The 144,179-nt window shown below is 38.8% G+C and overlaps 2 protein-coding genes and 1 pseudogene across 3 annotated transcripts; 2 read left to right on the top strand and 1 right to left on the bottom strand.

Annotated features, from left to right (window-relative positions):
- The first annotated feature begins 9,743 nt into the window (after positions 1 to 9,743).
- RAD54B (RAD54 homolog B) lies at positions 9,744 to 104,336 on the top strand. Of its 2 annotated transcripts, XM_041768551.1 has the most exons (15): positions 9,744 to 9,836; positions 11,251 to 11,406; positions 24,087 to 24,255; positions 62,727 to 62,924; positions 64,905 to 65,186; positions 68,679 to 68,841; positions 78,756 to 78,981; positions 79,252 to 79,459; positions 81,721 to 81,860; positions 83,864 to 84,154; positions 87,988 to 88,163; positions 97,810 to 98,071; positions 99,572 to 99,638; positions 99,842 to 100,042; positions 103,461 to 104,336. In XM_041768551.1, the coding sequence occupies exons 2-15, from the start codon at positions 11,272 to 11,274 to the stop codon at positions 103,679 to 103,681; spliced, it is 2,739 nt and encodes a 912-aa protein (XP_041624485.1). In that variant the 5' UTR covers positions 9,744 to 9,836; positions 11,251 to 11,271; the 3' UTR covers positions 103,682 to 104,336. The 2 variants fall into 2 exon arrangements, with proteins under 2 accessions (XP_041624485.1, XP_041624484.1); XM_041768550.1 differs by lacking the exons at positions 9,744 to 9,836; positions 11,251 to 11,406; positions 24,087 to 24,255; ... (1 more) ...; positions 64,905 to 65,186; positions 68,679 to 68,841 and adding exons at positions 69,488 to 69,765; positions 73,260 to 73,422 and having other exon boundaries at positions 103,461 to 104,334.
- On the bottom strand, positions 38,769 to 39,755 carry LOC121498548 (annotated as a pseudogene).
- Positions 48,032 to 54,960, top strand: LOC121498547 (fibrinogen silencer binding protein). Its single transcript, XM_041768552.1, has 2 exons — positions 48,032 to 48,900; positions 52,640 to 54,960. The coding sequence occupies exons 1-2, from the start codon at positions 48,527 to 48,529 to the stop codon at positions 53,163 to 53,165; spliced, it is 900 nt and encodes a 299-aa protein (XP_041624486.1). The 5' UTR covers positions 48,032 to 48,526; the 3' UTR covers positions 53,166 to 54,960.
- Positions 104,337 to 144,179: the final 39,843 nt, after the last annotated feature.

Genomic DNA, 144,179 nt, shown 5'->3' on the forward strand with positions numbered 1-144,179 from the left:
ACACAGGCAGAGACAGAGCCAGAGACACAGGCAGAGGGAGAAGCAGGCTCCATGCAGGGAGCCTGATGTGGGACTAGATCCTGGGTCTCCAGGGTCAGGCCCTGGGCTGAAGGCGATGCTAAACCGCTGCGCCACCCGGGCTGCCCTCTTTAAATTATTTGTGGTCAAAACACAATTTACCATCTTAACTTGTTCTTACTGTACAGTTCAATCATGTTAAGTACATTCACGTTGTTGTATAGCCAATATCCAGGACTTCTGCAGCTTGCAAATCTGAAATTATAATACCATTAAACAACTCCTCAGTCTACTCTTCCTCCAGCCCCTGGCACCCACCATTCTACCTTCTGTCTCTATGAAATTTGACTCGATAATTATGTAAGTGGTATTTATCTTTTGTTACTGGCTAACTTCATTTAGTATAGTACCTTTAAGTTTCATCCATCTTGTAGGATGTGAAAATTTTCTTCTTTTTAGAGACTGAATAATAATCATTAGATGTATATGCCACATTTTTTGTTCATTTATCTATCAGTGGATGCTTGAGTTTCCACTTTTTGACTAATGAATAATGCTACTAAGAACATGAGTGTACAAATATCCATTTGAGTCTATGCACATAAGTAGGGTTGCTGGGTCATATGGTAAGTAATTCCCTTTTAAACTTTCTTAGGAGGGATCCCTGGGTGGTGCAGCGGTTTGGCACCTGCCTTTGGCCCAGGGCGCGATCCTGGAGACCTGGGATCGAATCCCACATTGGGCTCCTGGTGCATAGAGCCTGCTTCTCCCTCTGCCTGTGTCTCTGCCTCTCTCTCTCTCTCTCTCTCTGTGACTATCATAAATAAATAAAAATAAAAATAAAAAAAAATAAACTTTCTTAGGAAAAAAAATTTTTTTCTTAGGAACCGCCATACTGTTCTCCATAGTATCTGCACAGTTTTCCGTTTCCATCAACAAGGATTCTAATTTCTCCATATCTTCACAAACTGTTCTTTTCTGTTTTTTTAAAAAAATTTAATAGGGATCCCTGGGTGGCGCAGCGGTTTAGCGCCTTGCCTTTGGCCTAGGGCACGATCCTGGAGACCCGGGATCGAATCCCACGTCAGGCTCCCGGTGCATGGAATCTCCCTCTGCCTATGTCTCTGCCTCTCTCTCTCTCTCTCTGCGTGACTATCATAAATAAAAATTAAAAAAAAATTTAATAGCCATGCTAGCAGATGTGCTTCTGATTCTTTTAAACAGGAGCCAAAAATCTAGATTATTATATAAACAATTTTCAAATGTGGCAATTAGTAACATTGTCAGAGCCAAACAAAACACAAGTGCAGGGCAAAATGCAGCCAAAGGGTTCTAGGCTGAAGAGTTTGATAACCTCTATTTTAGAAATTGGAACTGGATTTCTATAAAATCTTACTTTCATTTGAGACAGTAAAATCTACCAAGTAAATCTGTGATAGGACATGATGCTAAATGCTTGAGGTCTTTAGCGCCAAAAAGCCTAGATTTGAGAACCAGCTTTATCATCTATTAGCTGTGCAACTTTAATAAACTTTAATCTCTGGTCCTAAATCTGCCTGCTTTTATCTACATCACTAGCTTTTGGAGATTAAATAAAGTATGTACTTGATTTTTTTTTTCTTTTTTGATGTGTAGAGCAATCTTATTTCAAATGAGAACCTCTACTGCCTGGAAAAAGTACATAATGTGGAAGTTAGAAGAGAGTTATACCAATTTGTAGCTCTACTAAAGCATTTTGATGGGGATTTTAGGGAGATTTTTCATCTGGGGACACTTTTATAATAGTCTCGTAACAGATTCTAAGTGAAGATAGTCCAATTTCTAATAATTCCCAGGGTGGTTAGGGGCATGTGGTGGTAAATTTTAAATATAAGGAGATGGTAGTTGATATGCCAGGGAACAGTGAGTAGTCTGCTTTGGCTGGTGTAGGATACAGGAATGTGGGGTAGGCGAAGGAGGGAAGGTGTACTTGGACTTGGAGATTGGGGCTAAATTATGAAAGGTCTTCTTATTTTCTATGCTCAGCCATAAGAATAAATATTTTTGTTGTTAATATGAATGGCATTTTCAAATTTGGCCCACCCTTAGATGCATCTGTTAACCAGTGACTGTGAAAGGTGTTTTCTATAAATTAATCATAATCAGATTTATGCTTTAGAAAGACACTTCCTCTGGTGCAGCGAGGATGGATTAGAGAGGGAGGAACCTGAGCAGAAAGCAATTAAAAACAAAGGTCTAAATCAGTGATTTTCAGAGTGGTCCTCAGACCAGCAGCTCAGCATCACCTGGGAATTTGTTAGAAACGGGTATACTCTCAGGCACTACCCCAGACCTGAGACATGGAGCTCAGGCCAAGCAACGTCATGTGCACTTTAGCAAGCCCTGCACTTGATTCCGCTGAGGTTTGATGCACCCTACAGTATGAGAACCCTGATGTGCATCAGTGGTTTTCAGATTTAGGAATCATCTGGGGAGGTCATCAGAAGTGCAGGTTCCCAGGACCTACTAACATTTTTTTTTTAATTTATTTGAGGTGCATGTGCATGAAAAGGGGGTAGGGGCAGAAGGAGAGGGAGAAGCAGACCCCCTACTGAGCAGGAAACTGGACAAGGGGCTCGATTCCAGGACTCTGGGATCATGACCTGAGCTGAAGGCTGATGCTTAACCAGCTGAGCCACTGAGGTGTCCCTGATCTGTTTTTTAAAAATAAACTCTTTAAAAAAAATAATAAGTTTTTCAGAAGATTCTGATAATCAGCCAAATTTGGATCCAGTGACCCAAATGAAGAGTAATATCCTAAGTTAAGACATTGGTAATGGAAATGGAGGGATATTTCTCAGATACTGTAATAACTCTAGGATTATATTAGGCCATTAGACGGTGCAAGTTGGTACAAAGCAGTTACTGCTCTGAAAAACTTTCTAGTGGGAGAAGGAAGGGTCAGCTGTTTGGGAGCAGAATGAGAAAAAAAGTCACATTTCAGAGAAGATTGAAGTACCCAAGGAGACCTGAGGTTTGGGGGGTAGTAAGTAGTGCCAAATGCTCCAAAAGGATCTCAAAAGGTGGAGATCAAAAAATGACTAGATTTGGCAGTTTGAAAGAGTTTATAACTTCTGTGATGGCAGGGTTTTTTTTTGGAGTGTCTGTGAAGGTAAACAGAATCCATAATGCTGTTGAATGATTTGAGAAGTGAGAAATAGGCAAGGAGTATTTTTTAGTTTGGTGGGGAACAGAAGAGAGATTGCTTAGAAGCCATGCATACCAAAGACGCCCCCTTCCCAGCACGTGACATACAAAGCTTGTCTTGATGTTTGTGGTGCTAGACTCTGTCTGCAGGATCTAGTTAGGTTTTTTGTGCTTCCACACTTGACAACAGACTGCCTTGGAAATTGTATTTCTGAATGTTGTATTCTAAGTTCTTTGTCTACTTCTTTAACATCTAAGATGTTCTTGGGCGCCTGGATGGCTCAGTTGGTTAAGTGTCCGACTCTTGGTTTCAGCTCAGGTCATGACCTCATAACCTGGGTTGTGGAATCAGGCCCCAGCCTGGGCTCTGCACTCAGCAGGAGGAGTCCGCCTGGGGATTCTCGCCCTCTGCCCCTCTCCCCATCTAAGCTCACACCCTCTCTTTCAAATAAATTAGTTAAAAAAAAAAACTTCTTATCAATGCTGCATTGTTTCATGCTGCCTAAGTATCCTTGAAGCATGATTTTTTTAATGACCCAATTCATGGTTAGTATATTTATCATATTATATATTCATGGGTTTTAAATGGAATAAAGTTTTGAGGTATTAATTTGGGAAAAATAATGCTGAGTTGCTTGGCTTTCATTTTTTAATTTTAATTTTTAAAAATTTTTTATTATTTTTTAAAGATTTTATTTATTCATGAGAGAGAGACAGACAGACAGAGAGGCAGAGACACAGGCAGAGGGAGAAGCAGGCTCCGGAGGGAGCCTGATGTGGGACTTGATCCCGGGGCCTCCAGGATCACGCCCTGGGCTGAAGGCAGGCGCTAAACCGCTGAGCCACCCAGGGATCCCCATCATTTAAAAAAAAAAATTATTTGAGAGAGTGAACGAGAGCGAGAGAGAGCATGAGCCAGGGAAAGGGCAGAAGCAGACCCCCAGTGAGCTGGCAGCCTGACCTGAGCCACCCAGGCACCCCTTGGCTTTCATTTTAAAGCAAAGGACAAAAAAAAAAAAGAAAAAACAAATAAAGCAAAGGGACAAAACTAAAATAGCCAAATGAAAAGTTGTATTTAAATTTTTTCAAGTTAATGCTTTTTTTTTTTTTTAAGGAAAGTCTACCCCTCAATGTGAAGCTTGAACTAATGACCCTGAGATCAAAAGTTGCATGCTTTCTGGACTGAGCCAGCCAGGTGCCCCTTTTCTATTTTATTTTATATTTTTTTCAAGTTAATGACTCTGAAATGATCTGAGTCGACAAGCTGTATATTATTTCCAAATGAAGGTCTCTTTGCTAAGAGAGGCTTTGGGAATATTTTGTTAAAGCCTTGAACTAAAAGCAGGCCTAATGGACCCCCTTAAACCTTAAGCTGCTTTAGGTTACCTACTCTAGGAGTGATGCTTTTCAATGTTCTGGGAACCCAGAAACAGTACAATTGCTACTTCCGACTAAACATTTCACCTGGCCCTGCTAGAACAACAGTAGGGTCCTCTGAAGTCCGTTTCCTTTATTTTATTTTTTATTTTATTTTATTTTATTTATTTTATTTTTTTTTAATTTTATTTATTTATTTATTTAGTCCATTTCCTTTAAATGAGGAATCAGAAAGAGTTCATCGGTAAGCCAAAGTCACGTAGAACAAACATGATCCAAAACTAAGCATGTGGAACTTTAAAAAATTGTTCAACAACGTTATCTCCAAAACTCATTTTGATGAAAAGGCAGAAAAAACAGAAATTATAAAAGCTAGGCACTAATACTGGCTCTCCCTTGCATTTTTTTTTTCCTGTTTTTACTTTTATTTGCATTTACTTTATGCCGAATTTGCTCCCGAGCTGTAAGTTTTTGTTTCTTCAGTTTCTTTTGGGGGTATCTTTCTGTGCAACCTCCTCTTCTGGTTTAGGAACAATCTGCTCTTTTTCAGAAAGGATCATCTCTAGGTGGCGGAGAGAGCTCACGTATGGGTTAATCTGATCATAAGCCTGGTAAGTTCTATGCTGCGTCTTGGGGGCTCTGTTAACCTGGATGTGCTCAATGACCAATCTACATCTAAACCCGTAAGTTCAACATTACTCTCTGAATTTTTAAGCATGCACAGTAAAAATTGAGCACTCTTTTTTGGGCCACCAACCCTGTGCCCAGGCCCACTGTTTGGCCTGTGCACGCCTACCACCTGCCCCATTGTAGCAACAGAAATGGCACACACTTGATGGGGTCAGCACTGGGTGTTATAATATATGTTGGCAAATTGAATTCAAATTAAAAAAAATGGCACACACTGCTTCTGCAAAGTGACATCTTCGACATACTTGGTGGCTTTTCCAATATGCATACCCTTGATCGCCTGATTTAGTTTTGCATGTGTTCTTAAAGTGAACACGAAGATTTGAACTTGATTTGCGCTATTTTGTAGGGTTTTCTGGGTCAAGTGGGTAGCGAACCATTTTCAGAAATCACCACAGGCCACTGAGGGGAAGAGCCTGGCTTTCCCATTTATTAACTTGCTATGTGATACAAACAAATTAAATCATTGGTGGGCTCCTGTTCTCTCATCTATTCTGAAATACAGGAGTCAGAATGTGTGTGATGTGGAAGGGAGTATGAATCAGAAGAGAAATGTTATTACAGATATTTATTGTAGAGTTAAAGTAAAAAGTAGCAGTCCAAAATTGATGAAGTGTACTGGCTATGCAAATGAAATAAAGACAAATGTAATAAACACAACTTAAAAAAGAAGGGTAATCACACTAAAAGAATGTTTCCAAATCCCCCTTTCCTCTCTACTCTTCCACTAGGAGAAATGTTCAGCTCTTATGTTGGTGTTGGCTAATCAATTAACCAATACTACCATTAACCAATTAATATTAATCCAAAATTAATTAAAAATTAAGAGTTACAGAAACTTAAAACAATTCTTTTATTGAACCTTAACTAACATACAGTGTTATATTAATTTTGGGGGTACAATATAATGATTCCGCATTCTATACATTACTCAGTACTCAAGAGTTATGGAAACTTTTACCTCTGATCGGTCTAATGTTAACTGAACCTGGGGACACAGGATAATGTCCTTACAAAAAGTATTTAATGGTGATAACATTTCAGTACTTATTCAGTGATTAAAGAAGGGAAAGAAATTAACTAAAATTTATCAAAATATTTGTTTCCATAGATATCTGTCTCCCGAATGAAGATTTTTTTTTATTGCACTCTCTTCATTCAGTGTCACCACTTTAAATAGCATCTCTACATGTTGATTCTTTTTTTTTTTTTTAAAGATTTCATTTATTCATGAGAGACAGACAGATAGACAGACAGAGAGAGAGAGAGAGAGAGAGAGAAGCAATGACACAGGCAGAGGGAGAAGCAGGCTCCCTGCAAGGAGCCTGATATGGAACTTGAACGCAGGACCCCGGGGTCACGCCCTGGGCCAAAGGCAGCCGCTCAACAGATGAACCACCCAGGCATCCCTACATATTGATTCCTTTAAATTCCCAATCCAGAGCTGTCCTGTGACACCCAGATTTGCATCTTGACATCTCCACCAGATGTCTAGTTAATCACCTCAAATTTGACAAACTCAAACTGAGCTCTTGATATTACCTACACCCCCATGCCATTGTGGTCATTATCCTTTGTTATCTTCTTTTTAAAATTTTCAATAAACAGGGCAGCCCACGTGGCTCAGCGGTTTAGCACTGCCTTCGCCCAGGGAATGATCCTGGGGCCCCAGGATCGAGTCCCACATCAGACTCCCTGCATGGAGCCTGCTTCTCCCTCTGCCTGTGTCTCTGCCTCTCTCTCTCTCTCTCTCTGTTTCTCATGAATAAATAAAATTTAAAAAAATAAAATAAAAATTTCAATAAACAGCAACTCTGTACTTCTGATTTCTCAGACCAAAAAGCCTTCGTCATTCTTCCCTACTGTATTTCTTTCATACTTCTAGTATTTCTACTTATGATCTGACTTCTCTAATCAAAACATAGCTAGACTAACTGTTCCACCTCTGATGCCAAGCTACCATTGTCTCTTGTCTTAAATATGGTGATTGCTTCCCAACTCAGCTCAAAGCCCTTCCATGGCCGTAGAATAAAAGCTGGAGTTCTTACAATAATCCAGAGTTTTCACCCTTCCTTGTTATTTCTTTGACCTCATCTACTCCTCTCTGAGATCACTTTGCTCCAGCTACCATCTTCTGACTGTTCCTACTGGCCCTGAGGACATCATTGCTTCGGACTTTTGTTTAAAGAGACCTTCCCTGGCTACTCTATCTAGATTTTCAAAACCTTCCATCTCTGCTTTACTCTTCTCCTTACCACTTTTCATTATCTAACACTACATAGTTTTATTTATTTATTTATTTATTTATTTATTTATTTATTTATTTATTCATGAGAGACACAGAGAGAGGTAGAGACCAGGCAGAGGGAGAAGTAGGGTCCCTACTGGGAGCCCGATGTGGGACTTGATCCCGGGACTTCAGGATCACGCCCTGGGCTGACGAAGGTGCTAAACTGCTGAGCCACCCAGGGATCCCTTTACACTACATAGTTTACTCATTTATCTTCTTTATCATTGGATGCAAGTGATGGACTTTGTGATTGAAATGCAGAAAATTACAAACCATTCATTTATGTAATAAGATATGTTAGTATTGAGAAATAGTTATATTCTTGTCATTAAAGTGACAGATATCTTTCATAGCCTTTTTTTCCCAGCCCACCTTTATTTAATATCATAAAATAAGTAAAATAAATATTTCATAATTTTTATTAGAAAGAATAAAAAGTGAGATTGATTTCTTCTCCCATAAACAATTCCTATAAATTGTAAATAAACCTTTTGAAATTTACTATTTCAAAGAAAAGTATTTTATTTGTCGTGCTCTGAATAGGACTAAACTTCTTTTGGATTATATTTGTCAGTTATAATTTTGCTGTTTGTCCTAATCTTTTTTTTAAAAGATTTTATTTATTTATTCATGAGAGACACAGAGAGAGGCAGAGACAGGCAGAGGGGGAAGCAGGCTCCATGCAGGGAGCCCAATGCAGGACTCGATCCTGAGACCCCAGGACCACGCCCTGAGCTGAAGGCAGAAGCTCAACCGCTGAGCCACCCAGGCATCCCTGTTTGTCGTTATCTTTATTGTACAAAAATAACCCTAATGTTTGCTGTTATATGACTCAATATCTTTATTTAAAACACTAATTTTGCTAAAATAAAAAACCAAAAAATTATAACAATTTAGTCTGTAAAAAAATGATACAGGGCCACATGGCTAGCAGTTGGTAGAGCATCTGATTCTTGATCCCAAGGTCTGAGTTCAAGTCCCATACTGTGCATATTTCCTTAAAAATAAAATAATATAAAAAATCTTAAAAATCATACCTTCTCTAGTACAGTGTGGTAAGCAGTCTTCTGTAATTTTTCACATTTTAGAGTAAATGGCTTTTTTTTTTTTTTTTTTTTTGAGAGAGAGTATAACCGGGGAGAAGTACAGAGAGGAGAGAGTCTTAAAAATAGCCTGGTGCTTAGCCTTCAACATGGGGTTTGATCTCTAAACCCGAGACCATGGCCTGAGCTGTAATCATGAATGAGATGCTTAACCATCTGAGCCACCCAGGCACCCCTAGAACTAATGGCTTTTGAAAATCAAGCTGAATGATGAAAATTGTATTCACATATTTTAAGTAGGCTGCACAGCCAACATGCCCAATGTGGGCTTTGACCTCATAACCCTGAGATCAAGACCTAAGCTGACATCAAGAGTCCAGTGTGCAACCTACTGAGCCACCCAGATGCCCCTGTTCACGCATTTCTAAGTGTTTTGTTTAATTAAACTGGAGTATTCTCATAGATCATACAGTGACACGGTTTGGAGATACTTTTTAAAAAATACAGATTTTATTTCTTTGAGAGGCAGAGCAAGCATGAGTGGGTGAGCAGGGAACTCAGAGGTCTCAATGCCAGGAGCTGAAACCAAGAGTCGGAGGCTTAACCAACTGAGCCACCCAGGTGCTCCTGGAGATACTTTTGCATTAAAGGCCTAGGACCTGTCTATTTCCTTGCCTTGTCACTATATTAAAGGGTATCAGACCATTGTTAGTTTGCCAATTTGTGCCAGGCAATTTAAGGGCCTGTATTATTTTAACAACATTGCTAAAGTCACTTCATTCCTAACATGCTGCACGATTTAGGCGCTGAGAGGGCAAGTACTTTGCATACCGTTTCTCCAAGCACAGATCATCCACCTGCAGCGAACACACCTGTGTCGACGTTCCAGATTTAAGCTGTGTGATCTGCTCTAAGATGAGGTCTGTATCCTCAGCTCCTACAGCGAGTGACAGTAGGCCATCAATAAGGAAAGAAATATTTTTTCCAAGTAAATATTTTGGAGCAGGACCACACCTCTGACCCGGACCACAGGCGCTTACAGGGCCGCGCAGAGACACGCGCATGCGCAGTCGAGGTCGTGCAAGCGGAGCCGGCGGAGGGCAGTGCGCGTGCGCGGCCGGCTCGCCCGCTATAGGCTCCTCGGAGGCGGGAGCCTTAACCTCCGGGAGGTGACGGGACCTCGGGCGCCGGCTGTCTTGCTGGGACGCGCGGCTTCTGTGGGATCTTCGCCCGTACGTACTCGGAGGGGGCGGCTTGGGGGGCTGCGGCGGCCTGTGCGGGACGGCGTGGGGAGGGGCGCCGAAGGGGGCCTGCGGGGGCGGAGGGAAGGAAGGCGGAGGGGCGGCGTGGGGAGGGGGAGGGGTGCGGAGCGTCGGGGGACGGAGCTGAAGGGGAAGGGGCGGGGCCGAGTGGGGGCGGAGCTAGAGTGTGAGGGGAGGGTGGGGGCGGAGCTAAAGGGGGCGGGGGCGGGGGGACGGAGCTGAAGAGGGTGGGGGCGAGTGGGGGCGGAGCTAAATGCGGGTGCAGGTGGGGCGGATATAAAATGCGGGGCGGGGTCGGATGGAGCTAAGGGGGAGGGTGGGGCGGAGCTGAAGTCTGCGGGCGGTCATGGTCAGGGGCGGAGCTAAAGGGGGCGGGGCGAGTGGGGGCAGAGCTAGAACGCGGGTCGGGCCGGGGGCGGAGCGAAAGTCTGCGGGGGGAAGGGGGGGCCGGGCGGTGGGAGTCGGAGTGGGGGGATGGAGTGGGAATGCGAGGCGGGCAGGGTTGGGGATCGGGAGGGATGGGGGTCGGGGTCGGGATCAGAGCTAAAGTGCGGGGGGGTGGGGCGCGCGGCTTCCGGGTCGTCGGTGTCGGGGATGGGGATGGGGTCGGGGTCAGGGGCGCGGCCGGAGGGGGTCAAGGCAGTGTCGGGGCCGGAGTTGGAGCGTGCGGTCCCGGGCCAGGAGCATCGGGTGGGAGGGGTCGGGGGGCGAGCTGGGGCCGGGGCTGAAGAGTGAGGTTGTCGGGGTCGGGGGTGTCGGGTGGGGTGCCCCCCCTCCCCCCCGCGTGGCCCGGGTGGCAGCAGGGTCGTGGCGGTGCACCGGCTCCAGGGACGGGCGACCGCGGGCCGGGGGGTCTCCCAGCGGGGCCTCCCTGCGGGGCCTCGCCCTCCCGCCCCGGTGCTGGGCTGTTTGCCGGGGCCTCCCGAGTTGGCCCGCGGGGCGGGCAGGGTCGGGACCCCCCCTCCGTGTGTGGGCACCGTGGGCGGCGCGGTCAGGAGCCACGGGTGTCACGGGGTCCCGGCGGGTCCCCCTGCTGGGGGGCGGAAGGCGGAGGGCGGGGTCAGCGGCTGGCCCTCGGCTCCTCCTGGCTCCTCCTGCGCGCAGAGGGGTAATGCTTGCGCCCTGGCGGCCTCGGGGACACGGGGCATTCTCCAACATGCGGGCCCACGTTTACAGCATCCTGCTTAAGTCCTCGATTTCTTACAGGAGCCCTTTGTGATGAAAATAAAATCTTACTGGCTGTTAAACTTATATTTTAAGGCTTTTTGGCATATTTAGTCTCTTACTGTATTTTTAAAGATACGGTTGTAGTGATGAACTGTTTTCCTATTTGGAGTTAATTCTATCAGATGCATAGGTGATCTGTGTTTTGGGTATTTTTTAGGTCGGTACTGCTGAATAGAATATGAGACGGTCTGCAGCGCCAAGTCAGTTGCAGGGGAATCCCCTCAAAAAACTAAAATTCATACCACCAGCGAGAAGTAATCCAAGTCCAGATGAAGGGATTACAAAGATGAGTCCTGATGTAAAATTAATTGAGGTAAAAAAAAAAAATAAAGGAAGCATAATATAGAGAAGCACGCACTTTTTAAAAAAAGACATGTCACTTAAGTTACCAGTACTTGGGGCAGCCCCGGGTGGCTCAGTGGTTTAGTGCTGCCTTCAGTCCAGGGCGTGACTCCAGGGTCCTGGGATCGAGTCCCACATTGGGCTCCCTGCAGGGAGCCTGCTTCTCCCTCTGCCTGTGTCTCTGCCTCTCTCTCTGTGTCTCTCGTGAATAAATAAATAAAATCTTAAAAAAATAACAAAACACAAACCACACTTGGGCACCTGGGTGGCTCAACGTTTGAGCATCTGCCTTTGGCTCAGGTTGATAGTAAAAATATAAATAGTAAAAAATACCTCTGTGAGGGACAAGGTAGATATTCTCATAAAAATAAATTATTGTAATCAGTGTTATTTTTATTTTTTATTTATTTTATTTTATTTTTTTTAATTAATTAATTTATTTATGATAGTCACACAGAGAGAGAGAGAGAGGCAGAGACACAGGCAGAGGGAGATGCAGGCTCCATGCACTGGGAGCCCAATGTGGGACTCGATTCCGGGTCTCCAGGATCGCGCCCTGGGCCAAAGGCAGGCACTAAACCGCTGCGCCACCCAGGGATCCCCAGTGTTCTTTTTAAAGTTACCACATATGGGATCCCCGGGTGGCTCAGCAATTTAGTGCCTGCCCTCAGCTCAGGGCGTGATCCTGGAGTCCTGGAATCGAGCCCAACGTTGGGCTCCCTGTAGGGAGCCTGATTCCCCCTCTGCCTGTGTCTCTGCCTCTCTCTCTCTGGGCATCTCATGAATAAATAAAATCTTTAAAAAGAGAAGGGGAGTCAGAAGGCTTGGTTGGAAAAGCATGCTACTCTTGATCTGAGTTTATGAGTTCAAGCCTCATGTTGGGTATAGAGATTACTTAAAAATAAAATTTTGTGGATGGAACTAGAGGGAATTACGCTAAGCAAAATCAGGAAAAGACAAATACCATATAATTTCACTCGTGGAATTTAAGAAAAAAACTGATGAACATAGGGGGAGGGAAGGAAAAGGAAAATAAGATAAAAACGGGCAGGCAAACCATAAGAGACTCAACTCTAGGAAACTGAGGGTTGCTGGAGGGGTGTTGATGGGGGTGGGGGTGGGAATGGGGTCACTGGGTGATGGGCATTAAGGAGGGCATTTGATGGAATCAGCCCTGGGTGTTATATGCACCTGATGAATCACTAAATTGTACCCCCATAACTAATAATACAGTATATGTTAACTAAATTGAATTTAAATAAAACATTTAAAAAATCTTAAACAATTTTTTAGAAAGAATATTTAAGGATTCAACATATGTAAGTAATGATGTGTATCAATCTGGATGTTTCATTTGTCCCCCCCCCCTTCCCCCCCCCCCCCCCCCCCCAGTGTGGGGCTTGAACTCACAATGGCAAGATCAAGAGTCACATGCTCCATTGACTGAGCCAGCCAGGTGCCCCTGTTTCCTTGCATTTTGTCTATAAAAAGTAAATGCTTAAAGCAGTCTTCCCAGCTTCCCCCCCCCCTTTTTTTTAAAATAAGCTCTATGCCCAATAGGAGGCTTGGACTCATGAACTCAAGATCAAGAGTCAGGTACCCTACCAACAGCCAGGTGCCCGTAAAGCAGTCTTATTATATGTTGTTTACTACTAAGAGAAAGGATTGTTTTTGGACAAAGGTCCTATCCATGAAGATGGTATATAAAGGTATATAGAAGGTATATAAAATGGGCAGTTCACATTTCCTCCTGCTACTGTTTTCTGATTCATTTGTGGTATGGGGATTAAAGTCTACAAATCTTTTTTCCCCTCTCCTTTATGTTTGTTGTAGTTGACATAGGATATTAATTTCTGGTGTGCAACATAGTGATCTGACAATTACAGTGTATCATGCTTATGATATTAACTTCAGTCACCACCAACCTAAAAACCATTTTTAAGTTTGCAAATAAGTGGCATTAATTATACTCACAGTGTTGCGCAACCATCACCACTGATTTCAGTAGGAAACGTTTTCATTACCCAAACTATAACCATTCAACAGGAATTCTCTATTCTCTCCTTTACCTGCCTCCTTGTATCCCTATTGTATTATTTCTCTTCATGAATTTGACTTCTAGTTACTTCATGTAAGTGGAATCATAAAATAATTTGCCCTTTTGTTTCTGGCCTATTTCACTGAGCATAATGTTTTCAAGTTTCATCTGTGTTACGATGTGTGTCAGAACTTCAGTTTTGTGTGGTTGAATAACATTCATTTGTGTCTATATACGGCATTTTGTTTATCCATTTTTTTAAAAGATTTTATTTATTTATTCATGAGAGACAGAGAGAGAGAGAGAGAGGCAGAGACACAGGCAGAGGGAGAAGCAGGCTCCTGTGGGGGAGCCTGATGTGGGACTCGATCCTGGGTCTTCAGGATCATGCCCTGGGCTGAAGGCGGCGCTAAACTGCTGAGCCACCGGGCTGCCCTATCCATTCATTTTTTGATGGATAGTTGGGTTGTTTTCACTTTTTGGCTGTTGTGAATAATGCTGCTGTGAGCATAGGCATACAAGTTTCTATTTGAGTCCCTGTGTTCATTTTTCTAGGAGTGGAATTGCTGGGTCGTATGGAATTCTACATTTAACTTTTTGAAGAACTACCAAACTGTTTTCCGCAACTGCTGCCACTCTGTTTTACATTCCCACGAGTGATGTGTCAGGGTTCTGGTTTCTCCACACTCAGCAACTTGTTATTTTTTTCTGTTTTGTTTTATTTCGGTTGTAGACATCCTAGTAGGTGTGAGTGGTAGTTTATGGTAGTTTTGATTTGCATTTCTCTGATGAATAGTGATGCTGAGCATCCTTTCATGTGCTTATTGGCTATTTGTATGTCTTCTTTGGAGAAATATCTATTCAAGTTCTTTGCCTGATTTTTATGGATTGTTTTAATTGTCTTTTTGTTAAAAAGGTCTACCAATTTTTGGGTCAGTGTTTTGGGTCTGCGTGTGTGTGTTTTATCATACGTTTTTTTAGAATTTTGGTGACAATGTAAGAAGAAAATATAGGTTTCTGTTTTTTAATAACTTTTTTTTTAAAGATTTTATTTATTTACTCATGAGAGACACAGGGAGAGGCAGAGATACAGGCAGAGGGAGAAGCAGGCTCCTCGGAGGGAGCCTGACGCGGGACTTGATCCCAGACCCTGGGACCACGACCTGAGCCAAAGGCAGATGCTCAACCATTGAACCACCCAGGTGGCCCAAGGTTACTTTTTTAAATTAGGTTCTTTAAGAACCAGGGTTACTTTTTTTAAAGCAGCTTTAATTAGACACAATTCACATATCATACAATTCATTGGTATTTATTGTATTCATAGAGTTGTACAGTGATCACCAAGATCCATTTCAGAACATTTTCGTCACTCCAGAAAGAAACCTCATATCTATTAGCAGTCATTCGCCTTTTCTCCAAATCTCTCAGCACTTTGCAACCACTCATCTTTTTCTGTCTCTGTAGATTTGCCTTTTTTTTTTTTTGTAGATTTGCCTTTTAGAGACATTTCATATAAATAGAATTATACCTTCATCATACTTGTAGCTTTTTGTGACTGGTTTTTTTCCAGTTAGCATAATGTTTTCAAGGCACCCATCTTTTAGCATGTATCAATAATCTATTTCTTTTTATTGCCAAATTTGTTTTCTATTGTTGCTATAACAAGTTACCACAAGGTTAGTGGCTTAAAAGAACATAAATCTATTATAATTCTGTAGGTCAGAAGTCCAAAACAGGTGTTACTGGGCTAAGATCAAGGTGTTGGCCTAGGAAACCTGAAAGACTGCACAAAAAATTGCTGTAACTGATGAATGAATTCAGCAAAGTTGTAGGATATAAAATCAGTGTTCAGAAATCTGTTGCATTTATGTACACTAATAATGAAGTAGCAGAAAGAGAAATCAAGGAACCGATCCCATTTACAATTGTACCAAGAACCATAAGATACCTAGGAATAAATCTAACCAAGGAGGCAAAGGATCTCTACTCTGAAAACTATAGAACACTTTAAAACAAAACAAAACAAAACAAACTATAGAACACTTTTAAAAGAAATTGAAGAAGACACAAACAAAAACATTCCATGCTCATGGATGGGAATAACAGATACTGTTAAAATGTCCATTCTACGTACCCATTCAATGCAGTCCTTATCAAAATAACACCAGCATTTTTCACAGAGCTAGAACAAACAGTTGTAGAATTTGTATGGAATCAGAAAAGACCCTGAATAGCCAAAGTGATGTTGAAAAAGAAAACCAGGGGCACCTGGGTGGCTCAGTTGGTTAAGTGGCTGCCTTTTGCTCAAGTCATGATCCCAGGGTCCTGGGGTCAGGCCCTGTGGTGGGCTTGCTGCTCAGTAGGGAGGGGGTCTGCTTGTCCCTCTGCCTCTGCTCTTTTTCTCTCTCAGGTAAATAAAATCTTAAAAAAAGAAAAAAAAAAAAAAAAAAACCCCAAAGCTGTAGGCATCACAATTCGGGACTTCAAGCTGTACTACAAAGCTGTGATCCTCAAGAAAGTGTGGTACTGGCACAACAGCAGACAAATCAGTGGAACAGAATAGAGAGCCCAGAAATGGACCCTCAAGTCTATGGTCAACTAATATTCGACGAAGCAGGAAACAATATCCAATGGAAAAAAGACAGTCTCTTCAACAAATGGTGTTGGGACAGCAACATGCAAAGGAGTGAAACTGGACCACTTTCTTACACCAAACACAAAAATAAATTGAAAATGGATGAAAGACCTAAATGTGAGATAGGAATCCCTCAAAGTCCTAGAGGAGAACAGAGGCAGCAACCTCTGTGACCTTGGCCAAACAACTTCTTACTAGATGTCTCTGGAGGCAGGGGAGATAAAAGCAAAAATGAACTATTGGAACTTGATCAAGATGAAAAGCTTCTGCACAGCAATGGAAATAATCAGTGAAACTAAAAGGCAGCCTATGGAATGGGAGAAGATATTTGCAAAAGTGTTGGCAGAGCTGTACTCACATCTGGAGGCGTTAGGGGGAGATTGTTTCCTTTGCCTTTTCTAGGTTTGGTAGGCCCATCTGTATTTTTTTTTTTTCTCTTTTATTTTCTAATTTTATTTATTTATTTATTTATTTATTTATTTATTTATTTATTTATTTATTTATTTATGATAGTCACAGAGAGAGAGAGAGAGAGAGGCGCAGAGACACAGGCAGAGGGAGAAGCAGGCTCCATGCACCGGGAGCCTGATGTGGGATTCGATCCCGGGTCTCCAGGATCGCGCCCCGGGCCAAAGGCAGGCGCCAAACCGCTGCGCCACCCAGGGATCCCTTTTTTCTCTTTTATTTTCAAAGGCAGCAATGACACTGTCAGTTCCCGTGTTACCATGTGTGTGGTTCTCTCAAACTGGGTATCATTTGATTAGATTGGGCCAACCTGGGTCAGCCAGGACAGTCTGTCCATTTCAGGAGAGATTACTGTAAGCACATCTAAATCACATCTGCAAAATTCTTTTGCCTTGTAACATATTCACAGAATCTGGGGATTAACATAGACATCTTTGGGCAGCATTACTCTGCCTACCTTACTGTATGATACACCATCTCTTATTTATTAATGCACCATCTTTGTCAGGTGACAGGCATTTGGACTGTTTCCACTTTTCAAATCATGAGTTATTACTAGTAATGCTTGTGAACATTTGTGTATAAGTTTTCGTGTAGACATGTGTTTTCATTTTTCTTGGGTACATTCCTAGATGTAGAATTGCCAAATCATGTGATAACTCTGTGTTTAACCTTTCATTAATGAACTGCCAGACTCTTTTCCAAGGTGGTATTTTTGTTCCTGCCATCAATGTATGAGGGTTTCAATTTCTCCACATTATTGTCAACACATTATCTTTTTGATTGTAGCCATTCTAGTGGGTGAAGGAAAGTCTTTTTTTTTTTTTTTTTTAAATCTTTTGGACTTTTATTTATTTTTTTTTAACTTTTTATTTATTTATGATAGTCACAGAGAGAGAGAGAGAGGCAGAGACACAGGCAGAGGGAGAAGCAGGCTCCATGCACCGGGAGCCTGATGTGGGATTCGATCCCGGGTCTCCAGGATCGCGCCCTGGGCCAAAGGCAGGCGCCAAACCGCTGCGCCACCCAGGGATCCCGTGAAGGAAAGTCTTAATTGTGGTTTTGATTTGTGTGTCTCTGATGGCTAATGTTATTGAGCATCTTTACATGTGCTTATTGGCCATTTGTTTATATTTGAACTATTCAGATCCTTTGACCTCTGTGTGTGTGTATTTTTTAAATATTTTTTTATTGATTTTAGAGAGGGAGGGAGAGAAGGGCAGAGAGAGAAAGAGAGAGAAACAGACTTTCAAGCAGACTCTGTGCTTAACATGGAGCTTGACCCCAATGCAGGGCTCAATCTCAGGGCTCTGAGATTGTGACCTGAGTCTTAACCAAGAGTTAGATGCTTAAGCAGCTGAGCCACCCAGGTGCCCTCAGATCCTTTGACCTTTTGTAAAATTGTATTATTTGCTTTTCTTTTTTTTTAAGAGAATTCAGTTTTTTTTTTTTTTGTTTTTTTTTAAGATTTTATTTATTTGAGAGAGAGTGCATAAGAAGGGGGCAGGGGCAGAGGGAGAGGGAAAAGCAGACTTCTGGCCGGTGAGCAGGGAGCCCAGCATGGGATCATGACCTGAGTTGGAGGCAGACACTTAACTGACTGAGCCACCCAGGTGCCCCCCAACTGTTATTTAAAAAAAAAAAAATCTAGATACAGGTCCCTTATCAAGATATATTATTTGCAAATATTTTATCCCATTCTGTTGGTTATTCACTTTTTTGAGAGCATCATTTGCAACACAGAAGTTTTAAATTTTGATTAAGTCTGATTTATCTAATTTTTTTTTGGTATTGATACTTATGACTTTGGTATTATATCTAAGAAGGTCATGAAGAGTCACTCCTTTATTTTATTTATTTATTTATTTATTTATATTTATTTGTTTTTTAGAGAGAGAGGCATGAGGGGCAGAAGGAGAGGGGGAGAGAGAATCTTAAGCAGCTCATCTCCCAGACATGGGACTTGATCTCACAACCCTCAGATCATGACCAGAGCTGAAACTAAGAGTCAGATGTTTAACTAACTGAGCCATCCAGGTGCCCCTGTATTTTTTTTTTTTTATTTTTTATTAATTTGTTCTGGGTGCCTTGCTGGTTTAGTTAGTAGAGGATGTGATTCTTGATTTCAGGGTCATGAGTTTGAGTCCCATGTTAGGTGTGGAGATTACCTAAAAAGAAAATCTTAAAAAACAAAAAACAAAAAACAAAAAAACCAGGGCAGCCCAGGTGGCTCAGCGATTTAGTGCCACCTTCGGCCCAGGGCATGATCCTGGAGACCCGGGATCGAGTCCCATGTCGGGCTCCCCGCAGGGAGCCTGCTTCTCCCTCTGCCTGTGTCTCTGCCTCTCTCTGTGTCTCTCATGAATAAATGAATAAAATTCTTTAAAAAAAAAACCAAACTAATTTGTTTTTTATTTAAGTGTGATTGACATTTATATTCAGTCATACAACATAATTATTTGATATTTGTATGTATTGTCAAATAATCGCATCATAAGTCTAGTTATCTGTCCCTGTACATACAGATTTTTTTCAAAGAGTTTTGTAGTTTTCTTACATTTCAGTCTGTGTCCCATTTTTTGAGTTCATTTTTGTGTGTGAGGTGTGAGGTAGGGGTCCAATTTCATTCTTTTGTATGTGGATACCACGTTGCTCCAGGATGTTAAGAAAACTTATTTACCCATGAATCATTTTGACACCCTTGTCTTAGGGTTTATTTTTTGATGTAGTTTCCAAGGACTAATTTGAGACCAAAACCATTGATTTACTCCTTTCTTTTTTTGATTCTATCAGGAAACTAAATAGATATTTTTAAGCAGTGGGCATTTTTGAGGTAGGCATTTTTGAAGCTGTACAGCTATTTTAAGCAAGGTAACATGAGAAGCCTTTAACAGTTAACTCTATCTTCTCCTTAGTCTAATTCCTAATTTTTTAAAAAAGATTTTATTTATTTATTCATGAGAGACACAGAGAGAGGCAGAGACACAGGCAGAGGGAGAAGCAGGCTCCCTGCGGGGAGCCTGACATGGGACTGGATCCCTGGACCCGGATCACACCCTAAGCCAAAGGCAGACACTCAACCACTGAGCCACCCAGGTGTCCTGTAAATTTTTGTTCTTAAATAATTTCTCAGGCAGCCCCAGTGGCCCAGCGGTTTGGCGCTGGGTGATATCCTGGAGACCCGGGATCAAATCCCATGTCAGGCTCCCTGCATGGAGCCTGCTTTTCCCTCTGCCTGTGTCTCTGCCTTTCTCTCTCTCTCTCTCTCTCTCTCTCTCTCTCTCTCTCTCTCTCTCTGTGTCTGTCATGAATAAATAAATAAAATCTAAAAAAAAAAATAGATCTCCAGAATTTATTAAAAAAAATGATTTCTCATCTTAGGTTGAGTTAATCCACACTAAAATAGTATTGTTTTAATTCCTTCAGGGGTTTTTACTTGTTTGGTCTGATAAATAAAAAATCTGGAACAAACTGTCAAATATGCTAATTGGTGGTAATTCATTGAATAATATAGGAGTCAGAATCTATTCATTTGCTTGCTCTCTCTCTAAAATCTTAAATTTAAACGTATACTCTAGTAGGCAGAAAAATGGATCTTTGGAAACATCCACGTTTTAGTCCTTGGAAACTGGATAAGTTATCTTATATGGGAAAAGGAAATTGGACTACGTGATTACTGTTAAAGACCCTGAGATGGGGAGGTTATCCTGAATTATCTGGATGTGTCCAACATAATGACAAAGGTTCTTAAAAGTGGAAAAGGGAGACAGAATAGAGTGTTAGAGAGATGTGGTTATGGAACCAGAGTCAGAGAGAGGCAGAGTAGCTGGCTTTGAGGATGGAGGATGTGGATGACTTAAAAGTTTGCAAAGACAAGGAAATAATCTCACCTAGAGCTTCCAGAATGGGGTGCATCCCTACTGATTCCCTTGATTTTAGCCCACTAAGATCCAAGTCAGAGTTCTAACATGCAGTATTGCAAAATGATAGCTTTGCATTGTTTGAGCAACTGAGTTTGTGGTAATTGGTTACAGCAGCAATAGAAAACTAATACATATACAAAAATAGAAAAAATGGCATATATATATTTAAAAAAAACCCCTATGTACCATTATTTAGCAAAACCAGTCTTGTTTCTTCATCTCCCTCCCCAGTTCCTCACTACTCATTTTTTTTGAAAGTTTTTAGTTTTAAATATTTTATTTTTTAGTAATCTCTCCACTCAACATGGGGCTCAAATTTACAACCCTGAGATTAAGAGTCGCATGCTTCACTGAATAAGCCAGCCAGTTGCCCTTGAAGTTTTTAATTTAATAAGGCAGTGCTCATCATGACGTATATACTCCTTAATCCCCATCACCTATTTTACCCATCCCCTTCTACCTCCCTCTGGTAACAGTTTGTCCTCTACAGTCAAGAGTTTGTTTCTTGCTTTTTCTGTTACTCTTTTTATTCTCCTTTGCTCATTTGTTTCTTAAATTCCACGTATGAGTGAAATCGTGTGGTATTTGTGCTTCTCTGACTTATTCACTTAGCTTTATACTTTCTATCCATGTTGTAGCAAATGGCAAGATTTCATTCTTTTTCATGGCTGAATAATATTCCATTATACATATAAAACATCTAATATTAAATATTAATATATTAAATATGTATATTTACCATGTCTTTCTTATCCATTCATCAGTTGATGGACACTTGGGATGCTTCCATCTCTCTTGGCTGTTGTAAATAATGCAACTATAAACACAGGGGGCATGTATCCCTTTGAATTAGTGTTTCTGTATTCTTCAGGTAAATACTTAGTAGTACAATTGCTGGATCATAGGGTAGTTCTATTTTTAATTTTTTTAAAAAAGATTTTATTTTATTTTTAAATTATTTTTAACAGTTTATTTATTAAGATTTTTATTTATTAAGATTTTTACTTATTAATTCATGAGACAGAGAGAGAGAGGCAGAGACACAGGCAGAGGAAGAAGCAGGCCTGCGGGGAGCCCGATGTGGGACTGTATGCTGAGTCTCCAGGATCACGCCCTGGGCTGAAGGCAGGTGCCAAACCACTGAGACACCCAGGGATCCCAAAATATTTTATTTATTTATTTGAGAGAGCAAGCGAGAGAGAGAGCATGAGCACATGAGTCGGTGGGAGAGGCAGAGGGAGAAGCAGACTCCCTGCTGAGTGCAGATGTTGGGGTTGATTCCAGGATCCTGAGATCATGACCTGAGCCGAAGGGAGATGCTTAACTGACTGAGCCACCCAGGCACCCCTATTTTTAACTTTGTGAGGAAGCTTCATATTGTTTTTCACAATGGCTGCACCAGCTTGCCTTCCCAACAGGGTTCCTTTTTTCTCCACATCCTGGCCAACATCTGTTGTTTCTTTTGTGGTTGATTTAGCCATTGTGACAGGTGTGATGTGATGTCTCATTGTAGTTTTGATTTGCATTTCCCTGATGATGAGTGATAATGACCATCTTTTCACGTGTCTATTGGCTATCTGGATGTTTCCCTTGGAGAAATGTCTGTTCATGCCTTCTGCCCATTTCTTAATTGGAATATTTGTTTTTGGGGTATTGTTTTAGTTTTTTATATATTTTGGGTGCTAACCCTTTATTGGATGTCATTTGCAAATATTGTCACTCTCTCTTTAGGTTGCCTTTTAGTTTTGTTGGTTGTATCATTTGCTGTACAGAAGCTTTTTATTTTGATTTAGTCCTGATTTATTTTTGCTTCTGTTTCCCTTGCCTCAGGGACCTGTCTAGAAATAATTTCTATGGCTGATGTCAGAGAAATTACTGCCTGTGCTATCTTCCAGGATTTTTATGGTTTCAGGTTTCACATTTAGGTCTTTAATCTATTTTTTTTAAAGGGAAAGGGGCAGAGAGAGAGAGAGAGAGAGACTTAAACTGGGTGTGGAGCTCGATGCAGGCTCAATATCAGAAACCTGGAGTCAGACACTTAACCTACTGAGCCATCCAGGTGCCCCTCCATTTTGAATTTATTTTTGTGTATGGTGTAAGAAAGTGGTCCAATTTCATTCTTCTGCATGTTGTCCAATTTTCTCAATACCATTTGTTGAAGAGACAGTCTTTTTTCCCCACTAGATATTCTTTTCTGCTTTGTTGAAGATTAATTGACCATATAGTTGTGGATTTATGGTCTGGATTTTCTATTCTGTTCCATTGATCTATGTGTCTGTTTTTGTGCCAGGACAGTACTATTTTTTTTAATTTAAAAAATTTTTTAAATTAAAAAATTTTTTTAAAGATTTCTTTTTTTAAATTTTTTTTTTCTTTTTTTAAATTTTTAAAAAAGATTTTATTTATTTATTCCTGAGAGACCCAGAGAGAGAGAGGCAGAAACACAGGCAGAGGGAGAAGCAGGCTCCATGCCGGGAGCCCGACACGGCACTCGATCCTGGGACCCCAGGATCACACCCTGGGCGGAAGGCAGGCGCTTAGACCGCTGAGCCACCCAGGCTGCCCAGTACAATACTATTTTGATTACTATAGCTTTGTAATATAAGTTGAAGTCTGAAATTGTGATGCCTCTAGCTCTCCTTTTCTTTTTCAAGATTGCTTTGGCTATTTGGGGTCTTTTGTAGTTCATACAAATTTTGGGGTTGTTTGTTTTAGTTCTGTGAAAAATACTTTTGATATTTTGTTGGGGATTGCATTAAATGTATATAGATTGCTGTGGATAGCACAGACATTTTAACAGTATTTGTTCTTCTGTCCAAGAGCATGGAATGTTTTTCCATGTCTTTGTGTTGTCTTCAATTTCTTTCATTGTTCCATAGTTCTCAGAGTACAGGTCTTTCGTCTCTTTGGTTAGATTTATTTCTAGGTATCTCGTTATTTTGGTGCAACTTACTCATTATTTTGATGCCGATCCCAGGAATATCTTTTCATTGGTAAACAGTTTAGTATTTGTCTCTATAAATGATGTAGTGACAGTACCACTATATCACATAAAGAATGCAAAATATTTAAGTATTGATTTTAATATTGAGAAATTTGGCAAGATAAAAGCAATTGACTCTGAGAATGGTATGTTATGACATGTTTAAAAACTCTTCTGAAAAAAAAAACTCTTCTGATACGTTGTTTAGCATACACTATAATTTTCATTCTAGTGTGTCTTTAAGCTTTTATAACATAATTAAAACTAGTTTAATAATAAAAGTTGGATTTTAAATTTATTTTAAAATATCTATTCCCTAATTAAGATAGAAACTGGTAGTTTGTATTTTATTTTATTTTTTAAAAAAGATTTATTTATTTATTTATGACAGACATGGGAGGGGGAGGCAGAGACACAGGAGGAGGGAGCAGCAGGCTCCATGCAGGGAGCCCTGAACCCTGGACTCCAGGATCGTGCCCCAGGCCAAAGGCAGGCGTGCCGAGCCACCCAGGGATCCCTAGTTTGTATTTTAAATTAGGAATTTGTTATGTAAAATAAAGGCAATTAGATTTAATTTCTGCATTAAATACATATTTCCTTCTTTTAGGTTGTTGGAAGTCCGAATACCTTTCTCCAGTTAAAAAGTAATCCCAGAATATGCAGTTTAAATCTGCCTACTGAGGGAAGTGCTAGAGAAATTAATCATGGGTGTAATTATAGTGAAAAACACTGTTCTGAAGCATCTGTAACAGCAACATTAGATCTACGTCATACAGGTAAGACTGCTTTTTATTGATTAGATTTACACTTGACTAGTTGTAGTACAGTATTATTTAAATTGACTATTTTTTTATTTTAAAGATTTCATTTATTTATTCATGAGAGACGGGGGGGGGGGGGGGGGGGCGCGGTGGCGGGGGTGCGGGTGGTGGTGCAGAGACACAGGCAGAGGGAAAAGCAGGCTCGACCCAGGGAGACTGACGTGGGACTCCATCCTGGGTCTCGAGGCAGAGGGACTCCATCCTGGGTCTCCCTGGGCTGAAGGCAGCACTAAACCATGGAGCCACCTGGGCTGCCCATTTATTAAATTGACTTTTTTTTTTTTAATTGACTATTTTGAATGAATGTTATATTTGAAAAGTGTTGTAATGCCCCTAGATTGTTGGCAATTCAGATTCTTTTGGTCATCATTTCTTTAATGATTGGATTAATAGCCACATAATTCAAATCTTATACTTTATAGTAGATATCTAAGACTGTTTATTGTGAGCTTGTTGGTCAAATATGGTCTGTTCCTCTAGTACCAGAATTCTGTTTAAAGATTTGATTAAAAAAAAAAGAACTATAAAAACCATGTTGTTGGCGCCTTCCTGGCTCAGTCATTAGAGCATATGACTCTTAATCTCAGGGTCATGAGTTCAAGCCCTACATTGGGCATAGAGCCTATTTAAAAAAGAAACAGAAAAACATGTTAAAAGTACTAAGTTGGAGAGATGAACTTGAAATGAGTAAAATTGTTAGTAATGGTCCATGGAGTACCTTCAGATCAGTTAGATTTTGTATTGTGAAGGTACATAATTGAAGGAGAACCAAGGATTTAATAGATGCTCCCTCCCTGTACTGTTGAATAGAGTTAAAATAATAATTTTGCTTCTTTTTTAATCTGTCAGAGATTAATATTTTAAAAGTAATTAAAACAGTAAATAGGGTTGTTTACTGGTGTTTGTTTGACCTTGTGAAAGATAACATTAAGACTACATTTTTCCAAATGACATTTTTTTGTTGAATAAACAGATTCAGGGAGAGAGCCCCAGCTGGTCTATAGAAGAGTAATTGCCATCCTTAAGATACCAGTGCGAATCAGTAAGATTCCTTAAGCACTTAACCTTTTGAAGGAAGTTCTTGAAGTTTGTGAGGATTAATAAATTTTACCAATGAATGGGTTCATTTCTTGTTGGGGGAGAAAGGAATTCTGTATTTTCCCAACTGACTAGCATTCTTAATTTCATTTATGTGTTCCTTGTAAGTTTTCAAAACCTGTGACTGATGTCAGGACAAAGTTGAGAAGGACTTTTGGAGCTGGACGTAGGGATCTGAGATCCCTGAAGACAGCTCTGGGTGTGGCAGTTTAGCTGCTGTGCTGTCTCATTGATTTGCTCTCTCCTTATTTCTTTTCTCCTTGTTTCCCTTCCTATTTTTCTTCCATCTTTGTTAAGTGAGTATCCTGTTTTCCCAGGTTTTCTTCTCTACGGCCAAGCCTGTGGCAGATAATGATCCCATGTATGCCTCTTTCTTTTCTCTTATGGTAGCTAATCTCTTCACTAGAGAATGATATTTAGACTCTGTAATACATTTCGTGTTACTGATTTGCTCCTTTATTTTTGTTCTACTATAGTTTCTCACTCTCTAACCTGCTAAATATGAGAAGGGAGTTAAGAGTTAAGATAAATTGAAGAGGGAGTTAATTTACTCAACCCTTAATCCCTTAATCCCTTCTCTGATTTAGTACATTCAGTGGACTGGGGAACCTTTGCCAACCTCCTGACACCCTCCTGCCTCTCATTCAGAGAGAGGTTAATTGGGGAAAAGAGCATTGTGAGAAACATCTTGCTTTCTGTGGTGGATTACTGGAGAGGGATGTTTTATGTAGAAAAGTATGGAGATGAGAGACCCACATAGTATACATTCACCTCTTCCCATCTTTTTAATCCTAGATCTAATCTACCTTGAAGTGAGGTCCAAGCCTGTTTGTCCCAGTTAAAATGTCCTCATTTTCCTCTGTCATCTCTTTTTTTTGAAAAATTTTCTAGATGTAGAGAAGTAGAAAGAATAATCTAATTATCATCCTAAATACTGCAGTTAACACTTTGCTTCCCGACCCCCCTACGCCCCTATTTTTTTTTCTAGATCATTTGCAAACATCATCTGTAAATACTTCAGCATGTATTTCTTAAAATTATCCCTAATAATTAACATTTGATGTCCACTTCATCAGTAATATCATTTTTGCATAAGCTGATTTAAATTTGGTTTCTTTCTCTACTGAAAGTGCCCTGATGAGTGTATTTTCACTCCACTGAACTTCACTGGGCACTTCAGGTCTCTTTATAACCCTGCACCTTTGCAGATAATAGTCTCTGTGTGAGAATGAAAGTGTGAGTCTGATGTGGAGAACAAAGGCAGAAGGAAAAAAAAAAAAAAATTTCCTTACAGCTTACAGCCCGTTGATAAGTACTTGAGACAGGCAGAGTGACCTTCCTCCAGGAACTCAATTGCCTCAATGTTAATACTTTGCTAAGGGCAAAAGGCAACCCTAGCTGGACATCAGCCTGACCTCCAGGATCCTGTAGGTCTTTAACATATAAAAATCCCTTTGGAAACTTCCTTTATCTCTATCCCTGCCCCTCCAAGATACATGTGAGCAATCATCTTCCAGGCATATGGCCCAGTGATGTACATCTGAAGGGACTCATGAATAAGACATTACTAGACAGTAAATGACCTTTTCCTAACAATAGCTAGCCCCCTCGAGGTCCTGGAAACCTTGCTTCCAGATTCCTTGGGGATTACACTATCCCTAACCCCCTCCCAACTTGAAAGTATATAATCAGCTACTTCTCCCAACCCCAGTGCTGTTCCTTCTGCCCACGAGTCCTGTCCCTGTGCTCTAATAAAACCACCTTGTTTGCATCAGAAGCATCTCAAGAATTCTTTCTTGACTCTTTGCTCCTGGATTCCCAACATTTCACATCAGGGCTACCAGTAATGATTTCATCCATGGCTTTTTTGGAGGTTGTGCTATAAGATTAGAAGAGCAACTTCTGTCTTTAAAAAATTTTTTTTTTGGTCTTGTCTTTGGCCTCTACTCTTTGCCTTGGCTTGAGAAAATTAAAGGGAACATATAATGGGTTGAATTGTATCCTAAAAAAAGATGTCTTTTAAGTCCTAACCTCTGGGAAATGTGACCTTATTTGGGAAATAGGGTCTTTGCAGTTTAATCAATTTTTTTTTTAAAGATTTTATTTATTTATTCATGAGAGACACAGAGGCAGAGACACAGGCAGAAGGTGAAGCAGGTTCCCTGCGGGGAGTCCGATGGGGGACTTGATCCCAGGACTCCGGGGTCACGCCCTGAGCTGAAGGCAGATGCTTAACTGCTGAGCCTCTCAGGCACCCCTCAATTTAAGATGAGATCATAAGGTTTTAGGGTGGGGCCTAAATCTAATGGTTGATGTCCTTATGAGGAGAAAAGTCCACATGATGATGGAGGCAGAGATTGGAGTAATACAGCTGTAAGCCAAATGCCACCAAGGATTATTGGCAACCACCGGAAGCTAGAAAGCGGCAAGGAAGGATTCTCCCCTAGAATTTTCAGAGAAAGGCCTTGCTGACAACATTGATTTTGAACTGGTCTCCAGATTTTGAGAAAATAAATTCTGTTGTTTTAAGCCACCTAGTTTTTGGTACTTTGTCATGGCAGTCCTCAGAAATTAATACAGGAAGCCTTAGACCTCCTGGTGCTCAGAACAATACTTACTTTCTTTTGAAACAGAAAGAAATTGTTTCGTTCTTTCTGATTCGTTCTCATTCTCTCTCAAACTGTTCAACCACACTGTATTGTGTTATATTTTATTTATTTACCTGACTAAAGTGTGAATACAAAGCCAAGAACTTTCTCTTGTTCAGGTTTTAAGTCAAATAGTAGGAGTTCAAAAACATTTTATGACTGCATGAAAGGATCTTGGAAAACTTGTCAAGTCCCTTGGATAAGTTCTTTGGCTTTGAAATTCTTCAGAGAAGTCAAGTGGTCAAGAAGAGTTACTGGAATATTATAGTTTTCAGGGTTTGGTAATATTTGAAAGAGCAGTTTCAAAAAATGGAACAAAAGTCATATTGTAGTAGATAACTAATGAGTGGAAACAGGCAAATGGAGACACTGAATCTAAGTAAATGAAGTATGTAAAAATAAATTCGGTTGTGAAGAGAAGGAATAGTAACCTGAGGGAGAGCAGGGGACCAGAGAGGTTTTCTTTTCGTTGTTGTTTCTTAAGATTTTATTTTTTTTTAAGTAATCTCTGTACCCAACATGGGGCTGGAATCCACAGTCCTGAGATTAAGAGGTGTATCCTCTGCTGACAATCACCAGGCACCCCGTCATTGTTTTTTAAAAGTATTATGTTATAGGTTGTAGGGGCTGTAGGGAATGAGGTCGTATAGAGGGGGAAGATTAGGATATGAAAAGGGAATGATAGGGATGTGTGGGTGGCTCAGTGGCTGAGCGTCTGCCTTGGGCTCAGGGCTTGATTCCCGGGTTCTGGGATCGAATGCCTCTTGGGCTCCCCGCAGGGAGCCTGCTTCTCCCTCTGCCTGTGTCTCTGCCTCTCTCCCTTTGTCTCTCATGAATAAATAAAATTTAAAAAGGGAATAATAAAATGTCTTTCCTGTGTAGATACTAGATAAGGGGTTTTCAGTTGGGTCTGAAGTCCTTGGTGATGGTTGAGTGTCTTCTCAGGGGTTTATAAATTCTTGGAGAAGCTTAGAATTTTGTGTTTTAACTGATATGAATAAATGCATGTAAGCATATGCTGCCTCTTTGCATGGCCACATTATAATTATTATCAGTTTTCATATCTCCAAATGAGAACAGAGGTGAACAGGATATGTTAGTGGTATACTCCTAGTAAAGGCAGGTTTTATATATTCACTTAGGATGGTCAAACAACCGATCCATTGTATGTCCTGTTGAAAAAGGCTGTGTCAGATTAGTGGGTGTCATATTAATGTGGTGAATAATAGTTTAGTATCAGTAAGGTATCACTATTCTATTAAATTTATATGATTTTGAATTTTATTGGTTTCATTTATATTTAGTTTATAAATGTTTAATTTTTTATTATGATAAAACATGAATAACACAAAATTCACCTATTTTTTTTTCTTTTTAACTATTTTAAAGTGTACAATTCAGTGGCATTTAGCATATTTACACTGTTGTGCAACAGTTACCACTCTCTATGTCTAGTTTCATCTTGCTAAAAGGAAACCCTGGACGAATTAAGCACTCAGCTCTCCCTTTCCCCCTGGCTGCATAGTCCCTGGCACTCACCAGTCTGGTTTCTGTCTCTAGGGATTTGCCTATTTTGGAAATTTCATATGAATGGAATTATAATATGTAGTCCCTTATGACTTTATTTTTTAATTTAATTTAATTTTTTAAAAAGATTTTTATTATTCATGAGAGACACAGAGAGAGAGAGGCAGAGACACAGGCAGAAGGAGGAGCAGGCCCCATGCAGGGAGCCCTACGGGAACTCGATCCTGGGTCTCCAGGATCACACCCCGGGCTGAAGGCGGTGCTAAACCACTGGGCCACTGGGGCTGCCCTTTGACTTTAAAAAAAAAGTAATGCGGGATCCCTGGGTGGCGCAAGCGGTTTGGCGCCTGCCTTTGGCCCAGGGCGCGATCCTGGAGACCCGGGATCGAGTCCCACGTCGGGCTCCCGGTGCATGGAGCCTGCTTCTCCCTCTGCCTGTGTCTCTGCCTCTCTCTCTATCTCTCTGTGATTATCATAAATAAATAAAAAAATTAAAAAAAAAAAAAAAAGTAATGCATCACATGGTAAGGAATTTAGAAGGCATGAAGAATATACGAAAAAGATTCCCTTCCCTGATCCCTAGCCATCTAATTCTCCAGAGGCAAACCAGTTATCAATTTTTGAGGTATCTTTTTTGAGATATTCTATACATTTGGAAACATATTTGTATGTATATATTCCCCCCATACAAATGATTGTTCACCAGCTGCACTGTTTTGTACATTGCAGTTTTTAGTATAACAGTATATTTTAGAAATCTTTTTGTCAGTACATTCAGAACTACCTTATGTTTTCTTTTTTTTAAAGATTTATTTATTTTGGAGAGAGAGTGCGTACTAGCGGGGAGGGAGAGGAGCAGAGGGAGAGAATCCTGGAACAGACTCCCTGCTGAGCGCAGAGCCAGATATGGGACCAGAAGCCAGGTCCCTGAGATCGTGACCTGAGCTGAAATCAAGAGTTTGCTGCTCAACTGACTGAGCCACTCAGGTGCCCCCTAGAACTATCTTACTTTTTTTTTTTTTTCTTACGTTTTTTAAAAGCTACTAATATTTCATCATTATGGGTATGCCAGATGTATTTAACTGGTGCTTTATTAAAGGATGTTTATGTTATTTGGGATCTTTTGTTGTTATAAGCAAAGCTACAATTAATGTCTATATGTTATATACATATGTGAGAATATATCCATAGGATAAATACTCTGGAGTGGAGTGCTGGTTTCAAGGTATGTGCATTTATCATTTTGTTGGATAATGATTAATTGCCCTCTTCAGAAGCCAGAAGTTTATTTTTCCAACAGCAATCTGTGAGCAATACATGTGTAATTTATTCTGATGCTCAACTATGCGGCTATACTTTTTAATATTTGATAATCTAATTGTCAAAAATATTATTTTGTTGTGCTTTTCTTAAAAAGAATTATTTATTTTAGAGAGAGTGTGTGTACATGCACGAGCAGGGGGAGGAATAGAGGCAATGGGGGAGAGAATCTCAAGGAGACTCCTTCTGAGCACACACCCTGAGATCATGACCTGAGCCCAAATCAAGAATTGGATGCTTAACCAACTGAGTCTGTTGTACTTTTTAAGTTAAAGTTTTTAATATTACATTTTAAAAATGTTTCAAACTTACAGAAAAATTCAAGAATAGTACAAAGGGACTGCCACAAATTTTACCACATTCATGTGTGTAATTTTTCTGAACCAATTGAGAATAAGTTGCTGACACGATGCTCCATCATTCTATAAATTCTTCAATCTGTATTTCCAAACTCTATATAATAAAGCACAACAATGCCACTATCAGAATCAGGAGGTTCCTTTGATACAATTCTACCCTTAATCTACAGATCCAGTTCAACTTTCTTGTCTTGTCTCAATGATGTCCTTCGTATCAAAAATGAATTTAAGAAATAAGTAAATATTTTTTCATATTAGTCTAGGATTACGTGTTGTATTTAGTTGCATGTCCCTTTAGTCTCTTTTAATCTGCAACAATTTTTTAGTCTTTGCTTCTCTATTGTGCAGAATTTTAATACTTTTGAAGAGTACAGGACAATCAGTTTATTTTATTTTATTTGAGAGAGAGCACGAGCATGAGAGAGAGCACACGATCAGGAGGAAAGGGCAGGGGGGGGGGAAGCAGCAGGGAACCTGACGCCAGGTCCAATCCCAGGACCCCAAGATCACCACCTGAGCTGAAAGCAGACACTTAACTGACTGAGCCACCCAGGCACCCTCAGGCCAATCATTTATAGAATATTCCTCAATCTGGGTTTGTCTGATGTTTCCTTATGAATAGATTCAGGTATACATTTTTGGCAGGAATATCACAAAAATATTCTTGGTGTAACATTAGGAGACATATGTCAATTTATTAAGTTTGGTTATTTACATAAATTAGTATCTGGTAGGTTTCTTCACTATAAAGTTATTTCTGCCTTTGTACGTACTTAATAAGTATCTGTGGGAAGAGCATTTGAAACTGTTAATATTTTTGTATTTAATCAAATGTTCATTTAGTAGTTTTAGCTTTCATTGATTCTTGCTTGAGATTTTCTAATTATACTTGTATTTTTTAGTTGGCATTCTGCTGTATGCAAGAGCTTTTCCTTCTCCCTGTTTATTCACTAATTTTTGCAGATTCATGAGTTTCTATTTTATTTGCTTGGCTATCTGTTATTGTTATTTATTGTGATGCTTAGATTGATTTGAATATTTGTGTCTTTTTAACAATCCCCATTAGTTTTTTATTACTTTTGTACTTTCTGGTACAATAATATCATCCTTGACCCAGTTCTTGAAATTAGCCAAAGACCGGGATACCTTTTTGCTAGAGAATGGTTTTTAAAAACCAAGATCTAAAAATTAGAGCAGAAGACAAACCATTAGAGACTCCAACTCTGGGAAACAAAGAGTTTCAGGAGGGGAGGTGAGTGAGGGAGATGGGGTGACTAGGTGACAGGCACTGAGAAGGGCACTTGATAGGATGAACATTGGGTGTTATACTATATGTTGGCAAATTGAACTTAAATTGAAAAAAAACAAAACAACCCCCCCCCCCCCCCCAAGATCTGGGTATGAGGTGTGCTTATTGATACTGAAGTGTTATTGCTTTCAACCCTTCCAGTGATCACTGCCAGGAAATACATATATATGGTTACATCTGTATTTATCTGTATATTTAAAAAAACGTGAGTTCATACTAATACTCCAATTGCAGTTTAGTGCCACAGGATTCATTCTAATCCTCACTACTTCCATATCTGTGGTGTCTTATTTTTTTTTAAATTTTATTTATTTATTCATGAGAGACACAGAGGCAGAGAGACACAGGCAGAGGGAGAAGCAGGCTCCATGCAGGGAGCCTGATGCAGGACTCACTGCCAGGACCCCTGGGTCATGCCCTGAGCCGAAGGCAGATGCTCAACCACTGAGCCACTCAGGCGTCCCTACAGCCTCTTTGATAGTGAAAAAATTGGTTACCATTATCCTCAATATATTTACTTATTATTCATTTTACTAGTATATAAATAGTCTACCAAAAAATTAACGTAAATATTGTAAAAAAAATGTTTGAGATTTTACATCCTTATGAAAAATGGTTATTTGAACGAAATTTAGATTTTTCTTACAAAAATTATGTTGATATGATAAGGCTTCTTTTGTGTACGTATGATTTTATTGACTTTCTTTGTTCCATCATAAAAGGGTATTTTTACAAAATATTTGTGGATTTCTTAACTTCTCCCAAGTGCCTACAATCCTTTGATACTCAAATCAGTCTTTCTAATCACCTATCCCATCAGCTTTTTGCAAAATTTGCTGTTGATTTTTATCATATTGTCATGTGGTCTTCAAAAAAACTTTGATATTATAGTTCTTAAAGGATATTTGAATGTGAATGTGAACTTTAAAAAATTTGTAATCTGTTAATGGATGAATATTTTTTCTTTTAGAGTGACTCTTAATTATATAACTGTTAGGAATCAGATACCAAATACTCAGATTCTCTATATTTGTATTTCTGTTAGGAAGGTATATTAAGAATTCAAGAGGCCACCCTTTGTGCTTTAAGGCTCTTTCATGAAGATTTGGGTCAGGGAATAAGTAGTTGTCTGGATTTGGGGTATGTGTAGAGTTGTTTTTCAGTCAAGATTAATTGACAATCTCAGGAGCCCAGTCTGCTAAAGATGGAAAACATGATAGGTATATTCCTCTCTTTAAAAAAAATACCAGTGAAGATAATTCTCCCTTAACTAATCTGCCATTAGTTCTTAAAATAAAGAAGGGCTTTTGAGCAACCAAACACTGGGACTATTCATTTGAAATCCTCCCTTGGACAAAAGTGAATAAATTTTCTCAACTTTATCCTGGCATCAAGCCGGTAAAAAAAGATCCTAGTCATTTGAATATTGACTCCTTATATGCATCCCTCCAAATTGTCTTAAAGCACATTTGAAACTACTAGGTATTATCCAGGACCATCTGTAGGAGATTGAGTTACTAAATTCTCTCCTGAGTATCAAGCGTTGCCTACTCTTCTGTAAGACAGAGCATGCATGAGAAAAGGCAATGATCAGATATACATATTGAGCGGTGGTTCTTAATTATTACGCATTCTAGGGGGGCGTTGTGTGTGTGGGTGTGTGTGCGCGCGCACATGGGTAGAGGAGGAGGTGTTGTAATGCCAAAACTATTATGTGCTCCTTCATATCTGGTAAAATCAGGAGGGTCTTGAATGGCCTAACTATAAGTTAGTTCTCTTCCCTACTTTCCTACTGAGGATGAGATCCTCTAGCTAAACAACCCTCCTTATTAAATAGATCTGGTGCAGTTTTTGCATATCTGTGAATAACAGCTTTCATTTCCCTGCCAGCTGCAGAATTATTTAAACAAGCCAATCACATCCTCTTCCAGGATCCAGAGGACACCTCACCCTTTTGGTACTGCAAAGCCTGCTTTGCACAGCTCCTAGTGGTTCATTTTGTTCTGGAGGGCAATCTCTGTGCGGCCCTGCATGAGTGTATGTGGCCACAGCTAATTTCACCTGTCCAGTATCAGGTGTTGTGTATTTGACCATCCTTGTAACTCTCGAACAGGAATCCTTTTCTCACCAATGAGGTAAATAGGGAGGCAGTTAAAACAGAGGGAGACATGCATTTTTCCAGGGAGCTTCACCGAGTTTCTCAAATAGTCTTGTAACTCTTGCCGTCCCTCCTCCCAAGGCTAAAAACTACTGGTGTATAAACTTTGTAGGATGTATTTACTAAGCTCTTTTGGAAAGTTTCTTTATTGCCTAGCATTTAAGCATGTGAAGTTTGTTTTAAACTTCCTCAGTTACTTGGATTAGGTATAAAATGGGAGTATTCCTGTTTGAGCCGAGCTTTAATCTGGGAGTCTGCTTTATGCTTTGGGAGGGCTGATGTTGAATAATTGAAATAATAACAATGTTCAGCTTCTACTTTCGGGGAAATGAATTGTGTTCATATGTTGCCTCTTTGAATCCTTATGTAAAAACAAATGTGGGGGCGCCTGGTGACTCTGTTGGTTAAGTGTCTGACTCTTGATTTTGGCTCAGGTCATGATCTTGGTCAGGATTGAGGCCTGCATCTGGCTCTGTGCTCTGTGCAGTCTGCTCCTCCCTCTCCCTCTGTTCCTCCTCCCGCTCATGCTCTCTCCCCTCCCCCCAACCAAGTAAGTAAATAAATAAAATCTTGAACAAAAACAAAATGTGAAGTGGTGATTTAAGCAAGACAAAATAGGCAAAGAGGATAAGCACAGCGGAGAGAAAGATAACACAATATTAAAATATCAGTTAACATGCTTTTAGTTTAAGTATTAATAAGAGTACTGGCTTATATAATTGAGTTTTATTGGCATTTGTAGCTGGAAATTCCAGGCTTCAGGGTTGACTGGTCTAGCTGTTTAAAGGATATGATCATGAGCCTAGTCTCTTTTTCTCATTTGTCTAGGATTGGCTTCGTTGTTATACTGGCTTCCCTCATCGTGAGTGATAGATTTCAGCAACCACTGGGGCCATATACTTCCTTTTCCTCATCCATCCAATGGCAGGCAGATGCTCCCTACTCATGATCATTCCATACGATTTCTTAACTTCATTTTGATATTGTGCCACTTTCTGTGACCACGGGATTCCTAACCTTAGACCTATATTACCACTGTAAAGAAGACTTACTGGCTTGTACACTGAGAATCATTAGTGTATAAATCAGATACACATTCTTCAGCTTTGTCCCTGGAAGTGAGTGCTATCTCATCCTAATTTCCCAGCTGCTGCACGATGGAGTAGAATGGGTGTTAGTGGGACCCCTGGACATTCATGATGTTAACTCTACTGAGAAATGAATAATTGAAAAAATGTCTGAAATAAATATGAGTAGCTTAGCAACATTTTTAGTGTACAAAATTTAACTAAAGGCTAGGCTCCTGCAAACTGGCTTCTGGGGCAGAGGCTCCTTTAGTTCAAAATAATTTCTAAAAAATATTTGATTTTTAAGTAATCTCTGTGGGGCTCACACTCTGAGATCAAGAGTTCCATGCTCTACCTACTGAGATCAAGAGTTCCATGCTCTACCTACTGAGCCAGTCAGGTGCTCCTCGTTCAAAATATTTTTACCCCGAGAACAAGACTTGGCCAAATAGGGAGCCCAAATAGGGAGTATTCATAGAATACTATGAAGATGTATGTAAATTTAGATTGTGTAGAGTAATCTAAAATTGCAATAAATTTTATAATTTGACTCTGAGATAATATAAGATGTATTTATTGGTCTCTGGCCATGGTTGCTGACATAGAGCTCCAACAACCCTTTTAATTTCTTCAGCGATAACAGTACTAGGAACATTTTTTGTTCTAGTATTTGATCTATGACCCTGCTTCCTGACATATAGAGTTCCTAAATCCTTCTGAATTTCCTGGGCTATAGTAGTTTCTTTTGTTCTAATGAGGGGATTCTTGGTGGGCTCCTGGATGGGGGCTGGTTGCCAGGAAGACCAAACCATTACAAGCTTGGAATTCTCAGCCTGACTCCATCCTTCAGAGAGGGCAGGGAAATTGGAAGTGGAGTTAAATGATAGGTCATGCCTGGCAGAGGAAGCCTCTGTAAATGGTACATGGTCCGGAGAGCTGGTTGGAGATGTTGGGAGACTGGCTGCCTGGAGAGGGCATGGAAGCCGTGTGCCCCTTCCCATGTAACTTCCATCTGGATCTTCATCTGTATCCTTTGTCATATCCTTTTATAAAAAGTTGGTAAATAACCAGTAAACTCTTGTCCTGAATTCTGTGAGTTGCTCTAGGGAGTTATGTCTAGCTGCTTGGTGACGTGAAGCACAGGTGACAACTTGAAATGGGCATCTGAAGGCGGCAGGGTGGTGGGGGCTCAGATCCTGCGGGATCTGCTGCTACCTCCAGGTGGATAGTGCCAGGATTGAGCTAAGTTGTAGGACACCCAGCTGGTAACACAGAACTGTTTGTGTGGGGAGACCCCCCACATCCTATGTGGGAAGTACTGTAGGTGTGATGGTTGTGTGAGAGAAAGGAGTAACACAAGAAGAGGGCAGAGTTGGTATCTTTTTTTTTTTTTTAACTCAGACTCCTTCAGTTCTATAAGGATTACTAAGACCCCTGACATCTAGTTTTTGATTGTCTCAAGTGCCTGGTATCACAGACTGTCATCACCAAAGCACAGCAGTGATGTATGAGATAGAAATGCCACAGCAGTGTGACTCTTAGGGGTTGGATTCACCCTCGTTCTTACCCTATTTTATGTGGCAGATTATTTTGTTGTTTCACCTTCATCACATGTTGCAGTGTGAAATATTCAACATGATCTCTCCTGCCTGCTCAGATCCCCTCGATGCCCCTGCCCCTAGGCTGCTCTGCCTCTGTAGCCTCCTCTGTTGCTTAGCAGAGCAGCGGGGCCCTCTTCCTTGGTGGTGCCCAGCCAGCCAGGCTGACGAGGTATGCTCTGGGGGGTCTCCTCCTGCTGCTCTTTCCGATCTTGGGTGAAAGGCCAGGACACAGGACTCAGGGGTCACCCCCCTGCACGTTTGTGGAGGCTGGAGGACACGATCTGGAAGTGCAGTGAGGTTTATTGTTAGTGGGATAAACACTGCCTAGTGGAAAGTAAGGGAGGGGAGAGAATCTTCCAGATTTTATTCCTCTTTTTTCTCTGTGGACTACGCTGAGGTTTTTTTTCGTTTTTTGTTTTGTTTTGTTTTGTTTTGTTTTGTTTTCGTAGACTATCAGGAGATGATGCAAGGAGAGTACCAAGTAGATGCATTTGCCAAAGCGACCTATCGTATCTTTTCAGAGCTTGTTGTAAAGTGGTAGCTAGCACTTTGCTTTACGTGGTTTCTTGCCTTTGTTTCCCTTTTTTAAAAGCCTGATGCCCTCTGTAAGCAACTCCCAGATAAAGCCACTAGCATTCTAATCATTGCTTCAGGTTCTATTTACCAGAGAATTTGGGTTAAGATAAATTAATAAGGCATGAATTTGTACCTTTTTTTTTTTTTTTTTGGACTGTCCTAAGATCTAGAAATAATTTAAGTAGTCACAGTACTCTTTTTGCCTAAAAAAAATTTATGGAAAAAAAATCACCCCTACTCCATAGTTATTTCTTATTGTTAAATTTAGTAGATGTAATTATTTAAATTCTATTTTAGAAATTTGTACTTAGTATATTTTTAATGGCTAAAGAGTTAAAATGTATAAACTACTATTTTTATTTTTTATTTTTAAATTTTTTATTTTTTTTCCAAGAGTTAAAGCAGAAATTTTTATTTTTTTATTTATTTTTATTTTTTATTTTTTATTTTATTTTATTTTTTTTTAAAGCAGAAATTTTTAAAATCCATTTTATATACTGTTTTAGGGACAAAAAAATGTAGTCCTCAACATTTAGGTAATCAGTTTTATCCTCAGAAGTGCTTTGGGAGAAGACAGATTCTTGTGCCCTTTCCTCCAAAAGATACTTCTGTTGATATTCCTGAAAATGATGTGCTGTGGGACGCCTGGGTGGCTCAGTGGTTGAGCATCTGCCTTTGGCTCAGGGCATGATGCCACGGTTCGGGGATCGAGTTCCGCATCGGGCTCCCTGCATGGAGCCTGCTTCTCCCTCTGCCTGGGTCTCTACCTCTTCCTCTCTCTCCCTCTCTCTGTGTCTCTCATGAATAAATAAATAAAATCTTAAAAAAAAAAAAAAAAAGAAAATGATGCGCTGCGAGAAGACAGATTCCTTTGCCCTCTCCCCTCAAAAGATTCTTCTATTTATACCCCTGAAAATGATGCATTTATAACCCCACCTCTCAAGGACAATCCTGTTGAGATCCCTCAACCTCTGCAAAGAGTGAAGAGATACTAGCAGAGAACCTTCTCAGGATGCAGTGCCTCGCTGAGGTGTAGTGCAAAGGATCCATAAAATGGTGGTTGCTCCAGAGGAGTGTGTGTGCTCCTGGTAGGCCGCTGTGAGAGAGCCCGCTGGCCCAGCAGGGCGGCCCCTAGCTGTGAAGTATGGCCAGATGGGACTGCATGGCCTCCAGAGCCTCTTCCTCCTCCTCATCTTCTGATGCAGCCATCGCTCCTGAGGTTTGGGCCCTGCAAGGGCGTCGGTTACTTTACTAGGTGCTTTGCCTGAGGCCCCTGCTGTTACTTCAAATGATTTTGTCATTTTCCGTTTCTGCTGCTGTTTCCATTTCATCCTGATCATCCATGCTCTCAAAAGTGTCCTCTAACATTTCTTCTATGATGCCAGCCTCCATCATCTCTTTGGATAGCTCTTTCATGGTGTCCTGGATTTCTGGGATCTTCACGAGACTCTGCATGGCCTCCATCACTTCTGCTCTTCCGCAGGGAACCAGCCACTCGCAAAACTGCCAGCTGGTTCTTCATCCCCATGAGCACAGAGTTCACGCACAGAGCCTTGAAAGCTTAGAGCTTGCTCACAGCCTTCCTTGACCTGATCATCTCCCGGGCTAGGACCACACAGATGGCCTCCTGACCCTTCTTGGCAGCATCCTTCACTGACCGTTTTACTTTTCCTTTTTCTCTTTGGATACCTCTTATTTGCCTGTCAACTCTCATTCCCTTTCTTATCTTCAGTGACCATTCATTGACCAGCTCTTTGGGTGGCTTCTTCTGGGTTTTCCCAAACAGCCCCATGGCGAACTAAACTCGTCTTGCCCCTGCCGGCTTTCCGTTCCCTGGTCCCAGGCAGGTCACCGGCAGCCGCCTGGGCAGGGCAGGTGAGAGGAGACATATTTTTATTTTTAAGGATAATTTTGAACATTTTATAATTTTAAAACATTAAGAGAAATTGAAAGAATCATACATTGAACACCCATATGCCCATTACCAAGATTCTACAATTAGAATTTTACGGCATTTGCTTTATTACTTATCTATCTATTCATTTGTCAATCTTCTTTTAAAATTACTTAATTTATTATTATTATTATTATTATTACCTTTTTTTTTTTAAGTAGGCTCTATGTCCAATGTGGGGCTTGAACTCACAGCCCCTAGATTGAGTCACATGAGCTACTGATTGAGCCAGTTGGGTACCCTAATCTATCTTACTTTTTAAAAATGAAATAAATAAATTTTTATTATTAGAGTATAGTTGACATACAATGTTAAATTAGTTTCAGGTGCATAGCAGAGTGACTTGACAGTTTATACTTACTCAGTACTCCCCATGATAAAATGTAGTCACCATACAACATTATTACAATATCATTGACTATATTCCCAATGCTGTACTTTTTATCTCTGTGACTTATTTATTTTATAACAGGAAGTTTGTAGCTCTTAATCCCCTTCATCTGTTTTGCCCACTCCCCACCCCCTTCCCTCTGGCAACCATCAGTTCTCTGTACTTATGAGTCTGTTTCTATTTTCTTGTTTGTTTATTCATTTTGTTTTTTAGATTCCACATATGAGTGAAATCACATGGTATTTGTCTTTCTCTGTCTGGCTTACTTCGCTTAAGATAATACCCTCTGTGTCCATCTGTGTTATTGTAAATGACAAGATCTCATTCTTTTTTATGGGTGGTTAATAATCTGTTATGCACGTGCATATGTGTGTGTGTGTGTGTGTGTGTGTGTGTACCACATGTATATCCATTCGTCTATCGATGGATACTTAGGTTGCTTCCATATCTTGGCTCTTGTAAATAATGCTGCAATAAACATAGGGGTACATATATCTTTTTTTTTTTTTTTTTTAAAGATTTTATTTATTTATTCATGAGAGACACAGAGAGAGAAAGAGAGAGACAAGGTAGAGGGAGAAGCAGGCTCCCTGCAGGGAGCCCGATGTGGGACTTGATCCCGGGACTCCAGGATCACAACCTGAGCTGAAGGCAGATGCTTTAACTGCTGAGCCACCCAGGTGTCCCACTTTGGGTAAATTTTTAATGGAATTACTATATCGTATTACTATTTTTAGTTTTTTGAGGAACCTTCATACTGTTTTTCCAGTGTTTATGCCAATTTTTATTCCCACCAGCAGTATATGAGTGTTTTCTCCTCTATATTCTTATCAACACTTGTTATTTCTTTTTTTTTTTTTTAAATTTTTTTTTTTTAATTTTATTTATTTATGATAGGCACACAGTGAGAGAGAGAGAGAGGCAGAGACATAGGCAGAGGGAGAAGCAGGCTCCATGCACCGGGAGCCCGACGTGGGATTCGATCCCGGGTCTCCAGGATCGCGCCCTGGGCCAAAGGCAGGCGCCAAACCGCTGCGCCACCCAGGGATCCCCAACACTTGTTATTTCTTATCTTTTTGATACCGACCATTCTGACTGGTATGAGATGATACATCATTGTGGTTTTAATTTACATTTCCCTGATGATTAGGGATGTTGAATGTGTTTTCATGTGTCTGTTGGCCATCTGTATGTCTTTGGAAAAATGTCTATTCAGGTCGTCTGCCCAATTTTAAATTGGATTATTTATTTTTTAGTGTTAAGTTATACAAGTTCTTTTATGTATTTTGGATATTAACCCCTTATCAGATGCATCATTTGCAAATATCTGCTCCCTTTCAGTAGATTGCCTTTTTGTTTTGTTCTGTGCTGAGGATTCTTTGCAGTTTTCACTACTGTGCTTTGGAGATTTTTATTTTTAGAATGTGTAGATGTACCTCATTCTTTTAATTGCTGCAGAGTATACAATGGTATGAATATTATCATTTTTAGGATTTTTGTTAAAAACAATCCTGGCCTTATGAACATAGGCAAATAAGTTGTCAGATCATACATAACATGTTTGCATTACATTTTAATATGGTGTGCCAAACTACCTTCCAAAATCATTAGTGTATGAGGGAATTTATTTCCCTCCCTCCCTTCCTTCTTTCCTTCCTTCCTTTTATTTATTCATGAGAGACCCAGAGAGAGAGAGGCAGAGACACAGGCGGAGGGAGAAGCAGGCTCCATGCAGGGAGCCTGATGTGGGACTCTATCCTGGGATTCCAGGATGACGCCCTGAGCTGAAGGCAGATGCTCAACCACTGAGCCACCCAGGCATCCCCCCCATCTTTAACACATGCTGTTAAACCTTTTTAACCCTTTTTCTTAAACTTTTTAAACTTTTGCCAATTGAATCAGTAAAAACTACTTTGATCTTTTAATTTCTGTCGCCCTTTACTTGTTAGGTTGAGCTCTTTATATATTGGATTTCTTTTATTCTTTAAATATTATTTGGTATTCTACATCCATTATTCTATAGCATTGTTTTTCTTAGCTTGTAAGAGTTATTTATAATTTGATTTTGATTATTTAGGTAATACATCAATGTATTTTTATACCTTTTCTAACAATACAGATAAATTCATAGTTTTTTTTACCATTCTCCTCCATGTCATTCTCCTTCCAGTAATAGTTACTGTAATTTGGTGCCTATCATTCTAGACCACTGCTGTCCAGTAGAAATATAATATAATCATGTGTATAGATTGTAAAATTTTCTAGTAGCCACATTAAGAAAAAGTAAAAAATTACCAAGTAATAAGCAGATGGAACTAATTTTTATAATGCATTTTATTTAACTCAATATGCATATCATCTCAATATGTAATTAGAAAGGTGGTGTATATTTTACATTTACATCTCAATTTGGATGCTGAATTTTTTTATTGTGAATTCTTTTTTTTTAAATTAATTAATTTATTTATTTTTATTGTGAATTCTTGATCAGTATTTATACTTGATAATAGAGTTGAAAAAATAGATTTGTATTCCCATGTTCTAAACATAGATAAATGTTGTTCACTATCTGGAGTTTTAAAAATTTTGTTTATATTCATATCTACATCTATAAAACTAGTTCATTTGTTTAAGAAGAATCAATTTGACTTGAAGCAAATCATGTGTTTTAAAAGTATGTCTATCCAAGTTAAGTAAATATACTATGTCAAATCTGTATCATTAACATTGAATTCAAATGATCATTGTTAACTTAAAAAGGATATCTGAATTTAAATATCAACAAAGTAGTTTTTAAAATTTTCTTACAACTTTTGCATGCAATTTGAGTATGACTCTTAATTATAATTAAAGTTTTCTATTGATTCATATTAGAAAAATGTATGTAGTCGCTTACTGATTTGTATCATGAAGATTTTCACTTTAAACATATATTCTCTTACCAATCTGACCAGGTCACAAATATACTCTTCTTTTCCTCAAAGCTTCAAATTCAGCTCATTCATTTAACAGTGTGATATTGAGTAGAAAATGTAAATGATATTACTGTTTTTTTTTTGTCTTTGATTATTGAATGTTTGACAAGCATTCCTTTTCTTTCAAAAAATGTTGACTTGTAGTTAACAGTACAATAATTCTTTATAAAATTTTCCATGACTCAACCAGTGAGCACTGGTGAAGAACAAAAAACATCATTAAAAAACTAAATTGTCATTTGCTTCAACGTGGATGGAACTGGAGGGTGTTATGCTGAGTGAAATAAGTCAATCGGAGAAGGACTAGCAGTGTATGTTCTCATTCATTTGGGGAATATAAATAATAGTGAAAGGGAATATAAAGGAAGGGAGAAGAAATGTTGGGAAATATCAGGAAGGGAGACAGAACATAAAGACTCCTAACTCGGGGAAACGAACTAGGGGTGGTGGAAGGGGGGAGGAGGGCGGGTGTTGGAGGGGAATGGGTGACGGGCACTGAGGTGGACACTTGACGGGATGAGCACTGGGTGTTTTTCTGTATGTTGGTAAATTGAACACCAATAAAAATTAATTAAAAAAAAAACTAAATTGTATGAATCCACTTTACAAAATGAATTAAAAAATGTGGATTCATACAATTTAGGTTTTTTTTTTTAAAAGGAAGCTGTTTCACTTGTTACATTATGAAAATACTGTACTCAACTTTTGTACGTAGACTCTATGAAAACTATCTTGAATATCGTTAAAGCCATTTGGAGTATGTATGCAAATGCTGTGATCACTGCCAGTTTATTGAACTGGTAAAAGAAATAGAACACGATTCATTTAATGACGTTTTTTGTTCTTCACCAGTGCAACTTTTGATCCTTGGGGTGGTGAGTTCAAGCCCCATATTGGGTGTAGATATTACTTTAGAAAGGGAGAGAAAGGAAGGAGGAAGGAAGGAAGAAAGAAGGAAGAAAGAAAGGAGATTGATTACACTGGTGGTGTGATTATGTGTAATGTCAAAGAAAAATTGCATTGGACAAGTAAAATAGGCAAAAAGACTTTACTCCAAACTATTGCAATAGAGGGTAGAGATTGAATTTAACTCCCAGTACAACAGGGATTTATAGCCAGTGGGCAGGATTGTTGGACCCTGGCTCACGGGTGCCAACGTTTCCCGGTGGATGCCCCAGAGACTCAGACCCCAGACAGGCAGATGCAACTAGCAAGAGGGTTTATTGAAGGTTTGCGCAAACGGGCCCTCCACCTCAACGGTGGAAGAGCCCTGATTGGCAATTACAGGCATCTTTTAAAGGCAAAAACTGCGGGATTAGCATAGCATTCGGGTTATGACATGATTGGTTTATTTGAAGGTCAACATGAGCATGTTCAGAGACTTTCCAGTCCGGGAGTGGGGGGTGGGGGGGTTCTTATCTCGGAAAAACCACAGAATGGTTCAGGGACTTTCCAGTCCGGGAGTGGGGGGTGGGGGGGAGGTTCTTATCACAGAATGTTTTTCCTTGCTTAAGTTCTGGGTGTGGACTGCCTCTGGGTTAGGCCTGGTCCTACATTTTCACGGGGGGTGGGGTTTCTTCAGGATAAGGGAGTGACTGGGTGAAAAATTACTGAGAGGAACTAGGTTATGATCAAGACGGAGATAGGAAGAATTTGGTTAGGCATCAAGAGTGGAGGGATTCTTGCCAAGTCTGGGCCTGGCAGGCTGCCTAGGCCAAAGCCAAGGCCTACTTGAGAAGAGGGCTCAGATGAGCCCAACTAAAGTTTGGTCAAAGGGGATGGTCTTGTCAGTAATATTAGAAAGAGCAATATCTTACGTGATCAAAAGGCTATGTAAAATGTAACACGACCAAAACTTAATGGAAGAATATGCTGCTTCGGTTTAAAAATTTTAAGTTTAAATTAATTAAAATTCAATAAAATGAAAAATTTAGCTCCTCCGTTCCATTAACCACATATAAAATGCTCAAGAGCCACACGTGGCTCATAGTTACTGCTAAATAACAAAATTTGGCCAAGTAAATTTGAAGATCTAATTGGATTTCTTAAAGAATTCATGCATTGGGTACCACCTCCCCTAGCTAGTCAGAGAGACACTCCAAAGAGTTGTCTAAAAGGGAATGTTTTTATAGGAGGAGGGTGGGGCAAGAAAGTTATTAGCAAAAGAAAATGATTGACATGGCTGTTTTCTAGGGGTAGGGGTCTCATCATGAAGAGTACCTCATATTTCTTTGGGGGAGAGAGGACCAGATGACTGACTCACTGGTGATGCTGGAAAGAAAAATTTCCTGACTGACCAGTTAAGGCCACATTTCGGGGGAGGTTGAGACTGCAGTTAGTTTGGGTGTTAAGCCCCAACTTGGGAACTTGGTCTAAGTGACTCCATTTAGGGCCTATGCTTTTCTTAACACTACTGTATTAGGACAATATTAGGACAATAGAGTTCTAGACCTTTTGGGAGTGCATTTTCATACAAAGTATGTACCTGCCTACAATTTGTACCTATGTATATTTTTTCTGTACCTACAGAAATACTTAGCTTTGGGTATTTCTTGTAAACATAATGGAATTATGTTTGTATTTTGTAATTTGTACAAATAAATTATTATTTTGTATTTACTTTCCTTTTACTAGCTCATTTCATCTACTCTATGTTTTGGAGCTTGTTCTATGTCAATATGTAGAATCTGCCTCTTATTATTTTAGTGCTGCCTAGAATAGACCATAGTATGTATGCTAGTGATTTTAATTGTCCCCACTTGATGTGTTCCTAGATTGCTATCAGTATTATGTAACTACATAGAATGCTTTGTTCTTCCTTGTATTTGAATATTTTTCTAACGTAGATTCTGAGAAGTAAAATTACTGCAATTTTAGAAGGTTTTACACATGCACAATGTTAATACTCTCAGACTACCATCCAAAATGCTGTTTTACACTCCCATAAATAGTACCAAAGAGAACTCTTTTCCCTGTACCCTCATCCACTTGACATTCTTTAAGAATTCTTTAAGAATTTTCCCAATCTTGTGGATGAAAAGAGTTTTTAGTGTACATTTTTGATAATTAGTGAGATTTAGTGATTTTTCATATTTTTATTAGTATTTCATTTTTTAACAACACCAGTTCTTTATTCCAAAAATAACAAAGTATTATGTAAAGGCAGTATACATATCCTGTGTTCATGCTTTCCTTTGAGTAACTTTGGTCAGGTTGTTGGGGTGAGTCAATTTTCAGTTTGTATCTCTGTGGACAAATATCATTAGTGTTTTTATTTTCTACAATTTACTGAGCAGTAAAACTGCTTAAAGGCTATGTTAGGAGGAGGAAATATCCTCTGCCCTTCAAGGTCTTTTTAGCAGGACTAAGAATTAAATTGACATGAAACAGATTAACAGGAGAAAATCAAATTTATTTTTGTACATATGGGGAGTCCACACAGACATGAGATTCCAAAGACCAGGAACTTGAGGCGTATATGGCTACCTCAGAGGTTCAGGGGTATTGGGATACAAAGGGGAGGAAGACCTTTGGCAGGAAGGTGAGAGTATATGTATAGAAAACGTACATATATGTTACAGAGATACAGTAGATATGCTTCTTAAGTAAGGAGCAATCTCTGTTAGTAGCTTTCTTCCAGGTATAGGCTCCCCTTTCCAGTGTAAATTTAGGCAATTGAGGGGGAGGTTAAGAGCTTTTCTTGAATCTACTGGCTTTTAATTCAGAGTAATCTTCATGCCAGAATGGCTCATTTTTGGGGCAGCCTGCCCTACACTTGTATATGAGATAAAAAAAGCCTCTTTTTTTTTTTGCACCTTGTTTATGTTACATTGTTACATATTGTTATGCATACATTTATTATGTTTTCAGACAGGAATTAGAAAATACATTCTAAGTTCACAAACTGGTAGCCTTGCAAATGGCTAGACTAGCTGTTCACTTTTTGTTAAAAAAACAAAATTCAGCTGAGTACGTTTTGAAGATCTTACTGGGTTTATTCAGTGATTTATGAATTAGGCAGCATCTCATTTAACAGAGAGAAAGGAGCTGTACAAAATGAATGACTTTTCTAGTCGGGAGTGAGAAAGAACAAGGAAATTATCCTGCCGAAAAATGGATTGGTTGTATTCACTTACCTTTAGGAGATGGCAGGAGTCCATTCTCACTAGTGCTGATCACATAGTTCTTGATTGACCAGTTTAAGATTTCATTTTTGGGAAGAGCCAAAACTGTAATTAAGTCTCAGGTGACATGGGGCTTAGCATAAGTGACTCCATTTTGAGCCTGGTGTCTTGTTTTTAAATAGTCCAAATTTATGAATATGGCTAAATAAAAATCTTACTCTATAATAATAGCAAATGCCATTTTGTTGTGTGCAGTCTTAAGGCATGATTATTCTGTTCTCACTGTGAATGGTGTTTTTTTTACACATGATAAAGCAGGCTAGCATATTCACATACGTTACACCGAAAATAATCCATTCCTTTAAAAACATAATTTTTGTCTGCTTTTTAGAACAAAAATGTCTTCTCAAGTAACTGAAAAAAAAATGTAGTGGCTACTGTAGGCTGTAAAATGAAGGAGAAGCTTAGCTTTACTGTGAAGTCTGAGTCTGGGTGTAACCTAACTAGCTAGAGGATATGCAATTCCTGATTGACAGCAGGACCAGCATTATGCAGATTTGGTAAGAGAGAACAGCAGCTCAGAAAACAGTGATTAGGGGCTCTGTTAGGAATCATTACATTCATCACTCATATCTTTAGTTTTTCATTTTCCTGTCTACTGGATTTGTAAACAAATAGCACAAAACAGTTCCTCTTTTGTTTTTATTAAAGTGATACTGCAATGCAGTTTCAGTCTATCAGTTAGGCATACATGTGTGGAAATTCGATATTCTCACTAAATTAGCTAATTTTTAGCTATGTTCCATGTTTATCTCTAGACCTTTGTGTATTAAATCCTATCTCGGGCTGTTCTCTTTATACACAAGTGTGTTTTGCTTGTGCCTTCCTGTCTTCTTCAGTGAGGAGCTTTATGTAGGTCAGGCTTGGCTTAAGCAGATTTCCTGAACCTGCGTCAGCTTAAGCTGGAGGAATTTTAATAAACCCTCCCCTGTAGGCGTGGGCCTAAATGAGGCTAGCCTAGTTAAGCCTGATCTTTTTCTGTTTGTGAAAAGAGCTGAGCAGAGCTAAAGGCTGCTGCATGGTGGTTTCAGAAACTGCCTACTTAATTTGAAAAGAACAATGGTAGGAAAGGCTAGATCTTCCAATTTTACCTTATCTGAAAAGCTTGATTTGCTAAAGCTTGTGAAGCCATATGTTAAAATTCTCGAAGAACACACTAATAAACATTCAGTCATAGTGGAAAAGAATAGATGTTGGGATATCATAGCAGTAAACTATAATGCAATTGGAGTAGATCGCCCTCCTCGAACAGCCCAGGGCCTACGCACCCTTTACAAAAGGCTCAAAGAATATGCCAAACAGGAGCTCTTGCAGCAAAAAGAGACCCAATCAGATTTTAAAGGCAATATTTCTGAGCCAACCAAGAAAGTTATGGAGATGATTCCCCAGATTTCCAGTTTTTGCCTGGTAAGAGACAGGAACCACATACAAAGGTAAGCTTTATTTTATTTTCTTGTGGAAAATTATGGCGCCTCCTATCTATTGGGCTCTGGCTTAGTTGTGATAGAGATATGCATAGTAAGCATCCCCACTTCGGGAGCAATGAATAGTGTCTTTGTTTTGCTTTCTTAAAAAAGAAATGTGAGGCTATAAGGAATTTTTCTGCTGCATTTGATTTAAGCCACTTTTTATTGTCTTCCCCTCCCCCTTCCCTCTCTCTGTAGTTTTTAAAAGTAAAGGTTAGGGAGGGATAAATGGGATGAAATTTGTAACATAACCTCATAAACTTTTTAAGCTTTAAATTTAAATTGCTAATTAGCTTCTGAGAGATATCTTTTTCTTATTTCACTTAAGATTATATTCCATTGGCATTTTCAAATTTATGTAAAATTAGCAATTTCAGGAGAAATGGAACGCCTGTTTTTTAATGAATTGTTACTGTCTGCACATAGTGAATATTAATTGAGCTAAAAATCTAAAATCAGTGATTTAGTAAATTAATGACATGATTGTATATATTAAGACAGTTTAAATTATTTTCCAGCATATCCAAAATAAAAAAGATAAATACAAGAAAAGGAATTTAATGCCTAATTAGGGATTCAGATTACTTAATAGAAAGTTTTGTTGTTTTTATTCATTAATGTCTAATTTCACTTTGATCTTGAGTCATTACAGGAAAGGGGTAAGCACTCCCATAGAATTTTGCAAAGATATGAAACTATGAATTTTAATATATGAATAAGCAACCAAATTCTTATAGGGTTAGAAACAATTTTTTTGGCTAAATTTATGCTCTATATAACTACTTGCCTAGGAATCTTCAAAACTTCTTAGTACTAATTCAAATTTTAACCCCTGGCAAAAGATAAAAAGCATTCTTCTTCTGAACTATTTAGGGTTATTTAAACAAATTGTAAACTTGTTAGTTGAGGGTCATTTCAAACAAAGTTTTACAATACTTCTTGGTGGAAGAGTCATTATATAAGCAAAATTATTGATCACCTGTGAAATCCTTTTGAAGTTAGGAGAGAAATGGGGGAGAAAAACTTTTTAGGTAGACTTGTTATTTTTATAATTTACTAGGGTAATTTTTTAAAGACCAGCTTCTTATCATATGTTGCTTATTTCTAGAAGACAGTAAAAAAAAAAAATCGCCAGTGGGAATCTAGAACTCAGAGTATATGAATTCATCAGTGCTTAAAATGTTCTCTGTGATGAGAAATGATTAAATCAGAATTTGCTGGGTGTCCAAAAAACTCCACAGTAAGACTTTTTATACAGTACTATTCATTAAAAAATTTGTCCCCCCTCAAACCATAGAGAAAAGTAGCTTTTGCATTACAGGTATAAAACTACCTTTTGGGTATTAAGTATAGTTTTTTATAGTTCGAAAATTAGACATAGAAACTGTAGTTTTAATTAGTTGCATATTTTAAAAATACAGTGAGTATAGAAGAGAAATAATATACAAGTATCTGTTTACATTTTGACTAACCATATTCAAGGTCAGTCTTTTGGGATAACAACAGTTGCTCTGATAAAATGAGTTGATTTATACATTACAAAACCTACTGTTTAAGCAAGAACAACTTTTCATATTTTAAAGGGAAGAATATTAGAAATAAGCCATTTAAATGCCAATTGTGTTAGTGCCCAGGTTGCTGTTTTATCTATATTAGCATATTTCATTTATATATTTAATGTTCTTATACTTAATTGATTGACATCATTGAATCTTAATTCTCAGAAGTTTTAATCTATAATCTTAATTATGCTTTTATATAAATATGCCTGTTAATCTCACCAAACTCTCCATTCTTAAGGAAAATATTACTGCTTATATTTAACATATTTAAAGATATATACCTATTTTGTAAGGCTACCCCTAAAACGCATTGACATATATCTTCATTTTTACTTCTCTCTAGTATCAGATTATATTTTGTGTTTTTGCAGTCTATTTGGTCCTCAGCAATTCATAAGTTTTAGAGGTCCTTCTGTTTATCCGTTTTTTGTGACCTTCTCCAAAACATTCTTTTTAAAATTTTATTTTACTTTGTTATGCTAACTTGTAATGTTTCAACAAAAATGGAGTATTTCAGACAAAAGGCATTTTAAAATTTATATGGGAATATAATGTCTACATCTAATATAGTATACTCCATTATATATACTAATTTGGATAGCAGTTAGGTGGATTTTTAAAGTTTCATTTTCATCTGTAGTTTTAGCCTTCTTCCTTTCTAGGTTTTAGGGATGTTAATATAAAGGGGGAAGCCTTATCACTTTTAATTACATTGATACTGTATTGTTTTGCTTTTGAAAAGCATCAGATGACAAAAAGAATGAAAATTAAGGAATTTATGTAATCTACAACTAGATTTTTCATAACATATCTTATTTTGTTTGTATATCTTAAATATCTGATATTTCAGGCAATTTAATGCCATTAGTAAGTGACATACAGGGAATTTTAATTTTTTTCCGTATGTTCTACTTGAACTTGTTCCAGCATTTTAATCATCCATGTAGAATGAATGTATTCTTAACTATGTTACTTATTTATTGTTTGCAAACATTTTTTTTGTAAAATTTTTTTTAAGTAATGTTAAGCGTAGTGTTTTTTCATTAATGTTCCAATAATTTCTTTCACCTCTATAACTAATTTTTAAGTTAAGCAGAAGCATACATTTAAAAAAAAGCAAGATTATATATTTTTTATCAATAGCTTCATGTTATTCATGAAATTGTTTTTTTTAAAAAGTACTTTTAAGTACATTGTGTTTATGTCATAACCAATGAAGTTACGTCAAAGTTTAAATTATGCTGAAACTACTTTTTTTCTAATAGAAGTGCCTATTTTATGGAAACTACATGTAAATTTAACAGACTTTCAATATTTCAATAGATAGTATATAGCCATTTAAAATACTTAAATAAAAAAACATTTTTTTCAATTATGCAGTATGTGATGAGCACCTTCTAGGTTGCAAGTACAGTATTATGCTAGGTGCTGGGGATGCAGTGGTGGATATGAGCCCTTTCCCTGTGAACTTTACCTGACTGATAGTTGAAGCACTGAAAGGGCAATGGAATCTTGTGGTTTTTGGACAGGTAAAGGATAAACACTATGGTATATAAAATTGTATAGTAGGATAACACCCTGATAGTTGGGCATACCCAAAGCCATACAAAAACTTGATTTTTTTTCCTTTTTTTTTGGACAGATCTAGAAATCAGTACCTCCCATAGATGGCTTTCCACCATCCTAGAAGTCATAGACCTAGGTGATTTTTAGATTTTTAATCGTCCAGGAGAGCAGAAGCAGAGGATCTAGGGCTAAGATATGGGGATAGCAAGGCCCAAAGTGCAATAAATGGCCCTTTATACCATTTAAGAACGTCAGGCTTGTGGGAACATGTCTCTTTCAAAGCATTAACAAAGGCTTTTCTTTATATTTACCTCATTGGCCTTGGGTAATGTTTGTAATTTTTGTCCTTTTGAGAACTCAAAGTTAAAGATGGATGAGAGCTATATGTATATATTTTTGAAATTTTAAATGTAGTCACTTTGTTATTCCAAGGATTAAATTTTTTTTTGTTGTTTCATGGTTTTCTTTATAGCTCTAAAGCTTGACACTTTGATGTATACTAAATATGAAATTATGCTATAAATATACTGTTGTCTTCATTTGATTTACATTTTATAATGCTTTTTTGTGTGCTGTAGTGCAAACTTGGATGAGGAAGCACAGGCTGGTACGAGTTCACTACAGGTAATGTTGGATCACCATCCAGTTGCTATTACAGTGGAGGTGAAGCAAGAAGAAGACATTAAGCCCCCTCCTCCACTTGTTTTAAATTCTCAACAGAATGATATTTTAGAACAAAGAGAAGACCATGAATTAGTACATGTTATGGAGAGATCTTTGTCGCCGTCACTTTCCTCTGTTGATATGAGAATGACATCGTCTCCATCTTCTATCCCAAGGAGAGATGATTTTTTTCGGCATGAGCGTGGAGAACACTTTAGGTCACAAATAGGGTATGATCCTCAGATTCTGCAAATGCTGAAAGAGGAGCATCAGATAATTTTAGAAAATCAAAAAAATTTTGGATTGTATGTTCAGGAGAAGAGGGATGGATTGAAAAGAAGGCAGCAGCTAGAGGAAGAGCTGCTAAGAGCAAAAATTGAAGTGGAGAAGCTGAAAGCAGTTCGCTTACGGCATGATCTGCCTGACTATAATAGTCTCTAATATTTTTTTCAGTCTTGCAACTTGATAATTTTAATTTGGGCCAAATTACTCTCATTTGGGAATATCCTGAAGCAGAATACATACTCTTAAAAAGTGTTGTTAATCTCAGTTGTGAAAAAACCTTTTTTTGACATGATTTTCTAATTATTTAATTTTCTTTTGAGATATATTAAAACTGGTTGGCATGGTTATATGTTTTGTCTTCAGTTTTTTTACTAAGAAATTTAATTTTTGGCCTTACAAAAGATTTCTTATTTTGATTATTAAATTAGAACACAAATAAATAGATATAAAGACAGATATATTCTTTCAAAGTTCTGAGTCTTCACTTTGAAACCTGTAGTTCAAGGTTCAGCCTAATTTAGAAGCAATACTAGCCTAATTAATAGAATCTTGCCTATATGACGTTGATTTTTATGCTTTTCTGTTTTTTGAAGAAGTCATAGGGTTCTAGGGATGGGAAGGTATTTGAAAATCACTTTCCACCTCTTCAATTTAGAGGTAATGAAACTGAGATCCAGGGAGAACTTCGTGACTTGATGTAACAAAGTTATTTATGGCAGAACAAGGACCAGCCCTCAGTTTTTGTTTCTTTGTAGTTTCCCCCCTGCTATTCCACAGAGGTAAAAGTCCACTAAAATGACCTCCTTATGAAAAAAATTACGGAAGGGTTTATTTCATTACTATTGCTTTTAAAGATTCATAGGTTATAAAATCAGGGGACTTGTATTAGTTATTTTCAATCTTCTTCCCTTTTTTGCCCTGCAAAATAAGATGTTCTTTTGGAGCTGTTATATATTTTAGCTATAAGATTTAATGTCTTAATTCATTTTTAATGTCTTATTCTGAAAAAGATTTCACAGTACAAATCACAGTAAAAAAGTTTTAATGAACACAATTAAAATTTTGCATAGAAATAGCAAAAATAGTTATGATTTGATCTATGATATTTTTGTAAATACTGCTTTTTTTAGTATTTGCAGAAATAAGTAAAATCTCGATTCTTAAAGCACACGTTAAATTTAGGTTAAATTTTTAATATGTATATTCTGTTCTTGCTGGTGCTTTGTTCACGAAGGATGTTTGAGCCAAGCTTTAGAATGGTGTAGGTAGAATTTCAGTGTAGTAGAAAAGGATGTTTAAGTCAGAGTGAGCAACTTGGAAAAAGGCATAGAGAGTGGGAAACAGTGAAATCAGGGTGTACCAGCACAAATACAGGGTAGGCCAGGTGATTTTAAGTGGGTCTAGAGAGAGCCAGTTAGGGCTTGATTTACCTGGATTTAGGATTAAATGAGTAGCTACTGTTCAGCTCCAGCAGAATTTTTACATGCAGGAATACAGCAGAAATCTGCATTTTTTATGTGGAAAATTTTCACATTTTCAAACCTAAAAATGTTTGCAAATAATTTGAAATGTTTTAAAAACACTACACACAATGGGAGTGGGCCTCATTCAGCCAGTGAGTGGGCTTCCAGTTTGTGGCCTTTGGAGTAGAGTAATGGTTCACCAAGAGCAGAGCTGACCAGTATGAGAACTTTGTGGCACATGTAAATCCACTCCTTTTGAATCAGAAACTCTGGGGGTGGAATCCTGAAGAAACCTCCCTTGTGAGTAAAACCAGGCCTAACCCAGAGACAGCCCATCCAGGCACCTTCCTGGAATCTAACGAAGAAACCCCCCCCTTGTGAGTAAAACCAGGCCTAACCCGGAGACAGCCCATCCAGGCGCCTTCCTGGAATCTAAACAACGGAAAACATTCTGTTTTTCCGAGATAAGAAAACCATCCCCCCCGCCCCCCCCCACGCCCTGACTAGAAAGTCCCTGAACATGTTCGCGCTGACCTTCAAAGAAATCAATATGTCATAACCTGAATGCTATGCTACTCCCATGTTTTTTTTTTTTTTTTTTTTTTTTTTTTTTTTGCCTTTAAAAGATGCCTGTAATTGCTAATCGGGGCTCTCTTCCAACTCTGAGGTGGAGAGCCTGTTTGCGCAAACGTTCAATAAACCCTCTTGCTAGGTGCATCTGCCTGTCTGGGGTCTGAGTCTCTGGGGGGTCCACCGGGACACATTGGCACCCGTGAGCTAGGGTCCAACAATCCAACAATCTTTTAAAAATCTTAGAGATTCTGATACAAGCTAAAGTTTGAGAACCACTAGAACAGAGTACTTGGAAAGTAGCTTGGTGCCTAAATCATACAAGATTCTCAGAAAATTGTGAAAAGAGAAATGGGTGAAGGTGAGTTGAGGGACATCAGTTTGGAAGTTGATTGGTGCTACATTATAGATTACACTGAATGTTGTTTATAAATAATCACAGTTGAATGTACAATGGGGAATCATTGAAGGCTTTTGACTAGAGGATTATAAACTAGAGCTCTGAGTTAGTGTCATAATAGCCTTTATAGGGTAGGTGTTTAGTGAGAGGAAATTAAATCCAGAATTTAGGGTATGGCTATTGAAATAAAATGGATTTGCCTGGTACTATTTTATATTTTAGCTTGTTGATTGCTTAATTTCATTGGCATTTTATATCTGCTGTTAGAATTAGATATTTTATTATAAAAATGCCTTGAATATGTAATATGAGATCTCCATTTGATAGTTTTCATCTTTATGCTATGACTTTTCTTTGAGTCTAAACACTGGACTCAAGAGATTAGAATCTTATAATTCTAACTTAATGTTTTTGCAATATAATTCTAGTAAATGTATCCTTGAAGTAGTCAGTTTTAACTTTTTGGAATTCTTGAAAGCCAATTACCATATGTAATGGAATTCATATTATAATCTCAGCATGCTACTACTCAGAATTGATGTGAATGTTCAATTTGAATGTTGACTTTGTGCAGCTACATCAGTTTTTCAAACTCTGTTCTGTAGAACATTAATTTCGTGAGATGTTTCTAGGAAACTTCTGTGTTCAAAAAAGTGCTACACACATTTTTTTATGTGTATGGTTAGGTTCTAAAATCAGTGTGGAAGGTAAAAATGTACATACAAAATTGCCCTTGAAAGTTTTTTTGCTGCCCATAAAATAGTGTAAACAATAATCTTCTAGGATCATATTTTTCCTCCAGTGTTCTTCAAGATTGTTTCTTTGGTTGTGTTAGGTGACCAATCCTTAGCATTTAGGGATTGAGTAGAATAAAAAACTTTATTTTTGCATATGTTTAAACACCAGAATTGTACTCATTTCAGTGAGTTTACTGCCGCAATTTTTCTAGTCAATCTTGTTTAATTTTAATTTGTAAAAATTTAAATACCATGAGCTTTACCTATGAAATGTAATGCCAGAAAACATAAGGAAGAGTGATTTTATTTTTAAAATGTAGACTTGATTCTGTAAAAGCATATTAAATTCGGAAAATAAGCTAAATCAAAATATTTCATCTAGTATATTAGTAATTTCAATAGTGGACAGGATATTTTAGCCACTTCCTAACTTTTCTTATCCATGTGGACTTAAATGACACATTGTTATTTTTACAACTTGATTTTCTAAACTAGGTATGATTTATAATGACATCCTGAAAAAGTTAATGAAACTTTCATTTCTAAAAATGCCATTAAATTTCTTAAAATATTCAAATTAAGTACTTTGCTTTTTTATATGAGTCATCAACTTGGTGTAAGTTCGTTTTTTAAAGATTTCACTCTACCTTATTGTATCTTATGTGAAAATGTTTAGACTATGAACTATTTTCCATGTGCCTTCCTTTAGAGTAATGTCAAATTTTAAAGACATGTTTAAATAATTTACAGTGTGATAAATTGTATTTAGTATATACTGTAGATGACAATGGTTAAATGCTTTGTTAATACATATTCTTTGAAACACAAGGTAATACATTGTACTGATATGTGTACTCTTTATGTGCCAGAAGACAAGGAATTCACTACCCCTGAGGTAAAATTTTTTGATGAGGCACAATTGAAATAAATTTATTTAAATAGTTGTGTTCATAGTAAACAATGTACCATGTCTAAATATAATATATTTATTTTTTCAAGTGCTAAGATTCACAAATTCTTAAAATCAGTTAAGTATCTGATGGTGAATTGGTAGTAAATATTTAAAAATAATTAGATGAAATGTGGTTAACAAACAAAAAAGTAAATTCTTAAGATACATAACTTAAATATTAGCAGTCATGCTAAATCTTTGCATATGATTTCGAGAGATTGAATCAGTATATATTTATATATCTTAATTGATTAAAACTAGTAGCTAGAATTTGAATTTATATTATTTTTGGCTTTCAGTTGCTTTGTAAGTAGTGGAATGCCAAGCAAATAAGTAAAATCAAAATCCCATCCTAGTTAGCTCCCAAATAAATAGACATATCATAGATTTACACTGTTAGTCGATCTCTCATGTTTTAAAATTATGTGTAAATTCACCTTACAAAAATTAAGAAACTCTTCAAATAGAAAAAGTTAAAAGCATTTTACAGTAAACATTCATATGCCTACTACCTAAATTTTGCAGTTATGGTTTTGCTATATTTGCTTAATCATGAATCCATCCATTTATCCATCAATTCATTTTTAAAAATAAAATGGTTATTTAAAACAAGTTGGAGATTATTTAGACTACTTTACCCCTAAACATTTCAACATAAGTATTATGAACTGGAATTTAAGTATGTATGTATTTGTGTGTGTGTGTGTGTGTGTGTGTGTGTGTGTGTGTGTCTTTTGAGTAAGATTTGTAAATGTGAAATGTACAAATCTTAAAAAATGAGTTTTGACAAATGACTCTTGCCTGCGTAGCTTAAAATCTCTATCAAGAATGTTATTATTACCTTAGAAAGTTCTCTCCTGCCCCTTCCTAATCAGTCTCTTGGCACCTCAGACAATCGTTCTAATTTTTAAAAAATCATAGATAAGTTTCACCTGTTCTAGAACTTTATGTAATTGGAATTATACAGTATGTACCCTTTGATTCTGTTTACTTTTACCTATTTTAGCGTTTTTAATACCATGTTGGTTCATCCTCTTATAGTAGTTCATTGCTTTCTGTTGTTGAGTGGTATTCTCTTGTATAAATATACCTCAGTTTATGTATACATTATTTTTGATGGACTTCTGGGCTTTTTCCAGATTATGGCTATTATGTATAAAGATTCCAAGTGTTCTTGTATACATTTGTTGTGGACATAATGCTGGATTAGGGAAGATCTATATGTTTAAGTTTTTAAGAAACTGCCAGGCCTTTTCCCAAAGTGATTGTACTGTTTTACACTTTCATCAACAGTGTATGGTTTTTTGTTTTTTGTTTTTTTATTCAAATAAATTTTTGCATGCTCAATGATTGGAATGTCAGAATTGAAATGAATAACTTTTCTGAATTTTAGATGAATTTAAAATACTGAGCAGAAAATAAATAAAATGGCTGAGCAGATAGTTTTGATATCTGGGAATATTGTAGTTTTATTGATATATATATTTTTTTTCTGTTTTAGCCTTTACTGCGTATATGCTTTGACAGGAGGTACTGAGAAGTGTGATGAAGTGTATAGTGCCTGCCATGCTCATAAAATATCATTCTGAAAATATTTACGCAAAGAAAGGTCTTTTAGGTGTATTTTATTCATAATGACACTAAAATGACATTAAATCTCTCTTATCAGATAAGAAAACTATGGGGGCGCCTGGATGGCTTAGTTGGTTAAGTGTCCGTCTTGGTTTCGACTCCGGTCATGGTCCCAGGATACTGAGGTTGAGCGAGGTTGGGGTCTGTGCTCAGTGTGGCATCTGCTCAAGACTCTCTCTCCTTCTCCCTGCTCGTGTGTATGTGCGTGTGCACGCGCTCTCTCTCTCAAATAAATAGAATACTAAAAAAAAAAAAAAAAAAGTTAAAACTATGGATGATTACTAGTTCCGAGGAATTTGTATATTAATGATTGTCAGTTTTTTAGTGTAATAAAAACTCTGTTTCAAACCTTAAATTTATATTGCATTTATATGTTAATATTTGTTAAAAATTCTGGTAGGTTTTGGTAATTTCAAAATACAGTTTGGGAGAGTACCTTCTTTGTTGAATTTGATTATGAAAATTCAATTGTTCTATTGAAAGCATTGTGTATTTGGAGTTTTTGAAAGAAAGTAATATTAAAGACTTGGGTATGTGGGATGTATAATTAAGCTGTCCAACAGTAGGGTAACTGCTTAGGAATCATTAAGATGATAATATCCACTATTAATATTAAAATGGCAAAATTTCACCCTTCCTCTTTTATCAAAGCATAATTATAAACATCCTTATTTTGTGAATCTTGCTTTTAGGCATTCAAGTCTCTTGTTTATGCAGACTGTCTTTTTGGTATTGATTTGCAAAGTATTTTATAGGGTCAAGAGAGAAGTAGATCAGAACCAAGTTTAGAAATAAAAATTACACTTTGTAGTGGAATTGTTAGGGATGATTAGTCTAGAACATCATGAATTAGTCAATATTTCGTGTATTACAAGTAGTTGATGTAGGAGGTTTTGTTCCTTATATGTTTAATTTCTAATGTAAGGATTTATTTTTTTGTTTTTTGTTTTTTTAAGATTTTATTAATTTATTCATGAGAGACAGAGAGGCAGAGACACAGGCAGAGGGAGAAGCAGGCTCCATGCAGGGAGCCCATCGTGGGACTCGATCCCGGGTCTCCAGATCAGGCCCTGGGCTGAAGGCGGTGCTAAACCGCTGGGCCACTGGGGCTGCCCTGTTTAATTTCTAATATCTTTATTCTGCTTTGGGGGATTTTCTCTCTTCTCTGCCTAATAGCTTCCATTTAAAATGGGACTAAATGGGAAAGGAACCAAGACAAGGTGATGATGATGATGGTAGTTAACATTTAGGGAGTCCTTATTACGTGTCAAGTACTGTTCTAAGGGTTCTACATATACTAGCTAACCCAGTGCCCACAATAAATCTGTGAGGTAGGTATTAGTATTACATTCGTTTGCAGATTCATAAACTGGCATAGAGTGGTAAGTAACTTGTCCAAGGTCACTTAGCTTGTTAGTGGGAAAACTCAAGATTCATATCCAGGCAGATTAGTTCATGCTCTTCTCCTCCTACTATTCTGTAAAAGAAAGGCTATCTGGGAATCTGTGGTATTTCAAAGTTAATTATAAGTAATTTCTGAATTCTCTGTTTAATTATTGTCTTTTGTTCTATTTATTTTTTTCTGGACACAGGAAGGGTCCTGGACATAACAAGTCAACACCAGGCTCTGGGGATAACAGGGTATTTGACTGGATGTTTTTCCAGCCATTTTGGTGAAGACATACTTTTTACCCTTGTTTTACAGCAGTCTTGAGCAATCACATATTTTTCTTGGATAACATAATAAAAGGAACACATTTTAAAAGCACAAAATGGTATTATCGGTCATTCAATGCACATCGACTACTACTGGTAGAAATAACGCACAAGACAAAACTAAAATTGGCTAAAATTTCATACCACAAAATTTCTTAGAGTTCAAAAACTGATCAAGCATCCTGTCTTTTTTTGTTAAGCCTAAAAAACCTAAAAACTTTATCTGAGAAATTCAAGGTTGGTAAAGCAAAAATAACAAATAACAACTACCAATTATTTAAGAAACTGATAAAATTTCTTAACTAAAACCTGATGGAGTAATACAATTTTGTTAATATTTAGGTATTTAACATTTGACTTAGCAAAACTGCATTTGGTAAATTATGATTGTAAAAACTCATGTTGGCAAAAGTTATAATTAATAAAATATGATTCATAAAAAACTGACCAAGGAACCAAATCTTTGTTATAAAGTTTTCTTGGAAAATAATCCTGAAGGTAACAATACATAAAAATGAAAATAAAAATGGGCAAAAATGGAGAGGAATTCAAAGTTAATCTCTAAAGCTATTTTCTCATGAAAATTAATTTTAAGATAATTCTAATATTTTTATAAACATAAAGTCAAATGTACTTTGAATCAAAATGGCAGTTTTGAAAAGTACCTATTGTTCTGAGCATATGGTGATGAGCAAGATCAAAACACCTTCCTTTCAGGACTTCACAGTTTAATGGGAAGGCTAATGTTAAGTAGCTTGGCACATAATTAATTGCTGAGATAATGCTGAAATAATAATATCTAGCCTGGCAGAAAGGGAAAATTAAACTATGGCAGAGTGAATAGAAGTTAATTTAGAAGAGCATGTTGGAGGATGAGGTGGAAGGCCTTTTGGCTAGAAGTAGCATGTTTTCTTAAAGACCATTACAACTAATGGATTTGATGAAAGATACATAATCAGATTTACATTTAAAAATAGACAAATATAGTAAATATAGGAAATGGTTTTAGGGAGTAGAGGTGGCACGGGAAGATCTCAGTAAGCCTTTTGGGAAGATCCTACAGAGTACAGTGGTTCAGAGATGGTGATTTGAAGAAGGGAAGTAATGGAGAAGGCAAACAGTGCAGAGCCGTGAGAGCCATGTGGAGGTTAGCGTCACCTGGATTTGTGTTTGACTGGCTGTGGAACAGAGTAATGGATGTCGAGGATGATTTCCAACTTTCTGACTTGAATGAGGGTAGTGGTACTCTTAATGAGAAATCTGAAGGAGGAACCATTTTTGGAAAGAAGACAAGTGGTATAATGAATCAAGATGTTTATGAAACATTTATGTAGACAGGTCTGAGGGGCAATTATGTACAGATACCTAGGTCTAGAGCCATGACTTGGGCTAGAGAAAAATATCTTCAGGTTTATACAGGGGTGATATTGAATCCTTGGGAGTTAAGGGGAAGGGCACAGTGAGAAGAGGGTCGAGAATTCTGGTCTGATGAGCTGGCAAGATGTTTTAAGAAGAAGCAACCAAAGAAGTAGGAAAAATTGAGATGTGTTAGAGAAGCTGTAAAAATAAGGTTCAGTATTTCAAGGAGGAAGTGGTCAACATCATTGTCCAATGCTTTTGAGAATTCTGATCAAGACTAAAAAAATACCTTGTGCATTTATTGGCAAGGAGTTCCTTAGTGGCCTTTACAAGAGTAGTTTTGGGGGATGACTAGAAGCCAGATTGGAGTACAGATCTTCCTTGACTTACTGGGTTACCCAATTAACCCATCATAAATTGAAAATATCCTAAGTAAAAAATGAATTTATCCAGCTTACCTACTGAACATTATAGCTTAGCTCTGACGGCCTTCAACACATTCAGGACATTTACATTTGCCTACAATTGGGCAAAATCATCTAACACCCTATTTTATAATAAAGTGTTGACTGTGTCATGTAATTTATTGAATAGTGAGAGTGAAAAACAGAATGGTTGTATGGGTACAGAGTGGTTGTGAGTGTATCGATTGCTTACCCTCATGATTTCATGGTAGACAGGGTAGACAGGCATTAATGCTAGCTAGACCTGACATTTGAATTTCTCAGTTCATAAAATACTAACAGGAGTATGATCAAATACTCTTTAATACTTACTAGTACCACTTAATTTTCTTGTGCATTTACTTTTGTTCAAATGACACTACTCCTTAAAGCCATCTCTAATACTGTGGTTTTTATTTTTATTTTATTTTATTTTTTATTGTAGTTCACTCAGACCCTAAAGAAATAACGGTGTCTAAGGGACAAGAAGAGGAAGAACCTGATAGCTTAGTTAAATATTTCAGTGTTGTTTGGTGTAAAGCTTCGAAGAAAAAACACAAAAAGTGGGAAGGTGATGCTGTTCTCATTGTAAAAGGAAAGTCATTTACATTAAAGGATTTGGAAGGCAAAGACATTGGAAGAGGTATTGTGATATTTTGTAATGTTTATGATTTGGCCTACTATTAGTATATATCTGAGGTTATGTAATTAAAATGTGGGATTTTATAAGGGTTAGATTAGGATGCTCTTTAATTGACTTGCATGTCAAAATTATCTCATAATCTGACAGTCTTATGTATACTAGCTCAGTTAAGGAAATCCCATCTCATGGATTCATTTTCTCTAAAATGAAATAGTTATATGCAGTCATTTTTATATTTTTCTGAGATTAAGCAGTTTGTCTTACTGTACTTCTACTCCCCCCACCCCCTTGCTAAATGTTTAAAGTCAGAAAAATGTTGATATCAGGTGTGGAATATTATCTAATTTCAATGATACCCAACAAAATTTTGAAAAAAAAAAAAAAAAGGGAAATGGCTAGGCATGATCCAGATTAATACATCTAAATTTGAAGTTATCGTTATTTCTATTTTAACATGTTACCAGGATGATTGTACTAATACAAGTTAGCTCACAAATTCAGAATGCTTAACACCAACCATGTTTTTTGGCATTGTCTCTTATTGTTCAATTTGAATATGGCCCATTACTATAAAATCTGTTCTATACGTTCATTCATTTAATAATATCATACTTTATAGTTTTTAAGTAACTGTTAAGTGCCAAGCATTACACTAGGAGTAAACATTCAAAAAATGTATATAAGTTATGGTTTAGTGGGGGATAGGGCAATGTAATTGATAATTAGGAAGCAATAAAATAATTGTTTCATTGAGAATTTGTACTCCATGCAGTAGGAGATAGAAGGACCATTTAGATCTGCCTAGGAGGCTGGGGAAAGCTTCATAGGAATTATTGTTTAAGGTAGTGTTTGAAAAATAAATAGTTCTGTAGGGTATGAGAAAGGGACATACATAGGAGGGAATAGTATATACAAAGGCACAAAAGTGGGAAAGAGTTAAAATTACTAGTTCAGTGTTTCAGGAGTGTAGTATGTGAAGGTCAGTGCCAGAGTGACGAGTTGAGGCTGAACTGAATGATCTGCAACTGAATTTTTTTTTTAAAGATTTTATTTATTCATGAGAGACAGAGAGAGGCAGAGACACAGGCAGAGGGAGAAGTGGGCTCCCTGCGGGGATCCCGATGGGGGACTTGACTCGATCCTGGGACCCTGGGGTTATGACCTGAGCCAAAGGCAGACGCTCAACCACTGAGCCACCCAGATGTCCCTTAATTTTATTATGGGTGGCTCAGTTGGTTAAGCCTCCAGCTTTTGGTTTTGGCTCAGGTCACAACCTTAGTGTGGTGGGATTGAGCCCTGCATCAGGCGCACTGGGCAAGCCTGCTTAAGATTCTCTCTCTCCCTCTGCCCCTTCCCACTTTCCTCTCTCTCTCTCTCTCTCTCTCTCAAAAAAAAAAAAAAAAAAAAGTCGCATGCTCTACCAACTGATCAAGCTAGCACTCCTAGCTATATTTTCAATAATTAAAAAAGGTCTTGCTTTCTCTAAAGTTTGGCTAATTTTCATAGCTTTATTATTTATTACTTCTGATTTTCCTGTGTTTTTATTTTATTTTATTTTATTTTATTTTATTTTATTTCATTTTATTTTATTTTATTTTATTTTATTTATTTTATTATTTTATTATTTTTTTTAGATAGGCACACAGTGAGAGAGAGAGAGAGAGGCAGAGACATAGGCAGAGGGAGAAGCAGGCTCTATGCACTGGGAGCCTGACGTGGGATTCGATCCCGAGTCTCCAGGATCGCGCCCTGGGCCAAAGGCAGGCGCCAAACCGCTGCGCCACCCAGGGATCCCTTTCCTGTGTTTTTTAAACAAAATGATAAATTATGTTTTCATCCTGGGTAATGGGTTATACAAGGCTATTTGCATTCAAAGCACAGTTTTCATTCTGTGGGGTTATAGGAAGGTGACTGTGGTATCACTAAGTTATCTTAGAGTGTCAGTAAATTAAATTCACATTCTCTCTTCTCATTTTAAAGGCATGGCATATAAATTGAAAGAGCTTGAAAAGATTGAAGAGGGCCACAGAGTGATGATTGGTGGAAAAGAAGTAGAAGTCATGGGTATAATTTCTCCGGATGATTTCAATAGTGGCCGATGTTTTCAGCTTGGAAGAGGAAGTCCTGCTATCTCAAGTTCTTCTCAAGCTGCCAAGAAGTGTTTCTCTAACCCCTTCAAGAGTGTTTGTAAACCAAGTTCAAAGGAAAATAGACTGGGTGGTTTCCAAGATTGTAAACCACGCCATGACCCACATGCACCAAGTAAGATGTAAAACATAATTTGAATATTCTGTTTTTACTGTCAAAACATATTTGGCCTATGAATTTAAGATTTGTTTAAAGTTTTCAGATGAAAGTATATATTATTCTTCAGGCATACAACTGACATAAGGAATAATGTTGAAGTTGTATAATATAGTTGGGGAATCATTTCATAAATGTATAATTCTAAGAATATAGTAATAATGTCATATTTGTATTAAAGGAAAAATATACCAATTAGAGATTGTATACACACAAACATACATGTATAAGATTTTGAATAATATCTGACATCTTAGCAAGAAGAAATATTAATTCATGAGTCAGGATTATGTTTATGTTTCTCTTTTGACAACTGTATGTCTTGATCACATGCATTAGTGTATTAAAATGTTGAATGGTGATACTTTTTCTTTTTTAAAGATTTATTTATTTTCAGGTAAAGAATTTAAATTATACCCATGAGAATTCAATTTAATGAGTTAATTTTTTTAAAGATTTATTTATTTTCAGGTAAAGAATTTAAATTAAACCTATGAGAATTCAATTTAATGAGTTGATTTTCACATTAATGAATCTAATTTAAAAAATCACATTAAAAAATAACACCTCTCTCTCTCTTTTTTTTTTTTTTCGATTTGATTTGTTTGCTCGACAGGGATTTCTTCAATGCCTTTTTTTTTGCATTGAGGGCAGAGGTAAACTGTCATCAGAGATCTTATTTGGTGAGGAGGCAGACAAGTAAATTTGAATTATAAGGCAGTAGATATCGAAGTGGGATATAGTGTAGGCTGCTTTCAGATTAGTAAAATAAAAAGTACATAGAGCAACATTAAGTATTTTTTGCAAGTATTATGGGAATAGAATTTTTGAAATAAAGGGGCTTTTGAGATCATTTAGTTTAGTCTCTTCCCTTTGCCTTTGAAGAAACTGAGCCCCAGAAAAATGAAGACATTGCTGAAATTCAAGGAATTATTGAAAAATTTGGGATAAAAACCTCAAATTAAGAATTCCTAGCTCTATGTGAGCTTATCTGAAACTTAGTTGAAAGATAGGCAGTTGGAGGCGTCTGCTTCTGATTTTTCTTTTTATCCAAATATATTATCTGTCCTACCATCTCTTTTTTTTTAATTTTTTATTTATTTATGATAGTCACAGAGAGAGAGAGAGAGAGGCAGAGACATAGGCAGAGGGAGAAGCAGGCTCCATGCACCGGGAGCCTGATGTGGGATTCGATCCCGGGTCTCCAGGATCACGCCCTGGGCCAAAGGCAAGCGCCAAACCACTGCGCCACCCAGGGATCCCCCATCTCTTTTATTAACAGGCTTCCTTCTCCTTTATTCTCCTTTCTCTTTGCCTTCCTATTACATAATAGAGGGATGTGGGAAACCGAAAGAATAATGTGCTTATTCAGAGGTCTGAGGTAGAGTCCCAATTTTGCAACTGAACTAACGGGTTCTTTGACTTCTTGGAGTAGTCACTTACCTCACTAATGGCTTTGTCTCCTCAAGTCTAAATGTGGGTTCTAATCACTACCATAGAGACGTAGAGTGTTGCTACATGCTCCGTATAATAAATAACTTATTGACTAAATGAAAATGTTATTGTGATAATTTATATATTTATGCATATATGTGTGTGCGTGTGTGTGCATGCACGTAGAATATAACTCTTTGTGTGATGGTAAGTAGTTGATGATCCTCATTTATCTTGCTAAGGTTAGAACTAGGTTGTAGACTTAAAGTGGAAACATGAAGGATTTTGTAAGCACTACGTGATGTTTCATTATTGTGAAGGTAGAGAGGGGGCATCTTAAAGATTGAAATGGTGTCCCATTATTGTGGTGGTTTAAGTTTTTATCTTTCTTGAAGATGTATGCTCTGTTAGTTAACTTAGATTCTGTGGTCCTTCTTGCTTGAATACTGTATTATTCTCATCCCTGTCTTCTCTTTTTTCCCCTTTGTGTGTTTCAAAAGAGAAAAATGGGGCCATTTTTTGGTTAGAAACCCATAAGAAAGATACTTTTTTTTTTTTTTTTAAAGATTTATTTATTTTTGAGAGACACAGAGAGGCAGAGACACAGGCAGAGGGAGAAGCAGGCTTCCCACAGGGAGCCTAGTGTGGGACTCGATCCCGGATCCTGGGATCAGGCCCTGAGCTGAAGGCAGACACTCAACCCCTGAGCCAGCCAGGTGTCCCAAAAAAGATACTCTTGCTTTGCTACTGGAATATAGAGGAAAGCCAAGGGCTGAATTTTCCATTTTCACTCCCTAATCCTCTATTTGCCAAGAATTGACCTAAAAAATGGGAGTTCCTTTTAGTTGCTCAGAAACCTAGGAAGATCACTTTCCTCTGGGTAATCGCTAATGGTAAACACGATCAAACTCTCTCAGTGACTATGTATTTCTGCATTGGTGGGCATTTATTTAATCTCCTGGAACTTGTTTTCATTATCTTCCCTTCTAATTTCTGTTCTTTTTTCTTTTTGTTTTATTCTAAAAAATCTATTTTTTTTTAGATTTTATTTATTTATTAATAAGAGACAGAGAGGCAGAGCCATAGGCAGAAGGAGAAGCAGACTCCTCACAGGGAGCCCAATGTGGGACTTGATCACCAGACTAGGATCACGCCCTGAGCTGAAGGCAGACGCTCAACCACTGAGCCACCCAGGGATCCCTTTATTCCATTTTTAAACCATGATGTAGACATATAAATATATCCCCAAAATAATTCTGATGAGTTATTATTTGACTTGACTTTAGAATTATTAATTGAGATCTGCTCTCTATTTATATTTAATTTTGTATTTTCTGGTGATCTTTTAATAAATCTCTTAAATTGTATTAGCATATTTCTACAGAATTACATAATTCTATGGTTACTTTTTTTTTGCTGCTTTGCAAAGATTCATGAATTTGACATTCATGAACATAGTAATTAATTATAAGCAAATAATGATGAAGTCAGTGGAAAATTTGTCATCTTTTCTCAGTTCTTCTGATTAATAGAAGAGTCATTGTTAGTGTATACAGAAGTCAAAATAATGGGAGCTTTTATGTTAAATTTGGGGTGCCTTTCCAAAACAAGAAGCTATGAGCATTAGCAAGTGCAACTTGGCAAAATTCCAACCTGTGATTTCAGTTGGAAATAGATCTCTTTGTTCTGAACACTGAACTATTAAATGTTGTAGCTTACTGAATTCTTTACTAGACAATAGTGAATTTTTAGTGGTTTTGAAAGTACTTTGGAGCATATGAAGTTTGGAAAGCTCTTTGAAATTCTCTGCCTGAAATCTTACATCAATAAGGCATGAGATCTTATTTTTAAATTTTCTACTCTTGTTTAGTATTAGTGTTACTGAACTTCAATTTTTTTTTTTTTGCCACAAATGATGGCAAATAGTTATAGGCTGTGAATAATTAAAGCAAGATGATGTAGTTGCTGACAAAGTGAAATTGCAATACATTAATAAACTTTCATCTTTTTCTTAAGATTCTCTTGTAATGTCACGACCTGACAATAATCACCAGTGGATGTTCAATAAGAAGGGTTTTCCTGTTGTGGATGTGGTGATAGATCCTCACCTTGTATATCATCTTCGACCACATCAGAAAGAAGGAATCATGTTCCTTTATGAATGTGTAATGGGAATGAGGTAGGAAAATAAATAATTTGTTTAGTCTAATTTGAGTTTTTTTTTAAAGATTTTATTTCTTAAGTAATCTCTGCATCTAACATGGGGCTCAAAATCACAACCTGAGATCAAGAGTTGCACGCTCCACTGACTGAGCCAGCCATGTGCCCATAGTCTCCATTTTGATTTAACCTGTAACGTAATTGTTTTCTAGAAAAAGCCTGATGTAATGACTTTCCGTACATACATCATTAACAGTACTTCATGTGTGCATTTATTCTAAAAGGGATTCTTTTTTTTTTTTTTTTTAATTTATGATAGTCACAGAGAGAGAGAGAGAGAGAGGCAGAGACATAGGCAGAGGGAGAAGCAGGCTCCTATGCACCTGGGAGCCTGACGTGGGATTCGATCCCGAGTCTCCAGGATCGCGCCCTGGGCCAAAGGCAGGCGCCAAACCGCTGCGCCACCCAGGGATCCCTTTCCTGTGTTTTTTAAACAAAATGATAAATTATGTTTTCATCCTGGGTAATGGGTTATACAAGGCTATTTGCATTCAAAGCACAGTTTTCATTCTGTGGGGTTATAGGAAGGTGACTGTGGTATCACTAAGTTATCTTAGAGTGTCAGTAAATTAAATTCACATTCTCTCTTCTCATTTTAAAGGCATGGCATATAAATTGAAAGAGCTTGAAAAGATTGAAGAGGGCCACAGAGTGATGATTGGTGGAAAAGAAGTAGAAGTCATGGGTATAATTTCTCCGGATGATTTCAATAGTGGCCGATGTTTTCAGCTTGGAAGAGGAAGTCCTGCTATCTCAAGTTCTTCTCAAGCTGCCAAGAAGTGTTTCTCTAACCCCTTCAAGAGTGTTTGTAAACCAAGTTCAAAGGAAAATAGACTGGGTGGTTTCCAAGATTGTAAACCACGCCATGACCCACATGCACCAAGTAAGATGTAAAACATAATTTGAATATTCTGTTTTTACTGTCAAAACATATTTGGCCTATGAATTTAAGATTTGTTTAAAGTTTTCAGATGAAAGTATATATTATTCTTCAGGCATACAACTGACATAAGGAATAATGTTGAAGTTGTATAATATAGTTGGGGAATCATTTCATAAATGTATAATTCTAAGAATATAGTAATAATGTCATATTTGTATTAAAGGAAAAATATACCAATTAGAGATTGTATACACACAAACATACATGTATAAGATTTTGAATAATATCTGACATCTTAGCAAGAAGAAATATTAATTCATGAGTCAGGATTATGTTTATGTTTCTCTTTTGACAACTGTATGTCTTGATCACATGCATTAGTGTATTAAAATGTTGAATGGTGATACTTTTTCTTTTTTAAAGATTTATTTATTTTCAGGTAAAGAATTTAAATTATACCCATGAGAATTCAATTTAATGAGTTAATTTTTTTAAAGATTTATTTATTTTCAGGTAAAGAATTTAAATTAAACCTATGAGAATTCAATTTAATGAGTTGATTTTCACATTAATGAATCTAATTTAAAAAATCACATTAAAAAATAACACCTCTCTCTCTCTTTTTTTTTTTTTTCGATTTGATTTGTTTGCTCGACAGGGATTTCTTCAATGCCTTTTTTTTTGCATTGAGGGCAGAGGTAAACTGTCATCAGAGATCTTATTTGGTGAGGAGGCAGACAAGTAAATTTGAATTATAAGGCAGTAGATATCGAAGTGGGATATAGTGTAGGCTGCTTTCAGATTAGTAAAATAAAAAGTACATAGAGCAACATTAAGTATTTTTTGCAAGTATTATGGGAATAGAATTTTTGAAATAAAGGGGCTTTTGAGATCATTTAGTTTAGTCTCTTCCCTTTGCCTTTGAAGAAACTGAGCCCCAGAAAAATGAAGACATTGCTGAAATTCAAGGAATTATTGAAAAATTTGGGATAAAAACCTCAAATTAAGAATTCCTAGCTCTATGTGAGCTTATCTGAAACTTAGTTGAAAGATAGGCAGTTGGAGGCGTCTGCTTCTGATTTTTCTTTTTATCCAAATATATTATCTGTCCTACCATCTCTTTTTTTTTAATTTTTTATTTATTTATGATAGTCACAGAGAGAGAGAGAGAGAGGCAGAGACATAGGCAGAGGGAGAAGCAGGCTCCATGCACCGGGAGCCTGATGTGGGATTCGATCCCGGGTCTCCAGGATCACGCCCTGGGCCAAAGGCAAGCGCCAAACCACTGCGCCACCCAGGGATCCCCCATCTCTTTTATTAACAGGCTTCCTTCTCCTTTATTCTCCTTTCTCTTTGCCTTCCTATTACATAATAGAGGGATGTGGGAAACCGAAAGAATAATGTGCTTATTCAGAGGTCTGAGGTAGAGTCCCAATTTTGCAACTGAACTAACGGGTTCTTTGACTTCTTGGAGTAGTCACTTACCTCACTAATGGCTTTGTCTCCTCAAGTCTAAATGTGGGTTCTAATCACTACCATAGAGACGTAGAGTGTTGCTACATGCTCCGTATAATAAATAACTTATTGACTAAATGAAAATGTTATTGTGATAATTTATATATTTATGCATATATGTGTGTGCGTGTGTGTGCATGCACGTAGAATATAACTCTTTGTGTGATGGTAAGTAGTTGATGATCCTCATTTATCTTGCTAAGGTTAGAACTAGGTTGTAGACTTAAAGTGGAAACATGAAGGATTTTGTAAGCACTACGTGATGTTTCATTATTGTGAAGGTAGAGAGGGGGCATCTTAAAGATTGAAATGGTGTCCCATTATTGTGGTGGTTTAAGTTTTTATCTTTCTTGAAGATGTATGCTCTGTTAGTTAACTTAGATTCTGTGGTCCTTCTTGCTTGAATACTGTATTATTCTCATCCCTGTCTTCTCTTTTTTCCCCTTTGTGTGTTTCAAAAGAGAAAAATGGGGCCATTTTTTGGTTAGAAACCCATAAGAAAGATACTTTTTTTTTTTTTTTTTAAAGATTTATTTATTTTTGAGAGACACAGAGAGGCAGAGACACAGGCAGAGGGAGAAGCAGGCTTCCCACAGGGAGCCTAGTGTGGGACTCGATCCCGGATCCTGGGATCAGGCCCTGAGCTGAAGGCAGACACTCAACCCCTGAGCCAGCCAGGTGTCCCAAAAAAGATACTCTTGCTTTGCTACTGGAATATAGAGGAAAGCCAAGGGCTGAATTTTCCATTTTCACTCCCTAATCCTCTATTTGCCAAGAATTGACCTAAAAAATGGGAGTTCCTTTTAGTTGCTCAGAAACCTAGGAAGATCACTTTCCTCTGGGTAATCGCTAATGGTAAACACGATCAAACTCTCTCAGTGACTATGTATTTCTGCATTGGTGGGCATTTATTTAATCTCCTGGAACTTGTTTTCATTATCTTCCCTTCTAATTTCTGTTCTTTTTTCTTTTTGTTTTATTCTAAAAAATCTATTTTTTTTTAGATTTTATTTATTTATTAATAAGAGACAGAGAGGCAGAGCCATAGGCAGAAGGAGAAGCAGACTCCTCACAGGGAGCCCAATGTGGGACTTGATCACCAGACTAGGATCACGCCCTGAGCTGAAGGCAGACGCTCAACCACTGAGCCACCCAGGGATCCCTTTATTCCATTTTTAAACCATGATGTAGACATATAAATATATCCCCAAAATAATTCTGATGAGTTATTATTTGACTTGACTTTAGAATTATTAATTGAGATCTGCTCTCTATTTATATTTAATTTTGTATTTTCTGGTGATCTTTTAATAAATCTCTTAAATTGTATTAGCATATTTCTACAGAATTACATAATTCTATGGTTACTTTTTTTTTGCTGCTTTGCAAAGATTCATGAATTTGACATTCATGAACATAGTAATTAATTATAAGCAAATAATGATGAAGTCAGTGGAAAATTTGTCATCTTTTCTCAGTTCTTCTGATTAATAGAAGAGTCATTGTTAGTGTATACAGAAGTCAAAATAATGGGAGCTTTTATGTTAAATTTGGGGTGCCTTTCCAAAACAAGAAGCTATGAGCATTAGCAAGTGCAACTTGGCAAAATTCCAACCTGTGATTTCAGTTGGAAATAGATCTCTTTGTTCTGAACACTGAACTATTAAATGTTGTAGCTTACTGAATTCTTTACTAGACAATAGTGAATTTTTAGTGGTTTTGAAAGTACTTTGGAGCATATGAAGTTTGGAAAGCTCTTTGAAATTCTCTGCCTGAAATCTTACATCAATAAGGCATGAGATCTTATTTTTAAATTTTCTACTCTTGTTTAGTATTAGTGTTACTGAACTTCAATTTTTTTTTTTTTTGCCACAAATGATGGCAAATAGTTATAGGCTGTGAATAATTAAAGCAAGATGATGTAGTTGCTGACAAAGTGAAATTGCAATACATTAATAAACTTTCATCTTTTTCTTAAGATTCTCTTGTAATGTCACGACCTGACAATAATCACCAGTGGATGTTCAATAAGAAGGGTTTTCCTGTTGTGGATGTGGTGATAGATCCTCACCTTGTATATCATCTTCGACCACATCAGAAAGAAGGAATCATGTTCCTTTATGAATGTGTAATGGGAATGAGGTAGGAAAATAAATAATTTGTTTAGTCTAATTTGAGTTTTTTTTTTAAAGATTTTATTTCTTAAGTAATCTCTGCATCTAACATGGGGCTCAAAATCACAACCTGAGATCAAGAGTTGCACGCTCCACTGACTGAGCCAGCCATGTGCCCATAGTCTCCATTTTGATTTAACCTGTAACGTAATTGTTTTCTAGAAAAAGCCTGATGTAATGACTTTCCGTACATACATCATTAACAGTACTTCATGTGTGCATTTATTCTAAAAGGGATTCTTTTTTTTTTTTTTTTTAATTTATGATAGTCACAGAGAGAGAGAGAGAGAGAGGCAGAGACACAGGCAGAGGGAGAAGCAGGCTCCATGCACCGGGAGCCCGATGTGGGATTTGATCCCGGGTCTCCAGGATTGCGCCCTGGGCCAAAGGCAGGCGCCGAACCGCTGTGCCACCCAGGGATCCCTTTTTTTTTTTTTTTAATTAATTTTTATTGGTGTTCAATTTACCAACATACAGAAAAACACCCAGTGCTCATCCCATCAAGTGTCCACCTCAGTGCCTGTCACCCATTCCCCTCCAACACCCGCCCTCCTCCCCTTCCACCACCCCTAGTTCGTTTCCCAGAGTTAGGAGTCTTTATGTTCTGTCTCCCTTCCTGATATTTCCCAACATTTCTTTTCCCTTCCTTTATATTCCCTTTCACTATTACTTATATTCCCCAAATGAATGAGAACATACACTGCTTGTCCTTCTCCGATTGACTTATTTCACTCAGCATAATACCCTCCAGTTCCATCCACGTTGAAGCAAATGGTGGGTATTTGTCGTTTCTAATTGCTGAGTAATATTCCATTGTATACATAAACCACATCTTTATCCATTCATCTTTCGATGGACACCGAGGCTCCTTCCACAGTTTGGCTATTGTGGCCATTGCTGCTAGAAACATCGGGGTGCAGGTGTCCCGACGTTTCATTGCATCTGAATCTTTGGGGTAAATCCCCAACAGTGCAATTGCTGGGTCGTAGGGCAGGTCTATTTTTAACTCTTTGAGGAACCTCCACACAGTTTTCCAGAGTGGCTGCACCAGTTCACATTCCCAACAACAGTGTAAGAGGGTTCCCCTAAAAGGGATTCTTGATGAATGCCATGTGCCAGGAGCTGGGCATACAGGAGTGAGGACCACGGTCTCTCCCCTTAAGTGGTGTTTAAATTATTTGAGGAAACATGTAAATATAGTCAACCTTAATGTGATACAATAAGAGCTTATTAGTATGAGAAAAGGTTATGGGGGCAAAATGGAAGTAGCCTTTAACTCTGCTTATGGAAAAAAGATTTTTTTCTTATTTCACTTCTACTTTAAAATAAAAGGAGTCTCCCTCACTTCCTTTTAAATACAGTTTTCTGATAAAGAATTATAGAATCCTCTCTTAAAGATACTGTAGAAGACACACACAGACACAACAAAAGCCAGACAAAGGAAGTAAAAAAGAATCAAACGAATCTGCTATCATCTTGTTATATTTCCTTCTTTTGTTTTGTTTTTAATGCGTATTTTTAAATTGATCATTTCAGAGGGAATTGGGAATGTAAATTCCCCCAAACTCTATGAGCCCTTTGAATAATGACTGGTTAAGGGATACAACATCCCAGAAACTGTCTAGACTCATGTTTCTCAGAATATGCTCTTCTTTTTAGAGATCTTATCTCATTTGGCCTGTGGAAAACATCTTTAATGTCTTCTCTTTCACTTTCTCAGTGTAATCAAACCAGAACTTTTAATTGTTTTGAATTCCTAAATATGCTTTGATTCTGGATCTTTTCTGGCACCTCACTGCAGCAGTGCCAGTGTCAGACAATTATATTTCATCTGGATTTTTGCAGTGGCACCTAGCTTGTGTACCTGCTTTTGATGCTCCTCAAATTCATTCTACTTATTGCCACCAGCTTGATTTTTCTGAGAAACAGTTCTGAACATGGCATTCTCTTGCTTAAAATGTTCAGACTCTCAAACTTAGAGCAGTGTTTCTTCATCTGTAATATGCACTCCACTGGTGGTATGTAAGGTCATTTTAGGTGGATATGGACAAGACTACTTTTTTATTTTATTTTATTTAAAAATATTTTTAAGGATTTTACTATTTTTTAAAAAGGTTTTTTAAAAATTTATTTATTCATGAGAAACAAAGAGAGAGAGGCAGAGACACAGGCAGAGAGAGAAGCAGGCTCTATTCAGGGAGCCTGACATGGGACTCGATCCCGGGTCTCCAGGATCATGTCCTGGGCCGAAGGCAGGTGCTAAACCGCTGAGCCACCCAGGCTGCCCAAGGATTTTATTTTTAAGCAATCTCTTTTTTTTTTAAAAAAAGATTTATTTATTTATTTTAGAGAGAGAGTATGAGTGTGAAGTAGTAGGAAAGAGAGAATCTAAAGCAGACTCTTTGCTGAGTGTGGAGCCTGATATGGGTCTCCATCTCATGACCCTGATGACTTGACCTGAAACCAAGAGTTGGATGCTTAACTGAACTGAGTCACCCACGGGTCTCTAAGTAATCCCTAGGACCCAAACTCACAACCCTAAGAGCAAGGGTCTCACATTCCACCAACTAAGCAGACTAAGCAGCCAGGAGCCCCACACCTTGTTTTTAAATTCTGATAGCATATTTAGTTAATGGATTATTAGAAAAAAATAGTATATTGGGCACCTGGATGGCTCAGTTGGTTAAGCATTTGCCTTCGGCTGAGGTCATGATCCAAGAGTCCTGGAATCGAGCCCCACATCAGGCTCCCTGCTCAGCGGGAATCTGCTGCTCTCCCTGCCTCTCACTCCACTCATGCTCTCTTTCACTCTCTCTCAAATAAATAAAATCTTTAAAAAATTTAAAAAAGATAGCGTATTAAATTTTTGATTTCATGGATAAATCATGCTTGAAATTTTCAAATAAATCTAAGTAAAAAGGAGTTGAGTTAAAGAAAAATAACATATTAGCAAAAAAAAATCACATATATAACAAAATTGTGATGGTAGTCATGAAAGACTGATGTCAAGATACAGTGCGAACTTTCAGGGATAAGTATCTGTAGTCTCCACCTCTCTTGCCAGGTTCATAGCTTTTGTCTTACTTAGAATTCAGTGCAAGCTCCAAATATGTTGAACTCTCAATTCATGTAGTAAATTCCTATTCTCCTTTGAAAAGGTCCATCTTTTCAATGAAACTTTCCTGCTCTCTTCCTTCCCCTGTGGAAGGATGAATCACTATTTTTCTTTCTGCCACTCATATCTTAGCTGGCATTTGGTCTTGAATTGTCAAGTTGTTGATCTAAAATGATAATAATGGGGGTGCCTGACTGGCTGGCTCAGTTGGTAGAGCATACATCTCTTGATTTCACGGGTTGTGGGTTTGTTGGGTGTAGAGGTTACTTTATTTTATTTTATTTTTTTTAAAGGTATTCTTTTTTTTTTTTTTAAGATTTTATTTATTTATCCACGAGAGACATACAGAGAGAGAGAGGCAGAGACACAGGCAGAGGGAGAAGCAGGCTCCATGCAAGGAGCCCAACATGGGACTTGATCCCGGGACCCCAGGATCACACCCTGGGCCAAAGGTGGCGCTAAACTGCTGAGCCACCCCAGGGATCCCCGTAGAGGTTACTTAAAAAAAAAAAAACAACTTAAAAAAATTATAATTATGGCTGTAATTCATGTTTGTGATTTTTTTCCTATGTACTTTGAAATGGAAGACATATTTTGGATTGGAATGGAAAGGTGATTTTTGGTTATTTTTACTAATAAGAAAACTAAACTATAATAAAACTACTTATTTTTTAAAAATTTAAATTCCAATTAACATACAGTATAATATTAAGTTTCAAGTGTATAATATAGTGATTCAGCACTTATATACAATACCCTATGCTCATCACAAGTGCCCTCCTTAATCCCCATCACCTATCTCATCCATCCTCCTACCCACCTCCCCTCTGGTAACCATCAGTTTGTTCAATAGTTAAGAGTCTGTTTCTTGGTTTGCCTTTCTCTCTTTTTTCTCCCCTATGCTGATTTGTTTTGTTTCTTAAATTCCACATATGCGTGAAATCAACATCACTTATCATCAGGGAAATACAAATTAAAACTACAATGAGTTATCCACTTCACACCCGTCAGAATGACTAAAATCAGCAGCATAAGAAACAACAGATGTTGGAGAGGATGTGGAGAAAGGGAAACCCTCTTGCACTGTTGGTGGAAATGCAAACTGGTGCAGCCACTCTTGAAAATAGTATGGAGGTTCCTCAAAAAGTTAAAAATAGAACTAACTATGATGCAGCAAATATTTACCCAAAGAATAGAAAAATACTAATTCAAAAGGATGTATACACTCTAGTGTTCATAGCAGCATTATCTACCAGAGCCAAATTATGGAAATAGCTCAAGTGTCTACCGACTGATGAATGGATAAAAAAGATGTGGTATATATGCACAATGGGAAATATTACTCAGCCATAAAAAAATGAAATCTTGCCATTTGCAATGACATGGATGGAATTAGAGTTTTATGCTAAGCGAAATGAATCAGAGAAGGAAAACTACTTATTTTTGGTACTATCCTTAGTTCCTTTGGACTTTATAACTTAAAATAGATATAAATAAATTATATATATTAAAGAGCTTTAAAAGCTATGAAATGATATACACATGCCACTTACTAATATATTCCTTAGAATATTTAATTTTAAATAGCATTAACTGAGTAGGTCTGTAGGATCAGACTATTACTAAGCTACATGTATTAGGTCAACATTTAGTGTCTTTTTTTTTTTTTTCTTGCAGTACAAGGAGCTCTATGATTGAGGACTTCATTTACTGCCAGAGAATCATAAATACAGCTCAATAGATGTTTCCGGTTAAGATTACAATGTAGTTTAAGCCATTTTGATATTTCATGTTGAAACTTATAAAAATTACTCAACTATTAGTAATGAGAAGCACAGTTACAGTTAAATTATTCAAATGTAGATATAAAATTAGGATTCGTTTCTAGTCTCTAAATACATGCGTATGATAGTAACAGATGATTTAGATTGAACTGTTGAATTTCAGATTTGTTTTAGTAATTTAGTTGACAGTAAATATATAATGAATATAATTATCAGAGATCCAAAAGAGAGAGCTGTTGTAAATCAGCTGCATGAAAATCTAGAAAAAGGATTTGGGGGCAGAGTAGAGTTTGTCCTAATTACAAAATAATCAGCTTCTGGTTCTTGACTAATAAATGATGATATTGGGGGCATAAAATATTTTCCTATTGTGACTAAAAGAAGTGTAATTATTTCTAACAGAGTGAATGGCAGATGTGGAGCTATTCTTGCTGATGAAATGGGTTTAGGGAAAACATTGCAATGTATTTCGCTCATCTGGACTCTACAGTGTCAGGGGCCCTATGGAGGCAAGCCAGTAGTAAAGAAGACGCTTATTGTCACACCTGGAAGCCTGGTGAATAATTGGAGGAAAGAATTTCAAAAATGGCTAGGAAGTGAAAGAATCAAAATATTTCCTGTTGATCAGGTAAGAGACTTGTAACGTTCAGCCTTGGTCATTTTTTAGATCTCTGTGCTTTTCAAATCAACACTGCAGTTTTCACTGTCTATGGGGTAGTTTTTCCAGTGCATGTAACTGCTCCAACTTCTTTGCAGGAAAATGGCATCTTGGCTTACAGTTTGGTTTTGAGTTAACATATTCTAATTAATGTCTGTCAGGAATATGTTGCTTGAATTTGATTTTATAGTTTCAGCCCATAATTTGTTAAATACCACCTTTTTTGTTGTTTGTTTTTAGGACCGCAAAATAGAAGAATTCACCAGATCTCCATTTTATTCTGTTCTTATCATCAGTTATGAAATGTTACTTCGTTCTTTGGATCAAATTAAGAATGTAAAGTTTGGTCTTCTAATCTGTGATGAGGGGCATCGTTTGAAGAACAGTGCTATTAAGACAACTGCAGCCCTCATTAGCCTCTCTTGTGAGAAAAGAGTAATTCTAACTGGTCAGTATTTTTGGGAAGATATGATAGAATTTTTTCCTACTTACCATATAAGATTTGTAATATGCTTAGCATCCAAAGAATTGGTGGTGCTGGATGGAATTCATACCAATAAATCAATGGTAATTGAGTCTTGGTAGGATTCTGAATTTTCAAATTGCTATGTAATTTTCTGCAACCTACATTTTGGAGTTTTTGAAGAATAAATACAATGGTATCACGGTAAAGAATGTAGGAGATGGGTCTAGACTGCCTTTGCTTGGTTCCTAAGTATGGTATTTATAGCTGTACAACTTGGGGCAAGTTACTTAACTTCTCTGTGCTTCAATTTCCTTATCTGTGAAATAAGGATAATAATATCATTTACTTCATAGAGCTTTTGTGAAGGTCAAAGGAATTAATTCACATAAAGTTCTTGGAAGACTACCTGACACATGGCAAATGCTTATTAATATAAGTATCCCTTGTTTTTCTATGTATGTGCTGCATGCACCTAATTTATTACTGGCCAGACTAGCATGCTGGCCCAGACTATCTGGAAAGGTGGGATGGCCCATTTGTAAATACAAGAATCTTTTTCTTCGCACTCCTTTTTAGCCTAGACTAGAATCAGGCCTGAGTAGCTCAATGTAGCTTTTCTTCTACACCTCACTTTGGTCTTATGTGGTCCTTCCAATTTCTGGAGAGTTATCCTTGTTTGAATGAGAGTTTCAACTCTCCGCTGCAGCTTGGTCAGTGGTTGACTCATACAGAGGTGAGTGGAAAATGCCAGAGCCCTTGCCTTTGGATAATTTCAAGACCAACCTTATGGTACAATTTATTTTCTGAGCCTCACTATAGTTTATCTCAGACTCAAGGAGGCCATTTTTACGTAGTTTGTTCCCCTGCTAGTCTCTAATTCCATTATTCTCTTTCCCCTGAGAGCTCTCCCTTAATAAATGTTGTAGAGCCAAATCCCTGTCTCAGGCTCTACTCCTGGGGAACCCAGTCTAAGACACAAATCTTTTCTTGTATCAGTTATTGGCAGATGGGATCAGACTATGAGTGGCTTGGGTTAATTTGCTGGGGTTGGATGAATGTCTGGAAGCCAGCCATAAGAATCCTTACACCTTTGTTTCCCCTCTTTCTTGCCTTTCTCATTCTGCCTATTTTTATTAGTCGTCATCATGGGTATTTATTTAAAAGCTAATTAACAAAAAACATACCAACATAAATATATTTTCTCTAATTCTTTCAATTTTGGGTCCAAAAATTTAGAACTGAGTGGATGTGTTAAAAAATTAACATGTATTAGTCCTGGGGTTGACCCATTTAATTTGAAGGGAAGTGATCATTAAATTCCCTGGCATTATAAAATGTATGTTGTCTTTGTTAATGAATAAGTACATTTTTATTCACTTCTTATATATACCACTTATATTACCTCTGATATTATTTATATTTTTGGACAAGTTTTTCTAGTCTGTTATTTGAATATCATCTGAAATTATACTGTTGGGCTATGCTGACTTATATATCCTTTTGATGTAATTACTGAACATGCTAATGTTTCTTTGAAAATTAGCAAAAGTTATTGAGTGCATAATATATGCAGGGTATATTAATCTGCTTGTGTCAACCTTTAGGATTAGTGAAGATCTCAATCTGTACTTTGACAGGTAATAGGTGCCTTCACTGAGTCTTTACTAAGTGTTAGTCACTGTGCTGTAGTGTGCACACAGTATCTCTGCTTTTCACTGTAATACCACCAGGGAAATTGTTATCTTTCCACTTTTATAAGTGAAAAAATTCTGAATTTAACTTAAAGAGCTTAAGAAACTTGTCCAGAATCACACAGCTGTAATAATGTTAAGAATTACCAACAGTTATGGAACATTTATTGTGCTTTAAGCACTGTTCTACGTATGGCATATGGATTAACTGATTTGATCCTCAAAGCCCTAGGAGCTCATTTTATAGAATAAACCGAAGTCTGTAGCTTGCTCAGGGTTACTCAGAGGGTAAATGATGCAGATGGGATTTGATCTCAGACTAGTCGAACTTCAAAACCTGTGCTTCAGCAACCACTATGCTGAATTTAGTACACAGTTAAAACCAGAGTTAAAAGTTTATATGTTCTTAATATTTTTGTTCAACTGGATTTGGCTGCTTTTTCTCAGCCTTAAAGCCTATATTTTAGTTTTCTTAGGGGAGAGGGTACAATTGTCTACAAATACCTGTGACTGTAAAACGCAAACTTGACCTTTTCATCACTTTTTCTTTAGGTACTCCGGTTCAGAATGATCTTCAAGAATTTTTTGCATTAATTGATTTTGTAAATCCAGGAATATTAGGCTCTTTGTCATTTTATAGAAGAGTATATGAAGAACCCATCATTATATCGAGACAGCCTTCTGCTTCTGAGGTATAATTTACTTTTGTAAATAGGTTAAAAAATAAAAACAGTATGTCCAGGAAAGTCATCCACAACTTGGGCATTCTTTAATTCTGGAAAAATTAAATTCGTGAATTCTTTATTTTTCCCACAGTCCTTCAACTCTTCTTGCATTTTATTTATTATTATTTATTCTTGCTTCAACTCTTCTCTAAGGACTTAGAAGGTCCTTAAAGGCCAACACAACAGACTGCTTTATTTTAGAAAGTATCACATTAAAAAAGTCATAAATAGGTACACCACAAAGAGTTATAAATGACAGTAAACCTGTAAAAATATTCATTTTTTACTGCTGTTGATGAAATAACCATAAAATAACTTTTATACTCTTATGTTGATGTTTTAGTAGGCTCAATTTACGTAGGAATAGCAAGTATAGATGAGAGTACTGTCCTTTACTGGTTGGAATGTGAATTGGTCCAACTGGAGACAGTTTGGCAGTATGTATCAAAAGCCTTAAAATTGTATGTATTTTGTGGTATGGCAATACCACTTTTAGGAATTTATTATAAAGAAATACTTATAGCTATTCTTAAAGATTTAGCTGTAAGGGTAAAAAAGTATAAAACTAAAGGAAACAAATTGTAAACAGACATTTCTAAAGGTAGGAAATTGGTTAAAGCAGAGTCTGTATATTGTAAATACAGTGTATTTCATTAAATCTAAAATAATACCAATTCTAATATGCATCATTATTTTATGAACCACTAAGGAAAACATGCTATCAATTATAAGAAGTCATTGATTATAAAAAGCATCTCCTGAACTGGAGATGGTAATGTATAAAAAAAAAAGTCTCTGAATTAATAAAATACGATAATCAGCGAATATTTATTGAGCATTTCCCATAAACCAGAAAGTATATAAAATAATAGCTTATGAATATATTTAATACCATGGGAAATGTCCAAAATACATTATTTAAAAATAAAATCACATTCATTTATTTATCTAGTACTTACATGTGAAACACCTATAGTGGGGCAAATGCAGTGTTAGATACTAGGGAATGTGGTGAAAAGCCAAACTGACCAGTGCCTTGTTCCCATGAAGCTTAAACTATGGAGATCCTATTTTTGTTACAAACAGGAAAATAAAAGTAAAAATAAAATGTTAAATACATTTACATATTAATATAAAGACAAGACTTGGAAGATGTACATAAAAGTCTTGACAGCAATGGTTGTTTCTGGTAGATTGAAGTTGGTTTTAATTTTCTTATATTTGCATAACTGTTTTGCTTAACTATTCTGACTTTTCTTCAGTAAACCTGTTTCTTTTGTAATAAAAGTTGAAAGTGGTTTTAATATAGGAGAATTTTTCATGATTTATATAGTAATGAATATATACATATGGGATTTTATTTTAAGCTTCATTGTGAAATTATGTATGCTCAAAAGAGAATTTAAACGTGTATTTTACTCATACTGTGAGTTTTGACTGTGGTAAAAACTTAGAAATGAACTAAAGGAAACAAACAAATTGGAAACTAACATTTCTAATGAACTATGTATACTGATTTTGAAAAATTTAGCTGTGCCTTGTGCCAGTAATTTCTTCTGGGCTTAATTTTAGGATCAATAACTTGTCAAAATATTTGCTTCCAAGAATTTACTGAGTTAGTTCTTTGTTGATGATTTTAGGATGATGTACCGTGACAGTCTTCACATGAAAGCTTACTTTTAGAATAATTTAGTTTGTAGATTCTTGATTTCTGATGGTTCTTAATGGTGCCAATAAGCTTGCAAACAAGGAGTAAGAGACTGGCTTCATTTAATTAAATGATTATGTTGAACATTTAAAGAGATGGTAATTGTTTTTTCTATCCCAAACTCATATTGCATTTATTCTGTAAAGAAAATCTGAAGAGACATAATCAGTAAGTGGTTTATTATTATAAAATGTTTAACATTCCTTTTAATTGAAAGTATTTTTTGTTTATAAACACTTTTAAGTCTGTGATTTTTTCACAGGAAGAAAAGAAGTTAGGAGAGAAAAGAGCAGTTGAACTTACTTGCCTCACTGGACTCTTTATTCTTAGAAGAACCCAAGAAGTCATAAATAAATATCTTCCACCTAAAATAGAGAATGTAGTCTTTTGCCGACCAGGAGCTCTGCAGATTGAGCTTTATCGAAAGCTGTTGAATTCTCAGGCTGTCAGGTTCTGCCTTCAAGGGTTGTTGGGAAATAGTCCTCATCTAATATGTATAGGAGCTCTTAAAAAACTGTGCAATCATCCCTGCCTGTTGTTCAAGTCTATAAAGGTAAGTAGTGTATGAGACTGTGTCGAGGATATGAGCTAAGGGTTCTGTGTATCTGAGAGGGCAGATAGGACCAATCCCAGGGGTTGCATTTGTGGGTTTTCCAGAAGGCCTCTCCTATATGTTTCATCTGTACAGTTTATCCAGTCTTTTATCTGTTGAGAGCATGTCCATATTCATATGGATGTGAGGCACTGCCTTCTAGACTGTGCCCCATGTCTTTTGGTATCTTGTCTAATACTTTGCTGTGGTTTCTCTCCCTATTTTAGGTATATAGCCAATCAGTTTTGTTTAGCGCAAATATAAAATTTACCATGGAAAATAATGTATTTTTTTCACATGTAAAAGTAACACATGATACATGTTGCATGAAGTTTATAAAATTCAGAAAATCAGAAGAAAATTGAAGTCATCTGCTGGTTAGAATTTAAATTGGCACCACTGAGAGATAGCTGGCAATGTGTATCAAGCCTTAAAGTCATATATGTTTTGTGGCCTGGCAATACTTTTAGGAATTTATTATGAAGAAATAAAATTTTCTAGCCAGACCCCCCCCCCCCCCCCCCCCCCGTATTTTGGTAATAATAATCTTAGCCAGTACCTAATAAACCCTTATCATATACCAAACATGAAATACTTTTCTAGCATTATTTTATTTATTCTTTACAAAGCTCTGTGGAATAAGTATTGTTATTACCATCCCCACTTTTTGGTGAGGAACAGGGGCTCAAAGATATGCATATATAATCTTGTAAGATATGCATATATAATCTTGTTTTAGAGAAACTTTTTTTTTTTAAAGACTTTTTTATTTGAGAGAGAGAGTATGAATGGGGTGAAGCAGAGGGAGACACAAACTCCCCATTCAGCAGGGAGCCCAATGTGGGGCTTGATTCCAGGATCCTCGGATCACGACCTGAGCCGAAGGCAGACACTTAACTGATTGAGCCACCCAGGCTTCCCTCATTCTAGAGAAACTTAATTTTAATGATGTTATGCTTACTATTTTAAAATCTACTTTTTTCACTGACTAAATTATAAACACTTCCCCAATTTAGATATCTTCTCCAAATATGATTTTTAATGGTTATATAGTTGAGCCAACCATTTGGATATTTAACAAACATAAGGCAGTTTGGAATATAGTGAGAGTTTTCTGTTTTAGAGTTATCCAAATCCAGAATGCCTGGCCAAAGAAGTTACATAACAACTATTGATACTCTGTTATCCACAGCTCATTCCTAACACTTTATTAGAACAATTTTGTTGTTATTTTTTTCTTTAAACAGTAAAATAATAATTTGCAAGCAAGACAAAAGAAAACATGTGGATGCTGTGTTATGCTTGAGGTCATTAGTTATATATTTAGAAAATGGAGTGTTCTAACCAGAATTCTTCAGGTTTATCCTAAATGAGTTATATTTACATAGTTTATCATAGGAGAAGTCTGTAACTCTTTACTGGCAGGATTATAACAATTTATTAGTCAACTTTTTAAGAAACATTTTATACGCAGTAATAAAAACTAAACCCTTTGGGCATGATGCCCAGCAAAAATAGAAGCCAAAAATTCTTCCTTAAAAGGTAGACTTTATCTTAGCGCAGAATGCACCAGTTAACTAGTAGTAGGCATAGAATACTACAAGCTTCAAAAAGGGTACATAATTTACAACTTGAGCCTCACTTGGTTAAGTCTTTCCTTTAACATCTTAGCAAATAAGGATCAATAGAAAATGGCTGAAATGATCCTTCCACATGTATAAGTAACCTTTAAACAGTGTTTTTATAAATATGTTCCTGTTGAAACTAGGTTATTTTCCTAAGTTCAGTCATAGTAATGGGTTTCTTTTCAGGAAATGTGAGTAAAATGTAACCAAAACTAATAGTAATTTGTGCATTATAATCTGGAAAGCTTTAAAACCACACTTGTCCAGACCTCAACACATATGGACTGATTCCAAATCTCTGAGAGTAGGACCCAAGTATGAGGATTTGGAAAACGTGATTCCTCAAGTGATTTGCTTACATGTTCCTGGCTGAGAACTTGTGCCGTAGGATCACCATCTCCCTTGTATTTTGATTTGCTATTCACATGACAACTTTCTGCTAATGATTTGGCTTTCCTTGTGGTTTTCTAGAATGCGTTAGACCAGTTGGTTTATATAGGCAGGTCTCCTTTGAAGGTCAGTAAATTTATGTTCTGACTTAATCTCTCAATTTGATTAGTATGGCTCATTTGCCTAGAGCTTAAGCACATTCAGTTTCTGAACATGAAAAGTTGTAGACTAGATCCTGGGTCTGTGGTCCTTTGATGACCTCTCCAATGTGTAGGCATTTTAGCAGACCTAATCTGAAGAAGCCAGCAACTGTCTCTTTCTCCTTGTATATCCCAGTTGTGATTTTAATATCTTAGAGTTCCAGGTATTTTTAATCAAGTGACTTTACCCAACTATTGCTGTATTTTGAGACTAAATCAAGTTAAAATTAATACTTAGTGCCCAGCATCTTGTACAGCAGTGCCCTTAAGATATTCCTGGAATTATTATTATTTTAAAAAATATTTATTTGAGGGAGAGTGAGCCCAAGAGAGCGTGCACAAGAGTAGGGAGGTAGGGGCAGAGGGAGAGAGAGAGAGAGAGAGAGAGAGAAAGAATCCAAGAAGATTCCCTGCTGAGTGTGTAGCCTGATGCAGGACCCAGGACCCTGAGATCATGACCCAAGCTGAAATCAGTGTCAGACGCTTAACCAACTGAGCCACCCAGGCGCCCCTGTTCTTGGAATTATTAAAAAATGAATACAACACACATGAAAACATAAGTATAATAAAGTATTTAGGTAACTTCTCAATTAAATAAGGTCAAAGCTGAAATGTACTTTGTAACCATAAAGTTTAAGAGTCAGTGTCTGCTACCCCCCCTCCCAAAAGGGCTGTAAATAATCAGGTGGAATTTGCATTGGGTCCTTACGTATTTATAGGATTGGGATAATTGGACAGAAAAATGAGGACGCATTCCAGGCAGGTGGAGTAGGTTGAACAAAGTTTCAAAACCAGTGACAAATCCAGTAAAAGTGTGAGAGAGGAGACCAGCCAGCCTCAGAAATTTAATCTAAAAAGTGATGTCGTTATTAATGAACGTATTTCTAGTTTTCTAGAATTTCTAGTATTCACATGTCAGCTAGGTGCTTTTGGAGGAGGAACTTCAGAGGTGCCGATAATCACGTTGGAATAAAATTATTCTAAAAACTATTAGTAATATAAACAAAAATATTTTAAGTAAGAATAAATTTCTCTGTTAACTTAGGGCAGCATTGTTCCTTCTTGCAGAAGAAGTTGATAAGCTTGAGTAAACTCTTATGCTTGATTCTGAGTATAACCTGGGAGGTGCTGTGAGAAGCCCTCAAATCAGGAAAGAAAAGTAATAGAGGGAAGGGAGAGAAGAGGGGAGAAGGGACCTCAGTGATGAGAAATCTCAGGGTTTGGGAGAGAACAGACGTGTATCACTGCATGCTGGTTTCCTCTCTCGTTTCTCTGCTGCTCCCTACCTCCCCCTTCCCAAGGAACGAATACGTGGGCTGTGATGCTGCCCCCTAGGGCGAAGATCGGCGCTAGAAGACTGCTTCAGAACCACTGTGTTGAACTCAGCAGGGTGCACGTTACCTTTTTCAAAAATGACCGAATCAGTAACCTATAAAGATTTACATAGTAGTTAGCTTGATTTTTTTCAGGTAGCTATTAATCTTCACTCCCCCCCCCAACCCCCCGTAATTTTAGCATTTTTTCCTCCTAATTAACAGAACAAACATGAACCAGTGTTAACAGTCATCCTTTTGAACAGGAAAGAGAATGTAGCTCAACTTGGGATGGAAAGGAAGAAAAGAGTCTGTATGAAGGCTTGGTAGATGTGTTCCCTGCTGATTACAACCCTCTCATGTTTACGGAGGAAGAATCAGGAAAACTACAGGTGCTGTTGAAGCTCTTAGCAGTTATCCATGAACTTCGTCCTACTGAAAAGTAAGTGGCCGATTTAATGAACTTGCTTATAAGTGCTCATGGAATTTTGGCTTAGATTATCCTTCCTCTCTTCCTCCTCCTTTGGGATCATGATCTTTATTTAAGAAAACTAAATCTAAAGTAAATACATATATTCACAATAACCCAGAGATGTCTTTTGATTTTTAACACCGGATTTGTTCCTTAATCTCTTTCAGAAACCCTTCTTCTTTTCTGTCTCTTGGACGTTGACCCTTCTTGGGTTTCTCTCTGGCTGCCGCCTTGCTCCAAATAACCTTCCTTGGTTATCTCTACTCCCCTTATTTCAACTCTCATTCATACAGTATTGATTCCAAGTCTATAACTCTGGTCCACCCTATCTTCTCCTTCCCATGTCCTTTTTTCTTATAGCGGGCATCTGAATCTCCTGATGGCATGTCAGGCTTTAAGCTGCAGATATCCCCAGCAGCTTCATCATTTGCCATTGCAACCTGATCCATTTTCATCATTTGTTGGCTTGATGAATGACACCATAATCCAGCAAAAATTCTAGTTCTTCTAGACTCATTTTTCTCCTTCACTTACCCAACACTGTCGGTCACTAAATTCTGTTGCTCTTTTTTTCTTTTTAGAAAGATTTTATTTATTTATTCATGAGAGACACAGAAGCAGAGACACAGGCAGAGGGAGAAAGAAGCAGGCTCCCTGCAGGGAGCCCGATGGGGGACTTGATCCCAGGACTCCAGGGTCAAGACCTGAGCTGAAGGCAGGTGCTCATCCACTGAGCCACCCAGGCGTACCTGGATGGTGTCATTATTTCCTAATCTTAGAACCCATCTCCTTTCCGGTACCAAGATTTTTGTTTTGACTCTTGTAACTAATGGTTTGGGTTATGATGGTCTCTAATTAGCTATTTTCCTCTTACTTTCAACCTTATTACACTATCAGCATTGCCCTAAATTATATTTCTAAAATACAAATGTGAACATATCACTCTCCTTCCTTAAAAATCCTTTGAAGACTCCTAATTGTCTTCCAGGAATTTCTGAAATCTTTAAGCACATTTGGCAAGACTTTTCATGTTCTGGCTTATGCTGTATTTTCTGGCTTTGTCTCACACCTCTCCTTCATGCTTACCATGCGATCTAGTCATACCAAACCACCTGCAGGACCTGTCATTTGCTCTGCTTCTTACTCTCTGCTCGTATGTGGTGCAGGTTCTTAGGCCTCCACGGCCTTCACTTCTCATTCACCTGGCCAGCTGCTTCTCTTTATTAAGACTCAGCTCAGAGTCTTCCTTTCAGAAGCTGCTGGCCTCAGATTGAGTTAGATGCCCCTCTTCTGCGCTCCCTTTGTATCTTCTCACATTATATTATAATGTTAGTTCTCACATATTAGTACTTATAGTACAGGGACTGTGTCTTAATTATCTTTGCCACAAACTGTGTGAATTAAGGCAAAATTACAGAGAAAATATTGTAAAATAGTAATTACATTTAATTGTCAAGTGATCTTGCATAACCTCTTTGGAGCATTTATAATATCATTTGACTTGTGCATATTTTTAGGTTTATTTTTCATAACAATGAAGGAATTAAAATAAGGAACACTTCTATAAGGTGTTTAATATAGTTTGATTAAAGTGTTTCATTAGGTAATATTTCATATGTACAAAAGAACATGTGTAATATATATGTGCAGATGTGGGGGCACCTGGGTAACTCAGTTGGTTAAGCGGCAGGCTCTTAATTTCAGCTCTGATTATGATGATCTCAGGGTCTTGAGATCTCAAGAGTGTCACGTAGGGTTCCACGCTCAGCAAGGAGTCTGCTTGAGGATGCTTTCTCCTTCTGTTCTCTCTCTCTCACTTGTTCTCAAATAAATAAATTTTGTGATCTAGTTTGAATTTATGAGTGTATACTTTTACTCAGACTTAACTATTTGCATTTTTTTTTTTTTTAACTGGATCCTTTTTTCCTTCTTAGGAGGAGGGGATAGATGATGGTTACTGGACAAGGAGTAATGAGTGAACAGTTATAGAGGAAATGAGAAGAGATAAGGTATTAATATACATGTAAAAATTTATCCCTGAGATACTATAGGGGAAAGTTTCCCTCTTATGGGGAGAAAGAAATGACGAGGAAAAGCATAATTTGGAGGCAGAGTTGGGATAGAATAATTTTGACTGTGGGTCCGTAAAACTGTGTCCTATCTTGTCCTATGAGAGAAGAAGCAACATGTAGCATAGGATGGGCGTTTGTTCTGCTTTACATTATCTGAAGAGATCCTCCTGCCCCCTGCCCTTTTAAAAATTGTGGTAAAATACATATTACATGAATCTACTCTCTTAACTATTTCTAAGTGCACTGTTCAGTGTTGCTAGGCTCATTCACATTGTTGTACAACCAATCTTCCTAACTCTTTTCATCTTGCAAAACAGAAGCTGTACCCGGTGTATAACAACTCCCCATTCCTGCCTCCCCCTCAGTTCCTGGCAACTACCCTTCTGCTTTCTGTTGCTGTGAATTTGAGTACTCAAGGTCCTCATAAAACTGGCATCATACAGTGTATTGTCTTTTTGTGACTGGCTTATTTCACTGACGTTAATGTACTTGAGCTTCATATTGTAGCATGTATCAGATTTCTTTCCTTTTTAAGGCTGAATATTATTCCATTGTGTATATTTTCCACATTTCGTTTATCCAGTCATCTGTTGATGGGCCCTTGGGTTGCTCCACCTTTTGGCTATTGCAAATAATGCTGCTATGAACATGGATGTGCAAATATGTCTTCAAGACCCTGCTTTCAAAAAAAAAAAAAAAAAAGACCCTGGTTTCAGGAGCACTTGTGTGGCTCACTTGGTTAAGCATCCGACTCCTGATCTCAGCTCAGGTCTTGATCTCAGGATTGTGAGTTCCAGTCCTATGTTGGGCTCCATGCTGGGCGTAGAGCCTACTTTAAAAAAAAAAAAAAAAAAAGGCCCTGCTTTTGGTTCTTTTGGTTGTATACCCAAAAGTGGAACTGTTCGCTTACTTGGAAATTCCTTTTAAAATTTTTGAGGAACCACCATACTACTTTTCATAGCAACTACACCATTTTACGTTCCCACCAGCAGTGCACAAGATTTCTAATTTCTCCACGTTCTCACCAAGACTGTGATTTTGTTTTTTGATAACAGTCATCGTAATGGGTGTGAGATAGTATCTCCTTGTGCTTTTGATTTGCCTTTCCCTGATGATGAGTGTTGTTGGGCATCTTTTCACCTACTTGCTGGCGATTTGTGTATTTTCACTGGAAGAATGTATATTTAAGTTCTCTGCCATTTTCTAATTGGGTTGTTTTTTAGGTGTTGAGGTCTGGCCCTTTTTTCATATGGCCAACTGGATGTAGAGGCCAGGCTTTCCAGGGCTGGGCTGCCTATGCACAAGCATTCTAAGCCTTTAAAGATACGTAGCTAGAAGTGACACCGTTTGGTTTCAGGGATAATATTACTGTCTTCACTGTAACTTCTGTATTACCACTAACTTGAACCAGACAGTTATATTTGAGATCTTCAGGAAGAACTCTTCTGGTATGTACAGTGTTTTTGTGCAGGTTAAGGTTAAGGTGTATTAGAACTGGGTGGAGGCATAGCTGAGAACTCTTGACTTGTCCACCAGGTGTCCCTTTTATGGAATTTTTAAAAAGGAAACTTCAAAATTTAAAAACATTCATTTTCCCTCCTGGTTGTTACATTCATTCACTAGGCTTCACAGCTTGGCAAGCAGGGTTTATGTTGTATCCCTCGTGCATCACTTGGATGGAGACTTTGCTGGGTGCACCTTGCACCCAGATTTCAGTTGCTTTATGGGATAGTCTAATGAAGAGAAAATTAACAGTCTTGTTTCAAAAGTGATATGTACTTGTGTGTGTGTGTGTGTGTGTGTGTGTGTGTGTGTGTGTGTGCGGGGGGTGCTCTAGACCTCTAAAGGAGGATTGTCAGAGATTCCTTAGTCAGTCACCTGTCACATCAGTCTGTATCTAGCCTTGTAAGAACCTATTGGGGGAAAATATTAAGCTGGATTTTTTTTTTTTTTTTTTGGTCTAGTGAAGCTGTATCAGAAAGACTGTTTAGGTAATGTTATTCATCCCTATAGTGTTGCTGGGTGAACTGGGGAGACTCCAGGCCCTGAGGCCTCCATCTTGCCCACCAGGGGACATGACTGGAGGCTCTCGGTCTTGTTCGTCATAACATAGTGGTTGAGCGAGCAGTTTAAGTGAAGAGATTTTTAAAGTGAGAGTACACTCTGGAAATGGGAGAGTGGGTGGGCTCAAGGGAGAAGCTTGGATCTCTATCTTTTATTGACAGTTGTTATCTGAGGGGTGGGGTTCTTATTTGGGGAGAGGATTTCTTTGGGAGCAGGGTTTTACATCTTTTGTCCCTTACCTGGTCAGGGTCTTGGGCCTTCTTTGTCTGGGGCCTGTCTGGTTTGATCTGGCTTCTTGTGGCTTTGCTTATGGAATGCTGCCAGGACGGGTCACTAGCTTTCACAACAGGTCTTGACCCCCACCCCCTTTTGCTGACCTCCAAGTATTCTGTTAAAGCCTAACTAACTGCTGACTGTAACAGTAATAGAGGAAGGAAAAATGATTGAAATAATATGGAAATGATTGGAATTATGGTAGATTGCAAAAATGGTCTAAGTTCTCCTTCATGTATCCATGTTCCTTTGCTAGATAATTTTGAGTGACTTCCTACTGTGCCTCTGAGCTCAGCCACATGACTTGAATTGGACCATGCAGTGTTGGCAAATGTGGCACAAAAAGGGACTTTCAAAGAACTTGTGCATTGAGGCTTGTCCTCCCTTGGGTACCTGTGAATAAGCCTTGGCTAGCCTGGTGAGTAGGTCAGCCAGTCCCCAACTGACCAGGCAGTTGACTGCAGATATGTGAGTCACAGCCGCAGAGGAACCTCCTAGCTGAGCCCAGCCTAAATTGCCTACTGTTTGTTTGTTTGTTTATGATTCTGTTTATTTATTTGAGAGTGATTTGAGAGAAATTTATTTGAGAGAGATTGGACACAAGCAGGAGTATGTGAGGGATTGAGAGAGATGGAGAAGCAGGCTTCCTGCTGAGCAGGGAGCCTGTGAGGCTTGATCCCAGGACCCTGGGATCATGACCTAAGCCAAAGGCAGACACTTAACTGACTGAGCCACCCAGGCATCCCCACCAGCCTACTGTTAAAAAATAAAATTCAAACAAGTACATTTTAAGATCTAATTGGCTTTATTAAATGATTCATAAATCAGGCAGCACCATCGAGCAAGAAGTAGAGGGGAGCTCTTCTGAGCTTAACTAACAAAGGTTTTATTTTTTAAAGATATTATTTATTCATGAGAGACACAGAGAGAGGCAGAGACACAGAGACACAGGCAGAGGGAGAAGCAGACTCCCTGCAGGGAGCCCGATGTGGGACTCAATCCCAGGACCCCGGGGTCATGCTCTGAGCTTAAGGCTGACGATCAACCACTGAGCCACCCAGGTGGCCCCAGTAAAGTTTTAATGGCAGAGAGGCAGGATGGGAAGAAAGAAATTTATCAGCAAGGAATGGATTATCTAAGCTGGCTTGCTGTCCTAAGGGGAGTGGAGGGGTCTATCAGTAAATTTCCTAGTTATTGACTAGGAAGTTCCATGTAGACTGGTTTATAGGTTACATTCCTGGGGGACTGAAACTGCAATTATGTTAGTTATTAAGTCTTGGTTCCTGACTTGGGGTCTTGACCTAAGTGATGTCATTTTGGGTCTGGGTTTTCTTTTTAATCCTGCAGTTTGTGAGCTAAATATAAAGTAAATGGTTGTTGTTTTAAGCCACTGAATTTTGGGATGGTTATTATGTAGCAAAAAGTAACTGGTACAGAAATACAAATCTAAATTATTGTTGGATTATCTTTTCCTTCTTAGTGTAATTTAAAAAATTATAACTTTAAAATTGGCTTTATTTCTTGCTTTATAATTAAAACTTTAAAATTTGCTTTTATTTTCTAGTGCTAATTATATATAGGAGATAGTCTTGACTTTATTTTTAATTTTTGCTTAATTATCGAACGTCAGCTATTATAATAAATACTGGTTTTACTTTTTACATTATTTTATGGTTTAAAATTTTCTTTTTCAAGATGTTAAAAGGCTCATTATAAAATATCAGGCCCTAGTTCTTCTCTCCCTCTGTATCCTGTTTCTTAGTGCAATCACCAGTTCCCCTAGTGTATTGCCAGCTCATGTGCTGTCATTGCTCTCTTGTCACATCACATTTTCAGCTTCAGAATTTCTCTTTGGTTCTTTTTCAGTAATTTCTCTCTCTCTCTTTTTTTTTTTTTTAAGTAATTTCTCTTTGTTGATGTTCTTGTTTTGTCATACATAGTTTTCCCAGTTTCCTTTAGTCCTTTGTCCAGTTTTTTCCTTTAGCTCTTTGAGCATGTTTAGGAGAGTTCTTTTAGTCTTTTTTCCACAAGCATATGTTTCTTCCAGGACAATGTCTGGAGACTTATTTTGTTCCTTTAAATGGGTCGTGTTTTCCTCTTTTTTCCTTTTAAATGTCTTAATTTCTGTATGAGCCTCACCCCTGTTTCTTCTAAAACCTTAGTTTTCGTGTTCTATTCCTCAGGCAGTGATTTCTTGTGCCCCCCACCCCTTCCCGTGGCTTCCCCTAGCTGAGATCCTAGCTGCTTCTGGTCATCTGAACTCTGAGTTAGGTAACACTGGTAGATACCAACCCCTCAAGTAGCCTGCAGACAGGTTAGGACTTTGCAGATTCAGTTCACTAAAGGGAACAAGGGGATTGGCTGCCATCTTCCAAACCAAACTGTACTGGGGAGGGAGTAGGGCAAGGGTGGGTAAAAACACCATGAAATTTCCTACCGTATTTTAAATATGGCTTTTTCTTCATTAGGCATTTATTTGTTGTTGTAGATCTTTGATTTCCAGAGCCCCTATAAAATTATTTCAGTCTGTTTCTGGTTGTTCATTTAATGTTTCTATGGCGTAAAAAGGACCCAGAACTTCCTAGTCCATCTTGCTGATGTTACTTGTCTCATCCATTTTTTATTTTACCTAATGACTTCCTCTTATGATTCATGAGAATCTAATGCTCTTATGTCCCCTCCACTCCCTTTCATCCTTTCAAGACCGTTATATCACAGCTTTTGGTTAAATTAGCATTTAATACTTCTGTTATAACAAAGTTGTTGTTCACTGCTAAGCCAAATAGCTTACCATGATTGCATTTTCTATCTTTTTTTTTTTTTTTTTAAATTTTTATTTATTTATGATAGTCACACAGAGAGAGAGAGAGAGAGAGAGGCAGAGACACAGGCAGAGGGAGAAGCAGGCTCCATGCACCGGGAGCCTGACGTGGGATTCGATCCCGGGTCTCCAGGATCGCGTCCTGGGCCAAAGGCAGGCGCCAAACCGCTGCGCCACCCAGGGATCCCTGCATTTTCTATCTTGAACAACTTTTTAGTAGCCCTCTTGGAGTTACTGGTTGCCTTTTTTTTCTTTTTACTTCTCCCCATTTGCTTTATTGTTTGTAAGTATTATAAAGCCTTCTTATATATAACCTTCATTACCTTTCAGTGCCTTTTTCCTATGAGTCTAAGTTCTTTTGTATTTTCTTTGTCTTCTCTCTTGTCCTCTGCCCTCATGCTACAATTTGAACCAGTCATTCTGAAATTGTGCTGCAGAGCTGTCATCCTGGGACTTTGCTTAACCATCATCTAGAATTTTTTTTTTTTTCTTTTCTGTGTTGTACCTTATGTTTCCTGGGTTTCACATTTTACTGGAGCACATCTTACAGTAGCTTCCTGAGACAGGGGAGATGGAAGGGAAATCATTTTTACTTCCTGCTTGTCTGAAACTTAGTCCTTGACCGACAACTTGGCATAGTTCTAAAATTCTAAAGTGAAACAATGTTATTCTAGAGCTTTGAAGGAAGTACTTTACATGTCTTCTAGCTTTTCCAGTTGAGGTGTGATGCCTTCCTGATTTTTATCCTTTGCTTGTAACTTGTATTTTCTCTGTGATAACTATAGCTGCTTTTTTTCATTTCTCATGCTTTGAGTTATAATTTTGATGTGCCTTAATTTGGATCATTTTTTCATTTATTGGGTTGGGAACTTCAGTAGGTCCTTTCAGTCTGAAGACCCCATGTCTGGGAAATAGTCTCTCTTTCAAAACAATTTCTTTCTTTTATTTTCTTTGGAATTTTTGTTAGTTAGATACTGAACCTCATTGACTGATACTCTAATTCTTTTATCTTTTCTCTCTTAATGGTCATCACTTTTTTTTTTTTAAAGATTTTATTTATTTATTTGACAGAGCAAGCACAAGCCAGGGGAGCAGCAGGCAGAGGCAGAAGGAGAAGCAGACTCCCCACTGAGCAGGACTCTATCCCAGGACCCTGCGATCATGACCTGAGCCATCCAGGCGCTCCATCACCTTTTTTTTTTTTTCCCACTTATTTCCTGGCATACTCTCTTGTTATTATGTTCCAATTGTCCTGTTAAATTTTTATTCTGATTGTCGTTTAAAATTTCTAAGATATTTTCTTATTTTTTTTTATTTTCTTATTTTTGATTATTCTTTTTTATTGCCTTCTCTTCTTGTGAATGCATCTCTTACTTGAGGATATTAATTATTTTCTTAAAGTTGTCTCCTGTTTCCTCCATTGCTCTGTTTTATGGTTATCTTCTTTTCTGTTTATTTGCTTTGGTTTCTATTTTTCATGTTGGAGCCTCACCACAAATAGTTGGTGATCCTTGGTGTCCATATTTAAGAGTGATGCAGTAAAACATTTATTGAACACTGTCCGAGCAGGGCTGGTTGACTGGTGGTCTTCACTGGGTAATTAGGTAGTAAACTGGCTGGACCTTTTCTCTGGGGTCATTTAAGTCATCCCAGAGATGAATATTCCAATACTATCTTTTTGGGGATGGGATATGAGAGGGATACCTGGTTACTGGTGTTTTGGGAATTGGCAGTAAAAGGGAACTGGGATCTATCCAGTATGCAGACTTTCATTTTGATTTGTCACTATATCCTTGCCTTCTAGAGTCCCCTGGTCTCAGTTTTCTTTGGTTTACTTTCTCCAGAGTATAAACACACTAGCTGAGAAAGAATAGTCAGTTGGTTACATGGGAGTAGAGTATGGGCTCTGTTTACCAGTGCTCTTATAATGGCGGCAGTCTAAACTCCTTCCTTCTGAGGTGTCTTAGGATTCTCTGATGTGAATAAATTTGCTCTTGTTTCTTATTAGAATCTCCCCCCTTCAGGCACTTAGGTTTTATGTTCTCTATACTCCCTAAGCAAGTCGCCATTCCTTTATTCTCTATTTTCACATGTAGGTATCTCCTTGTTTTATCAAAGGTAGAGTTATTTCTATTTCTCATTGTACTGTTTTTAGAGTGGCTTCAGAGAGATGAAAAAAGATCTTTATTCCGGTTAAAACTAGAAGTCTCTTAGATATTGATTTAAAAATTGAATTTGAAGGAGAACCTATATTTTAATCGTACAGGGTCATTGCTGCATGTTCTATGAATATCACTGGTAGTACCACTGTAGTATTTTCCTTCAGTGAAAAAAATCTAACACTGCTTTAAAATTGTATATAAAGGCTCTTCTTTTTGATTGGCAGGGTGGTGTTGGTATCCAACTACACACAAACCTTGGATATTCTACAAGAAGTATGCAAGCGTCACGGATATACTTATACAAGACTCGATGGACAAACACCAGTCTCCCAAAGACAGCAAATTGTTGATAGTTTTAATAGTAAATACTCTTCTGATTTTATTTTTTTGTTAAGTTCAAAAGCTGGTGGTGTGGGACTTAACCTTATTGGAGGATCTCACTTAATTCTCTATGACATTGATTGGAATCCAGCCACTGATATCCAGGTATGACTATTTATGCATTAAATACACATTATAGAATGTGTACTCGGGAGACTATGCCTGCTGGGGATATGAGGATGAGGAGGATGTATAATAACTGCTGTGTACTGAGCTCTTACTTTCTATCAGGCATTCTATAAGTGCTTTACGTCTATGTAATCTTCATCATAGTTCTGCAAGTGTGGGTATTATTAGCCGTGTTTTACAGATGAGGAGATGGAAGCTTGTTCTGGGCCATATAACCTGTCAGAGGCAGAGCCAGGATTCAGACAGTATCTCTAGTCTATACTACACAGTTGGGCCTTTGGGATGCTCATGACTACCAGGGAAAGACAACAAAGTGTTGTAGATACTTTTATCAGGGTTTGTGGATGGTATAATACAGATATTAAATTAGCTTATGTGGGGAAATATTTCAGAAGCTGCTTTTGGTTTTCTTCAGAATACAGTCTATCTTCACGTACTTTGAGATCTACCTATGGATTTGCACCTCATCTGGTGTCTGTGGTGGGGGACCCAAAGACAACCCTCAGGTTCAATGATTACTGTAGAAGGATTCCGAGAACCAGGAAAAACAGCTATACTCATAGTTACGGTTTATTACATCCCCATATCCCCAGCAGGCTTAGTCTCCCCAGTTTGGTACAGACTAAAATCAGTAAAGGCAAACGGCACATGTGGATTTCAGGAGAGACAAGGCACAAGCTTCCAGTTGTCCTTATCCACTGAGGTTGTACAGACAATACTTAATTCTGCCAGCGTTGATGAGTGACAACACAGATTGAAGTATTGCCGTCCAGAGAGGTTCACTCAAGTCTTGATGTGTTGAGATTTTGTTGGAGGTCAGCCATATAAGCGTGGAGTAGCAGTGTGAATGACCTAAGCTGCTCAGTCTCCAGCCCTTCCACAGGTCCCAAGGCCCCCACCTAAATCACCTTGTCAGCAAAAACTATCTTCTGTGGCCCAAGGCCTTAGGTAAATAAGATACTCTTACCAGGCAGGGTATTACTAGGGCTTAGAGTTTCTCTCCCAAGAGCTGGTTAAAGGTTAGGACTTTAGAGGGTGTGGGGTTTGAACACCAACTCTCTACACTATCACTGATAAGTTATAAAACCATAGGAATCTACCTATAGCCTGAACTGATTAGGTATCCTAGGGATTCCCTAGGATTAAGTCATTAGCTCCTTGGACTGGAAGAAATCCTCCATGCCCATGCTATACTTGGTTCTTTGTGTCCTTACTGTCCTATTTGGTGCAGATAGATCCTCTCAGTGTTGTGTGATACCCCTGCAGCTATTTTACAGTGAATGTTTTTATCCACCCCTTTCTTTATCCCAGGAAAAAAATAGGAGGTAGAAAATGCTTGGGTATGCCTGGGCTTTGTTTGCCAAAGCTACAAGTAAAATCTAGAATTCCTAATCTTAAATGTATTAACACATATTGCTTATGTCGACAGGGTTATTGGTTCCCACTCTACTCTGAATTCCCCTTTATTTCCTATAGGCAATGTCTAGAGTATGGAGAGATGGTCAGAAAAATCCTGTACATATTTATAGACTTCTAACCACAGGTAATAACCCTTCAGTGTGGAAAAAAAAAAAAAAAAAAAAGTTGTCTCTTTGAATAATCAAAAGATTTTTTTTTTGTTATTCTGGGCTTTGATATCAGGAATATTGTTATTTTGTTAACTTGTATGCTAATAAACATGTTTTACCCTGCAAAAATAATGAACTTAAAGATGTGAAGGAAATCGATTCAATGTTTTTTCTTTAGGTACAATAGAAGAAAAGATTTATCAAAGACAGATCAGTAAGCAAGATCTTTCTGGGGCAGTTGTTGACCTAACCAAGACATCTGAACATATCCCGTTTTCAGTAGAAGAGCTAAAAAATTTGTTCACATTACATGAAAGTTCACATTGTGTTACTCATGACCTGCTTGACTGTGAATGTACAGGAGACCAAGATGGTACAGGTTAGTTAAATCTTGTGTTAAAATGGTAAAGTTAATTTGTCTCTCTGTCCCTCTTTAGCTACTGAAAACATTGAATTCAGAGTAACTAAAATATTTACCATTTGCATTTGTTAGTTTTCTTTTTCCCTCACGTCATAGGGCACCTGCCAGATGGATGTTTGAGAAGATATTAGTTAGAACCTTACTAGTTTTCTCAGTTTAGCTTCTTCTGAATTAGTTGTGAACAATTTAACTTGTTTAGGAAAATCTTTCAAAACCGGTATAATGGCTTTGAAATTATAGAAGTGTTTTTAATCCTTATTTCTATTTCATAAAAAACATACACTTGACAGAATAATGCTGCTGTGTGTTTATTTTTTGTACGACCCATTCACAATGGGGTCATACTTTGCGAGGCGTTAGCATGGACCACCGTACTCCTCAGTACTTGACGAACTCCTAGTGCTGCTCCAGTGAGGCTGAGAACGCCAGTCCTCCAGAGCTGACACTGTTCAGATAGGAACAGGATCGGGGGTAGGACCCGAGGAAGCAGTGACCAGTACTTGGAAGTCACTTGGTCAAGTGTGTTGAAAAGGTTTAAGAAGGTAGACCGGACAAGACTGACATGGAGGACTTCACCTATAATATAAGTCAACATTTGATTCTCTCTTGTATGCGTTTTCTATTTTAATAACTACTGCTCTTATTTTATCTTCATTTTTCCTTGTATTTACCCTAAACTTCTTTTTTTTTTTTTTTATTTTTCAACCCGAATGCTTAACTTGATGATTTTTCAGCCTTCTCTTCTGCAATGGGTATTAAAGGCTGTACATTTTCCTCTAAGTTGAATCTCATAACTTTGTATGTGGTTCTTTTTTCTTAAGATTTTATTTATTTATTTAAGATAGAGAGGGGAAAGAGAGAGCACGATCAGGGGAGGGGCGAGGAGGGGCAGAGGGAGAGAGAGAAGCAGGCTCCTTGCTGAGCAGGGAGCCCAATGCTGGGATCATGATGTGAGCCTAAGGCAGACGCTTCATTGAGCCACCCAGGTGCCCCAAATGTTTGAATTTTTCTATCTGATAGTAAAAAAATATATTAGTCTAGTTTTAATTTGTTTTCCTCTTGTTATGAGTGAAGTTGAGCATTTTTTTCTTGTATTTAAGAGCCTTCCTTTATATGAATCATCTGTTCATATCATTTGCCCATTTTTCTATTAATAATGTGATTTGTTAGCTATATCTGTATTGAAAGAAATATGTTAAAATCTTAAAATATGACAGTGACAGTGGATTTATCAAAGTTACTTGTTAATCAACATTTGCTTTGTATATTTTGTATCTTTGTGAATTTTTTATTATGGCTTATTTTATTAATAGGTATGATTTCTTTATCCTAATATCTTTTGCTTTCATTTATCTTAAGTTTATATATTATGCTGGCTTTCTTTATGGTATTTGGTGTATCTTCCTTGTTTTAAGTCTGTCTGTGTCCTTATGTTTTAGTTATTTCTCTTGTTAACAGCATAAAGATGGATTTCCTTTTTTCCAGTCTTATGTTTTAACTAGAGCATTTAGTTTTTTTATAGTTTAATATGATTAATGACGTCTTTTGATTCACTTCTGTCTTTTCATGTCTGTTTTTTCCAACAAAGGCCTACTAGTGGTTCACTCTTGATCTTTGATTTTTCAGAGTATTTGCTTTTTCTCTCTTTCTCAAATGCTGTCTTTGGTAGGTGTACAATTCTAGTCAATAGGTCTTTTGTTTTGTAAGTACTTTGGAGATATTATTCTACTGTCTCCAAATTCTTAAAGTAATGTTGTCATCTCTTAAGACCTCAATGATTTTGCACATTGACAAGATTTAGGTTTTAAGGAAAGACAGTTATTTAAAGTGTGATAAAGTTTAAAAAGAAATCTTTATCTTTTAGAAATGCAAAGTGAGATATTTACAGTTGAAATGATATATGCCACATATTTATTTCATTATAATAAGGAAGTAGAGTAAGCGGAGTCTAAGTAAAACAAGATTGGCTATTAGTTGACAGGTATTGAAGGTGGGGTACATGGTGAACTGTAGGTTCTCCATTTCTATCTTGCCACCTTTTATATATATTTGAAATTTCCTATAAGGAAAATGTTTAAAAAAATCTCTTTGAAGAGCTTCCATTGCTCTTAAGGATAGAGACTAAAATCTTTACAGTGTTTAGTTAGGGTTGGGTTAAGTGCTGTAACAGGAAACTCAAAAAGCACAGAGGCCTACCTACAATAGAAGTATATTTCTCATGTAGCAGGGCACATAATCGTAACAGAGTGGACAGCCTTGTATGATGTGGTTTGATGGTCTAGGCTTCTCCCACTTTGGGTTATACCATCCCCTTGGGCCTTAGAGTTCCCTGCTGGGATCCCGGCAGCTGCCAGCCAGCAGGTGAGAATGGAGAAAAGGTAGAAAACCATGTGTGGGGGATTTTTCTAGGCCTGACCTAGAAGTGACATAGAGCATATAGAGCATATATCTGTTCACATCCCATATAGGTCACACTCAGTGGTTGCATCTAACTGTAAGGAAGACTGGGGAATGTGACTAAGTGCCCTGGAGAAAAGAGATACGGATTTAGTGAATAACTACCAGCCTCTGCCATTCATGATTTAATCAGTATTTTGCATTATCCAGCCCTTGAATGCATGCTTCACCCTGCATTACTGAACTTCTTGCATCATTCTTCATCTTCGCTCTCTAGGCTCTAGTTGCATTGGGCTCCTGTCAGTTCCTTGACTGTGCCAGACTTCCTTCTCTTTCATAGCCTTTGTGTAGGTCCTTCTTCTGGAATGCTTTAACTCTTTTCCCCACCTGGTTCTTGCCTTCTCATCCTTCGGATCTTAACAAAAACAAGTCAGCTTTCTTGTTATATGTGCTCAGAGTTCTCTGTATCGTAATTCCGTACCCTTAACTACTGTTTGTAATACAACTCCACAGTCCCTCATCTTCAATTTTGAAATCTAGAAAGCTTGAAAGACCAAAATTTGTTTTTTTTTTTTTCTTCATGAATTCGCAGCAAACTGATTTGGTGGCAAAAACCTTACCTAAATTGATGTGAATTTATCAGGAGTCATTAATCCATTTCATAAGACTATTCATATGACTTACTGCAGAATATTAATGAATTTGATTATGGAGTCCTGTCCCAGATTGTTCCAATTATATTCTGAATTTAGAAGCGTATCTGGCCCCAAAGGTTTTAGACAAGGGGTTGTGGGATTGTAATACATCTGTTTAGATGGTTATTTGCTTAATTTATCTCTCACTAGAACAACAAGGTCCTTGAGTCAGAGACCAAAATGCAATAAATTATATAAACTCATTATGTAATAAAATAAAAAGTACTGTTTATAGTAGGGTATTGGTTAGCCTAAGGATTTTCTCATTGTTTTACTTATTTCAGGTGATTCATTGGAAAAATTCCCTGTCTCTAGAAATTGTCAACTTGGTGCACATCACCAGAAGTCTAACTCTCTGAAACCTCTCTCCATGTCACAGCTGAAGCAATGGAAACATTTTTCTGGAGATCATTTAAATCTTACAGATCCTTTTCTCAAAAGAATAAGAGAAAATGTCTCATTCTTTTTTCAGAATATAACCAACCAAAGTACTGCTATTATATAAGGAAAGATTACATCATGACATTCCCTCGCCCCCCCTTTTTAAAAAAGGTAAAATAGTAATTAAATGTAATTTTTGAAAACGAATAGAATTATGTAAATTATATTTTCTTCCAAAATGAATCCTAATTTTGATACACAGTCAAAACTTGTTTACTTTTTTGTATGTATTCTTCAGTATTGAAACATTAAAGACATACTTCTATCATCATATAGTTGTTTACTAGTATTCCATAATTAATGCACTTTTATTAAATACATATTAAGGAATTTTCATAAGGAATATAAAAAGGTAAATACCTAGTCCCTGTGTTTGGGAGATCTAATCTGAGTAGGAATATTAGACATAGATGTGTGAGATCAGTTTCAACTGCAGCTCAAGGGAGAAAGACTAGGACTGCAGAGGCTAAAGATGCTGCGTGTGATAGTTGCTGCAGGGCAGTTTGAGGGAGAATGGTCAGCGGGTTGGGGCAGAAGATGAAGGACGATGGGACACTTCAGAACACTGGTTCCTAACCTGAGACCTCAGACTCCTGGGGTACTGACAAGCGGTCTGTAAAGCTGTGTTGACCAAACATTGCCCTCTGAATAAGGAAAGTTTCGGTTACCATCATGTCAAGGGTTGTCTGTAGTAATTTTTGACATTAAAAAGAAACTTTTAATTTACAAAACAAACTTTATTTATTTATTTATTTATTTTTTAAAGATTTATTTATTTATGATAGACATAGAGAGAGAGAGAGAGAGGCAGAGACACACAGGAGGAGGGAGAAGCAGGCTCCACGCCGGGAGCCCGATGCGGGACTCGATCCCGGGACTCCAGGATTGCACCTGGGCCAAAGGCAGGCGCTAAACCGCTGAGCCACCCAGGGATCCCCCAAAACAAACTTTAGAAGGCTGAAGTCTACAAAGTGAAGGGAGTTAGTCTCCAACTGGAGCTTCTGTAATCAGCTTCTGCATCCATTTGGGACAATTTCTTTTAGACTGACTATTGCCTTGAGGTCTTAAATAAAGACTGACTTATAGATCAAAAATCTGAGGTTTTCAGATTCCTAGTGCCGTACCTGTGCAGTTGTACATCTAGGATCCATGACCAGGTAGCCTGGGACCAAATTTGTCATTGAGGAAGTACTCAACTACTAGTAAGCAAAAATGGTGTTTCTTGGCCCTTTTTATAGGCCTCATCTATGAGGTACTTCCAATATCTATGATATTATGGAATTTTTTTTAAAGATTTTATTTATTCATGAGAGACAGAGACAGAGAGAGAGAGAGGCAGAGACACAGACAGAGAAGAAGCAGGCTCCCTGCAGGGAGCCTGATGTGGGACTTGATCCCGGGTCTCCAGGATCACGACCTGGGCCAAAGGTAAGCGCCAAACCACTGAGCCACCCAGGGAATCTCCTGATACTATGAAATTATTCTCAGGTGTAAAGATCCTTTAAAGAAATACAATGATAGGGACTGATAACTTTATTGTTTTTCTTAAATTGTGTTGGATGCTAGAGTATGCTGTCCAGATTTCCACATTATTCATTTCCCTAGCCATCTGCTACCACTCCTAGCCAAATCCCTGCCTAAGTATAGCCCTTAGCTGAAAAGAGCTCCCTCACCCAGGGTTATGCTCACTCCCCAGAGCAGCTATCATCCAGTGCTTTGTTGATGCAGGATGGAAAGGCCCAGCTTCACAGCTCTTCAGCTGAGGCCTTTGTTGCAGCTTCATTGCAGTTCAGCTGCTCTCTGTTCACGTGTGCTTCCCTCACTCCCTTATAGACATTGCTCTGAAGAGCACTTCCCACAGCGTCCCTGCAAGATGTGCCTCTGCATGTTTTCCAGGGAAGCTGACTTAAGACACTATCCATGGAGTATCACTGAAAAAAAGCATTCTAATAATTGTAATTGATGGCATTCAATTGTAAATACTTGCGGGCAGAGTAATCATTTACCTAGATGAGCTGATAACATGAAAGTTTAAGAAAGTAGTATAAGTTTTGCTTTATACCGCATTTAGAAAATAAGACGTGGCAGAAAGAATTAGCACTTGTACATTTACGGTGTTGTGCAATCATCCCCGCTATCCATTGCCAGAAGGGAGTTCTCGTCTTAATGTCTTCCTTTCTTCCTTCCTTCCAATCACTGTCAACCCAAAGCCATTGGCCTCCCTCCCCCAGCACTCAGGGCCTCCATCCCAATGACTTCTTAATTGATAAAATGTAATGAATGTTTTTGTCTTTATATTGTTTTCTTTTTTTCACATTAGATACTGGCGAACACTTCCTTCTTGAAACTCTTGCCTTCCTTAATTTTGATTTAATGGATTGTATTCATTTGTCATTCCACAGATATTTAATATTTTTAAAAGATTTTATTTATTTATTTGCTAGGGAGAGAGCAGGAGAGAACACAAACCAGAAGAGCGGCAGAGAGAGAGGGAGAAGCAGGCTCTCCACTAAGCAGGGAGCCTGACACAGGGCTTGATCCCAGGACCCTGGAATCATGACCTGAACAGGCGGCAGACACTTAACTGATTGAGCCACCCTGGCACCCAGCCCCACCCCACTGCGCCCCCCCCCCCATATTTATTGAGTAGCTAGCACATCTCAGGCTTTGTCCTAGGGGTTGTACATATAATAATAAGTAAAACAGGCAATCTCTGTGCTAGTGCTTTCATCCTAGCACACAGAGAACAATACACATAATGTAATATAGCACACGATGAAAAGTGCTGTGAAGAAAAATAAGTAGAATAAGGGAGAGATATTAAACAAAGTGGGTCTGTGGGTTGCTATTTAAATGGGGTCAATTTATGCAGAGACCTGAAAAAAGTGAGGGATCAAGAACCATGACGTTCACTTGGAAAAATGTTCCAGACAGAAGGAACCTCAACTGCAAATGCCTTGAGATGAAAGGAGCATATGGCAGTTTGAGAAGCAGTGAGAGGCTCTTGTGGAGAGATTAAGAAGCCTAGGAAGAAATGAGATCAAAGAGGTGATGCTGGTGGGGCAATTCCAATGTCAGAGGGCACCGAAGATGGCCTTGAAAGCTTTAGCTTTTATTCTAAGGTAGATGGAAAACCACTGGGATTTGAGCTGACGAAAGACATGGTCTGAATTGCTTGTGGTAGAACATGGGGTGGGAGCAAGGAGATGACTTAGAAGATCATTGTGGATAATCAAGAGGTGATTGTGATTTAGACCAGGTGGTAGCAGTGAAGTGTGAAGGGACAGTTGGGGTTTTGGTATTTTTGAAGGCAGAGCCAACAGGATTTCTGAATGGATGGAATCTAAGGTATAAGAAAAAAGAAAAATTAAGAACGACTCCCAAGATTTTTGGCCTGAGCCTAAGGAGGAACTGAGATGGGAAGACTGAGAAAAGAGGTTTTAGGGGGAAGATCTGAGGTTCCGTTTTGATTATGTCAAGTTTGATAGGCCAGTGGAGATGTCACGTAAGCAATTTCATGAATGAATTGAGTTCAGAAGCATTGGTCAGAGCTAGGGACAAATGTATGGTTTTGTCAGTAGATAGATGGTATTTAGTAAAGTTGTGAGACTGGATTATATTACTTAGGTAGTAAATGTAGGCAGAGAAGAAATAAAGCAACTAAATATTGTAGGAATAAATATAATTTTGGCTGGAAAAATTGATTTAAATGCTTTATTAAGTGCTTATTGCTGTGTTCTAAGTGCGAAGAGCTTTACATCCATTACTACCTATGACATAGGATTAGTATGATCTCGGATGAACTGAGTTTTCTCGTCTGTTCAGTGCTTTGTCCAAGGGTAGTTGTGAGACTTCAGTGAAATAATGTACGGTGAGTGAGGTAGAGAAATGTTATCTTTTTAAAAAGATTTTATTAATGTGTGATGGGGGGCAAAAAAAAAAAAAAAATGTGTGATGGGGGGCAGCACGAGAGTGAGAGCATGAGTCGGGGAAGGACAGAGGGAGAAGCAGGGAGCCATATGTGGGGCTCGATCCCGGGACCCTGGGGTCATGACCTGAGCCGAAGGCAGCCGCTTCATCGACGGAGCCACCCATGCGCCCCAAGAAATACCTTGGCTGCTTATTTTGAAATTCCTTTTAGTTTTTATTTGGAAAAACACCTTATTAAAAGTTGGGTGGGAGAGGGATCCCTGGGTGGCGCAGCGGTTTGGCGCCTGCCTTTGGCCCAGGGCGCGATCCTGGAGACCCGGGATCGAATCCCACATCGGGCTCCCGGTGCATGGAGCCTGCTTCTCCCTCTGCCTGTGTCTCTGCCCCTCTCTCTTTCTCTCTCTGTGACTATCATAAATAAATAAAAATTAAAAAAAAAAATGGAAATTGTTTAAAAAAAAAAAAAAGTTGGGTGGGAGAGAGTGAGCCTTGGGTATTGGTTGCTGTCAAAGTGCAAGGCGGGGATTTTGACAGGCCAGAGGTTGTGGGGGGCTCAAACTCATTTAATTTAGGTGTTCGAGGGTACCCCGATAACATCTGGGTTGTGGACGTAAAGCACCTTTTCTGTGGCAGATGCTTAATTCAGAAGAATCGCCTTCTTTCCCCCTTCTCTGTGCCCCTGCCCGTAGCTCTGGGATCGAGTACTAACCTATGGTCTGTAACTGTTTACCTGGCTCCTTTTCCACTTGGGCTGAATTCTTTGAAGACAGGAATTTTTTTCCCTCATTGTAGGATCACATTACCTTGTATGGTCTCTGGCACAAAACAGCTACTTTTAGGGGATCCCTGGGTGGCGCAGCGGTTTGGCGCCTGCCTTTGGCCCAGGGCGCGATCCTGGAGACCCGGGATCGAATCCCACATCAGGCTCCCTGCATGGAGCCTGCTTCTCCCTCTGCCTGTGTCTCTGCCTCTCTCTCTCTCTCTCTCTCTCTCTCTCTCTCTCCTCTGTGTGTGTGACTTCCATGAATAAATAAAAATTTATTAAAAAAAAAACAGCTACTTTTAAATAGGAGAATGAATGAATGAATGAATGAATGAGCTATTTCACTTCCTTTTCTTCCTTAGCTGCCGTGATCAGGTTCCTTGCTCTCAGATCTCCGTTTCAAGGTATTTATTAAAGCTGAGCACGGAGCTGTGCTGGACTCTGAAGAAAGCAGAGCCAGCAGGTTTTTCTTGCCTTCTGGCAGCTACAGACTTCTGCTTAGGCTCCCATGATTTAAAAAAAAATTTTTTTTTCAAAATTTTATTCATTTATTTATTGGCCTCCACGATTTCTAACTGCTGCATGGGCTGACAGGCTGTCAGTGCCAGGGTGTGAGTCACATTTTAAAATAATTTCTGATCCCACAATACACCTTTGACACATCTTCCCGTGAGCATGTTCTTGCTCCAAATGACAATAGGCACACGTTTTAATCACACTCTCATGAGGACCAAATCACCAACCATGGATGAAAACAACTCCCAGCTCTGATCAAGATTCAGCCTCCCAACGGCCTGTTTGTGCCTTTAACAGGGTGCGCAAAAGCCCGGCTGTCGCTGTCATTGTCCGAGTGGTGCAGACCGGCCTACAACACACGACACAAGCCTGGGCAGCGCTGGCGGGATCACATTCTGAGACTTGTAGCAAGTCGTGCGTACAGTCAGCAGATGGCACTGTTTCTCTGAGTTGGTCCCGAATTAAGCTATTGGGTCCTAGAGGGCTTTGTAGACGCGGCTATTTTTGTTGTTGAAGGAAGGTCTCAACAAAGGGATGTGATTTTCTGCTTACCTTGTGTGACACAGGTTTTTTATTTTTTATTTTTTTATTTTTATTTTTTTTGGTGTAGACTGGTTTCCTGTGGCATTCCTTCATCGCTGGCTTGTTGCTCCAAACCATGACAAACTTCCATCCTTGAGGTCCTTTGTTGTCCACAAATCAATACCAATTCAGAATATAGGTTTCATGGTAAAACAAAACAAAACCAAAAAACCGTGAAAGAAGAATCCTTATTGACGTAGATAGAGTGGTTTGCTGGAGTTGGTTACACTTCAGCCTACTTTCACGTCCATCTCATGGGCTGGAGCTGGTTGCATGCCAGGGTGGAGCTACTCCTGACACATGTCCCCGTCAAATCAATCACTCCTTCTCCCAGGGGCTGTGGTGAATGAGGGCACAAGGGGAGGCCAGGGGTTAGGTCAGGGCTCTCTTCACTGGAGCCGTGGGCAAGCAGCACGTGCCCCGAGTCATGGGCAGTCTCCACAATCTTAGCGAACATCAAGAGATGTAGAGCCATCCACTAGGTAACGGGCAGGTGGGAAACGTGGTATCTAATAAACTGGAAAAGTGGCTTAGAAGGACTTTGTAAAAAAAAAATCTGATGTACATATAAGCGAAGATTTTTTTTTAAGGCATTGTTGAATTTGTTTTCAAGTTTTGGACAGAGCGTGATTATTTATATGATTGCAATTTAATCTGTCCTAACGAGAGCTGCAGTAATACCACTAGTAGCCCGTGGCTCTACAGCACTTGGAGATGTTAACACAGTAATGAATGTTTTCTGCTGTTAGCAATAACCACACAATGGGGTGTCGCATTAACCTTCACCTTCTGAATCCTGTTCATATTTTAAAATTCAATCACTGGCCGAGCAGACCCTGCTGGCTTTATTATATGAAGCCAGTTGCTGTCATCTTTCTCGCTTTATTCATTGAGACCCTCTACCATATGGGGAAACCCTTAAGGAGAAGCTCGTGTTTTCTTCATAAAGCCTCATTAAACGTGGTCAGGAGGGAGGTGAAGGCTTCTTTCCCTCCAGGACTGGCTTTGGAGATCAGTCTAACTCGGGGGCTAGCGAAAAAGGTAGCACTAAGGCTGCTGTGGGTGCCACGTTTTTCTTTCTGACCCTCATGCTCTCTTCCACTCAGAGGCAAAGGTAGTACGTGGAGCCAGCTCACGGGGACACCAGGGCCTGCAGGCGGTGAGGAGGGGCCCAGGGCCCTGGCATCCTAGCTACACTAAGGGACGTGGCTCATGCCACAGAGCAGCCCCCGTGTGCTCACTCTCATAATTGATGAGCAGCCCATGGAGATGAGCTAAGGGAAAGGAAGGCGGAGCAGGCAAATGGAAGAAAGCAAGGAGGCGATGTGTGGGGCGGGTGTGATGCCAAAGCTCCTGTTCAGATTCCAGTCTTTGGGCTGGTTTATACGAGCAGGTTGCGGGCCCCTCTGAGCCTCTGACTCAGTCCTGTGGTGTCTGTAGAAGTCCCTGTGACAACACCCAAGGTGATGGCGGCGTGGTAGTTAGTCCTGGGGCATCCGTTTTTAATCATTTGGTAATTTAGCTCTTATCACCAAAGGAAAGCAAGTACTACCATTTCCCTCTAAACCTTTCCTAACAATGGCCTACAGTCTGCCGTACTCTGGCTCCGTTACCTTTATGACCTCATGTCTCCCTCAGCAGCGGCGCTTCATTCCCGTGGTTCCCCTTGCTGTTCCTTGAATGCCAAGCGTGCTTCTGTCCTGGTGCCTGGGGGTCTGGCCTATAGCTTGTCAGCAACTGGTGGGGAACTTGAAGGAAGGAGTGGCCAATGGCGCCCGACGTTTTCTATGGAAACAAGGAGAAATGTGAGACAGGAAAAAGCCATTTGATGAATTCCCAGACTCTCTGAAGGCAAGGCCCTGGAAAAATGGCTCTTGTGGTCAGTTACACAGATTGTCATATTATTACTGGAGACAAGATTCATAGGCGTAGTTATACTCTTAAAAGGCAATTAAGAGAGCACTATACGGGGCAGCCCGGATGGCTCAGCGGTTTAGCGCCGCCTGCAGCCCAGGGCATGATCCTGGAGACCCGGGATCGAGTCCCACATTGGGCTCCTTGCATGGAGCCTGCTTCTTCATCTGCCTGTGTCTCTGGTCTCTGGTCTCTGGTCTCTGCCTCTCTCTTTCTCTCTGTCTCTCATGAATAAATAAATAAAATCTTTAAAAAAAAAAGCACTATATGATTGAGAAGGTTGACTAGATGCCAAAGAGCATCACTATCCATCTTCCCCTGTACACGAGGACCCCCTACTAACTGTGGAGAAGAGAGCCTTAAAAAACATACTGAGCAATCAGGATGCTGAGATGGGATTGAGATCAACAGCCAGAATTTTCTACCACTTGCTAAGGATCCATAGCCCTTTATAAAACTCTCTAGTGTAGTGAAGTTAGTTTGAGAAGCAAACCCTGTAGATCCCCTCCTTAGTCCTAGACCTCACCTCTGGCATGTAGTTTCCATGCACTAAGCTAATCTCTAAAGTGTGAAAAAGCCTGTGGAGATCCATGGTTAGAAAGTATTTGCCTTAGTGGCTCATTCGGTTAAGCATTGGACTCTTGGTTTTGGCTCAGGTCATAATGTCATGGGTCGTGAGATTGAGCCCTGCGATGGGCTCTGAGCTCAGCAGGGAGTCTGCTTGAGAGTCTCTCTTTCCCTCTCCCTCTGCCCCTCCCCTCACTTGCTTACTTTCTCTCTCTCTTTCTAAAATAACTATGTAAAATATTTTTTCAAAAAGATTCCTATACTTGCAAATATGGGAATAATTTAACATTTGATGAGACATCGAATCCAGAATGATTGCTGTTCAAATACCAAGGGGGGTTATAATGAGAATCCATTTATAGGAGGAGGTTTTAAAGGTACCTATGTGAGACTTCTCACTGAGGCGCAGACCCTGCACTGGGTCTCTCCGTAGCAGGGTCAACTTTTTTTGGCGTTTCTGGTCTTCCCCAGCTCCTGACTCCACAAATATTTAGCAGCAAGCCTAGATGGGAATTCATATCGCCCCATCTTTGTTGCACAGAAGCTCCTCCGTGAGACATCCGAGGATCAGTCCCAGTGTTAAGCAAGGAGACTCTGTGGCCCTGGTTACTATCGTGGCCTAGACTAGAGACCAGTTCCATTCATTGCACTAGGGAAAAACCCTCCTGGTTACACGCCACCGTGGATATGTTTGATGGTGTCATCTGAGAGAGACGAATAGTGGACAGCTGCTTTATCTCTTGGAAGCGCCACAAAGGAAGGAAATTTCAGAGCTTGGAGAGAAAGCACATGTAATTGCTTCTTACGAGAACTATTACCATGGAAACAACGCTTCTGTCGTCCGTCCGGAAGAAAGCTGTTGTCAGTGTTAGAGGGACGTCTGGCGGACCTAAAGGCTACCCTAATTCTGGGCTTAGGAAGGATTTCACTTTTTAAAAATGATGCTCGCTGTACATTTGTTCCTATCCCAAGGGGACCAGAGCCTTGATATTAATTGGACAAATATAAAGTCAGTATTACTGTAGTGTGACTGTCAGAGCTCTGGCTTGGGAATCGGCACTCTGGAGATTCCCAATGATTTGGCTTCTGATGGTATGGAAGTCACTTGGTTTTTGCACTTTCTGGTAATGATAATAATAAATTATTGATTGATTGCTTACTATGAGCCAGACGTTTTGCTAAATGCTCTATATGCAGTATTTCATTAATTCATCTTAACAATGCTAAGATAAATATATTCTCCCCCATTTTATGGGGGGTGAGGGCATAGGCCTACAAAAGTTAGATACTTCCCAAAAGTACAGTGCTGATTAGTGGTAGAAGCCGGATCTCATCCCAAGTGACTGTGGCCTTAGAACTCACTTGTATGTGCCAGCCCTCGACGTGTAAGCTAAACGAGAATTTAAGGAGTATCTTGTAGTAGTGATCAATGTGAGGGACTGTGGGCCCCTCTACCTTTCATGCCAGGATCACTTATTCTCAGACTAAAGATATATTTACCAGAAAAATTGATCTCAAAAAGCAAGAATTTGTGTTTTTGTTTTGTTTTGTTTTGTAGAAAAATGCATGTAGAAATTAAAGACAAGGAAAAAGACAAGGCCTATTTCTTTTTTTTTTTTTCATCACAAAATTAGGTTTACTCAAACCCTTGTCTAGTAGACAAAAAGGTGTGCTGACTTTTAGGTCTATACCTATTTATTAGATATTTTCAGTGTCTACTCTACTATATAAGATGCACAGCTTCATAAGAATACCACAAGGAAGATGGAACAGCAAGCAAAAAATACACTTTTAAGAATCAAAGTAATATTAGAACCAGACTGAGATATGAAATAGATGTTAATACTATCAGATACAAAAGTATACAGATAGCTTCAGTGATTAATTTTATTCATATTTATGTACAAAATAATATCAATATTACTCAAATTATTTCTTAAAATAGAGGAAGAAACATTTCCCCACCTCCATTATGTGAAGCTAGTATTACAATAATATCACAACCAAATAAAGTAATCATAAAAAATAAACGATGGAAATATATCCTTCATGAAATGGACAGTCTTTAACAAAATATTAGAAAACTGAATACAGCAAATACATATGCACAAATATAACAAAGAAATGTAATTCATTATGTCAAGTTTGGATTTATCTAAGGAATGACAAGGCCTATTTCTAAAAGAAAAAATAAAGGTTATGTATCACAGAGTTTTAAAAAACATTCCTGCTGAGAATATCCATGAAGAGGTGTGTTATTCTCTCCATATTTGTCCTTATTAAAGCATTTGGTGGTCATGCGTATCTATAGATGAGTTCGAAAGGAGACAAAACAAAGGGGAAAAACCTCATTCTGTGAGCTTGACCTGCTGGTGGCAGCAACGGATCACAGCAACTGTCCCTTATTGCATTAGGAATTCCAGGCACATCTTAAAGCACAGAGCTTCCTGTTTTTATAAGATTTCAAATCACAAGCTGCTGTTATGATAGCCATAAAAATTGGCGTATCATTCTAGCTATCAATATGACTGACAGGATTATATTCCAGAACATTTTATATTACCCGAGTTTTACCTTCATTTTTTTCCCCATGGGTTAGCAGGGGGTGGGTAGAAGAGGTAGAAGGGGGTGGATATTAAATTATTAATTAAATGAGAAGTGAGCAAGCCTTTTAAAAACTGATGGAATGGGACGCCTGAGTGGCTCAGCAGTTGAGCCTTGGCCTTCGGCCCAGGTCGTGACCCCGGGGTCCCGAGATCAAGTCCCACGTCGGGCTCCCTGCATGGAGCCTGCTTCTCCCTCTGCCTGTGTCTCTGCCTCTCTCTCTGTGTCTCTCATGAAAAAATAAACATTTAAAAATATTTAAAAAACCCTGATGGACCAGACCACTGAAGTCAGTAACACCACCTTAGTTATTAAGGGTTTTGTTGTAAAATGAAGATAGGGTCTAATAAACTGACTTTTGTACAGGATGAAAGATTTGCTGTTTTATTGAGAATGTTTTGAGACCTTCAATAATGATTTTTCAGTGTTTCTCCATAAACATTATTTAGGGATTCTTTGACTCTCGGATGGCTTTAAAAACACGGAAACATTCATGTTTGTTCCCTAAGTACGAGAAGATAAATGAATGCTTTGGTTTTTCTATGTCTGCCTGCAGAGATGCTCACAAAGAGAAACTGAACATGTTTGCAGTTTCTGAGGCTCCGCGGAGGCCAGCCTCAGGTCCGCGGCCGGAGCTGCCTCCCCTCAACGTCCTCAGGCCCAGGTGTGCGAGGTTCCCTTGCACGGGGAAGGTTGCCCGGGACGTTGCTTCCTCTTCGGGTGGCTTTGCCCTGGAGGCGTCCTACCTCTGAGCTGGTTTCTTTCTTTCTTTCTTTTTTTTTTTAAATAAATTTATTTTTTATTGGTGTTCAATTTGCCAACATACAGAATAACACCCAGTGCTCATCCCGTCAAGTGCCCCGCTCAGTGCCCATCACCCATTTCCTAGCGCTGCCCTGCGAGGAGGAAGAGCTGGAAGAGCCACCTTCTTACCTGTCCTGAGTCCGCAGGTGGCGGCAGGCTCCTCTGCTGGAAGGAACAGGCGCTGAGGCCGGAGGGCGTGAGCACCTCGTGGGCAGAGGATCTGCATGAACCGGATCTCACTGAAGCCATTTGACAGGAAAAATGCATCCACCTGGCATTTCAAGCTGAGCTCTCGATCATTCCTATATCTGGGGATGTTGGTGGCACCAAGCAAGCGCTCAATACGGGGGAGGGAGATGAAGAATGAATGAAAAGGCAAATAATCTAATACAAGAGAACTCCCTTCACTTCTTCAGTAAAGTGCTCTCTCTCTGTCTCATCTCATTCGTTTATTTGTTTATTAAAGACCCAATCCGTTCTTTCTCCACTGATGTGTCACCCATATCCTGTAGGTTTATTTCTGGGCTTCTTACGTTTTATTTTTAATTACTATGTATTTACAAAATTTATTGGTATTTAGTAGAGCAAATTTCCCTATAGTACTCTTCTTTCTCAATATTTCATTGGTTAGTCTATATCAATTATTTTTCTGGATGAGCTAAAATTGTTTTTGCCAGTTGGTTTTGGGGGGAAATGACATATTTACAGTTTTTGTTCAGGAATACAGGCTGTCTCGCTAGATAGTTGTCTTTTATGTTCCTAGGAAATGTGTTGTTTTCTTTGTGTGGAAGAAGACACTAAACATCACTGGCTCCCCTAACAGTCTGCTCAGTCCTCACTCCTTGCAGAGGCCTTCCTAACCCTGCTATTTAAGTAGCACGTCCCCCTGCCTCCCCATAGCTCTTTATTTTGCTTTGTTTTTCTTTAAAGTACTTACTCTCTGACATAAATATTGGTTTTACATTGTATATGATCTTTCTCCCCTGGCAGAAAGTAAGCTTTGTGTGGGAGGAGACTGGATGTCCCAATCCCTGCTGTATCTTCAGCTCCCAACACTGCCTGGCACATTCTAGTACGAATGTTTGTTTGGCTAAATTGTACCTACCACCCATCCCTTTCCAATTTTAGCATTTTGCCATATTTGTTACAAATTTGCTTTTATTTATTTTTTAAAATATTTATTTGAAAGAGAGAGAGAGAGAGCGCATGAGTGGGGCAGGGGGAGAGGGAGAGGAAGACTTCCCGCTGAGCAAGGAGCCTGATGTGGGACTTGAACCCAGGACCTTGAGATCATGACCTGAGCCCAAGGCAGATGCTTAACCCACTGAGCCACCCAGACGCCCGTTACAGATTTGCTTTTAAAGAAATAAAACCATGTAGAGTTGAAGTCTGCTTTGTATTTATGCCCAATCCTATTCTTCTTCTTCTCTTTGAGTTGAAATTCAAAGTTTTTTTTTTAAAAAAAACTTAGTCTTCATGTACGTTTGCTTCACATTTATGTAATGTAAACACTATAGAACGATTTGCTCTTATTTTCTATTAAAGTATGGTTGACTCACAATGTTACATTAGTTTCAGCTGTGTTTGCTCTTATCTGTTTTCATTTCATGGAGAATGTGTACATAAGCGCAAGTAAATGCATATATGTGTATGACTCGTATGCATACATATTCTTACAAATTGTTTTTTTCCCTCAGCATCACATTTAGGGATATACCCTTGCTGACGTATTCATCTCTAGTTTTTTTTCATTTTAATATTGGGTTAGTAAAATACAATTTGTTTATCTATTCTCCTATTGGTGAACTTTTGGGTTGTTGCCAGTTTTTCTGCAATTACGTACATTGCTGCGCTGAGAATACTCGTACGTGTTGGAAGTGGATTGGCTGTGCATCTTTATCCTTATTAGACCTTGCCAAATGGCTCTTTAGAGTGGCGGTACCCCAACAAGGTATGAGAACTTTTCTCGCTCCATGTCCTTGCCAACACTTAGTGCAGAGAGATGGTCGTGGTGTGCCTAGGCTGCCACAGCAAGCTGCCTTGGAGTGCGTGGCTGCTAAACAACACATTTGTTTCTCACTGTTCTGGAGGATGCAAGTCGGAGATCAGGGTGCAAGCATGTTCAGTTTCCAGCAAAGGTCCCCTCTGGGGTTGTGGACTACTGACTCCTCATAGTATCCTCCCATGGTGGACAGCAGAGAACTCTCTGGGGTCTCTTTGATAAGGGCACTAATCCCATTCGTGAGGGCTCCACCCTCATGACCGGATCACCTCTCAAAGGCTCCACCCCTCACTGGGGGCTGGGATTTCCATGTGTGAATTTTAGGGGATGGAAACGTTCAGCTAGTAGATAGACTTTGAACTTTACAATGTTACGAGTTTTATTTATTTTTATTTTATTTTTTAAAATATTTTATTTATTTATTCATTAGAGAGAGAGAGAGAATGAGAGAGGCGGAGACACAGGCAGAGGGAGAAGCAGGCTCCATGCAGGAGCCTGATGTGGGACTTGATCCTGGGACTCCAGGATCACACCCTGGGCCAAAGGCAGGCACTAAACCGCTGAGCCACCCAGGAATCCCCATGTTATGAGTTTTAACTAAAATCTTTTATTTTTTATTTTTCCTGATTCCCAGTCAGGATAGGTATATTTTCATGAGTGAAGTAAGATGCTTGGATTTCCTCTTCTGTAAATTGCCTGCTCATTTATGTTGTCCATGCCCTTGTTTTTCTTTATTTTACTGATAGACTTTAAATATTTAGGTTGATTTAATTATTAGTATTTATTTAATAATATTTAATATTTTAGGTGGTTACTAGTCCTTTGTCAATTGTATGAGTTACAAATGTATCTTATTCCAGCAATTTGTATTTATTTATATGTATAGAATTCTAAAAATGTTTTTTAAAGATTTTATTTATTCATGATCCCCGAATTCTTAAATTTTAATGTAGCCAAACGTATCTATATTTTCTTTTTGGGCATGCGATTTTTTTTTGTTTGTTTGCTTATTTGCTCGTTTATTGAAGAAATTCTTTCTTGCCCTGAAGTCATAAGGGGTTTTACATTTTCTTCTAAAAGTTTTATGTTTCACTATGTAAGTCTTTAATTCATCTGGAATTTATTTTTGCAAGTAATATGTGATGGGAATCCATATGTATTTTTTCTGCTTGCATAATTAATTGTCCCAATAATTATGAACAAATTCATCCCTTCCAACTGTAGTGTAATGTCACACATACCACAGTTGCATGCATAAGTTCTGCATTTTGTATCGTTTTATATTAGCCTAACCCTGAAGAAGCATCACATTCTCTTAATCAGTGTGAATTGGTAATTAAGTCTTGACATATGAAGGGAAAGCCTCACCTGTTAGGCTTAAGGTTTGCACTGACTTGTTCTTGATGTTTTGCTCTTTTCCACAATTTTAGTTTTAGCTTGTAAAGTTTCAGAGGCTTATTGACATTGTTCTTTGATTACTCTTTCTCTTTTTAGTCCATTTTAATAGTAATACACGTGTATTATGAAACAACAGAAAATAATATCACCCCGGAAAACTGCTATACACCAGTATATTTTCTTGGATTCTGTTTTCTACACTAAATCTTAATTTTTATTTTTATTTATTTATTTATTTTTTTTAAAGAACAGGTTATTTTTTTTTTAATTTTTATTTATTTATGATAGTCACACAGAGAGAGAGAGAGAGGCAGAGACACAGGCAGAGGGAGAAGCAGGCTCCATGCACCGGGAGCCCGACGTGGGATTCGATCCCGGGTCTCCAGGATCGCGCCCTGGTCCAAAGGCAGGCGCCAAACCGCTGCGCCACCCAGGGATCCCTAAATCTTAATTTTTAAATAACAGGCCTGGTTATCTCTTCTTGGCTGGGACAGTTTCTTCTCCGTACTCCCCTTTCCACTCTTGTCCCTTGACCCCCTTTCTTTTCTTCTTTCTGCTTCAACCTTTGAACATCTTCTAATAGCTCAGGCCCACCACGCATTGTGAATTATAATCCCAGTTTACAGCTATTTAAATATAGATTTTTCTAAAAGTAGCCCACGTTGATCTCCATCCCCAAATCTTAGTAGATGTGATGTGATGTTTGTTCTTTTGAACTGACATATGATGTAATCTTTCTGCCTAGTGTTATCTAGCCTGTCTTTTTTCAAATCTGAAGTGAAACAATGTCAGTGGTTCTGAGATACCTGACATCGAGGGTGGGTGTTTATTCATTTTCTCTGTTCAAGAAGGGAAGTTTCTCCATACCCTGAGATGCTATAATCCTGTTTGTCTCTTTGTTAGTAAGCCTGCTAGCTGGACACGCCCATAAAATGCCAGAGAAAAGCTTAAAACTTCTACTTTGCTTAAAGCGTCGCTGGGGTCATTTCGTGTTCTAGGAGGTTCTGTCCAAGTCAGTGTTAGTATCTTCTCCCTCCAGTAAATTAAAAAAAAAAAAAAAAAAAAGTAATTTTAACTGATGTTTGTAGGGTACTTTATAATGTGGATAAAATCCATGGAAACCTGGAAACATAAACAAGTTTCAGCAAGATGTTTCTAGAGAAACACCAAATTTGAATTTTTTTTGGGAGGGGGGTGCTCTGCTGGAGATGAACTCTTCTGCTGGCGCTGCTGAGAACTCTCTGTGCTCTGATCATCCTATTGGCTCAGCTTCGTTCCCTCTCAGAGAGGATTTTGGTGTCTCCCTTGGAATGGATTCCACTGTAGCCAGAAGAGAATCCAGTTTTCTCCTTCTTGTCGCATTGTGACATTGTGTTCCTTCACCACTGACTCAGGTCGGAAATTTTAGAGTTCTGTGCCATCCACCCCATTTTGAGAAGCCCTGCCATGCCCCGAGGCCATGAGCAAAACTCCCGGTCAACAGAGACCTTTTATTGGAGTTCCAAGCTAGCAGAGCTGATGGACGATACCCGTGTGAAGACCTTTGTTGGTTCTTAGGACTGGAGGGACCCCTCCCATGAATAAAAACAATGGATTTGAATGTAACAGTATTTCTTTCACCAGACTAGGACTCAGCTTCTGTGTATACAACATTTTCTTTTTAAAATTGGGAAATACTTTAAAATATACAAAGAAAGTATACGGTACAACATTGTAGTAACTACGTCTGCACATCTCCTACAACTTTATGGGGTCATCACATCTTGCTGTGTTTGCTTAAATCTTTCTTCATTAAGAAATAAAACCTAACAAATGTAGTAAACCCTCTTCTGACCTCATTCCTCTTCCCAGAAAGAATTAATATCCTGAATTTTGTACTTACCATCCCATACATATTTTTATACTTTGACCATACATGTATTTGTCCATAAAGTTTTTTATACCATTGCTTTACAGGCTGTAAAACTTTATATAACTTTATATCCATGTAATCTTTCTACTCTGCATATTAAAAAAAGTTATGCATGCCAACACAAGTAGCACTAGTTTTTCATTTTAATTGCTTTAATTGCTGAGGATTATTCAATTGTGCGAATATACCACAATTCATTATTTCTCCTGTTGATGGATATTTAGATTGTTTCCTCTTTTTTTCTCTAGTATAAGCAAGCTCCCAAATTTATTTTTGTGCACTTAATGCAGTGAAAGCACTAAAGCTTTAGTGTTTTCCTTTTCACATTTATGTACTTAATCTACCTGAAATGTATTTTCATAGGTGTTGCTTAAGAGGGATCTGATTTTTCTTTTTTCCTTTATGGATCACCATTTATTCCAGCACCATTTACTGACTAGTTGATTCTCTTCCCATGGTTTTTCAGTGTTATCTTTGACAAATATCAAGTTTTTGTATTTGTTTCTGTTCAGAGGCTCTCTGTTACCTCTCACTGATATACTTGGCTACCCCTGCAGCACGCCCATGCTATATTAATTACTATAGCTTAATGTCCAAATGTGTTCTTCTTCAAAAATGCATTGGCCATTTTTTTTTAAGCTTTTTTGCATTTACATATAAATTTGAGAATTAGCTTGTGAAGTGGCAACAAAGAACATTGTTGGTATTTTGCCTTTGCACCAACTTTTCTAGATTCATTTTGAGAGACTTGCTCTCTTGGTGATATTGGGGCTCCCCATCTGTTGGCATCACATATTTCTCCATTTATTTATTCCTTCAATAATGTCTTGTGACTTTTCTTTCATAAAAATATTGCACAAAAATTGTAGATTTAGCTCTTGGCACCAGATGGTATTTATTGTTGTGAAATATTGCACATAAATTGTAGATTTAGCTCTTGGCACCAGATGGTATTTATTGTTTGTGATGCTAGAAATGACTTTTTGTTACTTGTTTTTTGCTGTTGCCTAGAAAAGTAGTTGATCTGTGCCTATTGATCTTGTATGCCAATAACTTGTTGAATTCTAATAGTTTACAGTTCTCTGGGGTTATTTATGTTGATATATTATCCACGAGTAATGACAGTTTTGTTACTCATTTGTAAATTTTATATAGTTTTTTGTTTTGTTTTGTTTTACTGTGTTAGCAAGGTCTTCCAGTATAGCATTGGATAGAATCGGTGATAGTGGGCATCCTTGACTTCTACTTTAAAGAGAATGGATCTAAAAAAAAAAAAAATGGATCTAACATTTGCCATTGAATAAGATATGTGCTGTTGGTATTTGGTTGATTCCCATTCTCAGATTAAGGATATTCTTTTCTTATTAATACGATCTTTGAAAAAAAACTATGAATGTATTTTCAGCTATAGCAAATGCTTTTTCTACAACTACTGAAAGCATCATATAATTTTCTTTGCTTTGTTAATGAGGTAAATTATTTTTTTATGAATTTTTAAAATAAATTTTTAATAAATTTATAAATTTTATAAAATTTTAATAAATTTTTATAAATTATTATAAAATGTATAATTTACATTTTATAATATTATACCATGTTTGTATCCCTAAAATAAGCATAGTTTAGTCAAGAGAAATATATTTAAGTATTCAGATTTTAAAGATTTTATTTTTTATTTATTTTTGCGGAGGAGGGGAAGAGAGTGAGGGAGAGAATCTTAAACAGACTCCATGCTGAGTGTGGAGCCCCATGCAGGGTTTCACCTCACTGCCCTGAGATCATGACCTGGGACGAAATCTAGAGTTGTTGCTTAACTGACTGAGCCACCTAGGTGCCCCTATATGTGTTCATATTTTAAAAACATTTTTTAAGACTTTTGCATTTATGTTCATAGATGAGATTAGTCTATAATTTTCCTTTGTCATATTCTCACGTAGTTTTGGTATAATGGTTACATTAGCTTCATTAAACGAGCTGTAGAATTTGTCTTATTTTTTTCTATGCTCTGAAACATAAGATTGAGATTGCATGTTCTTTGAGTATTTATTTGCTAGAACTTGCCTGTAAAACTCTTTAGGTTTGGTGTTTATGGCACACACGTGTGTGCATGTGTGTGTGTGTTCAAGAAACGTAGATTTTTTTAAAACATTGAAACACTTTCTTTAATGGTTTTTGCTTTATTTAGGTTTAGAAAATTTCTCCATCAGTCAATTTTGATAATATTTTTCTACAAATAATTTTTCAAATATATATCATTTTCAAATAATTGGCATAAAGTTTTATATTTCTTATGCTTTTTAGTATCTATTTCCTCTGTAGTTCTGTCCCCTTTTTCATTCCTAGTATGTTTGCTTTTTTCTTTTTTTCCTAATAAACCTTGCCACAGTTTTTTTTTTTTTAAGATTTATTTATTTTAAAGAGAGAGTATGTGAGCAAGGGGAGGGACAGAGGGAGAGGAAGAGAGAGAATCCTCAGACTCCTCACTGAGTGTGGAGCCCTAAGTGAGGCTCGATCCTAGGACCTTGAGATCTTGACCTGAGCCAAAACCAAGAGTTGGACGCCCAACTGACTGAGCCACCTGGGTGCCCCTTGTCTATTTTATTAGTCTTAAAAAAAAAAAACCCAGAAACTCAACATTTGGTTTTATTGTTTATACTATTAACTTCTTGTTTTCTGGTTCATTAATTTCTGTTCTTATTTTACTTCTTATTCCTTATTATTTTTCTTTGGGCTTGCTCTGTTTTTTTTTTTTTAACCTTTTAAGTTGAATATTTGTCCATTTGTTTTCAGTATTTCTTCTTTTTAAGGCAAACATATGTAAGACTTCTCAAAAGAGAAATGACCCCAAATACCAGGCTTACCTTCTGGAGCTCCTTCTCCTGGATCTTGGGTGTGTCAGTCTTCACAGCTTCTTTAAACCATCTCCACCTGGTTCAAGAGACTTACTTTGTTGAGGTATATTTTTGAAGTTGTTGTAAATATTGCTGAGGTAATTATTGAGGTATAACCCACATACAGTAAACTGCATATATGTAAAATGTATATTTTTAAAAAATATTTTATTCATTTATTCATGAGAGACACACAGAGAGAGAGGCAGAGACACAGGCAGAGGGAGAAGCAGGCTCCATGCACAGAGCCCGATGTGGGACTTGATCCCAGGACCCCAGGATCTCACCCTGGGCCGAAGGAGGCACTAAACCACTGAGCCACCCGGGCCACCCTGTAAAATGTACATTTTGATATATATATATAACCATGAAACCGTTACCAAAATCAAAATAATAAACATGTTTATCACTCTGAAAATTTCCTTGTGTCCCTTGGTAAACCCTCCTTCCCTACCCTCTGGCCCATCCCACCTCCACATCTTTAGGCAACCACTAATCTACCTCTGTCACTCTAAACTAGTTTGCATTTTCAAGAACTTTATATAAATGAGAACATGGACAAATTTACTTTTTTTTTTTATTCTTTCAGCATAATTAAGATTTATCTGTGTTGGGGATCCCTGGGTGGCGCAGCGGTTTGGCGCCTGCCTTTGGCCCAGGGCGCGATCCTGGAGACCCGGGATCGAATCCCACATCGGGCTCCCGGTGCATGGAGCCTGCTTCTCCCTCCGCCTGTGTCTCTGCCTCTCTCTCTCTCTCTGTGACTATCATAAATAAATAAAAAATTTAAAAAAAAAATTTAAAAAAAAAAAAAAGAAAAGAAAAAAAAAAGATTTATCTGTGTTGTTACATGTATCAATAGTTCATTCCTTTTTAAAACTGAGCAGTACTCCATTTTATATATATTTATCCATTCATCTGTTGATAGGCATCAGATTGTTTCCAGTTTGGGCTCTTGCAAATAAACTGCTATGAATATTTATGTAAAAGTCTTTTGTGTGGACATATACTGTTATTGCTCTTGGGCAAATACTTAGGCAAGGAGTAGCTGGGTGTTGTGCTAGGGGTGTGTTTAAAAATATTTTGCATTGTTGTTCTCAGCAGGATAGTCAGCTGCATTACCTAAGTTATATTACAAGAAGTAGAAGTTCCCTGTTTTTTTTTTTTTTTTTCTTGTTTGTTTGTGGTTTCTTTTTTTTTTTATTTCCTCTTCCTCCTCCTCCTCCTTCTTTCTTCTTTCTTCTTATTCCACTAGAATTTCTTTTGGTGTAAGGAGTGAGATATCTAACTTACTTTTCCTTAGATGGCTAGTCAATTGTCCCAACACCATTCATCCCATACATTTGGCAGTAATGTAAATAAATCGAAAGTATACTGAAAGTATACTTTCATCAGAATACTGGAAGAAGATTTGGAAATCTTGTTAACCAAAATAAGCAGAAACAGAGGTTTGTGGGGTGTTTGGAAAGGCAACAGGGAAGTGAACCATTCCCAAATGAAACATTAATTATAGTTATTTTGAGGATATTTTTTACCATACTTAATTGAAGAACAGAAAACAAAAGACATTTTAACCTCAAATATTTATCTCAGACAATAACTTTATGTAGTCTGTACTTTTTCCTCAATAACAATTATGAAATTTAAGAAAACAAAGTTGTTATTTTGTATTTTAATCATGTTAGTTAGATGTGAAATGAGGATACAAAATGAAATAGCCTTTCAAGTAGACCAGTGTGAAAATGTATAAAACACAGACTTGCTGCAATTCTTTTATGTGATTCATAGTTTAGAAACAAACATTTCTCTTTTTTTAATTTCCTGATAATTTCCCAAGTTAAGATAAATCATCCATGAAGTGGCAAAACTTGCATTTCTCCACTGGAAAAAGAAGCTGCTACTGTTAATTCTTTTAGATTTGATTCTCAATATATGTGAACTTTTTGATTACCATATTAATAAAGATAATTCTTGAATATTGTTATTTTTGTTTGCAACTTTCTTATAATTACTAAAGAGGAAGAATAACTCTTGCTCAAGAACTGTGGATTGTACCTGGGATTTAAATATTTAACATTTTCATAAGAACATGGGCTTAATACAATGCATGATTTGTGCAAAATATGAATTTGTTTTTAAGGCGATTACATGAACTCATTTCAAATATTGCGAACTCTGTTATAAATTTTTTTTCTGTAAGTCTTCTCTAAGCTTTAAGCTATCTTAATGCAAAAGTATTTTAATTTGTTCATTCAGCTAGCATTTGTTTACTCATTTATCCAATAGATGTTCATTGATACTGTAAATGAGGCCTAGGCACTATGGTAGATATTGAGGATATGGTGTGGTACAAACACAGACAAGGTCTCTCATCCTATGGCCTCTATGTTCTAGTGGGATAAACAGACAATAAACATAAATACACAAGTAAGATAGTTGCAGTTAATGATAGATACTGTGAAGAAAATTAATTGTGTAAGATGAGGAAAAATGACTGAGGTGGGCAGCATATAAGAGCATGGCTCCCTAATACGTACTGAGGACCAGTGCCAGGCCCTTTGGACTATGTGAATCCAAAAAGGGTGCCTAGGATGGGCTTTGGAGAAGGCTAGTCCCAGGTTAAATCCCAGGTCTGCCTGGAGGCAGGTTTGTCATGCCTTAATGTTCCTTCAGCCTCAGAGCCCCTCCCTTGCTTAGGCTTTGTGAGTGAAGGGAGTTGCAGAGTGTTCTAGATGGTGAGGAAAAGCCAGCAGCAACCAGGACGTGTTTTCTTTATAAGCCTTCCAGGGGAATTGTCTAAATCTATTGTCTAAATCTATTTCAGAAGAAAGGGACTTGCATATCTAAGAGTTAAATAATTAGGAGTGGTTGCTGTTTTATTCTGAATATTCACTTTCATTCTTCTTTTGTATTTCTACAGTTGAATTCTACTTTTTTTAAGAGCCCCCCTCCTCCAACTTGGATAAGATTTCAGCCTTATAAAACTTGGGTTTGCTCCTATCTTGGCCATTGTCTATCTGTGTGACTCTCTGTAGGCTACTGAAATTCACTGTGCTTCAGTTTCCTTGTTTGTAAAATGGGAATAGTGCCTAAATTATCAGGTTGTGTGAGGATGAAATGAAATTAAATAATATTTTAAATGTTATGCACAACATCTGGCACATAGTGGTTACATTATAAGTGGTTATTAAGCTATGAAGTGATAATAATTTATTATTATTACAAATTATATTATAATTATAAGCCCTCAAAGGTTTTCTAATTCTGGTGGAGAAACAAAATCAACAGACATAGGTCCATAAGACACTTGTATACAGAACAGTATGGAGGTTAAAGATGTGGGCTCTATAGTCAAGTAAACCTATGTAAATCCTAGTTCTGTGACTTATTTGCTGTGTGACTTTAAGCCAGTCACTTAAATTCTCTAAGCCTCAGGTTCCTCATTAGTAAAATGGGGATAATATTGGTGCATGGAAAATCTTTAATAATACTGAGGTATTTAAATTAGAGAAATTCTCTCATATAAACACAGGAGACTTTCATGAGGATGTCTGTTGCTTCTCTGTTTGCAATGGAGGAAAACTGGGAACAACCCAATATTTTAAACAAGTTGTATTACTCATAAAATGGAATAGACAGGAATTAAAATGAAAAAAATTATATCTATGGTTTTAATAGTAATAAACCTAAAAGCATAATACTAAGAAAAAACAAAGAATATTATGGACAGTGATGGCATTCATGTTAAATTTTAAAAACTCACATAAAGTATTACCATACATTGTTTATGAATACATGCTTCGATTATCTATTGCTTTGTAACAGACCCCCCTAAAATTTATGGCTTAAGTCAACAAAAAATTGTTTTTGGCCTAAAATTTTGCAATCTGGGCTCAACTCAGCTGGATAGTTTTGCTGGTTTTACTAGCCACTTGGTGTCTGGCAGGTCATCTGGAGCTGGGGGTCAGTGGCATCCAGGGCAGCTGGATTTTTCTCTTTTTCCTGCAGTTTTAGGACTTCTCATTCCTCTGTAGTCTTTACGTGTGGACTCTACATATGGTCTCTCACATAAGCTGCATTTCTTACATGGCAGGTCAGGGCTCCCAAGCGTACAAAAGTAGAAGCAGCCATGAATTTTTAAAGCCTAAGCATGGAACTGGCCCAGGTCAGTCCCACCACTCACAGACCAGCTCAAGCTCTAGGGAGGGTGTCTACTGAATGGGGTGAAATTCAGGAGGTGTGGCTCATTAGAGGCAGCTAATGTAATAGAGCACCACTGTGTGTGTGTGTGTGTGTGTGTGTGTGTGTGTGTGTGTTTGAGTGTGAGTGTATGTATAATGAACATAAACTATGTAGTCAGGATACATACAAATTTATGATATTAGTTGGTAATGGCTAGGAAGGGAGAGTAATGGGACTGGGAAAAAAAGAATTTCCAGTATGCCTATAACACTGTATTTCTCTAAAACTTAATCTGAAATAAACATGGCAGGTATTATAACATAACCTTTTGTACTATTTTTTAAAAATGAAAAAGTTCAATAAACTGTATTATTAATATATAGGGAGGTTTAGTGAATTCAGTAAAGTTGCCGTAAAGTTGCATAAAATCAATGTACAGATATCTGTTGCATTTCTATTCACCAATAATGAAGCAGCAAAAAGAGAAATTAAGAAAACAAATCCCATTTACAATTGCACCTAAAATAAATAGATACCTAGGAGTAAATCTAACCAAAGAGGTGAAAGCTATACTCTGAAAATTTTAAGATACTGATGAAAGAAATTGAAGACAATTGAAGACAACACAAAGAAATGGAAAGACAGTCCATGCTCATGGATTGAAAGAACAAATATTTTTAAAATGTCTGTGCTACCCAAAGCAATCTGCACATTGAATGGAATCCCTATCAAAATACTGATAGCATTTTTCACAGAACTAGAACAAACAATCCTAAAATTTGTGTGGAACTACAAGAGACCCCGAATAGCCAAAGCAATCTTGAAAAAGAAAAGCAGAACTAGAGGCATCACAATTTCAGACTTCAAGTTATATTACAAAGCTGCAGAAATCAAAACACTATGGTACTGGCACAAAAACAGACACATAGATCAATGGAACAGAATAGAAAATTCAGACCATAAATCCACAACTATATGGTCAATTAATCTTTGACAAAGCAGGAAGGGATATCTAATGGGAAAAAAAGACAATCTCTTCAACAAATGATGTTGAGAAAACTGGACAGCTATATGCAAAAGAATGAAACTGGGCCACTTTCTTACACCATACATAAAAATGAATTCAAAATGGATTAAAGACCACCACCACCACCACCACCACCAACAACAACAACAACAACAACAACAACAAAAAAAAACAAGAAAAAAACCCAAATGGATTAAAGACCTAAATGTGGGACCTGAAACCATAAAAATCCTAGAAGAGAGCATAGGCAATAATTTTCCTGACATTGGCCATAGCAGCTTTTTTCTAGATAGGTCCCTGAGGCAAGGGAAACAAAAACTTTTGGGATTACATCAAAATAAAAAGCTTCTGCACAGCAAAGAGAGCAAACTAAAAGGCAACCTACAGAATGGGATAAAATATTTGCAAATTACATGTCCAAGGGCTAGTATCCAAAATATATAAAGAACTGATTCAACTCAACACTCAAAAAACAAATAACCCAATGCAAAACTGGGCAGAAGAAAAAAAAATGGGCAGAAGACACGAATAGACATTTCTCCAAAAGAGACATACAGATGGCCAACAGACACACAAAAAGATGCTCTTCATCACTTATTATCAGAGAAATGCAAATAAAAACAACCATGAGATATCACCTCACACATGTCAGAATGGCTAGAAACATAATACAAGAAATAACAGGCATTTGTGAGGATGTGGAGAAAAAGGAACCCTTGTTTACTGTTGGTGGGGATGCAAACTGGAGCAGCCACTGTGGAAAACAATATGGAGGTTCCTCAAAAGGTTAAAAAATAGAGCTACCTTATAATCCAGCAATCACACTGTGGGATATTTACCCAATGAATACAAGAACACTAATTCAAAGGAATACGTGCACCTCTCTATTTATAGCAGCATTATTTACAATAGCCGAGATATGGAAGCAGCCCAAGCGTCCATCCACTGATGAATGGATAAAGAAGATGTGAGATATATATATATATATATATATATATATATATATATATATATATACACATACATATGATATTGCTCAGCTACAAAAAGAATGAGATTTTGCCATTTGCAACGACATGGATAGAGCTAGAGATAATGCTAAATGAAATAAGTCAGAGAAAGACAAATAAATGTTTTACTCATGTGGAATTTAAGAAATAAAAGAAAAACAAGCAAAGGGAAAAAGACAAGAGAGAGATTGAGAAAGCAAGCAAGAAACAGACTCTTAACTCTAGAAGAGCACACTGATTATTACTAGAGGGAAGGTGGGTGGGGGGATGGGTTAAATAGGTGGTGGAGACTAAGGAGGGTGGTGATGAGCACCGGGTGATGCGTGGAAGTGTTGAGTCACTGTATTGGACACCTGAAAGTAATGCAACACTGTATGTTAACTAACTGGAATTAAAATAAAAAAAGTACTATATATATATTATGGAGGTTTAGGTTAAGAGCTCAATAATCTGGCATGCTTTGTTTCTAGGAACAATGTTTTTCCTTCATACCAAGGCTTTTGCATAGTAGCCCATGTCCTCTGATTAACACAGAAATAGGCAACCTCAAGGTCAAAGATTTAAATATGCTGATTGGATGTAGCTTCGTAAACGGTATGATACTGAATGTTGAGTTTTATAGTGTGATGAAAGCAAACGTGCTTATAATTATTCAGCTCACCCAAGACTTCCCCGTATCATTGGAGAACAGCACAGAGTGGCCTAAATGACAGACCGTGCACGAGGCTGTTACAAATATGAAGGTCAACATGGGCTACAAACAGCAAAAAAGCTTCGGGAGGATGTGTGACGTGAATTAGATCTTGGCGATTGGGTAGGTTTGGACAAGTGGATCAGATGGCTCAGGCTTCAAGGCGTCAGAGGAGAGGGGAAATGTTCTAGAAGAGTGAGAATCCAAATATAAGAGGTTGGGTAGGGGAAGATATGGAAGTCCGTAAGAAGAGCCTCAGTGAAGTGTCGAAGGGTCGTAAGCATTTTAACAATAACATAAAATTTGAAATTTCATTTAAATGAAAAACCGTATTTGTATTGAAAAATGTTGTTATATTTTGTCTCTGTTACTAGTTAATTTTATATTCCAGCTGGCTAAGCCTTTGGCCCCGAAGTGACAAAATAGAGAAAGCAATTTTCTCCTGTTGGCACTGAACCCTTGGGTCACAAGTCTGGGAAGTGACTTAGTCAGTCATGACTTGCCCAAACAATTAAGGCTGGGGCTGACTCATTAATGACCTGTTTTATGAATAAAGGGTTATTCAACTAACAGAAGGGGAATACTTCCTAGATGATAGAAACCAGCTTAATAGGCCTTGGGTAGCCCTGGGTGTTGGGGCAAGAGCTGCCCACGGAAGGGGGTGTACACCACACTCTGGGCAGCTGTAGACAGTAGATACTGCACTGAAACTTGTGCCCGTATGGCTGGACAGTGGAATGAGAAACCTCAATAATGAAACGGAGGAAGTTTTAAAAATATTTAATACTGAACAAAAAAACCCATTCCTCTAAGAGAGTTTCACGTAACTACTCTGTTTAGGCGATTTGAGTCAATGGCTTCCTGCTGACATGAGCCTGGGGCAGTCTTGGGGCAGCCATGATCGAGCACCCCCTTAAAGGCCGGACGAGCAGGGGGAACAGGGCAACAGGGTGGGTCGTTACGAACAACTTCAGGAGCCAAGTGCCAGGACCAGGGGCAGGTTAGAGGCCGGGAGAGGCCAGCAGGCAGAGCGGGGCACATCAGGTACCTGGCCAGGTCCAACATCAGGTATCTGGCGCATCAGGTATTGCCACAGATTGTGTTACCGGGCGGGGGGGTGGGGGGGGAGAAAGCTGGTCCCTGGTGACTCAGTTCAGTTTGTGTGTTGATCCACCTTGGCTGACAAAGCCTGGTTCTGTTTGTATATTGTTCCACAACGGCTAACGCTTGGGTGTTCACTGTAGAAATGCTAGCAGGATGCACGAAGTTCTTCTCTTGGGATGAAAAGATTTTCAATCCCTTGGTCCCTTCCTTTCTGTTCCCTTCCCTTCCCTTCTCTCTCCTCACCATCAGTGTAATAAAGATGGTGCACCTTCTTCGAAAGCCGTATACGGAGTTTGCATGTGGTGGACCCTAATTACACATCCACAGGAACGAAATTAAAATGTCATGATAAGTTTTGGATATAAGATCAATGGAAAACTGTGGCATTAAATACACAATTTAAGTCAACGATCTCTAAACATTTTTGGTTGTATATAGTTTTTGAATATGCACCCTTACTATGTGGAATTTATTTATTTGTGTGCTGTATACTGCTTATTTTATTTGCACTATTTACTACTTTATTTATTTGTGCTATTTACTCCTGTACTAATTGAATTGAAGTTTTTATATATACATTTTTTCCATGCCTTAACGGATCAACTTATATATTTTAGGGCTACATGAATCCCCTCCCCCACCAATCCCAGCAGCTTCACATAATCGTTTCAATAGTTAACCGGTTTGAAGAAAGAGGCTTAGAAATATTTTCTTAATCCTACTCATGGGAGAAGAAATGATCTGTGATTTTCAGAACTCAGTATTCATTATCAATATTGAGCTTTCTAAGCCTACCTCCGTCACATAAAACCGATAAATAAAATCTCAAGGAACAGTGAGGTGGAGTCAGGGACAGAGGAGAAACTCTTTTTAAGTTTAATTTTAACTTTGTTGTGTATCTACCTTGTGTCAGGCATCAGGGACACCAAGCTATAGAGGAAATGGTCTTTCTCTTGAAGTCGCTCATAAAAGTCTTAGTAACGTAGCGAAATTTGTCTTTCTGGAGGAAAGAGCCAGATAAGCCCAGCAATGTGAGCATTAGCTAAGTCCACATGGAAGGGAGCAGTGGGAAGGACCAGAAAAGGTGTTGCCGCAGATTAAGGAATGTCAGTTGACTGTTCTGTGCCAGCTCCTTTCCGCACGCCGGGTCTCGGATACGCTCAGGAAGTCGGTTAGACCATCGCCGACCCTCTTGCACAGAGAAGACGCTCCCAGGGGGGTGGCCTGGCTCGGGCTCCAGGCCCACGTGAGGACTCCCCACGTGCTGAGCGTGTCGGGCAGCGAGGAGTGCTTTATTGACGTCACCTTACTAAGGTTACTGTTATGTCGCCCCGTTTGCAGCTGAGGAGTGTGGGAGTTGGAGAGCCGTTCGTGGTGCTGGCCACCGAGTGGCATGATGGTCATTGGACCCCCTTCTCTGACTTCGTGTCCTCGATGACGGCACGAGGTGTGAGGGCAAGGGCGAGCCGGGCCAAGGGGGTGCTCGGAATGCAAATCGCTTGCTTAGAAGCTTGCTTATAGCCAAAGCAGCATAGGATATGTGTGGACAGTCGGAATACTTATGCTTTAGCTAAATATTCAGCAAATTCACTTTTAATCCTACCCAGAGGTCACGAGTATTACATCTTCCCAGGAGACCTCTAGGTGTGAAGGCCCAATTTAAGAACAATGGCAGGCGATTGTGCGTGACATAAATTTTACTGACTCTACTGGCCATCTCAGCCCTGCCGTCCTGATCTCTGGTGCCCTGGCGGACAGAAACCCCTCACTGGATTTATCCGGCCTCCTGAGAAGGAGCATGTTAATCAAATTTACTCCTAGCCTGTTCTTCAAACTTGTCATCTACATTCATTCTCATTACCCTCCCCGACTCTTCTGAGTCATCTCACCTGAAGGTCTGAGAGCTCCGTCTGAGGTGCTGTGGTCAACCACGTAGACAGATCATGTTTGTATTCTTTCCTGATCTCATGAAAGTAGGATTGTGACTCAGTGACATTCTCCAGAGAGCTAAGCTTTTATTCCTGTGTCCAGGCAAGGAGTCCGTCACACAAACAGTGAGGGGTTGCTAAGCAATGGAATACACACCACATTAGTAGTAGCCGTGGTGGCGTGTGCTCCCAGGGCCAGGATATATGGGGGATTCCAAGCTAACGTCCTGGGGACACAGGTACCATGAAGGCCGGAAGGCTCAGGCATGATAATTTGGTTTGAACCCCATATTCTCCTTTCTCCTTCCCAAATCCCTTGGTAATCAGGGGTGAAATAGAAGTCAGGATGGGAGAGGATGCTGATGAGCTGGTAAGTGCTTAGTGTGTCCATTGGCTGAGACAGCAAGATATCCGGCTGGGGGGTTGGATGGGGGGGACTTAGTTCTATGAACACTCATGACCAACATCTACTCATTCTTTAGGTTTCAGCTTCAATATCACTTTTCCCCAAAGCCTCCCAAGAGCGAATTAGGTATCTCCTGGTATGAACCTTTATTGTTGTTTCTGGTTGTTAACATCCAGAACCCCTACTGAATTGGGGGAAGAGTTCCCTCATGTGTAGTATTTGTGGGATCCCTTCCTCTTCTCATGGGGGAAGCTGAATGGGGGCAGATTTCTCTCTCACCCCTTGGCAGTCCAAGTCTCATCCAATCAGATTCTATTTTCTGGAATTTTGGATTGTGAGTGACTGACACAGAGACAGAAGAGATGGCCAGAAATCATTTCCTATTTCCAGTGGCAGGAGCAGTTGCCTGTTGGAAGAATTGTCCTCCCACTTGGTGTTTGAAGCCTTCTGGAGTGCTTCCACCTTAGTGAGCCGCGTCCTTCAGCTTTTCTAGATTGTTTCCTTTGCCTAAATTAGCCAGAATTAGTTCCCAGACTTGACCCAGGAACCCTGGAGGAGCTACTCTACTATGAGCTCCCTAGGAATCTGTATTAGTTCCTTATGGCTCTCTGGATAAATAGTCATGAATTTTGTGGATCAAAAACAGAAATTTATTCGGTCACAGATCTAGAGGCCCAAAGTCCAAAGTCAGTAATACTGAGCCAAAATCTGAGTATTGGCAGGGCCCTGCTGACTCAGAAAGGGAGAGTCCCTTCCTTGCCTCTTCCAGCTTCCAGCTTCTGACGGCCGCCACCATCCCCTGGCTGATGGCTCGTGGCTGCATCACTCCAGCCTCTGCCCCCGTGGCCACATTGTCTTCTCCTCTCCTGTGTGTGGTAAACCTCCCTCTGCTTTGCCTTTTATAAGGGTTCGTGTGATTGCATGTAGGGCCCACGCAGATCATCTGTACTAATTTCCCCATCTCAAGATCCTTAATTATATCTGCAAAGACCTTTTTTTTTTTTGGTCACAGAAATGAACATTCCCAGGTTCCAGGGATTTGTCCAAGGTCGTCGCTATCTGTTGGTGGCCATTTTCGGCCCATGGTGCAGTAGCCTCAGTTTACGTCTCTGTGGTCCAGGAGATTGGTTTAGTTGTGTGTCTCCCTTACTAGACTGTGAACTCCTGGAGCTTGGCAACATTCATCCTGCCTATCGTTGATTCCTGGTGCCAAGCTTCTGTAGGCACACAGAGAGACTTATTGGATGAATCAATAAACAAGGTAAATCCAAGATAATAATCACTGTTGCGTCCTTTATTCAACACAAAAATTTAAGATTTTAGGGGCAAATTTCCCCTTGTAATAGGCACGTTGATATCAACAGCGTCCCACTGAGTTAGTTTTGCTTTCAAAGCTCTTGCAGTGCTCCTTCTTAAGGGCCAAGCCAGCAGACGTGAGGCTTGCGCATCCTGTCTGACTCCCAGGGCGGATGCTGCTACCCCGTCATGGCCCTTCTCTCAAAAGCCCAAGCACTGCCTGAGAGCCTTGACATAGCGTCCCGGGCAGGTGCTCCCTATCAAATGAAGTTGGCCTGCAATATACAATTTTTCACATCATCGTAAGCAGAAGATCAAAAGCCAACCTCCTCCATCTGGTCCCACCCGTGTACCCAGTTTCTCATTATCCCCAACATTAACTCTCTCAGTCAGCGGGGATCGCTCATTGTCTACTCTAAGCTCCTAAAGCTCCTCTCTCTTTCCTACCCAGGTGATTGCCCCCCTTCAAGCTCCAGCGCAAGTCCCCACATCAAAGAGATCTTTCTTTAACCTTGACACATCTTGTCATTTATCTTCGTGCTGCCAAATGCAATTCGTTTTCTCCCCACGTCTCCAGTTGCAATCAGCACCTACTTACCCCAGTAAGGTTCCTTTACTTACTCCATCATACTGACATTTAATTTATTATCTCTCCCCAAATTCCAATATGTTAAACACTTTGTTTCTATTCTGAGTTGCTCAGAGGAGACTCTCATGACCTGCCAAAGGCTCCGTCAGTTGCCAAGTGCTGCTGAGGTGGCCCCCAGCTATATTACGTCTGATTAGAGCCAGGTTTCTGATGTGTCTGGTTCTGACCAGTTGGAACTCTGTTTCGGGCCAAGTTGGAAGGATCAGACTTCCCATACAAACAGTGTAGTCACTAATCCATATACCCTTTCCCTGCCTTCATCGAGGAGAATACAGCAGATGTTCCCCCACAATATTTTTCAGCTGCGTTATGTGCCACGAAACCCACTTAACCTTGGAGAAATGACAATGTGCAAAAAAAATCACCAAGCTGTCGTCTTGCTTCAGAGTTAGGGGTTTCGGCTGCCAGATACGTAATATTAACAGGTACAGATTGTAATGTACCATCTTTCTTATAGGAAGGTAAATGTAATGTGGGACCTATCACCTGAACCTGGTTTATGATGACATGTGATTTTGATGGTATGTAGTTAAACTTTTTTTAAAAAAAATTTTATCCAAGGCTGTCATGGTTTGGATATTTTTTTTTTTTAAATTTTTGGTCATTATGATCTCTGGGATTGATTCTGATAGGTTGAATATTGCTGTTCATAATGATATGTAGGTGGTGGTAGAGTCAGACTCTGTTGGAAATGGCTTTTAGTTGGATAAGCCTCCTAAGACAAGGGAAATAAAAGCAAAAATTAATTATTGGGACTACATCAAAATAAAAAGCTTCTGCACAGCAAAGGAAACTTCCAATAAAATGGAAAAACAACCTACTGAATGGGAGAAGGTATTTGCAAATGACATATTTGATATAGGGTTAGCGTCCAAAATATAGAAAGAACTTACACAACTCAACACCAAAACCAAATAATCCATTTTAAAAAGATAGGGTGGAAGACATGAACAGACACTTCTCCAAAGAAGACAGACCTATAGAAAGCCAACAGACGCATGAAACAAATACTCATCATCACTCATCATCAGGGAAAAGGAAATCAAAACCACCAGGAGATATCACCTCACACCTGTCAGAGTGGTTAAAATAAAAAATACAAGAAACAAGTATTGGTGAGGATGTGGGGGAAAAGGAACACTTGCATACTATTGGTGGGAATGCAAAGTGGTGCAGCCACTATGGAAAACACTATGGAGGTTCCTCAAAAAATACGAAATAGAACTACCATCTGATCCAGTAATTCCACCACTGGATATTTACCCAAAGAATATGAAAACATAATTCAAAATGATATAGGCACCTCTATATTGACTGTGGCGTTATTTAAGGTAGCCAAACTATGGAAGCAACCCAAGTGTCCATCCATAGGGATAGGTAGGTAGATGTGGAGTATTACTCAGCCATAAAAAGGGAATGAAATCTTGCCATTTGCAACAACATGGATGGATCCAGAGGGCATAATGCTGAGTGAAACAAGTCAGAGAAAGACAAATATCCTATGATTTCACTCATATGTGGAATTTCAGAAACAAAACAAAGAAAAAAAGAGACCAACCAAAACCCAGACTCTTTAGAGAACCAACTGGTGGTTACCAGAGGGGAGGTGGGTAGGGAGATGGGTGAAATAGGTGATGAGCTTGAGAGCACCCTTACCGCGATGAGCCCAGAGTAATGTATGGAATTGTTGACTCACTATCTTGTACACCTGAAACTGATGTAACACTGTGTGTTAACTACATTGACATTGAAGAAAAGACTAATAAAAATGCTAAAAGAGTAAAAAAGAAGTGGCTCTTTAGGGCTGGGAGCGTGGGCTGCAAGACCTGGCCCTCATCCAGCAGCATAGTACAAGTGGGTATCTCTTCAAGTCTTGGGAAGTGCAGCTGGAGCCGTGAGGGGACCCACATCCTTTCCATGGTGTGCAGGGGACACCGCCAGGGCCTTAACTCCTCAAGTGGCTCCCCGGCTGCTGTCTTGGGAGCAGCCGCACGGGTGTCCACGGATGGTCAGCCGTGGTTAGCCTGCCCCAGCTCTGGACGGTCTCCCTCCTCTCTTCACCTTCGGTGTCTCCACAGCCCTGGCCTGAGAGCCGCAGAGACCGTGCCACGCGCATTCTTCTCTCGCCTCCACGCCCACCATAAGGGAGGCACTACATGCGAAAAAGCTCTTTGCGCTTTGGCAGAGTTCAGGAAGTCCTTTACGCTTCTCACAGGTGAAAAGAGGGTGCATGTGCTTTTGTATCAATTTCTAAAGTATTTGATTTTTCAAAATATTTGGCTCAAAATTCTTCCGTCCTCCTCGATTGAATTCTCTCGTGATTTTGATTCTCGGACTCAAGGAGCGCCACAGGGAAAATGGAAACATTGTCCACTATTGTCCCCAGGCCTCCCAAACAACAGAGGCCTAGCTAACCTGGCTTTGGTGACCTTTCCCTTCTCCCACTCCTGTTTTGGAGGTGGTGTTGATGTGGGGGAAAAGAAAAAAAGATCAAAATGAAGATACCCATGGGACCAAAGAAAGGCAGCTGGGAACTTTGGGCTGGGTTGCCACCCTGAGGACCAGAGCAGCACAGACTGTGGAAACGCCTTCCCTAATGTGATGGGGTCATACTGAAAGGATGTGATGCTTTCCAACCAGTTTTGTGGTTTAGCAATTGTCAAAAACCTCTGACATGACTGAGATAACATCTCTCGTGTTTTAAAATAAAAACTGCAAGGAAAAGTCTCTATTATATAGATATTAGAGGTGAGCCTTCTATGCCAGTATCTTTTGGGGGATGGGGCAGCCTTGAGCTCCGGCGACTACCAGAAGCTGCCCGGAGCAGCTCCCCAAACCCAATTTCTGCTTGTCCTTCAGGCCAGAAGCAGAGCAGTGAGAAGCCAGGCCCCAGCTGTACCATTCGCTTTGCAGCATCAGAAGATGGAAACGTTGCTTGTGCCCCGGTGGTTCCACGGTGTGCAATGCCAACCATTTGATATTTGTGCTAAGTGGGATTGCTGAGCGAAACATCCGGGGGGCAGCTTACCAACATGACAGGTGGCGGGAAGGGCTCTGGGCTCCAGAAAGTGGGCATCTGGACTCTCTAACATCCATCCAGGAAGGGAGATGCGAGCCCACATTCCTCCGAAGCCCGGGATTGCAGCCTTGGTTGCCGCCTCGCTCAACATCTGGTCAAGGCTGTGGGTCGGGCAGGCCATGTTGGTTGTTGGTGGTGACAGTTGTCGTTGACAGCCAATAACGAATCACCTTATTTGGAGAAGAGTATTTGCCTGCCCCCTCACTCCCCCACCCACATTACCTGTTTCTGAAAGGCTAGAATGTTCTCAGAGAAAGAACTTTTCTTGGCAAATGTTGGCTTCATAAAGGATGAAGTCATGACGAGAGAGAAGACCTTGCAAGGGCACGAGTCTCATTGTTTGCAGGGACAGCGCTGCTTCTCGAACCTTAAAATGCTCATTGGTTTCAAGCCACAATCGTGCTTCTGCAGTGGGGCCTCTGATTCAGAATTTCCATCCCACGTTCATAGGGTGGTGCTGGCCCTATGGACCCCTGTCCAGGGACCAAAGGCTCGTGTCCGTGAGTCTTATGGGGACGCATAGATAGGAACCACCCGGAGGGAATTCTTCCAGGATACACATTCCCCTCTCTCCCCCACGAGGACTGCCATAGGGGGTGATGAGGGGCAGTGCATATTTTTAAAAAGGATTTTTGAGTCCTAAGTCACATGCCATAAAATCCACTGATTTTAAGCGTACGTACAGTTCAATGGTTGTTAGTATTCGTTGTGCAGCCTTCACCACAATCTGAGATTAAATCATGTCCCTCACCCTCTCCTTGTTCCTGTTCCATCATTCCCCACACTCATCCCCCAGCTCTCGGCAACCACGAATCTATTCCCTATTTGTATAGATTTGCCTTTTCCAGACCTTTCATGTGGGCAGAATCACCAATATGTGGTCTTTTGTGTCTGGCTTCTTTCACTTAGTGTAATATTTTTGAAATTCATTCATGTTGTAGCCTATGCGCCAGGACTTTGTTCCTTTTTATGGGCACATGTGCTTGTGAAAAGCTCAGCGCGATTTCGTGGCTTCCTGGTGGAGGACCACCCCATACCAACTATCAGCTTGGAAAGCATCATTTTTTTTTTTAATTTTCAAAATGAGGAAGCAGAGAGGTCGAATAATTCCTTTGTGCAATTAGTAATTGGAACCAGTGTCTTTTGACTTCAAACCCCAGGTCCTTTCCTTGATGCAATGTCCATGAACCCAGCAGATAACACATCTGAGGTCACCTCAGGCTGTAGTGCTCTCCCAGAGCTTGCTCGCCGGAAGGCAACTGGGATGCCTTTGCAACAGTCTTGGCAAAGGACAACATTCAGGGGAACATTTCCAGCTTCAAGAAGGTCTTGTAGAGCCTTTTGAGTTTTTATTGAAATCATTGGAAGAGACACATTACACGTCATGATACATAGCAAAATCATCCTTTTTGAGTGTCACATCACCACATTGCACAGTACAGCAGCTGTCCCCTCCTGGGGTATCCCTCTTTCTTTGTGTTCTCTCTCTGTCTCTCTTTCGGGCTATTGGCTGGGTTTTTTTCTGCTTCCTCCACCAGGAAGGAGTTATTTTCTTTGTTGCTTAGTCCTTGCCCTTTAAAGCAGATCAACTTAGTCATTCTGGGCTGTTCTCTCCTTCTCTGTTTATACCTTTATCCGTTTCTCAGAATGGTGCTCTAAGGACTGGTGAGGTTGGAGAAGGCTATGGCAAGTTTGGAAATATTTTTTTTTAAGATTTATTTCCTTTTTTAAGAGAGAGAGAGAGGGAGCAAGTGTGCGTGAGCACACACAAACTGGGGGAGGGGCAGAGCGAGTGACTCCTGTAGACTCTGCTGAGTGTAGAGCCCCACACAGGGCTTGATCCCACAGCCCACGAGACCATGACCTGAGCTGACACCAAGACACCAAGGTCAGATGCTTAACTGAGCCCCCCCCCCCCCCCAGGTGCCCCAGTTTGGAGTATTTTCTGTGCTGTGCTACAGGTGTTGGAGGTGGGTCGTGTTCTGGGCTACCACGGCCTATCTTTGGAGGAGGCGTCCAAGGGCCCAGGCATCAGCCGCCTGGCTGATGTCCAGTCCAAAGAGGGATGAGAAGCCATCCTTCTTCTTAACCTCAGCTTCAGGCCAGAGTCTTCTTGGTTAAGGCCTCATGAAAAACAGCTTCCTCAAGAACTTTGACCCTTTTATCAGTCACTGGTCTTCCTCCCCCCCAGCCTCCTGGTTCCCCTCTAGCTCCGGACAAGCTGAATTGTGTTCAGAGCCTCTTGTAATTGAGACCGTTACATGCTGGGCATGGAGCAGAGCAACTTGGCAACTCAACAGCTTTAGCGTCCCTGTTCTCGACCTCGCCCGTGCCCCGGTGCCTCTCCCTGCCTCTCCCTGCCTTTGCTCATTGAAAAAGGAAGACCTGTCTGCTTGGGACCTCAGCATCTCGGACAGGCCTGCAAGGGCCCTCCGAGTTTATCCTCTCCAACACGCCCAATTGTCAGGTGGGGAAACTGAGAGCGTCAGGAGCCAAGTGTCTTGCAATCGTCAGGATGTTAGCTCCGAGTGTGTGTGTGTGGCTGTGTGAGAGTCAGAACAGAAGCAGCAGGAGAGAGTAGATTCTATAGAAAGCAGAGAGCAGAAAAATATATTGCAAACTGGGAAAACAAGAGCATTTGAGTTGGAAGTAAATTCCCGAACCGTCTCCGTTGCCCTCATCGTCCGGGGCAGAGGAGTGATGGGAATATTAATGTGCCATGCCAGCCTTTAGTTGCGAAGTGTGTGAGTTTTAAGGGGGAAAACGATTCTGGAGAGCTTCTGGAAACCACGTGTCCAACACAGTTCTGGCACACAGCAGGCGCTCAATAAATATTTGTTGATTGATTCAAAGTAGAACAAGTAGGCATGCTCCACATGTAGCGGCAACCCTGCGAAGTATGTGCTGCTTTTTAAAAAATATATATAATTTAATTTATTTTTTCTTCTCTCCCTACCCCCCGCCCCCGGCAAGTATGTGCTTTATTTAATTAACAGGCTGCAATTTCTGCATTTGGTTTGCAGGTGTCTGTGGGTACCAGCCCTGGTCATGAATGTCACCCTTTCTTCCCATGTCCCTTGTACGGGTCTTTGAAGCTGCCCAGTAGTGAAGGGACCGTGTCCCTTCACCTGCAGCACATCCAGTTGAATTCGACTTCACAATCAAGACATTCTGAGTGCTCCCTCCTCATTCATCTTTCCTGCAGAATGGGACTCAAAGGGGATAGAAGGAAGGGGCAGGGAACATATGTCTTGTAGGTCCAATGTCTGACTTTTGTTTAATCACAGCGCCTAGAGGTAACAGTGCGTAAAGCTTGCAGGACAGTATCTCATCCATTTTCTCACTTGGTTCCTTTGATAGCCCGGTCAGGAGCTCCTGGGAGCGAAGGTCAGGCTGCCCACCCCAGGTCAGTGCCCAGCTTCCTGTCTGCTCTGAGGTCTTTCAGGCCCCGCCACCCAGTGCGGTTTCCCCGGCACCCTGATCGGTTCACCCCAGCATCTCTGACGGGGCCTTCCCAGGGTGCTTTTGGAGCAGGGCTCCCTTGGGCAGAGCTCCCCTTAGGGCTCGGGGCCCTGCAGCCATTGCTTCCCTCGGGAGATGTTCTGTGCTCAGAGACCGTGACTCATAAGCTACAGGAAGTTCTTGGCAAGCTCCCTGCACGCTGCAATAAAATTAATGGCTCAGAAGGTGTTTTGGTGAAGAAGAAGGACACAAGCAATGACTGCACAGTTCCTGGCTGGAAAGCACCTGCTGGGACCTGGGGAGGTCGGGCCCTGGTTTGGCAGGACTGCTGCGGCCTCCATGGCATCAGGGGCCAAGCGGTTTGTGTGAGGGTCCCCGGGACGCCTTCATTCCCTTGAGCTTGCCCCTCTCGATCTGAGTCAGGTTCTCTGGACCTTGACACATCTGTTGGGATTCTTGCTTCACCCCGCCCTCCTCAAAAGGCCACCCTCCTCATCAACCCATCCTCGTTCCTCTGGCGCCTTGTCTCAGCTAGCACTGAGGAGGAAGGTAGCCGCCGATGCCAAGCCGCTCGTAGCCCAACGAAGGCCATTCTATGAGGAGGTGATTGCCACTCGTGCATGCAGGGGTCCAGTCATTTTTTTTCCAAACAGTGAATATTTATTAAGGTCCCACCATGTGCTAGATTCCTGGGATACGATGGCAAGCAGATAACACCCGCTCTTCACACGGATAGGGCTCCTCAGAAGGCCTGGTTCTAGGGCAGGACAGTTACATCGGCAGCAACAAGACGGCATGAAAGGGGAAGGACGGGGGCTTCAGAGCATGTGGCAGGACCCTCTGGTCGCTTACAGGTGCGGAGTCAGGGCTTCTTAATTCAGAAGGGAACTCTGATGGTGGAATGCCAGGCAATGCGACAGACTCCCATGGGAGAGGCCAGTGCCACGGGCTCTGGGTCCCAGGCCCCGCCTCGGGCCTAACCAACCACGTGGCTTCCACAAGTCAGCTCACTTCTCGGCCTTGTTCTCCTTCTCAGCACAATCAGGACCCTGGTCTTGAGGGTATCTAAGGTCCCCTTGAATGCTGAAACATCTGGTGAGCCCCGGCTGCATCGGTGTTTGTTTGGCACATCGATTCTTTTAAAATTTAATGTTCTAATTGAGTAATCGACAAATATAACCATATATTTAAAGTGTGTAACGTGGTGATTTTTACCCAGAGACGCTGTGGTTTGATTACTAGGTCAAGATGATTGACACATGCATCACCTTGCAAGTTAACCGCTCCCCCTTTTCTGTGGCGAGAATGCTCACGATCTACTCTCAGTGATTACAAGGTACACAATCCCGTGTTATGAACTATAGTCCCCAAGAATCCGTCAGGTCCTCAGAACTTAGCCTTCTTATGACTGGAAGTCTGTACCCCTTGGCCTCTGTCACACCATTTCCCTCTCTCTCCAGCTCCTGGCAACTGCCATTCTATTCTCTGTTTTAAGGAAATTGGATTGTTTGTTTGTTTAAGGTTCCACATGTAGGTCACATCATGAATTATTGATTTCTCTGTCTGGCTTAGTTCACCGAGCATCATGTCCTCCAAGGTCATCCGCGTTGTAGCAAATGACAGGAGTTCCTTCTTTTGTATGGCTGAATAATATTCCTCTGTGTGTGTGTGTGTGTGTGTGTGTGTGTGTGTGTGTGTATCACATTTTCTTTTTCTAGTCATCCATCGAAGGACATTTGGGTTGTTTCTACATCTTGGTGATTGTGAATAATGCTGCAGTGAATACAGGCATGAGGAGGCTGATTCTTAATCTTTTTGGATGACCAGATCCCCCAGAAAACTGTC

This window comes from Vulpes lagopus, chromosome 9 (assembly GCF_018345385.1).
Source record: "Vulpes lagopus strain Blue_001 chromosome 9, ASM1834538v1, whole genome shotgun sequence".
Lineage (NCBI taxonomy): Eukaryota > Metazoa > Chordata > Mammalia > Carnivora > Canidae > Vulpes > Vulpes lagopus.

Coding starts and splice junctions, on each gene's coding strand:
- RAD54B (XM_041768551.1), top strand. CDS start 11,272: ATGAGACGGTCTGCAGCGCCAAGTCAGTTGCAGGGGAATCCCCTCAAA. Junction 11,407..24,086: donor CTGATGTAAAATTAATTGAG/GTAAAAAAAAAA, acceptor TCCTTCTTTTAG/GTTGTTGGAAGTCCGAATAC. Junction 98,072..99,571: donor ATCCAGCCACTGATATCCAG/GTATGACTATTT, acceptor TATTTCCTATAG/GCAATGTCTAGAGTATGGAG.
- LOC121498547 (XM_041768552.1), top strand. CDS start 48,527: ATGGTAGGAAAGGCTAGATCTTCCAATTTTACCTTATCTGAAAAGCTT. Junction 48,901..52,639: donor GACAGGAACCACATACAAAG/GTAAGCTTTATT, acceptor TGTGTGCTGTAG/TGCAAACTTGGATGAGGAAG.